Raw genomic sequence first — 125,459 nt, 5'->3', positions numbered from 1 at the left:
TTGGGGGCAATGCGCCATTCTGTTGAGAAGATTGCTGAGTGACAGTGGCGAAGGGAATCCATTGGGACATGGTAGTCGGAATGTAAGTGAATGAGAGTGATTCCAAAACATTCCAAGTTCGGTTATTGTTTGGTACTGTTTAATTATTATTATAAATCATTACGTATTGAATTAATGGCGTCAACATAGACATAGCAATGACAATGATTGATTCAGATGGCTGAATTCTTGTCCGAGTCGACGTCGCTCTGTTGATTCGGATTCAAAATCTCTACTTAGTTGTATTGTAGTTGCATGTCTAGCTAATGTCACAATCAATGGATTTAAGATGATGCATTGCGTGAAAATTTAACCAGCAGACAATTCTATTTGAAAGTAAGGGATTGTCCAGGTATTGAATTACAGGTAATAACAATCGTTGAGCGCAGGATGAAGACAGTCTACTTAGTGATCCTTGATCGGCCCCTTCACACACCACTGCCACTGACTACTGACAACAAAACCTCAGGTTCCTTTCCAGGAGCTTGATCCTCCGGGTCAGCACTGGTAGTAGTATTAGTATCATTGGCGGCCTTGCCCTTCCGCTTTGGCTTTGGCCTTGGCTTCGGCTTCTGGACAGCAGGTGGTTCCAGCTCGTCCTCATCAAGTACTGGCTGCGCTGCAGGTGGTGGGTCTCGACGACCGTCCTCAGCTAAAGCTAAACCTTGCATGGCGGCAGAGATTGATTGGGGACCGGGTATAGCAGGAGGTGCAGCAGGAGGTGTGGCAGGAGGTGCAGCGGGAGGTGCAGCGGGGGGTGCAGCAGGAGGTGCAGCAGGAGGTGTGGTGGGCGCCTCTGAATCGATGACAGGGCCAACTGCATCTAGTTCTGGTAGTTCGCCTCCGGTTTCCATTGCGTGCTCAAACATTTCTTCCCAGCTGTCCTGTGGACCGCTCGAGTCGTGTGAGGGGTCTGAACCGAGGATAGTTGAGGCAGAATGAGATGTCGCAAACAGCGCGTTGTTGAAAAACGTGAAGACCCCGTTTGCCCAGGCACCTCCGGTTAGCAGCGATTGTCGGTAGTAGTTATGGTAGTCTTTGTATGGAATCCGGGATTTGTCGCCGACTTCAACCAACTCTTTGTCGCCGGATAGGACAAATATAGCCTGAAATGCGTAAATATCAATGTTCCGCAGTGTAAGAAGAAGAAGCGTACAATAACGGCTGCTGCTGCGATGAGGCCAGGTGTTACAGCGCGTAACTCCCATATTTTGGCCTTCGTTTTTGGAGTGGGGACTGCGTTGGCAGCGAGTGAAGATCGGCCAAAAAGGGATGCTTTCAAGACCTATGAATGTGATTCAGTTTAGTGGAATTAAAGGAAGGGAAGAACCTACATAAACAAGCTTCGATGTTTTCAGAAAATCATCTCTGGCGAGACGGTCTGGACGCGGGAAAAGAACTGGAGCAAACTTGGTATATATGCCTTGGGGGTTGAGGAGCAGAGTTCGGCAAGCTGGCTCTGTGTCCCGTGCGTAACCTCTTATGAAGAACTTGGCATCCAGACTGAAAATCGCTGCTGCACATGACTTGATGTCTGAGAGCATTTCAGCGCGAACATTATTGACACCTTTCACAAACTGGAAAGACGGTCAGTTGATTGAGGAGGGTCTCAGATTATGGCACATACATGGGAGCCAAAGTTTTTGTGAGCCATCATATTGTGGTCGACTGGGGGAATGAATTGGAAAATTTCGGCTTTAACGCCATCCTGAATCGATAACGGTGAGAGCCACCGCTCCTTGCTCGAGAGGTCGATTCTGGGAGGTGGCCCACGCAAAGGGAAGATAGACGTTTCGACCCATAAGCAGTGCGTGACAGAGAACTTGCGTCCAAGATTTCTGATGCTGTCTTCCTTGGCGGCGAGGGCAAGGTCATTCTTGGTTAGTTTCGTCTTCCGACCTTTTGAAACTGTTGCCTCAAGCAAAGCGTTCTTCTTCAAAGCCTCTCGGTACTTCCCGCGCATGTCCAGAAGAAGTCTTTGCGCAAGTTCAAGTGCCTATAGTAGATATGTCAATGATCACTATCACAAACATTTGTCCGTATGTAACGAAAAGACGGAATTAACTTACTTTGCGAAGATCTTGAGTTGATGCGTTAGCAGCAGGGGCGACAATTGCATCGCGAATCCGCAATAAGTCTGCATCATCATTTGAATCTGAATCATCACCATCAGATCCGTCTGTGTCACTGGAGTTGCTGTTGATGTCTTCAATTTCTCGCGTAAAGTCTTCGCCTTGCTGAATTGGACGCATAATATCAGTCTCAGTATTAGCAGAGAGCGCAGTGAGGCAGAGTCGAAGAATGGCAGACTGGAGTCTCAGTCAGTCGCACAAGCTTTAAATCAACTCTCGCATTGACATGCGTTATGGGGGCCGTCGCAACGTTGACTGTAATGCGTGACATTGTTCTATTAGATAAAAACACACACCTTAGACTTGTTTAATTCAGACTGCAGCGTCGTCTAGATCGTGTCAGAATAAGACCCGTCGGTTGATGTAATAAGGCAACAGCATCAGCATCAACATCACACGCACAAATTAAATGGAGACTCATCACATCAGGCATGCACGTCATAGTGCGGTGCGTCATTGACATGTTGCAGGACTGATTCAGATACATAATATCAGTTATGCCAATGATACCCTGTGTGATGATATTTTGCGGCTTACCTGAATACATAATACAAGCATTGCGTGTTACAGTCCCCATGCAGAAAGCGGAAATGAATCATTGACAGTGCTGAAGGTACCCGAGCATCAACATGAGGCAGCAAGAACAGACCTGCAAAACGAGTCAGTGTCAAGTTCTGAGGGTGTTTGTGAAGAAATGTGGGAGCTTCACCTGGGAGTTAGACGAGGAGGGTGATGGAGGGCATATGCAATGAAATGCGGGAGTTTCGCTTGGGAATTTGAGGGTGAGCGCAGGTCGGTGCGGGGAAGGGCATATGCGATGAGATGCGGGAGTTTCACTTGGGAATTTGAGGGCGAGTGCAGGTTGGTGTGGGGAAGGGTATATGCGATGAAATGCGGGAGCTTGACTTGGGAATTGAGGCGAGTGCAGGTCAGTGCGGGGAAGGGCATATGCGATGAAATGCGGGAGCTTGACTTGGGAATTGGAGGGTGAGTGCAGGTTGTTGTGGGGAAGGGTATATGCGATGAAATGCGGGAGCTTGACTTGGGAATTGGAGGGTGAGTGCAGGTTGGTGCAGGAAAGGGTATATACCATGAAATGCGGGAGCTTGACTTGATAATTGGAGGGTGAGTGCAGGGTGGTGTGGGGAAGGGCATATGCGATGAAATGCGGGAGCTTGACTTGAGGATTTGAGGGTGAGTGCAGGGTGGTGTGGGGAAGGGCATATGCGATGAAATGCGGGAACTTGACTTGGTGGTTAGATGAGGAGGGTGATGGAGGGTGTACACGATGAAATGCGGGAGTTTTACTTGAGATCTTGATGGGGAGGGGGGCATTGGATGGCGCAAGGAAACAGGTGGGTGATGAACCGGTACTACTGTAGCAAACGTCTGGTACGAAGAAACATGTCGGTATCAACATAATCAACAAGAAAATAATCTCCCTTGTTAGCGAAATCGGGGACGACCAAGGCACCACGAATGATGGAATGAAGGGTGATAAACTCAGACGAAGAGGTGGGCCGTGCACGGAGTCGAGTTAGTCGTAGTTCCCTATCCATACGCCGACGTGCCAATGGGCCAATTAAGGCATCCATGGGTAGGACCAGCGCAAGATCTAAAGTGTTGCTACCGACAGTGTGCTTGAACATGTATAATATCTGCACAAAGATATTTTTGTCGTGGCCATCCTTGTCCTGTGTGCGTATTAGGGCGTAGTCGCGCCGTTCTTTGCCATGGAAGCTTGGATTGCATCGCAGGTAGTCGGTAGCCAACTTCCAGTCAGCGGCAGACTCATAGTGCACTTTTAAGTAACGATGTTCATGGATCTGTTGATACACGCAAAGTCAGATTTGAATAACAGCGAGGAAAGATAATCACCTGGTCATGTGCTCTAAGTTTCAACCATGTTGTTCCATCTGGCAATGGAATGTTGTGGGAGGGAAGGAAGTGATTGAGAAATGTTGCGAGCTTCTTCCGGAACTGGTGAAAGGCGCGCGATGACTTGTTTTCTTCCTCCACTTGCGCAAAGCTTGTATGATTCTTGAGGGGTGAACCAATATGAAGATGTTCTTCAAACAGCTCGTCATCATCCTCATCCATATCCTCGAGTTCATCCCGCGAGAGCAGGGCTTTGCGTCGTTCCTCATCAAGGTACTCGATACGGCTACGAATGAATTCGGAGACAACACTCCTATGGTCGAGCTCAAGGATCTATTAGTTAATATTACAGAGTCAGTGGTGTGGAGCGACTCGTTTGGAAGTTAGAAATGCCAATTAACATACCTGATCAGCGATATTCTTATGATTGGTCTGCCGTAGATACCACTTTTTGATTGGCCCGTGTTGCTTTTCATTGGGTCGAGTACTGAAGTTGCGGGCGGCGCCTTTCGCCATGATGTCATCGAATATGTGCTTTCCGGAATGAATCTTAGGAAAGTTCCAGTTTTTGATCGTGTCAGGATCGGTCTCTTTGACAATTTTGATGTACTCCTGAGATAGTGAATAAATAGTTAGTATATGTGAACTAGTCTCAGAATCGCAGTGGCACATACCTCTAAGCGGTTCTGAAACTCAAATACCTCAGCCCTCCCTGCAGCAATTGTGCTTTCGGTTTGGACCTCGAGTGAAATATACATGTCGATATGTAAGTAGCTTGCTATGCACTGCAGTAGCACATAGCCGGCTTCATCCTCTGTGTGCGTAAGTATGTTCTGGGCGGCGTACAATACTTGCTATCAGAGGAGCGACTTCATCAATACGAAGAACTGATAGCTGTAAAGTCACGGCGTACCTTGGAAATATCGCGAAGCTTGTTGCCATCGCTATATGTGATGTTAGTAACCCGATCGAAGTGGTTTAAATTGCGCCATCGCGGGAAGGCATCGAATCTGTGAGCAATTGATAAATAGGATTAGTCTGATAGTGCGGAGTGAGATAATAAATGATTAAAAACCCACTGGTCATCCATTTGTTTCTCAGCGCTGCGTCCAAGGGCCGCGATGCGCCGTTTGAGTTCACCAAACAAATGTTTCCATTGGCCCATGTGATAGACGTGCAAATGGTCCTGTGAAATCGTGTCTTGAGGATCGGAATTTGGGACACTCCAAAAGACGTTCTATAATGTAATGAGTTAGATGTGACTGTTAGTAGTACATTTAATTGGAAGCACTGACCGTAACAGGCCGCAGGCCCTGTTCTTTGAGTGCCTTTTCTCCAGCCGCACGGTCCCTGGTCCATAACTCCACGAAAGCCTTTGCATCGTCGGATGATCGAATCGGGTAAGTGGAAGCGTTGTCGTATAGCTTGTCCGAAGGGACAAGACAGATAGGGCACGGGCAGTGACAGTTGGTCCCTCGTATAAGCGCCATAACACATCTGTTGAGAGATTAAATCAGAAAACAACATCAGAAATTAGTACGAAATGAAGTACTGCTCTTCATAGTCAGCTGATAACAGCAGAATGAACGCATATAGCCACCTCATGATGCCATCATAGCACACATACGCATACCCCATCTGGGCATACATTATAATAGTTTCGAGTAGCTTGAAGAATGACTTGTGCCATACAACCCGTTTGAGATTGACATACGTGAGCTTGCCGTCCTCCTCAGAGTCATCAGGAACCTGCGCGAAAGAATTGTTTCGCCAGTGAAACTCGACGGAACTAAGATTCACTATAACTCACTATTGGTAGCCACCCAACCATTCGCCCACCACCGAGCCCATCAGTATTTCTGATACCAACGGGCAAGTTTCCGCATCGAGCGAACACCGGGTATGCCTTAACTGTGCCAGCAGAGGAGAGATGTGTTTTATCTGCGTATAATATAAACGCAAACGGCACGCCGTTTTCGGGCAAAGATGACTGTGATTCAAACATACGGAAAACGGCGTTACTTAGATACAAGTGAACAATAGTAGTAAGACATGGCATACTTGTACATTCCACCACCTATCTGCAGTCCAAGGTTCGTGTACAAAGCGCTCATAGCGTGTACCGTCATGCTTGTATAATCGCTGCGCATCCCAAACGAAATGGGGCATCAGTAAAGGGTCCTGTAGTAAGTCCAGCGCCCAATCCCACAATGGCCGCGTATACATGTTGTACTCGAGCTCCTCTCGCTTGTGCTGAACGGTGATGGTATGTTTCTCGAACTAAGGCAACCAATATGACTGCAAAGTAAGAACATCTTGTGATTCTCTCACTGGTGTCATTTGAGCGGCTGCCCTATCCCAGGCTTTGGAAACATCTCCATGCGACTTGAAGGTGAAGTTCGTTTGGCCGTCCGCAATCCTCCAGATGAGCCGCAAGAGCTCATCTGTCTGATTCTTGTTCAAAGCAGCGCCATGTGCGAGCTCGGCGAACTCGAAATCCGCGCGACAAGCGAAGGGTTGCCAGGGTTGTTCGTCAATGACGGGCAGCTGTGAAGGCTCTTTGTGTCCAAAAGTGGAGAACGTCTCCACAGAAGTCGCGCGGCCACTGTGCGGGTGGTACTCTGTCTTGAAGGTGTCGAGATTGGAGCGAGCCGAAGGCATAGTTGGGAGTGATGACAGGGTATTTGGAATAGGCGCGGTGCCCATGCTTGTATCTGATGCCGAACCTGGATGGTCTTAGAGGGGGGCGCATCAAGAGTCAGAGTAGCACATACGTTGGCGTGCATCTCCACTGACGCTCATATCGACGAGATCTGAACCACCTTCAGACCATGGATGCGCAGTAAAATCAGGTTGCTGATCTTGAGCGGGCAAGGACTCTGCGTCATCCAGGGCCGATCCCGAAGGGACCAACGCAGCAGCAGCAGCAGCAGAAGCTGTTGTCTGCTGCAGCTTCCTACGATTCCGCCGTTTCTCTCGACGCGCCTCTAACAATCATGCGATAAGGTATCAATATTATTAATGAGTACTTAAATTGATCAATGACCACGTACCTTTCCTTTGAAGCTCCTCCTCTACTGCATGCACTGCAAGTGCTGCGAAATCTTTATTAGCATTCTTCTTATCCCGTCTTCTCAAACAACTCTGTTCATGAGATTTGATCCCACGTGCTGCGAATGACCTGGTACAGTATTGACAATCAACTTGGTTATTGGTCGATGTTGAAGCAAGATATTTACGCCCCGGGTCTGCGTTTCTGTTTGGGGCCATCTAGCAGTACACAGATATACAGAAAGGCAGCTGAAGACACGATGATGGGAGGAGGTGAAGCCGAGGATTGATTGATTACCTTATTATTACTTAGACTTGTCAACGTCGAATCACACCACTGCTTGGAATCCAAAATTAGCATGTGCCTTGCTTGCAAGTGCCTCAAATTAAGTCACGCCCCCTGGGAATTCGGTCGCAATGCAGTTGGCAGGCACACCAATTGTGTCCCAATATAGAATGCTTCCAAGGCACCCCTGGGGATTTCCGACAACAAACCTTCGTAGTCCAAATTAGTGATGTTCCGGCCCGGCTTGGCCCAAAAGCCACGGCTTTGGCCTGGCTTTAGACGGCTCTGGCCTGCAAAAAATCAAAGCCGGGCCAAAGCCGCAAATGACGGCTGGCTTTGGCCTGGCTCTGGCCTGAGCCGCGGCTCGAGTAGGGAATTTACAATTCTGACAAGACTCACCTGCCAGTGTGCGCCTCAGAATGCAAATCGTGACGATTCACTCTCGCTTCGGGCACAAAATGCTGACGGACAAGGTTTTCAGTCATCTGGATCAGATGGGCTCGTGTTTCATTATGGGTTTCTTTCGCTGCGTGAGAGAGGAGGGTAGTCGTCTCGTAAATATGATTCTTCAAGTGATTTTTTGACGTCGAGGCCTGCGAGTGTCAAAAGCGCACCATTTCGAAGGCAAGGAAGCCGACGATATCGACGGTGTCGTCGTTAGCTTTGAGGTCCAGGTGTGGGGGAAGGTTGAGAAAGTCGCGGAAGCGCTTGGCTAGTCGTTTGTCACGTCAATAAGATTTGAGTTACCTAGTTCATGAAACGGCTTTACCTTTTCGATATGTAAATGATGCTTGTCTACAATCTAAATAATGTGATAGTAATCTTTTGCGCCTTAGTCATTAGTTTGTCTGCGCAGATGTCAGCAGACCAACAGCACATGTGGAATGTTAGTGCAAGCTTGAGACGGTGCAAAATGTAACAGCTTGTAAGACTCACAAAAGCTCTTGGTCTCCGGATAATTTTGGATAAAATGGGCGCATTCACGGGTCTGCTGAGAGATCTGTCCAAGGATAATGCGCATCGACAAGATTTGGCGAAGCATCTCATCTTGTGTCACGAAGCTGTAGAGTTTCTGTCCAGAGATACAATTGAGCGCGTGAATTAAAATGAACGAAGAGGCGAGAGAATTGAAGCTATGTACCTTGGTAGCATCTGGACTATATTAGGTAGCATGCCTGAATCTGCCACAGCAAAACTCACTTTTGTATTGGCGAAAGTCAAGTTTGAGAACAAAATTTTATGTCGGAAGTTCGTTGTTGTTGTTGTTGTTGATAGTACATAGGGTAGCCCTAGAGCCGTGGCCCAGGCCGTCGGCTTTGGCTTTCCAGAATTCCAGGCCGGGCCAAAGCCATGATCAAGCCGTCACTTTGGCCCGGCTTGGCCTGGCCTAATTGGGCCCGGCTTGGCTCGGCCCACGGCTTGAAGCCGGGCCATGCACATCACTAGTCCAAATGAGGTCGGCGGACCTTGGGCGGGCTGGTATGATCGTGCTGACAGAGAAATTTTACCCCATATCTTCTTGCTTTAGAAGAGGGTACAGGAACTATTAGTTACCACCAGTTCGTGTACATGATGCATCAGCACATGTCCTAAGTTATGCGTCCGAGCGCTGTTTTGATTTATCTACCTGTAACCAGAGGCGCCCAGGCACCCTACATCCGCCTCTAATTACAAGGGATACGTGGGAGTCACAGGTGGTATCTACCGTGTGCTATGTATTATACTATCACCAGTTCGTGCATCCCCAGATCTCGTGCATCGCTCAAAACAACACTTTTCTACGAACTAATACATGCATATGGAATGATAAATTCTTAGAACGCCCTACGAGCTTTAACGGATGTGATCTAATAAGAAACAAAAGAGATAAATTTTTGGTGGTGACAACGGTTTGTGTCACTCACAAACGCTGGACTTTGAAACTGGCCTGTGTGACGATACTGTGACTTTCCGTTACATTGGTGTGACTTGAGTGACCGTGACAATTAACATAGTGGCATTAAGACACATGATCGCGACACACCCGCGCCTCAGCCCTGCACTTTGAATCCCTGACTAGCCACGATGGCAAGCTCTTCGAAGGCGATCAGCAACTCGACACATTAGCAAGGACAAATATGTATCACGTTCTCGCGTGACGGGAAGTAAGTAGCGAGTTTTAGACCAGAGACTCGAGAGCCGCCGATTCAACCTTCTTTCCTTGGGATTGCGTATACGGGAGGCTTGGATACCCTAGTACGAATATGGCACACTGACGAAGGGGAGGACCAGGAACCAGGAACCGCGTATGAAGCTGATGAGGGAATTACGACGGTCGCCGCTGCCGTGCATTGTTCTTCATGTGTCCTGGATTCGTCTGAGCTGACTCCGGAAAACAGAAAGACTTCTGGCTCTCTGGAGGCCACGACTCTGAGGTGCGAATGTGCCTTCCTGGAAAGGCACAGTTCGATGGACTTGTGACGAGCGCTGCCGGAGCATCGATCAGGTCTTTAGCAGTGGATCCGTCAGTTAAGTAACTCATATCTTCACTTCTGCGCATTCGGAAAATATCATTGTCTGCGTGGAGGTGTTGTCTACCCTCTGATATTACAGATTCTGTTCTCGTTTTCTGGTTGAACAGTTGTCAGCTTTTTTGAGTTTTCTCACTCAATGTCACACCTTTCACTGTCTTCAATAATCAATGCTACATTTTCCTATCTCCCCACATCGGACCAATCTGCTGACAGCTGACATGACCAGTGAAGACAGCCAACGCATTGTGCATTTCTGGCTCATCAGTAATATTGACCTTACAGTTGTCCTGCAAAACAAGTATCACCAATTTGCCGTGTGTAAGCCTGCTACGCCGTATATTTTCCTTTCATTTTACTTACGATCCTTATCGAACGCGCTCAGCTATTCATTCATTCCCATCGTACCGCAACGAGACACCTCATCTCTTCTTGATCCTTTACCACTATCTGTACGAACATCGGAATAGAAAGCCTCGTTCAATTTACATTCGTCTTAACTCAGTGCAGCCTGCTATCCTGAGCGAGCCTTGAATCACTTTTTCAAAAATTCCACGAGCTTCTCATTTCAAATTCTACTCCAACACATCACCAGGACATGTCGCACTCCCGCTGACCGGCCACCAACCCACAATAACTTGCTACCCCCCCACCCATCTTTATTATATGATACTGTCTACGCCTACAGGCGTAGTGTCAGTGACCACCTCATCTTACTGTCTGCACGCTTACGCGTAGTGACTACTCTTCCAACCCTGGGTCACGAACCTGATCACCCGGACGATCTTTCCGACCTGCCACTGAACTATTAAGGCCCTGATCAGTGACCATGTTGAAATGGGATTGCCAAGGTATGGTAGTATATGTGTTCTCAGGTGACCCTGAATTACTGATTCGTGTGTTTCACCTTGAAACATCGGGCGCCGTTTGTTCTCATTCTAACCTATATAACTTACAGGACAGGGTCCTCCTCATCCCCGAGTTGGTTTGCTCTGGGGCATCGGGTTACTACCGGCAGTGGAACCCAGGGTCCAAGTCCGATAATGACATGAAGGGAAAAAATTAGTAAACACTTGTATGACAATTGCTGCCTTTTGCTAAGTCTCCATCAGAAAGGCAACGGATGTGTTCGCCTTTATTATCGTGGGGTACGGCGGCTGTGTGATGATCCCACACAGTGGGTGCTCGTTATGGTCGGCGGTGCATGGAGGCTGCTGGGCAGCGAAGAACCCATCCGGAAGGTGTGACATATCCATGATGGCAAAAAAACATCGCCCCAGTGCAGAATGAATCTTACATACTCTTAAATACTACAATGCATGGCTAGCCACATTTTTTCCCGTCACAAACGACACGAGAACGGGTGTGTTCGTCCTCCCTAATTTTTGTGACTGGTGGCAGGTTTGGGAGACAGCGAAACCACTGTTGCCATTGATAGTACATTCAAGCTCGAGTAATTCGTATCGGGGTCGGCCATGCGTGAATCTATGCCTTTGTTGCAATTTATGGGGCTCTGCGAGATTAAAGACCCTCCCGGAGGGGGAGGGGGTTGCTCTAAGTGAGTTGGGCTTGTTGTTAATAACGTACATCTTCGTTAATCATTATGGAAAGTGTGTTCAAGTGCAAGAGGGCCAAAAAAAGGTTCCTTTGTCGATCCAGCTTGCTTCAGCCTACCATCCGGGCCTCTGGGGCCCCACAGATCGACATTCTGAGATCCAAAGTTTGATGAGACCCAAGCGCACTTGTCAGGGATGGAGGGCTATCCCCGGAGACAAGAACATGTCATGTCGTAAATCTGGTGTGAATGATGGGCATGCTGATGGGTTTAAGCAGTGTTATTTCCTTTTCGTCTCTGTAATATACGCATTACGCGCACCTTTTTCTAGAACGCGTGAACCCTAGATCTCAGAAAATCTTTCACGGGAAACATTTCGTCACGAGTTAAAGTTAGACTCGAGCTCGTGACCAGCCGCCCATGACAGGAAGTGGGTGTGTAATACAGTGTAAGGCAACCAACGAGCAGTGCCTTGAGTGAGACAGGTTTCTGAGTTCTAAGAAGAACTTGAAGAACTTGAAGAACCAATTAAAAATGATGATGATAAATTAAACGCTGCCAGTGGGGTATTCTTTCGAATGGTGAAGCGCGCCAGTCTGTGAGCTTGTATCAATGTTATGATGGTGGCAAGTAGGTCAAGGAACACTTTCATTCGAAAAGGCGAGAATGGATTTGGTATGCCAAACACTTGACCTGCACCCCGGATATTGGTGAATCATTGCGCAGATAAGGGAGCCGCCGTACTGAAGTTGGACACTATTTGAGAGCTTTGCTTTGACAAAGCCACGAACGTGACGCGTATGATGTGATGACTGCTAGTAGGCTAAAGTGTCGCAGCGGTGGTGAGGATGGTATTGGTTGACATAAAGGTTCTGGAAGGCTACACGGAGTATCCTTCGACGACTCGCACGATGTCAACTTGAAATTAATGCACCAAGCTGCATGTTTGCGCCCAGAGTGTCAGAACGTCATCAACTGGAAATAGGAAGAGTTCGCTTGGCGTGGCTTTGAACACCTGACCCCGGCTGAGCGCTCCAGACGTTGATATGCTAGTGTTGACTAGCCCCTCCATCTGCCCGATGACGTCGCTGAAAAGCTCGAATCAACCAAGCCAACTGGATGTAGTAGCACTCACTGCCAAGAAATCGAATGAACTTTGCATGACAGGGCAAAAGAAGCCAAGCTACAGATGCAGCGTGCTGAAGTGATGCGGCAGCGCAGGGAAGAAACTTGACGTCCCCTCCGAACGGCTACATCCACGGTTCAACTTGAAATCGTGAAGCCCGCCTTGGGAATGAACAAAAAGGGCCGCGCAGTTTTGATGGGCACCGAAATGGAATAGCTATAGCCAAGCACATGGGCCAAGAGCAAACATGAATCAAGAGACGACTAGCTCGCGTTTGATGGCATCGCCTCATCATGTACAAAATTGAGGCTATCTTTGACTCAGGCTGTATACTATTCCGTCCAAGTAATATCGGCCAGCGCGGAGTCATATTTTAGGTCAGAGAAAAATGGAAGAGAAGAAACGGACATTACAATATACGATGTGATAGATCAGGAGTTTGGCAGATGCTTCACGCCACTTTAGCAAGGGCTCGAACCGTGAGGGCGTGACAAAGTTCTAGGGAGGTCTCAGGCCTCAGGGTTCACTGGACATCTACATACCTTAGGAAGTTCGTGTACCATTGAGAGGAAAATTGTGCTTTTGGGAAGCGCAGTGATTCTTGTGGGAGGCGTCGTTTGCACATAGGTGAAATTCTAGACAGTTCGAGAAAGTACTAGGCGTGGAACAATTATAGTGATGACGATCTCACGCAGCGGAGATGCTTCTGTGGTGATTGAGGTGGATGTGGAAGGAAGGAACTTGAAGTATTGTAGACGGGTGCCTTAGGTGTTAGCACCGGTGCTGAGCCGTATACCTGGGAGGAAGTGTTAATACAAATTTGCTCCGGGTACCGGTCGAGAAGAGATATGATATCGTTGTCCACGTTGCAAAGGTGGGTGAACTTTTATCACTAGGTCGAATGTATTCTGCACGTCGAAGGAGAGCTCGACGGGGAGAGAGAAGTGGTTCTCACTAATGAGGTATAGTACATGTCTGATAACGGGGCCTTGATGAGTTGCAGGACATTAATCAGGACATGGAGGAATTGTGCTATAGGCTTACAACGATAGCCTACCGATAGCGGAAGCAAATACTGGCAAGAGATCATCTGATCATGGTCCAGATCTCAATTCGGATCTCATGTAGCAATACGATGTACCCCAGGGACCAAGTACTGATGGTCCGTCCGTTCATTGAGGAGCCAATTCGTTATTCGTTCTTATTTAAATTATTCAACTCCCAGTATTAATTTCCTTTCACCACACCTTACCCCCACCCAGCATGGTCGCTGTTTTACGCACCTTGAACTCACCTACGCAGTCACCTGCCACCACCGCCCCACTCTCGTCAACCTCGAGAGCAAGTAGCTCGTGCTCGCACAGGGCCCACACCGCCAGTGTCCCAATGCGTCGTATTAGATTCGCACCCCTCCCTGAACCCACCACTCAGCTTGTCAAGTCAGATGCAATCATGGACACCCACTCGTACATGCTCTCTCCACTGCCCTCCAATACCGTCTATGTCCAACGCACACCCTCCAAACCAAAACCAAAACCTTCCTTTTCCCGCCAATTCAACTTATTTAAACGCCCTTCGACTGACTCGCTTTCCCAACATCCTCAACCATATGACCTCGGTGCCCTACTCTCCCGATCCACTTCCGTTCCCATCCTGTCTAAGAGCCAACCAAGACGTTTCTCCTCCATATCTAGCTCCAAACCCCGTTCTTCCACTAACACTCTCGGCTCAGGTGGTGGCCGCCATCCAATACCCCACCCCACCTCCCCCCCAACGCGCCCGACTGTCCCCACACATGGCACGCACATGCTCAACGGACGCGTCTACGGCTCAAAGCGCAAAGCGCTCGCAAACCCCTTTGCTAACGTGCGCGATGAACCTGAGTTCGTGGAATGGGGGTACGGTGGCATGGGCAGCATCAGCTGCAGCAACGATTCAAAATATTCCGTCCTCGCCAAAGGTACCCCTGCCCTGCTTGCCCACGGTCACGCCCAAAAGGTCGTCGTCGGTGGCGGCCGTGATGGTGCTGCGAGGGAAAGGAAAGGTGGTGTGGGTATACCTGATTTAGTTGGAGGTGATGACGATGACGGGAGTGGTATGGGATGGGTTCGAAAACGGAGACAAGAGAGGGAACGGCTCGCGAAGGGCACGCCAAGCTAGTGCAGAGACGGAGCGGCAAGCGCAAGCGCGGGGGGATGAAGCACGATCCAGCTATCGCCTCAGAGAATCGACTGGAATTACTGTATCATATATGATGAGATATACTCTTTGAGGTTATATTTTGATAAAAAGCCCAACTTACCTCGCATGACAAAGGTCTAACCTGCGATGTGTTGGTTGTTTGATAGGTCACAATGAATACGCGTCGAAGTCCAGCATGAAGACATGTCAATGTAATGTACATAGCCAACCTGCACGAGATATTGCAGGGCTTGCATCTAACTATGATGCAGGTCAGCCAACAGGCACCGAAGCCGAGCATGGTGCCGACTCTTACCGTCTCCTCAATCGGCGTCTCTGTGTCAAAGAAAAAGCCTGAAAATCAATCGGTTTTGAAGTTGAAGTTCGGCCAAAGACCGATCAAGACGGATACTGCGGTTGACATAATCAAGTTGCACAACAATTGCACAATGCAAACGCTCCAGACTTGCTCCAGACTCTTGATGGTGGATGCGGCCAAAATGGACTGCTCGGCATCCAATTGATAATGTTAACTCATACGTCCAGAATGACATCATCAACCAGTGAGAGTCGTCATCCAACAGATTCTGAAGAGACGTTGCCTCGGGAAGTTACGGAAAAGAAAGGCGGAAAATCCAAGTAGCCATGGACATCCGTTGATCGTCGGAACCATGATCAAGACCTTTAAGAACCTGTAGGATATTCTCGGTATGCGTATTGCAATCAAAGAGTGTACGTACCGATCAGACTCTCTTTATGTGCCATTGATGCTCTGACCGCAGAAGAATTTGGGTGCTTGTGCGGGCATTACCAGTCCAGGTGAGTCAGACAGAGGTGAGTTGCTGGACATGACTCATAACCAACGAAACTGGCTGAGATGTCTACATTACCCGAACCAGGAATTGACTCCGAGTCATGGGGCTGGCGTTGGAATTGAAGGACCTGCAGTGGCTGCGCCACCTCCGGGTCACCGCTGTTATGTCCCAGTAACTTGGTGGCATGCAGCCCATATGCATGATATTTCTGCTGATTCGTTCTGGCAAAGTTTCAAAAGAACACCATTTCCTAATTGCGTCTTGAATTTGATTAGTAAGCAACTGTTAGTACTAACTTCACGCACTTATGTAACTCAGGCTAGCTTCGAAGGCTTCGACTCGGAGACCAGACTCCAAACCACTGAGCTCGAATCTGCCCGAAGGACTATCTAGCTTATAGATTTTATCACCAATTGCGCCACACTCAGGAACCTTCGGATCGGTGAGGCTGAAGAAGACATGCACATCATCACTACGTACATATCTCATTGCAGCCGGATAATCAACCGACTTACGGTATGAATAAATGGTTGGCTAAAACTGTACGTACGGACATTGCGATTCAATATAAATTGCTCGGATGCTGAGCACTTGTCGCATTTCCCCGTGGCTCTGATGTTGTTCAGATTATCGACCTTCCTCGCTGTGATCGCTACCTTGCTCGAGACTGGAGCAGCCTCAGTTTTCAGGCGGCAGTGCACTACGACCTTGAGCGATGCGACAGTACGTGTTTTTGCTGACCATGTTGTTGATCACGCTGTTGAAAGCGCCGCATCCGTTATTCTGTCTAGCTTGTCGCAAACCAATTGCAACTGCATTACTACAATGTTTTCACAGGCACATACAACCAGGGCGAGTTATGGACTGATGCGGTATGGTGCCAGCTGCAACATCTTGACCTTGCACCAACGTTCGATTTATTTTTAAGAATTCATTGGAGGACCTGCACAACTTGATGCTGGCAACTGGTTTTAACGACTATGAAAATGTCGCAGATACCTCGTACATAGGCAAGGCCGCCTTGGATCCAGACACAGACTGGGCGAAATTCCTGTATGGTAGTAACGATGATGCTCAGGTAAGATCTTTGTCCGACGCGCAAGAAACGCCAGCTGAGCACTTTCAAAGTGGGTCATTTTAGCGCTATGGAAAATCGCGGACTACAAGTCTGCGAGAGGTCAAGATAGCAGTGCATATATTGTAAAATTTCCCTTTCCTTTTTATGATGCATTCCTGACGTCGGATCGCAGTCTAGTGCAGCCAAAATCTATGACATAGTTGCAAGGGAATGGGATGACACCTGTGGAGGTGGAGGTAATGTCAATCGCGTTATATCCTCGCTGTAGCTGATCTTGTGGGACTGTCTAGTGTGGTGGTCGACTGATCACACGTATAAGAATGCTATCACTAATGAACTGTTTTTGTTGACTTCGGCTGCTGGGCACCTGCGGACGAAGAACGAAACGTACCTTGAAAATGCGAATAAGGTGATTATTTCATGGTCGTTCTTATTAACAAACACTGATAGGGTGTTACAGGAATGGACTTGGTGTATGTATTCATATTCCCTCCTCAAAGCGGGATTATGAACCGGTGTTTGCAGTAAGCGCAAGCGGATTGCGTGGCCCCAGTGGACTGTTCAATGATGGCCTTGACTCGAAGACTTGCCAGAATAATGGGCAAGTCAGTGCGTCCAATTACTAATACAGCAACCATTGCTAAACACAGCACGAACTAGACCACCTGGACTTACAACCAAGTATGTCAAATGTTTGACGACCGCGTTCAACAAGCAACTGATGCGAATTGCTTGAACGAAAGGCTGTTGTCGCTTCAGGTCTTGCAGCTCTTTATGCTGCAACGGGCGACGAAAGCTTGTTAGATCAGGCTGAAGTCAGCTTGGATGCCACTATGAGATCACTTATTGACAATGGCATACTGAGAGAATCTTGCGACTTTGCGGTTTCTAATGATGAAAATTGCAACCGCGATCAGGTACTGTTTTTCCGCAAAGTTTTTACACCCGTGCCTGACTGTTTTCCTGAAACAGCAAGTTTTCAAGGTGGGGTCCTCAAGGGTTCTCTATACAGTTTTTCTGACAGGTTCCATAGGGTATCTGGACTAAACATGTCCAGTATTACTTGGACAATGCCGATGACATTTCTCGCATCGCCAAGTACAGCCATTTCCTTGGCTTTCAGCATTTGGGCGTTGTACGCCATGCGACAAATCCTGCACATGATGTTGGATCGGTGTGGTATGCCGCAGATCGAGGAGGATCGCAGTGGAGTCCAGAAGCTTCAGCGAGTGGCCTTCAGGCCCTCATATCTGCTGCAAAGGTGCGCAAATCTAGTTACCTGGTAAAACACCAAATTCACAGGAATGCCAGTACGGTCCATGCTGAAGCATCCGTACTATGACATACTCTACTTTTACATCACTTCACACACATGGACAGTATATAGTCCTCGCACCTGCGTCGTTCCACCTCAGTCTTTTCCCACTAGACTGAGGTGAGATCATTACTCTCATTATCGTGCTCGATCCTTATTAACGCCTATCGTAGTCTCTCGATTGTCTCTCGCAGCCTCCAGCGTTCGTTGCTCGCATCACTTCTTTTCACTTGGGTATGTTTTCGAAAACTATATTCAAATCATCCTAGCGTAATGTCATAAGGAAGAAAATATCATACATAAATATTCCTAGAAGCACAGCTACATCAAATCAAGGCTCGATCGCATATTAGCAGGAATTAACATATTTACTACCCTTCCTCCGCCATCTCCCTGCGATGGAATGGAGAGATTTTGGGAATTCTACTCGGTGGTGGCTCATCGTCCTCGGGGATCGTCTCCTCTGGGTAACCTCTCCAGTTGCCGGACGCTGTCGCGGGGTCATTGTCGTCGGGTACAGCAACAACCAGAGCGCGTTCCAACGCCTTTTCGCCTCTCTTCTTCAGACGCAGATTCATGGCGGATTGCAGTGACTCGACATAAGAGTCGTACTTCACAATTTCCGTGAGCAGGAATTGCGACTTCTTCTCCCAATTACTCAGAGCTTTCGCTCCGTTCGTTGAACGCGGTGCGTACTAAAAATAGAAATCAGCTTGATGCGAGCCGGGAGATCAACTGGACAAACCAGAGCACCCATCGGTTCTCTCAGTTCGTTATGATGCTTGAGATCCTTCTTCAACATATGCACATATTTTTGGAGTGCCTCCAGTTGGGTTTCCTCATCATGAATGCTGGATATTGAGGGTGGAATAGGAGGCTTCCAATCATTGATGAACAATCTCTCCGACCACGGCGAATGTGCGCGGACGGTAGCAGCGCTCTCTTTCCACCCGAGCTTGCTTCGGCCACTGCGACCGCTCCGCACGCTCATCGAATCGGCACGATCGTGTTCGGGCTTCTGTTCGTCCGATACAGAGCGTCCCTGCAGCGCATCGGTGACACGATTCCAGCCGTACTCCATGTTTGAAACGCCACCTGCTAATGGCTCTTTGCTGGTACGTGCTGCCCAGTAGTTGCACGTCGAGACCCACTCGTTGACGAGCTCCTCTGTACCGGCTTGGAAGAAGAATACACCGCCGTTGGACAGGGTTAGAACCATGCAGTGGGGACGTTGCCTGTTGTAGCCTGGTGGAGGCAAGGAGTGTGCCAGCGAATGAGACAGTTGTACTGCGCCAACGGACTGGGCGTTTTCCTACGAGACAGTCAACCAAACCATCAGAAACCGAAAAAAAAACAATTGCACACCAGCCAATTCCCGCCACCAACGACGGCAGAGAAACCTCCACCATGATCTCCAAATGTGAACATATTCAGCTCCCCTCTTTGAATGACCACAAACACGTCCATCCAGTTCTTAGACTTTGCTCTCTTCCCCGCAGACTCCCAGTACTGCTTCCGACAAAGCATCCCCTCCTTTGCCCATGGTGCCCCGAGAAGCGCAAGTTCTTCATCGGTGATGCTAATAGTCGTCGAGCTAGATTCATGGCTGCGGTAGCTTCGGTCCTCATCCTCCTGTGCTTCCCTAATGATCGTATGGGACAAGTTGGACGCGAAACCGAGAGAAGGGGTGAGGAAATTACCCATGGAGCTGTGCATGCCCTACGCGAATGTCAGTATTCCCTACAATCAAATATCACAGAAGCCTACATCCCGAGCCGACGTCGCAAAACTCGGCGACGGGCTGACACGTCCATCGATGCTGCTGTTGCTGCTATAAGGACTGTAGCTCGGCGTGAGTATCGACTGAATACCCCGGATACTACCCCGTTTGAGTGTCGTGAGCCGGTCCGACGGTCCACGGTAGCTGCGATTGCGACCGATGAGATGGGCTGCCCCTGGAGTGAGAGATGACGTCGAAACACGAGCCATGAACGTGGTTCCTAGGGGTTGCAAGATCTGCTGACTCTTGACTGCAGCATACATTTCCTAAGAGAATCCGTGAGTACCAGCAGGGCTTGTCCAAAATCACTCAACAACTACCTTGAGCAAGCTTTCCATGTCCATCTCCCAGTTCCTATCAAACACAACCGTCGAGGGAGCAGTACTCGGAGGTTTCGACTCTGGACCAGAAGAGTGGTGGAAAGATGTGGTGCTGCTATTCAGCGACGGCTGCGCTGTCGAAACAGCAGAAGAAGCCGCAGCGGAATTAAAGAATGCATCTTTGGAGATACTATTCCAGCTTGCTATACTACCACTTCTCTTTGACCGAGCGAGGGACTGCGTCTCAGTACCATCAGATGCCGTCAGCGGCCCACTGCTATTGTCGTCGTTCAGGTCCGGACTCGAGCCGTAGCGACTCGGGTGAGTCTGCATCTGAATGGCTGTCATCGTGTTGCGGACGAATTGGCTCCTCGACATCCTGTTTGCAATGTCTGCAATGTGGAGGTCGGTGTTCAAGAGGAGAATAGAATAGACGACAGCATGGACGACGCCTGAAAAGTACGTTAGCACAAATGATGAGCAACATGACTGTTGATGACGCACTAGCACTGCCGTATAGACGCGTAGGGTTGCAGTCCCAGAAGCGCCGACTCAACTCCTCAAGAATACGGTCCACTTGTTGAGTCTCAGCCTTGAGGTACAGTTTTGCGCAAAGACGTCTAGAAGGGGCAATCAGTATGGCACACTGGCTTTTCAATCACTACCCACCTAAACGCAACATCGAGCCTCAGCCCCGTAAAGTCAAAGTAACCCATGTAATAATGGAGTGCTATCTTGTTGACTTGCCCACTGTCGCAGCACGGTCTCGACATAAGTTCGCATGAAATGAAAAACGAAATGCTCACTGTCCACCCAACCACTCCGCAATCTTCTCCTTTGCCAAGAAATCCTCATCCTCGGTATAGCACTTCGCCGCCAAATCCCTCCCCCTCTCTTCATCCGTCTCCTCCGTCCGTGCAAACGAAGGATTAGACGCATATCGGTTGAGAATAAGATCATTAGTCGTCAACTCCTGATGAGCTTGAGAAGAAGCTAACAGTAACACCAAAAAAAAACAAGCACGTCATCAACAATCGCCCAAGCCCAAAAATAACCAAAACTCACATGGCCGAACATCATCAATCACAGGGATCAAAGATGGCTCAGAGCTCGAAGCTACAGAGTGATGTTGGACACGAAGACGAGACATGTCGCGGTACGAAGACTGCATTTGGTTGCCGTATCCTTTACTCCTCAAAGGTCCTGACAAAGGGCTCGACCCGTGCCTGAGTGCGTTTACCCTCGGCGAACCAAGCGCTCCGGATCCGGAACGTGACCGCGAAGGTGTTTGAAGCGATGACGTTCGCGGCGGGACGATAGGCTCAACTGAAAGCCCGCCTCTCGAGGGTGATACTATTTCCGTATCAAAGTCTAATGACGACTGAGTAGGCACCGTCACGATCGGGGTAGACGGCGGAACGGGGGGTAACACCGGAGATTTTGAAGTATCCCTTTGATACCTATATTCAGGAGTCTGAGTCTTCAACCGGGTATACGCAGCACGCCTCGCAGGCGTAGAAGGGTCACGCAAGTCCAGCGATGAACCAGACTCTGGATCAAGCTGAGACAAAACACCCTGCAATTCACTAAGGATCCCGTGGAGCGATGACGAAGACTCCCAAGCCTGGAACTCGGTTGATGGAGCAGAGTCCTTGGGAGGAAGCGTGGGTGCAGGCGAAGAAGGAACGTTTAGTTTTTGTAAATCAATGTCGCTCACGCTCATGCTCCTTCGCTTGTTATGACTAATGAACCTGCCCTCTGGCCTTAGTTTGTCGTTAAGACGTGTTTCAGGAGCCAGCGTTCGATCTCGTGTTCGCGACATGGGATCAATTACGACAAGAGACCGATCGTCTGATTCATCAGTGACCGAACCGTGATGGATGGGAGGTAGGGGTTTGTGATCTGTAGAACTTGAATAGGAACTCGTGAAGGATTCAGAGGTGGGGGATACAGCAGAGGGGCGAGGAGTGTCGTCCGGTAGCGGGGGCACAGGAGGTGCAAAACTATCCACAAAAGTCGGTCGTGAGCGCGGAGACCCAGTCGAAGAAGCGTCCGTCCGCTGAAAAACACATGTCATGAGCCCACGTCGATTCTAAGACAACCACACTCACCGACCGGTCCCGAGTAGTCGACTGACCCAGCATCTTGCCCAGAAATGCGCTTGTCTTGGCTCTTACAGATTTCATGGGTGCCTGAAGGGCATATTCAACTCCCAGTCACCGCACAAAAGAAAGAAAACACACCTTGTCACTTTCCCTATCCCTATCCCTATCCCTATCCTTCGTACTCCCACTCCTCGCCCTCGGGCTCGCCATAACCCACTCCGAACTCGGACTCGACAACTCCCTCACACCCATCTTCGAAGACCTCAACACAGCAGGCGTAACATTCACCGTCGGAGCACCGGGCGAAGCAGAAGAAGAAGAAGAAGCAACAGGAGGCGAAGCAGAAGTCGACGATCTAGGACGCGAAGCCCCATGTCCATGTCCATGGCCATGTTTCGACGCACCAGCAGGCAACGGCGGCTCCGCGCGTTTCTCAACCTGCGGAATCACCCCTCCCCTTTCTTTCGCTTTGCGCACGAGAGTTGCAAGGTCGGGACTGCTGGAGGTGCCTGGGGCGCGATACAAGGACCGACGTCTGGTTTGCATGTCGGGGTCTTCGGCATCGTAGAAGACGTCGTTGGAGGAGGTCGCGGAGGAGCATCGAGCAGGGGAGGGGTCGGGGGCTGGGGCTGGGGATGGTGTTGGTGGGACGACGACGGGCGTGGGCGGGGCGTAGGCGTAAGGGTGAGTGTGGGCGTGAGCGCGTCCCAGTGGTGTGCGCAATTCTCTCGACGGGGGTGAAGGCGAAGTGAATTCATGTGCAGGAGAAGCAGGGCTGTCAGACACGCCTAATGTACTGATATCAAGACTTTCTTTGAGCTTGACCGTACCACCGTGACGAAGTGCCTGTTCGAAATCGAGGTCAGTGCGAGAGACGCGGCGGGATTCTTTAAAGTCTTTTGAAGCTACAGGTTGGAGCTGGCCATTTGAGAAAGAGGGCGGCGGCATCGGGGAGCGCTGTGGAGGGGGAGGCGCATATTTGAAGAATGAAGCCAGGTTGAATGAAATTTAATCGTACAGAGCGTCAATTGCAGCGAAAAAAAGAAAGAACACTTGAAAGACACAAAACAATTGGAACTTTCGCCAAGCGGAATGGAAGCGCAATTTCTGATACAATTTCGCGTGTCCAACCTAGGGTAGCTGCTAGGGTCGTCGTATTCTACACCTCTTTGGGAATAACCATGGAAGACATAATCATGCAAGACAGAACATGTGTACACGTATGCAAGCAAGCAAAGAGATGGGGAAGCAGATGGAAAATAATCTATGGTCAATTGAATATCTACGTACCATCCTGCGATCCGGGCAAGAACAAAAAAAATATCATGCGGACCACGACTCATCATACAGATCAAACTACCTGACACACACTCACAGACCAAGCTCCCTTCGAGACGTAGAAACACTAGGCATCTGCCCACTTGCAGACGTACGACGTTGTCTCTTCATCGCCACGGGGGGAGATGGGCCCAGCCCCACTCTATTTGCATTCGTCGTTCCTCGACCATTTGCAAATCCAGTCGGCACCGTACTAGTCGTCGACGCGCGCGGTCGAGTATTTGACGATGCAAGTTTGGGCAATCCAGCACCCCCTTTGCGTGCATTTCCATTGGGCGCACCAGAAGCCCGGTTTCTACCATGACAACGTCAGAAAGCGTCCCAAAGGATAATATTCATTACAAACCGTTTCTTAATCACATCCGTCTTCAACGACAGCGGACGAACGACACCATGCAGTTTCTTTTCTCGGAATCAGCATCAAAACGCAGTAGAATGTACGTCAAACAACTCACAAAAAATAGCCCGCATGCATTGCCTGCATGTAAACGCCGTCAGTTAGTTCAACCCCATAATTGCCGGCAAAATTCACGCACACAAAGGCTGTCCCTCGGGATCGCGTCTCCAAAGCGGCGTATTCGTCGTCTGGCAATTCGTACATGAAGTGGGTGGCTGGTCCCCATCATCACTACTGCCTTTCGTATTCCCAGCGCTCCCGTCCCTCGTACTCAGATCAGGTGTACTCGTCGCTGATCGAGATACAGTGCCGATTGTGGGGCTCAGTGCTGAAACTGATTTCTTGCGCCGAATGTCCTGGGCTATGCGTTTCGTCGAAGCGATCTTCCGCATCTGATTCCGTGGGTTGGACCCCGTGGTAGTACCTTCGACAGATGGAGGTGAAGAAGCGCTCGAGGTTATATATGGTTCAGGGGATGCGGTCGAGCTGGACGTAAGGCCATTGCCCCATCCGTCGCTTGATGGACTAGCATGGTAGCTCTGTAAGACCCCGTCGCCATGCTCCACTGGAAGGATCTGTGTGGGATCAACCGTATATGGGCCCTGTGCTAGATTGACGCTAGCGTCCAGGTTTCCGAATGGAAGTCCGAGTAGATGGCTGTAGTCGTCTGACTGGAAGTTGGCAGCGGCACTTAGATTACGATATCCTTCGGCCATCGCTGCACTTGCAGCCGCAGCCGCAGCGGATAGACCCTCATGGAGGCCCGAAGAAGGCCCGTATGCAGAACCACCCAAAGGATGTGAAACAGAATCATGGAATGACGAATGAGAATCGTCCGTGGAGTGGAGCATATGCGAGAATTCGTTATGTGAGCCACCATGCATATCAAACATCCCGTAGTCCCGCGGGAAGCAGAAGTTGAAAGGGGTGGAAGGGAAGGGACTGGTGCTCACGTACTGATCTGGCTCCTGAGTGGTGCGGGGATTGCCGTCTACATTGGAGGGATCTGCACGCAGCATGCTCTCTGCGTGAGGTGCTTCTGCTCTCCGTTTCTGCCCAATAAGACTATCGGGCGACAAGGGCTTGCCATTGACCTGGTGTCTGCCGCTGACACCGGTGAATAAACCCTCCCGCTTCACGGTATGATCGAAGCTCGTTTTTCGCACGTGCCTGGGGAATGCACGTGCTTTGGGTGACTGATCTGGCAGCAGTTTCGAACCTCCGTGGAAACCGAAAGAGGGGAGCGAGGACGGGTGGAAAGCGGGGGTATTAAGCGCAGACAGGGAGTGGTTGAGCTGACCGAGTTGTTGGTCGTGGTGGAGTCCGTGAGTGAATGAGAGTGGATCGTTGTCGACTTGGTTTTCATAAACGGCTGGGAGGGTACCAGAAAGACCTGAGCGGGGTGCCGAAGAAGACCCCGGATAAGGACGATGAGCGGACGCACCAGGTATCGGGATGCTGGGCGACGATGCGAGGCCTTCAAGATGTGATTCCCTGGTTGAATAACTATTCCGTCTGTCCTTGTCGCCGTTTGTGGTTGGGTGGCTCATGGAAGGGAAATGATACCGGGAATCAGATTGAACAGAGATCATACCGTGATGATCAAAGACGGCTGCGGACTGGGGTGGCCTTGAACGGGAACGACTTTGAGGTCTCCAGTCCATTGATATGCGAGAGCGTGATCTGCTCATGGCACGCCAGTCCATGGCTACGACACTAGATGAGCGTTAAAAGGATGTCAGGCATCACGTAATAGATGAGAACTGACTCGTCATCTTCTACGCCATCTTGATTCGTGCCGTCAAAACCGACGACCTGGACCTTTGCTTTACCCTTGTCAATTCTACGGCCTCTTCCCTCGTCGAGGTCAGGGATAGGAGTGGGGGCGGCTTCTGATTTGATATCTATCTTTGACGTGGCATTTGCCGCATCCTCTTCCTCTTTCTTCTTCTTCAACGCGAGGGCCATCATTCTCCAAGTGATGTTCTCCATTCTCTGCGCATGAGGTAAATTTGCCTTTTGCCTTGCGTACATCCTCCAGACTTGTGTTGCAAGAGGATCTTGCTTTGCGAGTTTTTCTGGGTCGTTCTCGTCATAGGGTGGCGTTGACTCAAGGTCAGGGGAGCCGGACAGTCTAGGAGATGTGAATGTGCTCTGAGCGTGGTCTGGATTTGGGGAACCAAAGAGGTCATCAGAGAAAATGTCGCTAAAGATTGCAGATTTTGACTCGATAGTCAATGAATCTGAGGGGGAGGAAGGTTTATTGGAAGATAGCGGGGATGGCTCGGGATGTGAGGGTATTGTGAGCTGAGTCAGGGGTGGATACAATGGAGTTGAAGGGGATGTAGATGCGGGAGACATCCATAGCGACGGTGGTAAACCAATGTTAGAGCGCTCGACAGGATGGTCGAAAATAGAATAATTTGTGGCCGAGGGAGATAGGAGGTCTGTATGGACAGCTGATGGAAATGAAGATGTGCCTCCATCGGGACGTCTGGATAGATTGACGTTCAAGTGGGCGGCATCGTTGTTCTGTGAATAGGATTAGGGATATGCTGCGGAAAAGAAGGAAATGCTCACGATTATACGACGAGGATTTGAATGGCGAGAGTGCACGCTGTCATGGGCATGGGGTGGACGTGGCAAATGAGTAGGATGGTCGTTTATGGGAGACATGCCCTGTTCCGCGGAGTGGGATGCGGTGGAAGAGTGGGCCCTGGTTAGGGATGGTCTGTGAGGGTGATGTCCGGAAGTGGATGAGATGGAAGTTGGAGCATGTGACCATGATGAAGGATGTTCAGTATACTGAGGATGATTTCTCGTTGAATGATCTTGTCTGGGTACTTGAAATACGCCATTAGCAGCCAAAGTTGCAAAGACTGTCGGATTAAGTGGAGCTGAAAATAAAGAGTTCCACTCGTTTGGTGAAATATGGTGAACTGGATCATCTTGATGAGAATTGAGCATGTAAGGAGAGGTAGAGGAATTTGGATGATGAGACCAGGGTGAAGAATGATGTGATGAAGAATGTGAGCTAGCAGGTTCGGAGGATTGGATTGAGAAAGAGGTATTGAGGGTCGGACGTTCGGATATCGGCCAAGGAGTGAGGATATTTTTATTATCTTCAAAGGTTACTCCAGCTGATGATGAGGAAGTTGATGAAGGAGGCATGGTTTGGTTAATCGAACATAAATTGTGACCGGTTAAGAGAAAGAGTCAAGGAGGGCTTTAGCATAGGGACAAGGTACGACTTCTAACTTGTAACTTGGTTAATACCCCTGACACCCATTTAATTATAACATACTATCCCCTCTGCCCATATAAAATTCACATGTCTGATGAGTGTCTGGGGTACTTGTCAGTTCGGTGGCGCAACGCATGGACACGGCCTCACGGATTCCCAGTTACGAGTTTCATTATTACTATACCACCCTTGATTCACGTCTTTCGACGATCCCAGTACTCGGAATGTAACATCAGATCTAGCCATCTTATTTTGGTCTACAAGCCGTCACTATTTCTCTCACACAGTCTTCTACTGCCAAGCCGGTCGGATCTTCCATCGACTAATTTTATCCATCCACATAATCCCCACAATAGTAGGAAGGATGTCTGCAGGACCACATTGTTCAATTTCGACAATATTGTCACACCTGACGCAGATCGTTTAACTCTCTCCGAGCCTCCTCATGACCCGCCCAGGTCTAGCCCCGTCATCACACCGCCCTGTCCGGCTTTGATCCAATCACCTAAACTTCGGCCCGGTCCTTCCTTCATTGATCTACACGTCATTACCCCGTGCGAAATTTCAACTCTACAACTCAGTCTCAGGAAAGTCATACAAGCTCGCTTCAACCTGGACGCCGCGCCACCATCAAGCCAAGTCTATACATTCAACACACTCCAAATTTAAATTAACCACATGGCAGGGAAGTAAAACCAAACTCAAACAGGCGTCCGTGTGACGACCTCGCACCGTCAACGACTCTTTCTACTCTACTTGATTCGCCATCCTACTCCCCCAAAGGCACATTTACCCACATGATATCACATTCAAACATCACTGTGATTCCCCGAGGAACCACCATCTCAGGGTATTAGTATCTTCCATCCTTAATCTGATAATCATTGCACCCGCTTCTTCCTCTTCCTCTTCGCCCCTCCATCATCATGCTCCACACTTTCTCCCGTCTCACCACTCCCGTGACCGCCACCGCTCCCATCCTCCGATACAGTTTCTCCGGGGGTCTCGACAGTCTTCTCGCTCTCAGGATCATCGATCCATTTCCAGGCATCACCTAATTCGCCTCTAATACACGCTATCCCGAGGAAGGACGCCATACAAGCGGGGCTAACGCGCGACGAGAACAATTACCACTAGCCTTTAGAGCGCACAAAACCGAATCTCACCTCAAATAAAGTAAAGCGGGCTGGCCTTTGCCGAACACGTGCATCACTGTCATTGTAGTGACGAGGCCAGCGAAATACGCAGCTAGGGTCGCATAAAAGTATGGCTTCCCAAATGTGCCTTTCCCTCCCCCACGTGCGTGGTCATAACGTAGTGCCAAGGCAACAAATGTACCAGGGATGACAATGTCCCCTAGCCCGAGCAGTGTGTACCCTCGCTCGCTGGCAAACGACAGCGATTTGGGCCAGAGCAGTTTGATGGGCACGTCCAAAGACGTGGCTACTGTGAGCATCTAGGACGCGTCACCGGCGTATTGGAAGAACCCGAACTAAGCCACTCACAACATCAGTACCAAACATCCAGTATACGTCGTAAAAGAACAGTCCAGATAGAAGGATGCATCCCGTCTTGAACGAATCTAATTTAAGGAGAGAAATGGCATTATGCGAAAACGAGAGTGCCAGTATATCCACGATGAGAGCGGATTTGCGGCTCGCTTCCGATCTGTTGAATAGCACAGAGGGTATCAAAGCGAGCGGCAACAGCGCGATCGTCGGCGTGCGCAACGAAACCGAAAGCAATTCTGCCGCCCAAATTAAAGCACGTCCAAAAGCACGGTGACAAAAAGCACAAACCCCGTGGACCCTTTAGAATCAACACTCTATTCCGATCAAACTTCTTCCATCGCTCATCGCCCACCACAAATCTCATAAGCGACGCAGCAGACTATCCCAAAAAAATGAAAACACGCGAACGCATGACAAAAAAGCACGAACTTACCTTCCACACACTGCCTACGCCTGCGATCGAAAAGTACCATGCGAGCAACCAATTTATCCATTCTTTTCCAAAATACTTCATTAAGGCGTACATCCCAAATAGCGCTACTGAGCCAGCCTGGTACTGCTAAGCGACTCAATTATGTACATCACAAGGAGGGAACTCACAACCGGGAAAAGCCACGCATCTGCAGATGAAAGCCGGTCTGGTATCTCATCATCCTCATCTTCATCATCATCTTGCACTACAGAGCCTTTCGACGTCCCTTTTACAGACTTCTTCAGGGTCTGGAAACGCGTGAGTTTCCTTTAGGCATTAGTGGTCCAGTCCGAGGGCATGGCTACTACGCACTGGAAGTGAACCGTGTGCTCCGGCGAAGATGGAGATGGAAGCTAAGCACAGAAGGCCTGCATATGAAGAAATGAGGTCCCAGTCTGGGTCGTTCATTTCAAACTTTGGAATCTAATGTGCTTCTGTCAACTATGCAATGCACCTTGACAGACGTGTCAGGATCAGTGTGGGCTTGTTTTGGTTTGTTTAATTCTAAGGGTGATGCCAAATAAACTTGTACTTGATCTCACGTTTCGAGAGACATGGCATACATTCGGCTACGTACGATTTACTTACTACTTAGATACTGACTAGACTACTTCGGACGTAGGACCGCGGAGGGGTGCGGCTAATATCCCGCGGCGATACCGTTCTTCCTCGAGTCGCTAGCCGCTGTATCACATCGTCAATCACCTCCCCATCACATCATTTGACGTCAAACGTACCAAATATCTTGCCATCTTTTTGAACCACCGCTTGAACGACAGCAGCAATGCGGTTAATATCTGACACTAAGACATTGCGTGGGTCAGAAAAATAGTTTCTCGGAAAGGTGACGACATGCCTGTGATATTATGTCCCCGTTCTAAAAGAGCGTTTATCAAAGGACCAGGCACGACATCATCGGCGTCTACTTCGAGTGGGTAAAGCTGATCGTGGACTCGGCCGCATTCAATAGCCTCGCTGACGTCCATTCCCCAATCGAGGTTTAACATTACTTGTAGGACTGCGCCAAAAATTCGTCCACCTCCTGAACCTCCCACGGCTAGATAAAACGAGCCGTCTGAGTGTTCCATGATCGTGGGTGTCGTTGAGGATAGGGGACGTTTTCCGGGCTCGGGGTAATTATCTGAGAAAAGGTTAATTTTGCGACGATGTGATAAAGTTGAGCTGCATACATGGTGAGGGCCATAGACCGAAGCCGTTGGGGCTTCCGGGAACCGCAAAATCGTCCATCTTACTCCCAGTCAGAAAAAGTTATCGGGTACGCGTGAGAACTCACCTCGTCATTCAGGATAACACCAGTTTCGGGGTCAAGCACCATGGATCCAAACACGACATTCACCGTGGTAGTCAATGCCACGGCCATGCCGTCCTTGTCGAGCACAGATGTATGACTCTGGGAACACAATGACCTTGATTAGCGTTCTACATGGACAATAAATACATCGCGTACAGTTCCATGATCGATCTTGACGTCAAACTCTGGATTATAGTATTCGGGGGGATGCGTGCGATCCTAGAACGTCATCCAGAAAAAGCAAAGCAACAATGAACAGAAAATCGTACATCAGTGATGTTTACTGCTATAGCATCTGCAAACGATTTTGTGGATATTTCGGCGACACGAGCCGTTCCGTTTTTAACATATGGCAAGTCACCAATCCTTGTGCTAGTGTGATGTGAGACTGGTTGTAAGAAACTTGCAAAGAAGCACTCGCCGAGCTGCAAAACCGACTGACGTGATATCGTCAGCCCATCAAGAAACAATTCAACGAAATGGGTAAACGCTCACACTTCAAGGCCTCTATGAAGCGGTGAATGTTTAAGCCAGTTCGACCTTCACCGATGAGATCATAGCGTTCCAGTAGATTCAGGATATGAAGAAGCACGGGTCCGGAAGTAGGCGCGCGGCTAGTGTACACTTTCTTATCACGATACGTCCCTTGAAGAGCGTGATCCACCTTCACAGTGTAATTCTCTAGATCTTCGTTGGTCATTATTCCTCCCTCGGCCTGAATCTTGCGTATGATGGAGTCTGCTATGGGGCCCTGCTCAACAATAGCTTAACTGTAGCTCCAACACGAGGCACATCGAGCGTCAAACCTTGTAGAAGACATCGGGTCCCTCCGACGCGATAGAAGAAAGCGTGCGAGAGTAATTCGTTCGTCTAATAATCTCGCCTTCAAGCAGCATCCGTCCTTCTGGAGCGAAAATAGCTGTCCAGTCTTCTTCGGGAAGCATACGGCTTTCAAACATCTACAAAGCGTGGAATCAATCAACGCCATAGATTCACATGGCCATCGTTTTACCTGCAGACGTCGTGCTAGCTCTTTGTCAACTGTCCATTCAGCAGCAAGGTCTACGCTTGGCTGCACAAGTCTAGCCCACGGCAATGTCCCCCATCGTCCATATGCTTCCTGGAGTCCGCGAATTTCACCGGGAACGCCAATTGCTAATCCACCCCATCGCGCAGCGATTGGATCATCCTTGTACATGGTACTGTTTGCCAAGGCCGGTGCCGTTTCTCTGAAATCAATGGTATATACTTCCGAACTACCACCCTCAGATGAGGGTGGAATGCGAACCGTCATGAATCCCCCTCCGCCTATCCCCGAGCTGATTCATGTCAAAAACATGAACTCTGGCCGAAAACGCAGAAAACGCACGAAAACATGTTGACCACACCAACACAAAAAACGACGCTGATAGCGGCATCAACAGCATTTCCTCCTTCCTTCAAGACGTTGACACCTATGTCTGAACACCGTTTATTCTCAGAGGCAACGGCACCGTGTTCGGCTGCTATGAGATAGGCAGGGTTTCGGGTCTGAGTTTGGGGTTGGGTATGTAGATGCTGGTGAGGTTGGTACCCCTGTAACAGAAGTGTCGCTAGACATATGGCAAGCAAGGCACTCAAGGCACCCTTTTGCCATCTACGTCGACCAATCGGCTCCCTCGTATGCAGGTAAACCGGGAGCTCGGTTTCGGTGGAATGAAATGCTTGCTTGAAGGTATCCACCGGAGGATCGTTTTCTCCAGCGAATGGTTTCCTATAATCCATGTGCTTGAAAATCAGGTCAGTTGGAGTGTTGACGTAGGTATCTTTGAGATAAAGAAGGTGGCCGGAAGTAAATGTCTGCCAGACTGCCTCCCACTAAGGATCTTTGTCCTTGACCTTCCCCGGGTTGCCTGTTGCTCGGATTCTGCGCGTCAGAGACACGTAACACAAGAGAAATCTTCGCACCTTACTATACCAACTGAGACGGCCAATCTGAGTGTGACACTACACACTTCCAAGATGAGCCGGCAATGTGCAGAGGTGCCGATTCGGGTCCAGGATTATGTAAGCTAATATATTAGTAGTCCCGTGGGGGTGCCTGGACCACCGCCACGATCACAAATCCTATTTGCTCACAGGCGTCCGATCCCAAGTCTCAGCGCAACGCGGAAGGGCAACGATGCCAGGTCATCGATCACTAATGTTCCAATATGATGGCTCTGAGGCCGACAGTGCTTCGAACGTCGGCTCTTTGAGCCATGCTAGGTGATTAATGCCCCATTACCGCACTCTCCGGAATACTTCACGAGAGTCTCAGTGTTTCACCAATGATATACAACGCAGTGGGAGGAGCAGGTATGTTTCCAGAAACTATTGCAAATTTAAGTGATGGCTTTGATACAACGTTTTGCCAGGACCTCTGAAACGCAGAAAAACCCTGGGACTTAATACTCGTTTTGATCGTATGCTTGCCCAAGTGCACGTTACACATTCGTACAGTTCTGATCCGAAGAAACATCGAAAGCGTGCGCGCTCTTCCGGATCTTCCTCCGTCAGCAGTCATGACCTTCCTAAGACTCCTGTGGACGCATATAGTCACGAGGGTAGACTTGGAAGGGATTTCTCCGTGGTGAAGATGAACAAAAGGGCTTCAAACCCGGCCAAGTCTCCCCTGGTGCAACACGAACCCAAAACATATCGAAAGGTACGCTATATGCGCGCGCCTTTCTGCTCACGAGAACCCAAACTTGGCTATTGCCGCATCAGGGTTCTCAAATGCGGGTACCGACAAAGGCCCTACCTATGTGGCTTGCCAGTACGTTCAATGCCTTGGCACCCGAACATCCACTTCGAGAATTGCTTCCTCCTTCTCCGGTTCACGAAGGCGTGATGGAGGCCAGCACTCGAAATGATGCATCTCTACCATGTTCTCAAGAGGCCAGTATAGATCGCATGTTTGCCTTCTCTCCGTTCGATGCTGATGTACGGGAAAACAATAATACGTCTCGTGGAGCTCCACGCCCACCGTCTGCTAACCCGGTATTCTGTGATGCTGGGCCGATGCCTTGTGACCCGACTATTGTCAACGCGGAGTTAAAAACATTCCACCTCGGAGAAGATACCCTCGGGTTTCGTCCATTTTCCACTCCTGGCTCACTCGCCGTTCTAGAACACGCTGGTATTTCAAATCATCCACGTAACTTAACCCGCCCGTCAGAACCGCAGAAGATCTCCACGCACGTGAACACACCCCTTTTGTCTAATGACGCAAGTGTCAATCATGCCAATTTTACATCGTCACCTGTTATTCGTCAAAGTTTGCCAGAGCCGGAAACTTACTTGTCCTCTGTATACCGCGGATCATCTATTGCTGCTTCCAACGATCTTGGACCTCACTCACCGACGCCTGACTTCCTAGAGAACGACCTGATGAATATATTTTCTACCCCCGGACCGGCATTTACCGTCTCTCGACCAGTGTACTTCGATTCTCCCACTGAAGATCCTTCACTGTCCGACCCTCTGGAGCCAGACTCGTACGAGCTTGACTTGGACGCTCTGGATTTCCGCTGGCAGCCATTCTTGAGAAAGTCCTTGCCTGACACTAGCTTGGCCAACCAGCAGACTTATACCTTGCATGCTTCGGCCACGGTTCCTCCCGTCTTTGAAGACCGCGACGTCCTTTCGTCGCTTTCGCCTCCTTCCTTCTGTGGTGTCGCTGACGATCAAGCAGCAATGCCAGAGGCACCTGACGCACGCGTAGAATACGACCGCCATGATGGGCCCTTGGGTGGTTCACCCGTATCTGATCATGTCGTCCAACAATCTTCATCACCTCAGTTGAATGGTCAAAGTGGCACAGTGGTCTTCGCTCCCACTTTGGGTATTTTTATTTCACCGCTCCAGGGAGCACCATCATCCCCTGCGGTCCCTGGCATGGTCGATGCACAAGACGAGCAGGTGGAAACGCAGGGGTCAACAACGGTAAGCCCACATGAAACAAAATCATCCCGCCATATTCAAACTCGTATTGCCAAAGCTTTCCGCAGGACATAAAACGCGCACTACGGAGAACCACGAACCTTTCACGCCCCCACGCCCAACTCAGGCGTCACAACCAACAACACCGAGGAAAGATCGACCCAGTCAAACACGTACACCGCACCCGCCTCGGCAAGAACAACAATCGACTGTCTCATGGATGCTATCGCGTCGATCGCTTTCACGGAGGGGCAGCGTTGGCCATGAGGACATTGAGGGATTGTTTTCGCAGCGCTCGGATGCCAGTCATGACACGATTGAGTCGTGGGCGGATTGCCATTGACGAATTCGAGCATTCTACACCTGCATTTCCATTAGTAAACATTACAATTTCTAAATTACAAGTCTATTGGTATCGAGTGCTTAACTTTTTACGACGAAAGCATCGCGAGGGTATATATATAAGTGAAAGCAAGCCGGTATTGGAGAGTTATGAAACAACTTCAGCACCGTCAAAAGGTTCGATGGTCACCCCACGTTCTCCCCGCGACTTTCGAAGGATATGTCGCTCGAGAGTATATATTTCGTATGACTTCGCTGCGAGCATCATCGCACGGATGTGGTGCGGGTGTGAGCAAGCAGCCACCGCATGTTTCCGGGACTGCCAGATGCACGTTGCGAGGTTCATGCCCGTATGTGGATTTGGCACCCCATACCAATACATGATGAGCTAGGGGGACAGTAAGGTCAGGGAAAGCCACTGTGACAAAGCGTTTATTGCGCATACACCACCGTTAAGCACAGCCTCTTCGTGAGCTAACTTGTCGGCATCATAGAGGGCTGTGCGTGCGAGGATCGTCAATCAAAGGTCCGGATACAAGCGAGTGATCGCTACGTACGTCCGCTGTCGCTCCCGGGCATTCGCTTGCTGCGAAAGGCAACACAATACCATTCACGCTCCTCATCTTCAGGAAGTTCCAGCTCGGGCCAATTGAACGCTTCCTCATATGGTACTTCAGCGTAATGTGGTGTCGCAGGATGGAAATGGTGCAAAGCTTTGTGTAACGACAGCGATACGGGGTCTATATCGGGTAGATGGGTCTCGGAGAGCATCGGCTGCTGTTCTAGTAATGTAACAGGTAGTACCCCGAGCTCGTGAGGTAGAGAAGAAAGCAGCGGAGGTAGATAGAGGACATTAGATGTGGGTTGTGTGAGACTTTTAGAATTGAACGTAGGGAGCTCGAGAGGGTCACGCTCAGGCTCAGGCTCAGTGCTATGAGCGACGAGACCAACATGTGGGGGGTGTTGTGAGCTAAGGGGTTCGTCATGACTATGGACAAGTGTGAAACCCATGATATGGCGTGCTGAGTTGAGGGAAGAAATTAGCTGAAAGATCCACGCAGCACGCACACCTTATATCAGGTCCAAGACCAGCATACGCGATTCACCAGCCAAGTGATGAGGATGACGTTATTGTATTGCGTGATTTTGGGTTGACAACCACGATTGTCAAGGAATGATTGTCTTCCGTCCATTTAGGTTTCAGAACCAGGAGTTGTGCACCACCGCGCGTAAGCTTTTGTTTCAGGTGGAACATCTAGAACAGGCATAGTCAAAGTTTGAAAGAGCGACTGTGATGAGGTGCAATTACCATCGCCAGCCACTGGCAGCCGACACCTGAATCTTGGCATGACTCAGATTCAGAACCTTCAGAAATTCGACCGGCTGAATAGTGGCATTATGGGCATCTGACATACCACAGCTTCGTCCAGAGTGCACCAGACCGACGTGAAGGGTCAGATATGATAACAGTCGCATACATTTGGCAGGTTCTTAAGCGCCAAGTCCAATTTGGGCCAGAGACCACCACAATATTATTATGTAATCATTTCCCTCACCCCGCGGTTCCCCGAGCGTTCAACTCGAACTTCAAAGCTTCACAGATGGCGGCTGCGAAAAAAGCGGCAGAGTCGACTCTCTACCATGTTCATCCGAAAGGTTTTTGGAAGAAATTTCGTGAGCTGTTTCATTTTTTCGGCATTTCAAATATCTGTGAACGCGTCTACCAGGCGACGCTGTGGTCATTAATCCCGAAATTTCGAGTGGTATCCCAATAGCAGGAATCTACAGATGGCCGCAGCCAGGTTCTAGACCAGAGAAATATTCAGCTCCAGCAACCAAAGGTAGGGCTTTTAGGCTTACTATAGGCGCTGCTCATCCTTTTTCTTGTCAGCTTCCGACCCCGCTCAGAATCCATACTGGAAGAGAGATGTTCGGAGGGCATATCCCCAACTTTCTGTGGTCACACAACCCGACCTATCGTCACTTCTCATCCAACACTCTGAAGCCCAGGCGTACGCTCCAGTGCCCTCTGCGTGATAGCTCACACTGACATGTAATCACAGAATTCCTGCACCCTCTGAAGTCAAGGAAGGAGAGAAATCGGACGTTCCTACGAAAACTCAGGAGATCATGGATTTGACAGGCGCCATTGCTGCAATCACATCTGTGCGCAAGGTGTATGACCAGTCAAAGCTCCCCCCGAAGGTGCCCACACCCTTCAAGAAGTGGAGAGCCGAGCTCGCACCGGACGCCCCTCATGATCCCAATGCCTATTTCCCAATGTTGCTATACAAGTAGTCGACTTTTGCATTCTACTCGAGGATTTTTTCCACTTCTTATTGGCGATAAATCAAGCGACGACACTCCTAGAGACAACCATCGTATGTTCCGCGCCGTGGATAGTCTTGATTATCGACCACAGCGGGTTGGAGATGCTTTCGATGTGAATTGGGTAAATTCCTTTGCACGGAGTGCACAGCAGGTTCTTCCCGCAATGTTGTGCTTTTTGATCGACTGAAGTTCCCCAGCAACACTTTCACGTAGCCATTCACTGAACCAGGTGCGTTACTAAATCGCTGTCCTGTGTGACGTTCGTCATAGCAATGTTCGGTGCTGTTTAATCACTGTTTGGTTTACTTCTCCTGTTGAGCATTTGCTATAGCTCACTGACTTAGTACCTAAGATGCGAGTAGATGAGGCTACACTACGACGAACCTCTGGCATATTACCTCTACCGCCCTTCCAAGGCTTTTGACATGAGTTGATATCAAACACCATAGAAGGGAGGCATGAGGAGGGTCACAAATACAATGAATTGCTCGCACAAATGGGAGAGATGCAGCTTGCTCGTGCGCTGAGTACAGGTGTGTGTCAACGGAAACACTAGAAAATGATCGCAATGTTGAGCTCCTCGCGGGGGCAAAAATTAATGTGCACGGCGTATTTACGCATCTATCATCCACTAGGAAACCAAAATATCGATGAGTAGCTCTCCTTAAGCGGTGCGTTCATTTATAGTATATCCCCTTTTTGGCCAACTCAACAAGCTATGTTCTACTCTTGCAGTTCCATTGTCGATAACCACTCTTCCCATTCTAACCGAATTGGCGTACTTCCTTACTGAAGGAACGAGGCATTGACACAACGGATTGGGGATGCAGAGGACGGATGCAAGAAAGGGGTATTTCCAAGTGATATATATAGCTGAACTTACTTTGACGCGACGGTTCGACCGGGACGGTGTCGTATAAGCTGATATGATATCCAGAGAACAATAGTGTTTTACCTGGTGTTACGGGGTTAGATGGAATGTGCAATATCTTCGCGTGAATATTTCACGCATCTCGTAGATGCAAATTGAATGAGCTGAGATACCAACCTTATCCCTGCTATCACATTTCCAACAGTCTTCAACGTGCCCGCAATGTGCCAGGAAGTCTTCTCTGTGCACATAAGTGCCGCTGTCCTGATCTGTTTTTCCGGAAAATGAAATCAACCTCAAGGAGAACATTTGAGGCAATTTCTCGTAGGCTAACATGAGAACTTATGCGCCAATTTCAGGGAATTATCGTGTGCGTTTACGCCTTTGTTGAGCGCAAATGGAAAATCAAATTTCTTTTCATATCAAACACGTTGGAGAGACTTTGTACTTTCCTGCCTTGGACTCCGGACTTCACGCAGTTTCCCAAGGGCGAACAACTAGTTTCTTGCCGTTGACAAGGTTATTCTTCAGTCTCTGCAGACCAGAGGAGACGCCATTGAGGCCGCCTGGGACTACTTCAACAGTGTTCGGCTGATGTACAAGACTACGTGAGTATCCAGTATACGTGCATGGACGTGTGACAAACCTTGATTGTTCCATCGGCGAGCCACTGCGTCAACACGGGCATGAAGCTCTTGCCCAGCTCACGGTTTGGAGGGGCATGTATGATGCCAACCACTTGCTGGACTACTTTGTCCTCGCTTTTGTTATCCACCTGAGGTGCTCTCACTGTGATGACCGTTCCTCCAGCAGTAATGATGTCATGGGCGGTTTGCTGTGTGTCAGGAAGAGAGATGGCGTCAAAAGCCAAAGCAATAGGTGTTGATGTGATCTTGGCAATCGCGTCTTTCAACGCAGCGGTCGAGAGCTTGCGATCAAGCACATGGGTAGCACCGAGCGAGGAAAGCAGTTCAGTATTGTGAAATGAGGCTGTAGTGATGAGAGGGGAAAATCCAGAGAGCCTAGCAAGCTGGGTGGCTATGAAATTTGTGAACATTTGACCAAGGAACCAAGTTGAATTTGCACGCACCATACTGCCCGAGGGTTGATGTACCACCCATGATGACGATAGGCTGTCCAGCATACTTTCCATGTCCACCCTCTAGCCATGGCGCAAGGTGAGCCAGTCCTTCAGGCTGTTGTGCATACAAGGCAACAGCGAATGGGATGATGCCGACCTGTACAGAAGCCGCTTGGTCGAAAGATATGTTCTCCGGAATCTAACGAGGAGTCAGCGCGCAGGAACTTGGTTTTGTTGGATACAGCACCTTTGCGGCGGAGTAAGCAAATACGATGCAGTACTGTTGGAATGTTGTAAATTTGCTCCCTATTTGTGCTTGGAAAAATCTGTTGAAGAAACATTAGTATTGTCCTATTATATTTGACACTACTTACATCCTGTCCCCTTTTTTGAAATCAGTTACACCCTCACCAACAGCTTCCACAGTGCCAGCAGCCTCTTCACCGATGACTGCCGGGTATGACGGAACAAATTGAATGTATCCACTGTCTTGGATTTTCCAATCCAAAGGGTTGAGACCGCTCGAAATGATTTTGACAAGAAGCTGACCGGGGTCAGGTGTGTCGATCTCTTTAGTACCAACAACGAAATCCTGTCCAATACCAGGAAGCCACAGAGCTTGTTGAGTTGACATGATGTTGAACGCGGGCTGGGAATGAAGAGCATGCACGGAAGTAGTTCCTGAAAGCAAGTGAATAGATATAAGATTGATTAATGGCGTCAATTAGGCGTGCTGAATCACTGCTGAGTGATACTTATAAGTTATATGAGTAAGTGTCTGGTGTGGAGGGGGGGTGACAAAAACAATCCACGTACCAGTAGCGCATATTCAAGATACCGGTCAGTATTTCCATTGTGAGGGATCCGGTATCGGGCCAGTATTAGTTAGATTCAAAAGGTCCCTTTAGTACTAGTAAGCCGCATCATGATACAGGGATGACCAAGTAGCTGTCCTAATTTGTTAAGGCCTTAGAATCAAACACAGATAAACAACCGCTTGTGAGATGTCCAACGACGCACCACCATCAGCCGCCGCGGGCGCATCCGCATCCGCACAAGCAGCCGCTTTCGCCAATGATGACCGCATCCACTTTTCCAGAGAGACAGAAACATGGAGGCTGGAGAATGATGACGGTAGTGAGCTCGAATATGATTCCGCCAAGGGAACGTGGGTTCCGGTGGTGAGTGTGAATTTCGTGGAGCGCCGGTGATTGTGAGGCAAGCAACTTTGGCAGCTGGATGAGGAACTGATCAAAAAGCAACAAGCCGCATATTCAGTCGCTGGCGTGGATGAAGAGGTCAGGTCATGCTGTTCAACACCTTGACTCCTTAAACTAATAGCGTCCACAGACACCAGCTGCGCCCGTACTCAAACGTGCAAATAAAAAGAGGAAGGAGCCTGAAAACTATACGTCTTATACGCCTCCAACAGAGCCTTCTGCGAAGCGTGGCAAGAATGACAAGCCAGCCAAGTCCAAAAACACGGCAGTCTACGTCACTGGTCTCCCTTCAGATACCGATGTGGATGAGATCGTTGAGCGCTTTGCTAAGTTTGGGGTTATCGAGGAAGATGACGAAGGCGAATCAAAAGTGAAACTGTACGCACGCGAGGACGGGTCATTTAGTGGAGAAGCGTTGGTGGTTTACTTCAAAGAAGAATCAGTGACTTTGGCAGTCAACCTCCTGGATGACGCGGAACTCCGGATAGGCGACGCATCAACGGTCATGAGTGTGCAGAAAGCGGAATTTCGTCACAAGCATTCAGGCGGGACAGGAGAGGAAGCGAAACCACGGAAAACAATGGACAAGAAGAAGATTACTAGAAGGATCGGCAAGATGCAGAAGTTTGTTCCTCCTCTTTCGGACCGCCTTGCCATCTCTAATTTTCCTACAGAAAAATTGAAGAATGGGATGACGAAGATGGCTTTGGGCCCGCCAGGAGTGAGGAGGACGAAAAGAACGTAGTTAACAGGAACTGCCGTGTAGTGGTTCTCAAGCACATGTTCTCTCTTCAAGAGCTCGATGAAGATGCGTCTCTACTACTTGATCTGAAGGATGATGTGCGTGACGAATGTTCATCACTCGGAGAAGTCACAAACGTTGTTCTGTATGATGTATGTCGCATGTTTCCTACTCCACAGCCATATCTGACCTGCCTTGTAGAAAGAGGCTGATGGGGTGATGACAGTCAAGTTCAGAGACTCACTGAGTGCTCAGGCCTGTGTCATTGTACGTGCTTCTCTCGACTACCACATAACAAGCATTGATCGACGTTATCATAGAAAATGAATAACAGGTTCTTTGGTGGAAGACGCATTGAGGCGTTTTTGTATTCAGGCAAACAGCGCTTCAAACGCAGTGGAGCAGGCGACGACCTGGACGGAGATAACGACGAAGCAGAAAAGCAGCGGCTGGATGACTTCGCATCGTGGCTTATGACTGAGGGGGACTGAGTGGATATAATATCGTTCTTGCATTGAGCTTGCCAGACGAGGATGCGAACGTTCGACTTAATAAATGTATATGGTGCATTTCAAGATCTTTGGATATTTATACCAGATAGCAAAATACGATAGCAGCCCAAACCCTAACACGACAAACCGGGCCCCTCTATGAAAGAAATATGTGTATATATCACCAGCAGCTGAGAAGAGGTTTCGCAGCAACCGTCTCAAATCGCTGGGGCAGTATTGCTGATTAGATCATCGTCACTAATAGGAACAATGCACACACCTCGACGATAACAGTTCGCTTCTGCTGTTCAAGTTCGTCAACGTTCATCCAGTCGAGGCTATGGTCAGGCTGGTGATACATCCGCCCAGCATGGCTATTCCACCTATTGTGCTGAGGTGCGAATGGTGACTCGACATGTGACATTGACTTCGACATGACTGCCAGATCCTCCTCCGTGACAGAATTGGCGAGTGAGTGGACCTCCGGAACAGAGGTAAGCCCGCCAGGACTACCAGGTGGGGTGAACTGCTGTGAAGCCGATATATCATTGGGTGGGGACTCTTCACCAGTGGAAATAAGGAGTGGTTGCGGTGCAGATGACATCCCAACATCGACTTCCTCTTCGTCCTCTTCGATGACCGGTTCTTCGACGCCAAGCCGCTGCAGCCCGGCTTCGACAACGTCCAGGCGTTCGAGATGTTCTAGAACTGTGACACCTGTCGTACCAGGGTGTACCTTCTGGAACTTGGCAGAGAACGGAACGGGGCGATCAGCCTCTGATGATCTCCGGCGGACAGGTGGAGGGAACTCAGCAGAGTAACTTTGGCTGCGTGTACGCCGTGGTAATGGCATGGTGCTGATAGACGGACGTGGTGATGAAGGTAGAGGACCAATACCAGGAGTACGGGGCGCTTCTTCCATGATCTCAATTTCGTCGTCCCAAACAAGTGCTTTCGTGCGGCGGGTCAGCTCCAGCGGACCTGCAATAATGAATACCGGGATTATGAGTTTAACTGCCTCTGTAGCTCACCTTCATCCTAACAGAAGTAAATTGATTAGTTGAACTAATTCAAACAATCCATTCAACAGTTCTTGCTCACCGCATGTTTCAAAGACTCGATGATGTTGTAAGCTTGACCTTTGATGACAGCCAGTTGCCTCTGAAATTAAGAATGATAATGACATTGTATTGTGTCCATCAAAATACTCTCACAACTTACCTGGAACATTTTGGGATGGAAGTCAGGGTCAATTGCGAAGAGTTTGCGAAGCTGGAAGGTTGTCTCCTCCCACCAAGTTTTGGAGGTCAAGAGGGGTAAGAAATGTGCTCGCGTCTTTTCACTGAAAGGACGTCCAATCAAGTTGACAGGAAGATACAGCCACCCGTATGTATACGACCGCCAGCCTCGGGGATGCTCATGAGGGAACGAGAGCGAATTGTCTATGGCTGCAATATGTATATGCGGCTGACGTATATAGTCAGACGAAGCAGCGTTAGCTTGAGATGGAGGGATTGCATTGGCGAAAGTCACAGTAGACTGTGAGGATGGAGAATGTGTCTCAGCACGACGCATCTGTGGCATCTGGGGGTGAGCTGAAGGCTGAGGGGCAACGTCAACTAGCTTCTCGTGATTGCCTTCACAGTACTTGATCATGTAGTTGTCAGCTCCACGGTCAGTATTTAGCATCAGGTAGTCTGTTCGCAGGGTCAGTCATCAGGAAGAATATAACAGCGAGTGTATCACCAAGTATCACAAGCCTAATTCATAGTGGGATACAGCATGAGAACCTGTGACGGAATGTAAGCCAAACCAACGTACTTTTCTAGCTCTTCTCTAAAACTTTGTTGAAGCGCTCGCGACCAATAGAACGGACGTCCAGATTCGTTGTCTTCAGTGACATCGAAAAGAGCACGTTCTTCCTCTGGGTCCTCGTCATCTATATCTTCGTCACCAGTCCTTCCGCATATTATTTTCAGTGCGCTAAGGAAACGTTTCGTAGGGAGACCCTTCCGATGAGATGAATCGTCAAATGTGTCTGCAATAGAGCGGCCGGGCCAAGGATGCTTCCGCAGGAAATCTGATGCATCTGATATTTGAAGATGAGTCCACATATAACAAGCAAGTAGAATAAACACAACCAGTGTATCCATGCAAGAAATACTGCATGCTTCCTATCTTCTCAGGTAGTGGTTTACCTTTCTTGGCTCCGCTTCTGTCAATCCAGTCATAGAAGAAGGCCTGAAGTATGATAATTTAGCCACGCATTCCAGAAAGCATACCACGGACTCACAGGGCTAGACAGGGAGACAAGCTGTGTACGAGGGACAATATTAAGCCCAAGGCGATCGTCAAGCAGGGACCCTGCAGCCTCTGAGATGTAACTGAGGGCGGTAAGTGTCAGGCGGAGTGGACTGATATTCCAAGTTGTATAGAATTACCTGAGATTAGGTATCAAACAAGCCCGTCCGAATGGAATTATCCATCTAAATTGCCGATGTAGCCACTTGGTAGTCTGGAAAACCTCTGAGTTGAATGTATTGTCAATTCAAAAGATACACACCTTTGGATTCAAGCGCCCGTAAGGTTCCTCATCTTTAGGCTTGAATACACTACATAAGATATGTGGTGAATTGTTGCAACTGTGAGTGAAGCATAATACTCACGCAACTGTCTGAACTCTCCCCTCGACCTTCGCACGAGCAAAGTAGGATCCAGAAGACCCTTTCACTATCATCTTTGGGTGGATTCCTGCTGATATAGCATTTCGTACTGATTGTGTTAAACTGTTGACTATGAGCTCGGCAATGGATTCCTGATAATCCTAGCTTACTTGTCGAAAGTTGCTTGGGACATGGGAGACTTATGATCAAGTGTTTTGACCTGCAAGCCAAGAACTACTATCAACACAGAGCACTAGGAACCATGCCAAGCATGCAGCTCGACAGTAAAAACCACAGGGCTTACCGTGAACTCACTTCCGCTTCCAACGGCAACAGGTGGCGAACAAGGCTCAAAGACACTCTGCCATATTTCCTTGCGAGAGTAATCTTCAACTTTCTTCTTCCGTTTAACTTTCTGCGCAATGGATTCTGTCCATCTGAACACACGTGTTAGTCCCAGACCATCATAACTCAGCAAGCCCCTCGCACACCTTTTGAATGCGTTATCTAACTTCCGCAAGTCTATATGTCCTGGTTTGTGTGCTCGGGCACTGCGCCCGCGGGCCGCCTTAGCGTGGTCCCCGGGGTTTTGCTCCTCGACGATGGTTTCATCTTCAACGTCTTGGGGCAATTGTTGATAACCGGTAGAGTGGGGCATGATGAAGCCCAGGAACAACGAGGAATCAAATGCCTATATGAAGGCCTTTTGAATGTTCGTTCGTTGCTTGAGGTTAATGTGAGCCTCTAGTGAGCCCTTGAGAGTTGGGGCCACGCGTGTTCGGCGCTCACCACGTATATAGTATAGCCGCGAGGCTGTAATTTATGTGGCTGTGTCGCAATTCTCCCGAGCATAACGTTAACAGAACCGTTAAGTCTCCTGTCATAATATTCATACGTAGCTATCAACATGGTACTACTTTTACGAAGTTCGTATGAAAAGGCATCAAGTCGCTGAGATGTGATAACTGTTGTCTAGCCAAAGTATGACTGATTCCAGCAGGTTTTATACTGTCGAGACTGTCATTACTATCAAGTGGCAAGGGTGGAACTGCGATATCTGGCGCAACAAATATGGACCTGTCGACGACTGCTAGGATGGTTCTTGCAAAGATACTCAACCACAGGATGAAGACAATAACTATCAGAACGGTTAGCAGGTCCAGAAAAGGATGATGACGGGCATTCTGACCTGTCCATGCCGCGCCAAACCCACAGAAAAAGCCGCTGTTCAGAACATTCCCAAGCTGCACTGAGAGAAGCGCAAATACAGCATTCGGGAAAATCAATCCTTGATACGCGATGGAAAAGGGTATGTTCCCCTCCTTTTTGAGCACGCTGAATATAGAAATCGAGGAAATGATGCTCCAACAGACGCCCATAGACCATAGGATGTAAGATCCGCAGAAACAGAACGAGAATATCATCTGCCCTCCAGCTGCTACCCCTGGGAAAGTGCCCGAGACGTGCAGCGGAAGGATTTCGGACAGGTTCTGGCCATTGATAAGGAGCGAGTATCCTCCCTGACCGAAGGGACCCAATGCCACGAAAGCAGACAAAACGAGCGGCTTTTCTGGCGGACCGTTTATGATAAGGCGTGCGAGGTACACCGTGATCATCATCAACGCGAGACTGAGACCAATGATCACCATAGTAAACGAGAATAGGGTTGTCAAGATGGCGAACTTCATCGACTGAGCTTTAAGCGCAGCAGAGAGTAAACCACCGGTTGAAGATGCAACGATAAGACTGATAGCTGGAAGTAGCCATAAAGGGGTCATGGTCTGAAGGGCATGTTTCTGCTCCACCATCCTGTAAGTCACACCATCAGTGATATGGCATAAAGATTTGAACTTCTTCGCTTACATCGCATGTAGCATTCCAAAGGCGATGAGGTACGATAAGATGGAGTCGAACCACCAGAAACCCCAGAGCGTATATAGAAACTCAATTCTTCCAAATTTCCATTCTTGATTGGCTACCTATAACAAGGGTATGACCATCGAAGGTAAAAGCAAAAGAAAACAGCAAGCTTACCAATGCTATATTAATTAATGTTGCAGCTCCCGCTGGAAATGCACCCATGAGTGGGCCCTGAGCTGGATGGCGGATCATCTTGAGCCAGATGTCAGGGAACATGATGTATCTCGCGATGGTAGCCCCAGTAAACAAGACAAAGAGGAGGAGATTTAGGGAAAAAATGACCAAGGTGACGGCCTTGATCGCCGGACTATCGTTCCCGTACGGAAATGCATGGACCAGTGCAGATGTACCCCCAGTACCCATGATCACTGTATACCAGGCCCAGGTAAAATTTCTGTTACATATTGATCAGGAGGCTACAATGGAATAGTGTCACACGTACCGTATGCACTCCCTGCATGATTTACGCGGAGGTGTCTCAAGCATAATGACAAGGCCAGTTGAATTCTGGAAACAAACTAAATATCTGCACTCAAGGAAAGGGAGGTACTCCGCAAGGTATGAGCAAAAGTTTCCCCGTTCCCCGTAATATTTATGTCTTCTTGGACTCGGATTATCAATGAATTACTAATTCGCGCCAGCTCAAAGCCAGCTGTACAGTCCAAATGATGGGCCCATCGACGTTGTGGAGTTAAGGTTTAAGTTTGACAACCAAACGAACAATTTGCAATTACTCACCAATGACATTGTAAACTACGTAGTGGAGATCCGAGAATGATGCTGCAGCACAGTGAATCTAGATCTGTTCCGCTTTAGATCACAGCTGACTAGGCTCCTAACAAATCAAACCGCACGTCAATTTGACATGTGACGTAGTCACCTCTCCGTGGTAGCGTACACCAGGCTGGTCACGAGCCTATCACACACGACTTGGGCGCAAAGTTAAACCGTAGCCATCCGAAGCCATTGAGTCCTCCGCCAAACCGTCGGCGTCCCATGACAGGTTGACAACCAGCTTATGCGGAAGCCCGCTACTCACATACTGTAAGTCTAGAAGTCTATATGACGTGTATACCTAGATAAAGAACTGTAGACAGGATGAGACATGCGGGTGTCGTTCGGAAAGTATTGGATCACCTTGTGACACACCTTCGATACCGCAGTCTTCATGCTCTGCTCTCCGTCGGTACAAAACTGTGGGAGAAATTTTGTATGAATTGGAATAAGTAGTTGGGTATGTAGTGTTTATACCTGCCTCCATGTGCGATCTCAAAAACCATTGAAAGAGGAATATGCTTACAAGACTGGAAACACACCAGAGATTGATAAACAATGCCAATGATACGGAAAGCGCATTCTGCAGCTTTCTGCCAGTGTTTGGGGTACAAGCCAAGTCTATATTTTGTTGCCAGAAGGCGGGTAGACCTGCGAAATGCCGCACCTCAAAACCCGGGTGAGGCTTGAACAGGTTTACATCTATCCGACATTAAGGTCAGTTCTTTAAATCATCTTCGCTTTTCTCCGTTTCCCTCCCCGTTTCTCCAATCAAGACCTCTTCCAGACATGGAGCGTCAAATATACGACCGCTTGGGACCATCCGTATTGTAGGCAAGGCAATACACACCCACAATATTAGCGTCCCCACCGCATATATTGAACCCCATACACGAAAGAATGTTGAGGAAAATGTTGTTGCCAAGGCCAAATTGAGATTTGCGTATACCCCCTGTGTAGAATCGGATTTAATGCAACCCCCAACGAAAAAAAATTGTAGACACGCACGTTAGGAAACACAGTTCCCCAGAATGACAGTCGGAAGTCAATGCGTTCCCGACGAAGAGTGTAGCCGAGACCGAGCATAGCAAAGAGTATCCACATACTCGCCAGTGACCATAGCACCATAGCACCAACCACACATATCACCTCCACTACTTCGCCGGTTCCAGGCTGTCGCAACAATCCGCCTGCATCACCATAATTCAGAGGTAATAGCAAACGGAAAGAGGACCCCAGCTTTAAGAGCGCGTATGCTGCCTGTCCACAAGGACCGATAGGAAGAAAAACAGACAGAATTGATGCACCCGTGGGGTAACCGTACACGACCAACCGAAGGATGTATATCGTGAGTAGCATGAGGGAAAGGCTAAGACCTATTGTGACCATGCACGCAGAGAACGTCGCCGTTAGCAACGCATACGAGGGGGAATAGACCTGAAGCGCTGGCACGAGAACACCTCCAGAAGAAGATCCGACGACAAGGGTCACGACAGGAAGAAGCCAAACAGTTGTCATAGACTTTAGCGAATGTTGTTGGAGAGTGATCCTGTAGGGCCTACGTGAACACTAACTCATTTATGTGATTCGCAGTGAACGGACTTACATAACGTGCATCATGCCAAAGCAGCATGTTATTGAAATCGCAACATTGATCCACCAACACGCCCACACCGTGTAAATAAACGGCTTCCCACCAAAACCGTATGTCTGGAATATGTCGCTACAGGCGATGTTTATTAACGTTGTTGCGCCCATTGGAAACGTGCCAATGTACAAGCTCTGTACAGGATGCCGTATCATGTGAAACCAAATGCCAGGAAAGAGGATGTATCGAGCTGCAGTGATAACGCTGAAGAGCAGAAATAGCACAAGATTGAAGAAGAAGAAGGCGAGTGTAAACCCTCGCATTACTGGCGAATTACCAGCATAAGGAAAGTTGTGGAAGAGTATGGCGATTGAGCCAGTCCCTACACAAGACACTGTCAACACAATGCATGGATAGGCGGATTAATGTTGACTTACCCATCGTGACAGCAAACCATGCTGGAGTAAAATGTCTGAGGATGGTAAGTGAGGCCCTCGCATGTCAACCAGTGGACATACCGAACAACATCTTTCAGAGATTTCCTACGAGGAGGAGCTGCACCAACGTCTCTACTCATTGTGCTAGTGTCAAGACCGTGTGAGTGGACAGGCGTGCGACGCTGGAACATTTTGTCCGGCTGGACACCTCGAGGTCTCCGCATGAAACTGGCCATGCCACATCCAACTCTTGAGTCTTCTGGCCAAGAAATTTGCCGCAAAGATTAGAGTTCTCGATATCGATTTGAATTTAATTTTAATTTCCGCGAAAGTCTAAACCCCCCTGGTCCCTGGCTGGCCATGGTGGACTGTCAATCTTTCACACGAAGTACAAAGTCAAATCCATAGACAAGATACGACAAAGAGGTATAGCGAGTACATGAGTGGGTATGAATTTCAAGCCAGTGCTCTCATGCTACAAAAACATCTCAAAGCTTAAGGTATATGCAGTAACACAGAAGAAAATTTGACAGAGGCTAAATACCATCCAAAGCGCCTTTCAGCCATTGATGCTCGCGCACCTCGTGGATATTGGCACGTAGCTGAGGGTTGGGTTCGAGACACCTGCTCATGAGATTCACGCACGAGTCACCGAGTCCCTTCCCTGGCAGCTCGGAGAGTACGATGTGCCCCGCAATGGCATCCGCTTCGGTAGGGAATGGGGACATCCCGGTCAGCAAGTACGACATCAGCACACCGAGGGTCCAAATTTCGGCGGGCGCGGCTTGGTAAGATCGCTTAAGGAGTACTTCGGAGGCGGCATACGCAGTAGTACCAAAGAAGAGTTTGTAGTACGGGGGCGGTTCATTAGGGTTCTCTATCGCGGCACTGCCAAAGTCTATGAGTTTGACCTAGATATGCGGTCAGTGACAGAAGATTTTGGGTAAATAGAACCATACCTTGAAATCTTTGTCGATGACTAGGTTTTCGTCTTTTATGTCCCTATGATAGATTCCTTGAGTGTCGAGGTAATGTACTGCCTCGACCACCTGAGCCATGATATACCGTGCTTGTTTCTCAGAGAGGCGCTTGTGTTTCGTTTGTTCTATGCATTCAAAAAGGTCGTGCGAGGGGCGGCGCGTATAACAAGGACGAGGTGGTTCGAGGGCAGACGTTTTGCGCGTGAGATGAAGGGAGTGGTACTGCAAGTCATCGTTCAAGGATGAATCGCATCCTTGCACGAGAACAGAGGCCGGGAGATGTCCTGAACCCTGCGGGGGTGTTTCTGGCTCAGAATCCGGAACCGAAAATTCAGATGCAGCGGGAGATAATACGGGGGGGTGACGAGCTGAAGTGGGGAATGATAATGTCATCGAGGGGAGAATGCGCACGAGCATCATGGGATTTTTTGCGTTTGTGCCACGGAGAACCATGGAGTTCTTGGACCTGCTGTTCACTGAGCGGTGTAACAAACCAGTATCGCACAAGCATGACTCACAAGGTAGAAAAACAGTTCATCCTCGAAAAATTCGAGGCTCTTGATAATATTTTCGTGTTCTACAAGATGAAGTACCAGGACTTCTATGGGGATTCGACCATAGACCTCGTCCTCCATCCACGCCTGCTCTGGGACCTTCCCTTTAATGATGAATTTGACAGCGACCTCAACGTTCTCCTGGCGGTCGACCGCGGTCATGACAAAACCGTATCCACCTGAGCCAAGTTCATCGCAGAGGCGGTAATTTTGAATAAAGGTCTCGAGAAGCCTGTAGTCTTCCGGAAACCGAGGGGAATAGTTACGGCCGAAAAGAGATGCTGGGTTAAGAGCAGGAACGGATACAACTGGTGGGGGAGATTCGATTATTGAGGATGGGGAAGGATATTCGTTTTCATACGAGAGCAGGAGGGATCGCATTTCGACGTCACCAGCGAATGGGGACGGTGAAGGGCAATAGTTTGACGCATTGATTACGGATGAAGGAGATATCGGACCAGGTGGGAGATATGGACAAGGTAGGTCAAGACTAAGATATTCCGGGATGTTGGTGCTACTGTCCGAAAGAGACTCGGCGCGATCTCCATCCTTTGGATTTCGGCGTCCAGCGAGTGGGCTGGAAATACTCGCATCTGTACAGCGGAACTTCTTATGGCCAGTATCACAGTCATTAGTGAAAAGTGCAGCTAAACGACGAGAGCTCGGCATTTTGAGAGTCAAAGGCGACGGCATGGAGTAAAGCAGAGCTGATGGAGTGCAAAGCCGCGATAGGATGTAGCTTGCTCGTTGTCGCGCCGATGTTGGCGAGATGGAAGTGTCAGTTTAAAAGATTTAATGTTGAACCACATCGATGGAAGTACTAGTAGTGGCTTTCTCGGGATATACCACTTGGAATGCAGAGAGCGCGCCAACCAATCCAAAGCAGGCAAGGTTCGCCACAGTGGCACAATTGTCACATATCCACTCTTCTCCATCCCTAGGTTCTTGTCCCCGGGGCATTTCGATGATAACAATCATTATAATCTGATATGCACATTCACAGTCAGACCAGAAGCTTACAAGGAAGAGACGTGTTGACGGCCTAAAGCTCGTAACTTGTAAGTTCGTAAGTAGAATCAAACTGAGTTACCAAATGGAGAGGGCGTTGTATATTCGCTGACTTTCAAAAATACTAATGCTTGAACAGGACCCATGATGGTGGCTCACGAAACACACGACAGTACTACGTGTGCTCTGACCATCCCAAGCGGCTGTATCACCTATATTGCATAGCCAGGATCTATATCTTGGTAAAATAATGTGTCTCTGAAGTCGGCAATCCAACCTGGAGAGCGGTTTGCTACAGGGGGATACACTGGTTTTCCGAGTCGATACAAAGTCGAAGTTGGAGCGCGCGTACTAATACGAATTCCAGCACTCCAGTCCGCCTGGACAATTAGAAGACAATTCATCCCACCGAGAAACCATCAAAACAAATATTGTGAGTAAAACCGTGAGGTGCAAATGTTGTGTCATGCTTTGGCCCCTGTTTTTTTTTCATAATGCTCACAGTTTTGCTTACCCCTCCATATAGAATGGCTACCGAGCCTGGAGTCTTTGACGATAGACATTCCGTTGCTACTGCACACCCCTTGTATGACGCAATCTGTACGTTTGCATCATCAGCATGCGATTCCATTCAATGCAGACGACCTTCTGCATTTTCCTTTTCTCGAATCAGGCAGAATCGTATCACTGTTCTATCTCTCCCTGACATTTTATTTGATCCCTATTCGCCCCATCCTCTGTCGCCCCGATTGTCGATGACTGCGCTGCTACGCGTCCAGCTGCGAAGTTCTCTGACCTCCTGCAAACATGCAATATGAAGGGCCACACGGCGCTGCATCGGGCAATTGTGAATAATCGGCCAGGAGCTTTTCAGAGTTTGCTAGATTCATTTCCAGATCCTCGTCTAAATGCTCGTCCGATCTGCGCCTTGCATGTATGGTAACCAGAGACTACACATTGTTTATGTGGCTGATTTCTGGAGATAGTAATAATGAAAGTAAGTACATGTTAATACCCGCCAGAGAGACCGTTGATTGATTTATGCTAATCAGTCAAGAACGAGCCTTTGAGACGCTCTTTAGGTTGTCCACCAGATGGGATTCAGGTGCATGCTGGTAATTAATTCGTAAACCACTTCGTTGCTTCATTCCGGATCAGGATGTTCCGGAAGCACCTGCGCACTACACAAAACATGCGCTATGAATTTGTTGCTGGGGGTTTGTGGTCTATGATTCTCGCATTGTTCCTCATGCTGATACGATGGCGTCACATCCTGTAGGACGTATATGGTGGTTGCAATTTTATATAGAGCCTACCCAAGGGTTTTGTTACACAGCGATCGGTCTTTCGCGCGATAGCCATAGTGCGGCCGGGCGTACTTCTAATCGAGGCCTACGGACAGGAAATCGGCTGTGCAAATCCACCTTAAACACTGGAAATATCATTCAAGTCGATGAAGATGAAGAAGGCTGAAGGCAACTTGAAGTATCTTTCGCTCGTACCCGAGCAGTGAATTTAAATTTGCCGACTTCAAGTTCAACCATGATGTTTTTTATCTCTACCACGAAACTGATCTAAGAGCAGCAAATCCTGATGAGTCGCCGTCATTTCCCCCAACCAGTACTTACTAGTACTTACTATATGGTACCGCGAAAATCAATTGATAAATTTATCTCAGGGGCTCGAGCAAGACTGGCAAGTCGTGCAGAGCTTCACTCTGCTTCGGTTATTAGTCTTCAGGTCATCAAACATGTGGGCAATGATCAATGATGTTATGTGTCACTCAATTCATGTGCCACGAGAAGGGACATTGCAAACTTCCACTTAAGATCATTGTCGTTGTCGTCCTCCCTGAGATGTCACTCTTCTCCCACTTTCAATCTGGCTTCCAATCACGGAATCATCATGGTTGAAAGCGCAGCTGCACAACGTACATCCCGAGACAAGTGATTCGACAGATCTCTCAAGCTGCCGATCTCGCGGTATCTTGCTACGCCCGATGCAAAATAATTGATATGTTCTCAGCATCCATGAGACGCCTGAGCTCGGCTTCCGGAATCCTCGTGTCAATGCACGTAGGCCATACCTCATGATGACATAGGCATGTCTATCCACCTTAAATCCCCCTTCAAACAGATTTCATTTACAATGCCAGCAGATTGCCTACCTCAAATTTGACTTGCTCAGTCACCAATATTCAATTGGCGGAAGAAGCCTAGAAGAAAGATGGAAATGTGGAATTCCAACTCGCTGTCATGTTCTGCCCAGAGCATAAAAGTAAGTCATCTTCCTATGAATCATATTGTCCCCTTTGAGATTGATTTTTGAGATCCCATATCACATCCCACAAATCGGGCGTTTCTCCTTCGTCCTCATCATTACTGCTGTTTTGACAGCGTCTATGCTTGTCAGCGCCGACGGATGTTTCTACATTTGCGACTTTGTAGATCGTGATTCGAGCCCTGGCTATGAATGTGTCATGATTAGTTTGCGTCCAGAATTCAACCCCATGACTCGCCAGCGTGGTAGGGTTCGACCATAAGCTTTTGTCGAACCTTGAGTGGCACATCGCAACAGTGAGTTGTGTGTCTGCTTTCGCATTGGTGCTGCGTGGTTGTCACTGGCAAGTTGATGGCACGACACGTAAGTAGTTCGTTGCTGAGTTGATGCTAGCCTTGTCATATGCTTGAACATAAAAACCTTACGGGACAAGTCGGGCATAACATATGCCAACCACAAGGATTACTGTTGAATCAGAGTTACCGTTTGCTTTGTTTACATGCGGAAGTTCCTCTGTCGATCCCATTTAATCCATGGCCTACCTCGGACTCCGATTGCGTTCGGTGGTTGATCCTCACTCGGTTGTGACTGAAAAACGGCATGGAAATTGCACTATTTAAAAAGGGTCATGCAAAAATGCAGCGAATGGGTTTTCCATGTCAGGAGGAAGAGCCTGAGGATGATGGGAGCGATATCGAAGCGAGGTGTCGACACTTGGCACGCATTTGAAAGCGAAAATTCTGACGCACAGATGGCTGACACTGTGTAAAGCTGTTCGACGTAATCACTGTCAGTAGTAAGGTTTGGAGTCGACGGGTGTGGACACTGGACAGACACCTTGAACTTGAGTGGATATCTGTATCCATAGCGTTGTTCATCTCATCGATCTGTCAGCTGCCTGTCCAAGGCTGTCCAAGGTGGTCACAAGAAGGTATCGGCAATGGGCATCGACGTCGACAACGACAAGCGAGCTGGTTGCCTTAACACCGCGCTGATTTCCAGTTCCTCGCTTCTCTATTTATTCGATGACGAGATGATGTGACCCCTACAAACCTCATCTCTCTCTACGTAATGGTTGATGGTCGACGTGCCCCTACGTGCCCATGGCATGCAGGGTGATACATATTATGATGATATCCCGTACGTACCGATGTCGAGTACGTGTCGTTGTTTTTAAGTTTGACCATTTGCACTTTCGGAAGCGCGTAGCTATAGGGCCCGGCGCCCAGCGCTAACATGCATGGGCAATTCTCGAGCTCAATTTCATGTTCATCGATGAAGCTTTCCTGGCCAATTCCTGGCACTATACTAAGTTAGTATGACCTCCCATGGGAAAGTTGAAGAAGTAGAGACCAAAAGCGCCCACAAATTTCTGCTTTGGCCCTAGGCCTCCGTAATTATCCAGATGGAACTCTTCGGCAACTCCAAAGTATTCTCTGCCAACACATACAGTAACATTGGCGTATTCGACAACTGGTTACTGCTTTGCTCCCCCTGACAAGACAACACGTACGTCTTGGATTACGACAAAATACGAGCTCGCACCCTGTGGCGAGTGATCCATCTACAGCTAAGCTAGGCTACTAGTACGGAGGTAGAATCTTCATTAATTTGACCTGCTTTAGGGATAGATGGATAGTATAGCTCCCGAGCACGCTAAAGACAGCGTTGTGAACTATCTGCAAGAGGTGGTGCATAAGTGAACGGGCGATATTCCGAGTCACTGCTGTTTGGCCCTCGAAGCTCTTTTGTAGCGGTCACCGGTGAGGGTTTGGCAAGTTGCTAATCCTCTTGCCCGGCACGGTGTCCACAGCCTTTCTTGATGGGTCCTTAAGTGGAACAAGTTCTATTAAGGGTCTAATTTTATACTGACGGATGACGGCAAGCGACATGTCCCCCCCACACCTCAAAAGCCTGCCCAAAAATGATGCTACCTCTTTTTTCCTGTCTTTAGTGTCCCGGGATTCTCACTTTCTGTCGCGTTGATCGCAATGCTACCATCTTCTATCGGAACAACGTATGGTGCCTATTTCCTCTCAACAATTTTCTGCGCTATGCTCTGGGGAGTGTCTTGTATGCAAACGTGAGGAATTACACATCTATTGAATCGCATCCTTATCTCTTTCTAGCTTTTCTTATTTTACTCGGTCGGTAAACTCTGCGAGTGGTGCAGGTACCTTGCTTGACCCAAATTCGCAGTTATGTCAGAGATGATCGATGGTTAAAAACTACGGTGAGTCTCTCTTCGTCGTCTCTGCTTCATTCAGAGTCCTGAGTTTACCGAAGGTCGCTGTTATATGGTTTGCCACCTGCGAGCCTTTCAACGTCTCCAGCTGATATCGCGTGGTTTTGTGGTAGTACGGTGAACGCTGCGCAGACAGCACTGATAGTGCATGGAGGTAAGCAAAATGTTCGTCTTTGATACGACAATCTCCTGACTTCTAGTGCAGCGTACGCTTACCTAGTTGTTAACGCCGGAGACTCTTCATTTTTTGAGGTGGTCCTTCCGTAAGTATCCTGCATGTCGTCCCACTTATTGGCCTGACGTAATTATTGTTGTAGGGTGTCCTCGGTGGGTCGTCCAGCATGCGATCATATGTAACACTCAATGCCATACAGTCCGGGTTTCTCCTCTCAGTGAGATCATAATCTGAACCTTCCGTCGCATGTACTAACCCAGTTAACTAGGCCATTGTTTCAGTTTGTGTGCAAGGAATATTTGTTGTCAAGGCACAAAGACGTAGGTCTACGCGATCTGCAGTCTGACGTGCCTAATTAACGTCTGGGTGATGTAGTCAGCGAGACGAGATCGAGGGTACTCCCCTCGCTCTGGGTCAGGATCAATTTAGCTTATACGAAAGTCTACACACTTATGATCTCTCCGGGCAGGTCCCATTCGGTCTTTTTGAACTCGGAACAGCAATTTGTGCGTTCGCGCCCCCCTCGATGTTTTCATGACTAAATGTTATTCATAGATTGCGTTGTTAAGAGGTGAGGGTTTTACTCGAACAACAGATCTACTGTCAGGAACGCGTCGCAGTTTTCAAAGTGGGAAGAGTGTTTTCTTCACCGCATCGCTGAAGGTGAGGATCAGTTCCAAGTCTGTCCCATTTGATGCAGCCTCACCTACCGAAAGGGTGCCGTGGTTTCTTATCTGGCCGTCATGGCCTTTGTTGATATCGGGACTGCATTTTTTTTGACAAAATACCTGCGTAAGTTACACAGCCAAGCCACGACTCTTGCGTAAGTACTCTTCTGGAAGAGAAGCCTGACTCCTGCTGAATACATCGCACTTGTTAACAGATTGAGTGAGATGATCCAGCGCTTAATTGTTTTCTCAATGTTGAGCGGAATTTGGACCGCTTTATTCGCTCTTCTCGATATGATCACAGTGAGTCACCATAATATTTCGGGCGTTTATCGCGCTCAGGTCGCTTCTCAGTATTTTGGTTTTCCAAATACTGCGGTATACGTCTTGTTCGATTTACCCCTTTGCTCGCTGTACTACAATACCCTCCTTGCGAGCCTGAACTCGCGGGATAGCGGATATGCCGCATCGATAAGCGAACTGTCCACCTTCAAAGCTGCATCACGACCGGTCATTATATCAATGGAGAGGAGATACAACAGCAAATTTAGTGAAGACGGAGAACGCTCTTTGATAAGTGATTCAGGCATGGTGTAACAATTACGAATGTACGAAACTTCAGAATATATCCTCATAATCATCGCCAATCTCCAGATACCTCCTGACGTCTTGGGCGTCCATCCCAGTTTGGCGAGTGAAATGTGAAAGAAGGATGGAATAGTTGTCTGAAAAGGTGGTTGTTAAATAACGAAGGACCTAACGGGCTTTACCGACCTGTCCACCGGACTGCTGCTTCATGTGCCAATGTGACCGCTCTCTTTTTCTCCTCCACTTTCACGGGATCGCAAGCGCCGTAAGCATCAATTTCTTCCTGCAGAGCAGCGAGCTGCTTTTTCGTAGAAGTCAGCTGCTCCAACGCTGCCGCGCGAGAATCCTAATTTCTCCGGGATTATTTCTTATTTGTCAGATGAAAATGAAACCAACGCTTAGGGGTCTGAGAGCTCTCTCGTGCTCGAGAGCGGTTTTTATCTCAGTCAGCTGTGCCTCATGGCTGGTCCTTGTCTCTCTTGCGTTGTCCAGGCGATTTTGGACCTAAGGGGCACGCTAGTCAGCATAGCTACCATCTTGAGAAGCGAACGGCTTAACAATGGTTCCTCTTTGCGAAGGGAAGCTCCAGAAAACTTAAAAATCATAGTTAGCATCCGAGTTTTTGTCCATATCAAGCGCATATATCCAGGTTTTAGGGCATACAGTTTGAAGCACCGATTTTATCGCCCTGGACAAAGCCATCGTCGACGAGGGATTGTAAGACTTCTTTAACTGTCTGAGAAACTGGGGTCCTTTGAGCGATATTCAATCAGTGTAACGAATAGTCATACCAATTCCTTTGAGCTTGGGACCGAGCTTCTCAAGCTCCTTCAACTATAGAACGATCAGAGATACATTCTAAGGGATAAGCTAGGTCATACTTGATAGAAGTCTTTCTAACATACATATTCCGTTAGATGAGGATGGATTACAGAGGTGATAACTCACAGACTCGTGAAATATCTCTAATAACTTGGTGCGTTTCTCTTCCAAAGACAGACCTCGTGGTGCCTGCAGATGTTGCGTTACCCATCAATAACAGCAAGGGGTTTCCATACCATTATTCAAACCCGAGATAGAATTCCGACTTGTTGCTTTTACAGGAGAAACGTAGAGGATATTGTTCAAGCAGTGAAACGCGTCGCGCGACGTCGATATCGGTCACGTGTTACGCGATCGGCAATTACAAGTGAACAAGTGAATGCATTCATTTACATGTGGAAGCAATGTGGAAGTAAGCAGAAATGACCGTGAGGATTACATACGAAAAACATGAAAGTCCTAGAGCGGGAACGCGAGCATTTGTCCCTGGTAACGATGGATGCAGAAAGCTAAGTAAAATGCAGAGGTGGAGGATGTGACGCAGGATGATATACAGACACTAAACAAGAAAAGGATGTCATGCGAGAAAACAGCGAAGGATCGTGAAAGGGGGCGTGAACGATGGTTTTGCGCTACCGCAGGATATCAAGGCGCTGGTCATGGGAGGGGTAGCGATATGCAACAAATTCTCGGTCTTGCTCAACTCGCTCCTCCAGCGCCTTGCGGGAGGTGACAGACATACGCGGACCAGCGCTCTGGCGAGACATGGAATGGGTATATGCTGTTGTGAGGTTATCTTCACCCTCGAAGAGTGACGTCGTCAACCGCGGGAATTCATGCGAATTGCTGCCGTTGGCGGGCTCTGGCTGTGTGGATTTCCTGCCAAGTAAAGATGCGAATCCAAACTTGCTCCTCCGCTTACTGGGTGTGGATGGCTGAGGATTTTCATCGATATGCTCCAAGCGGCCGAGCGAGCGTCTGGAGAGGCCAAACTCGTTGTACATACCACCAGGACCTTTTGAAGGATCATATGCACCTAAGGGCATCGTCTGAATGCCTAGGTTTGGGCGGGAGGCGGAACCACCAAAAGATTGTCGTCTGGGTTCCGAGCGGAATGGGGCATGCGGTAGAGTAAGGTCACTGGATTCCTGGCCGACCAGACGAGGATCATAGGTGTATAGTGTCTGCGGCCGTGATTCTGCAGCAGGAATGTTTGAGCGAAGCTTAACCTCACCGGGAAGGGGTGGCAAAGACTTCTCCCGAGAGAGCATGACTTGTGACTTGCTCGACCTAGGCAGTGTCATGCCATTGGTCGAAGCAAAAGCGTTCTGCTGGAGCTTCTGACGGATATCTGGCTCGGAGATGACCGGATGAAGTAACTTTAGTTTGCCACTCTCGTCAGCGATCACGGCATAATTCTCTTTCTCATCAATTTGCGTGGTGCTTTTGCGTTCAGCATCGCGATCTATGCCTGATGGGCGTGAAGAAGTAGGTGAGGGGAGGAGGCTAGACGGCGCTGTCGAAGGGGACATGCCTGAAGAAGAAAATTGGTTGCGCGGCGAGGATGATGAAGGAATCGAGGGAGTGGACACGTGGCGCCCACTGCTTCCGATGTGCTCTCCTGGCCCCCTATCCACCAGATATGACAAAGGGGGTGGAGGCGCCAAAGGCAGGTCATCCTCATTCCGCTCTGTATCTTGGGACCGGGCCGAGTCGCGGCCGCTCGCATGGTTCTGTGGGTCGTCTTTGTTTCCCCTGACGAGCTTCCATATCTTTGCCAGGCCCTTGCGCTTCTTCTTCGGTTTGTCCTTCTCGTCGATATGCACAGCAAGGGGTTCCTGGGGGTCCACTGGTGGCCACAGTTGACTATGTCTGGGAGTTGACAACATACTCCGTTCGCCAACAGGCGATCGTACACGAAGTCCGTTGCTTTCATGGTGCAGGGCCAAGCTATAAACAGATCATTAGAATGACCTTCTTTTTCACTTGATAAAAATACGTACTGCATATCAATCATACTGCCTGACATCCCCGAGGGGGCGAGACTATCCTGGCTACGCCATGCAGCGCTCAAATTCTTGAAGCCGAAGAACCGCGAGCGCCGTGGAGAAGCAGACCCCCGGCTGTGCGCATCTGAGAATGATGCTTGCGAATAAACCTGGCCCATACTCGGTTGCCTGTCAGTTGGTGCGGTCAGAGAGCTAATTGGCCTGACGGAGCTGATAGCAGAGTACCGCGAGCTTTGCATTGGTCCAAGACCACTGTCAGTATGCGGACCCAGACTGTGGACGGAATAAAGGGACGTGACGTCCACCGCGGAACCTTTGGAAGACTTCCGGGCACGTCGTTCCCGCTTCTCATTCCGACGGCGGCGCTCTTCTTCTTTTTCTTCTTTGCGAATGTCGACATGCTCGACGATAAGACCATTCTCCAGAACTGTGATGTCACGTGAAGGACTTCGGATATGGTGGCCGAGGGCCCCGTTCGTGCCAATGGATGGATGAGGTGGCTTGAGACGGAAGGCAGTGTCATCGACACCGCCGTTCAGATCGTAGGCTGAACGACGGAACTGTGAGTACGTGTCTCGCATCTTGTGTTCCAGTTGCATCGATTCTTGCATCGCACGTGCGTGTGCAAGTGCTTCAGCCTCGAGGAGACTCCGCTGGGCCTTCACATACTGATCCAGAGTCTGCTGTCGGGACGCCGGCTCTCGAGGAGTCTAATTCCAATGATAAGGATCACTAATAATGCGCCGACCAAATTCTCTTACCATCGTATGCCATATTTTGAGGTTTTGTTCAGATAAGCGCCCCCCTCGTGCTCTGGGCTTGGAAGAGCACTCGGATGATATGACTCCAGCTGCCTCGTCGTCCTGTTCTCTGCGAAGTAAGTCCTCATAGAGTACGTCACTTTCACGCTCCCAGATCCCAGGACCGACTACGACAACATCTGCCATGTCCTGATCGCGCATTGCACATTCCACACATATTTCCTCGGGAGGGACTGGGGGATTTGGGGAGAGGATGGGGTTGATCGGATCTGGGGGAGCAGCAGGGGTGATATAAGTGGGATGTTGCGCGTATGCACGTGGATTAGGAGAAATGGGAATTGTGATTCCCATAGCGGGGCTGTAGGATTGTGATGTGGATATCCCAGTTGGAGGTGGCAATCTAGATGAACCAGCAGGATCGAGTGGGGGATATGAGGACTGCCGGTTGCTGGCAGGCTTGAGGGAAGAGGGAACGTCGCGAAGTGGTTGTGGAAGTGGTGAAGGTGAAGTTGTATAGGTCTCCCCAGCTGACTTGAATGAGTCATCAAAAAGATGGGAACTCATTAAACCTCCGCTGCCGGATGCCTGAACGTTATCTTCAGGGCTATAACGTTCGACGATACGGTGGGTGGCTCCTTGTGGCAAGGAGCCAGAGATCCCATTAAGCTGTAGGTCATGTTGGCCATCAACACCGAAATCCTCCTTGCCCTGTAGTTGCTGTGCCACCTCTGAGCGAGATGAAGGATGTGTGCATTCAGCTGTTCCCCAAGTCTGTGTATCTCCGGACCCAATAATCATGGGACTGGTTTTATGGAAGCTCTTGTCCAAAGTGAGAGTAGGGTATCGGTTGTCCTTGAAATCGAGATCAGAAATGGCGAGGCTACGTTGAAAGATATTGAGGTGAAGATTCGGGGATAGAGTCGAAGGAACAACGGAGCTGCATTCAGGTCGTGAAGGTTGAATAGTCGAGACCGCAGCCAATGCCATGGCGCTTGAAATAACTCGACCAAAATTGACGGTGAGAGTCCAGGGGAATAATAAGAAGCAGAGCGCTCCTTAGCTGGACGATAAGTAGGCTAGCCGTCAACGATGGGAACAGCGAGCAAAACTTGACGCCGTCGTTGATGACAGGTTGACGACCCGATGCACTCACGACTCAAAGGCGGACGTATAACAAAATCAAAGAATAGGAACAGTAAAGTTTGGGGCAGGAAATGAGGCGATGAAATTCGAACGGCAATGTTGCGGCAATATACCACGCCTCCATTTCCCAGGCGGTCCCGGCCGGCCCTGTCCGTGCAGTACCTGCTTGTTGGACATAAACTATATTGAAACTATAGAATAATTTTACACGCAGTGCAAACCAATATATATGGTGATCCGTACCGTATAGGTAGGGTAGGCAAGTACTTTACTAGTACTAAAATTATACCTATGAAATGTCCTAGGAAATAACCACACAGCAGCTGAATTTCAGGCTGTAACGTTGGAATGGAGGTCTCCGAGCTGCGGACAAGCTGTACGAATTGAAACTGGCCATAATGAAGCAGATGTTTGCCACGTCTGCATCTCCAACAGTTACTATGGATTTCCAAAATACCCTGTGTGTAACGCCCGCTGTTTGCCCACCTGTAAGTGGTGAGTACCGGGGCGCAAAGATTTCATTAAACCAGCTGTCAGGTGGTGGTTGTCTGGATCCAAAGAGCTCCAACGAGACTAGAAGTTGATGGAGAGAAACGGGTAGAACACAGTCGGCTGATCGGCTGAGGCACAACTACCCGCGGATTCAAATGTTTGAATACCGGGCAGCCTTCGCCGTTTTTGGACAATCTTCTGACCTTCTTTGACGGACTCGTCGGAAAAGACACAAAATGACTTTTGGAATGCAGGTGTACATTGACCTGGAGCGTCGAACCATCACAAACGACGGCATCGTTGCGTTTGGACGCGATGACGTCTGGAAAAATTCCGCGAGCGGCGAAACGGCCAGTACTAGTCCAGGGCACTGTGGGCAGGCTGGCAAGTCTACTATCGTAGATCATCATGAGGCAAGACCCTGGGAGGAAAACTAGTCTCCCTTAGATAAACCATAGACGAATGAAGACAGCCAACACTAGGGGCTAGAAGCGTTGTCGCAGCATATGCTACCCACTATGCCCAACTGCGCAATTCACCGGAGATTGTCAGAAACAGCGGTGACGATCCAAGACTAAGGGTACTTGCGAATTGTTGTGCATGTAGTATTCATCCAATCGGTCAAGAAAAACGAGATGATTGTACATAACATGCGGACAACGCAGATTATCTGGAGAAAGGGCCGGCAAAAGAGGTGGGCACTGAGCGAGAAATCGGCGGGCCAAGGGAGCAAGTGGGCGTGCAGAAATGAAGTTGTACAAACAACCCGGTTCAAGTTAGCCCATGGCCAGCCTGAGAATATCCCTTGCATAAATTATTACCTGACTTTTATGCGCACCCGATCGCGATGAATCGTGGTGTCGCGAGTTGACAACTGTACTAGTAGACCACCCTGTGCCACCGTAAGGTGGGTCCGAATAAGCAAGCGCGGGTCGGGCCCAGCTTGGAGATATCGAGGTTCAAAAGTCAGGAGAACAAGTGGTCAGATATTCCTTAAATCACGCTATTCCACTTGGTACGTATCCTCCTGTTCTCTCGCAGTGCTAATTCCATACATGGAGGATGATTACAAGTTCTAATACGGGGGGACATACACTACTGTGATGATCAGGACAGTGAAACACGGTATCTCGAATGCTGCAGGAAATGGTATAGTGTACAAGTGGTGATAATGGCGGTGATGGGTTTGTGATGCACATGACTGGCCCTGAATCAGGGTTCTAAAACCCCACAATGTTCTGAAACAGATGAAAAAACGAACGTAAGTAAACTCAGCCCACGCATCAAAAAGCGTTCCCAAATTGGTCGTAAAACATGTCCCGCAACCTCACCCACACGCGATTCTCGGCACCGGCAGCGGACTGCTCCATATCCGACACCTTCTGCTCCGTCTCCACGAGTCGACGCTTCAAGACGCGGAATTCATCCCTTTCGGTCTCAAGTAATCGAAGTGCGTCGCGAGAACGAGTCTCAGCTTCTCTGGCAGACTGGTCGCTGCGTTGCTGGTGCTTCTTCGCCGCGGTAAGATCAGCCTCAAGGATGGACTTGGCTGTGCGCGTGAGACGGAGTTCATCCTCCAGAGCTAGAATACGAGTAGAAGCGGGAGCAGTGGGGACGCCTGATGTTTGCTTGGACATAGAATTTGGTAGTTTGTTGTTGGCGGTGGAAGGAATTCGGGCGCGATCTGTAAAAGCTAATCCTAGGGCGTTTGCATCTGTATTGGTGTTCCCTGACTCAGGAGGAAGGATGTTGTTTTTTGTTCCGTATACTGTGCGGAAAAGTTCTTGAGCAGCGTTGGCATGTGCTATCTTCTCTTCGGGAGATGAACTATCGCGGCTTATGTCCAGCTGACAGGCCGCGAGAAAGAGAATGGCAGGTCGCAAGACAGCGGCTTCGTGAGCTGGGGTATTGACGTCTATGGGTGTAAAAACGGAAGGCGCGAGAGATTTCGCTAGTGATGGGGAAACCTGATGGAAGGGACCTTTGAGAGCCGTCAGTACCTAACAGGATTAGTGACAGTGCCAGGATAATACATTTACCATTTTCTTTGTTTTCCCCAGTCAAGTCACCACCCGAACGAGTAGGCAGGGGCGTGCTTGCCAAGCAGGGCCCTAATCACTTTGCATGCTGCCCGAGAACGACCAGTCCGCCTATAGTGTGCTGCGGCAACGAGGTATGCGCCGGGTTCGCTCTGAGTCGTTCCAAGCAATGTGATGGGACCAACTGGGTCATCAGGAAGTAGATTTAAGTCGTAATTCAAAGAGTGTCCGTGGTGCGAGAGACTAAGCTGCTCCGGTCCGAAAGTGAAGGGGATTGGTCGAAGCTCGACTGGAGGAGATTCTGGCAAAGGCAAGGGCATGGGCGCGATGGATACAGGAGTTGGAGGAAGGACTTGTTGGATTGGTGTCGCGGGAACCTTGCTCTTGGCAAGCGCGGGATTTCCGTATGAAGGAGCGATGCTCAAGTCGATGCTGTCCAGGAATTTATCCACAGAGTCCACAGATGGCACGTCCTGTGATGCAGGGTGCTGTGTGTCATGAAGGGCGTTTACAGATCCAGAACCTCTATTATTCAGTGAGGGTAAAGAAGAGGTTTTTTCTTTACCCTTATCGTCAGAAGTGCGGCGATCAGAAGACTTGAGATGCTGGAGCGAGGTCCCATTGCTGTCCTTGTAGGGGTTGTGTGCAGGGGAGCCACTACGTAGTCGTTCCTTACGATAGGAAGGCGCGCGCCGAAGGCCAGACCGCGCATGGCGGTCAGTAATGAAGGCATCATCATCGCCATCATCATGACGCAGCCTCTGGGCAAGACACATCCTGTCTCCGTCATTGGAGACTTTGTATTCGCGTACTTCAGTGGACCGCTTGCGCTTCTTACAGACCACCCCTTCCGCTCGCGATGCCGACTTTTTGACGAGGCTTCTGGAGGGCCTTGGCGGAAGGTGACCCGCGGCGGATCGCGATGATGAGCGGTCTAGCGGGGAAGGTGACGCGGGGCTGGCTGCGTTATTTTTAGGCATTACAGTTTCGGTCACTAGTAAGATATCGACGCGTCGAATATGGTCTAACGACGCGTCGATGTCATCAGATTTATCGTAGCAATGATCGGATAGATACGCACAGACCTTACTGACCTTGGAACAAGTGAAATGAGGGTGTCCTACGCGGGACTTGCGCACTAGCAAGGCGTGATACTAGTACTATGATACAAAACTAAATCCCAGTTTTGTACAAATGTGTGGGCGAGAGAGAGAGAAAGAGGGGGGAAAGAGGAGAACGAGGGATTCGGACGATCTTTATGGGCTGACAGAAATGAATTGTGGAAGGATAAGGAATCGCAATTGCGTTGGATGTTTTTGAACAGAAGGCGCAACCTTCTCTTATGGGATCTTCCGCGGCTTTACGTCCCTATTAGGCACAAATTTTTGCTCAATATTAAAGCTGGACTTTGACTGGAGATCGTATGAGGTTTGATACCGGCTTGACGACGAGGGGTACTCAGTACATAGTACATTAGCCACCTTGTAGCTAAGTACTGACAGGACACACCAAGTGTAAGCTACTCTTCTGCATGCAATCTATTTATAATTTAAAGATGGAATTAATTATCATGCCGTGATAGGATCGACAAGGCTAACATGAGCGCCTGTTCTCTCCTCCACTCGTGGGCACTGTCTAGTACCATTTCACAAGTACTGCCTGACGGTAAGTGTATCGCCAAACATGAAATCAAAAACCGTCATGCCAACAGATGTGGCACTTGACACAACACCGCTGTAAGTGTCCTGTGTTCTGCCTATTTATATAGGACTGCACATGTTGCCGACGCAAAAAATAGTCACCCTGGGCAGACCTAATAGATTGGAGACAGCTGCACACAGTCGTCCCTTCTTTACAGGAGAAAGACAGTAGTAACTGCTGCAGCGCTGAATGTAAAAGAGTCCCGACATACTCACGGACGAGAGTCAACCACAATCGCAGAAGACAACAACGGTCGCCCAGCGCCGGCTCAGCTGCACAGGTTTTATTGCACCCGAAAAAACATTGTGAAAGTTCGTCGCTCCACAGTCTGTGGACAATATAAAGCACAGATGGGTCCTCAGGCATCTGCGCAGCAGGCTCTCACACCTTTTAACTTGTCCCTCTAATCTTAACACTATTCTTCTTTCATTCCCTAACTTAGTCCTTTAACTTGAAAACCATTAAATTTATCATGTTCTTCAACTTCGCTGTTCTTCTAGCTGGCGCTGGTTTCGCCGTTGCCTCATCGTGCGTCACACCGAAATTTGTAGGGGAAAGATTGGGGCTGATATATTTTATTTTCAGAGGAATCTCTTCCCAATGCCAGAGTGCTCTACTTAACGTTTCAGCCTCATCCAGTGCTGCATGTTCGAATCCATCAGGGCTTATCTCGCTCGCCATCACGAACTCAAGCTCAAGTTCGATTATTCCTGGTGTTAACACCTGGCTATCTGGCTTGTGCTCTCAAACCGCCTGCACTAACTCGACCCTCCAAACTGTCATAACAGAGGTCATCTCCGGATGTTCCACTGAACTCTCGAGTCTTGGAATAACTACAAGCAATCCTACTGCCATTGTCACATCCATTCAGGCTGCTTACCCTACTGTTCGACAGCTTGTGTGTCTGAAGGAGTTAGTTTGGCAACTATCATTTATTTTTGCCCCCATGTCTAATGAATTTTATAGCACTGCGATGAGCACTCTTTGTGTCCCTGAGCTGCTGACGAACATCCAGTCTGCCACGACGACTCTTTCACTCAACAACATAGTGGCACTTGTCACCAAATTAGTGTCTGGCCAGAGCACTGGAATTACCTCGAGTGCCGTCTGCAATAACTGCAGTAAGGCGGCCTATACTGTTCTTAGTCAGGGTCTCCCTGCAATTGCTAGCACTGCTCAAAGTGCAGTTTCATCTGAATGCGGTGCCAACTACACAGGTATTTTTTTGCGCTATTGTATTTCGTCAAGGTGCTCACATCCTTTGGCAGATGGTCAGATGCCTTCTGGTATCCAGGAGAGCGCAACCAATTCCTCATCAACGACCAGCAGCAGTGGTGCTATTGCGCTCTCTTTTGGTAGTCTCAACATGGGTGTTGCTGCTGTTGCGGCCGTTTCAGCCGCCTTTGCGATCCTAGCTTAAGCCATAACCGTTTCATAAAGGACATTAAAGTTAAAACTTTGGACTTCTTAGCGACTTGGTAGATTATCTGCCACCTCGCAACTATGGACATTATATGATCGTTTGTACTCGTAGAGTACACCGTCAATATGACACCGATCTCTCGCAATTGCAGTGAGAAACGACGAAAACGACCTTTGATTAACGATTCGGACGATTTTACATAATTGATAAACAGCGGAATGGGGAATTACGTCAGCGTCCTCAAGGCCTCAAGGGTTCGGAGGGTTGTTCCCATACGCTGCGATCCAAGGCCTTGCTCACCGAGCCAACGAGTATTTTATCTGACTGACATATAGTCTTTGTGAATATCCACGATGCAGGCAACCACACCTCGGTCGCCGCGCTTTGACCTTCCGCCTGCACCTGTCTATTCCACCTCTAATACAGCTGACAATGGCCTCGCAGAATGGACGAGCAGGATCAAGGCAATGCAACGCCAGGTAGATGCGGACGATGAGGCAGAACAGCGTCGTCTCGAGGAAGAAATTGTGCGGGCACGACTTGCGAGGATGAGACGGAGTACATCAGGCATGAGTGGTGATTTTGGCATCGGCATGCATGGCATTGATCTGGGTCGGTATCTCTTGGCGTGGACACTTCCATATTCTCTAACTTGTCGATGATTGCATAGGCAAGTTACAGGAGTCATCGTCTATTTCCACTCCGCCAAATGATCCGTCTGCGGGCAACGCTACTGCACCTGCCTCGGAGAAGCCACCTCGAGCTATACCTTCACATAAACCAGCAGTACCATCCAACACCGCGCCTCCTAGAGCCCCCATGTCATTGGCAGCATTTATGGGTGGGTCGACTGCCGCTGGCCCTAGATTGAAGCGCCACGAGGCACAACAGGATGCCACTGTTGTACATGACGGGCGTAAGGATCACGGTCCTGTACATCCAATATTCGGAAGAAATGGAATTGCTATGCCGGGAATGGTCAAAGGAGGTGCACAACCTCCTGCAGCTGACACATTCCCACCTTCAGCTGGCACACCCGCTCGTGCAGCTCCCGCTATCACACCAGATCTCGTGAGATCACGTACTACCAGCACTTCCTCGGTCGCCCGTCGATATGTAGAGAAGCTTGAAAGCCAGCCACAGTCTCTGAACCCGGGACTTGTAGGGCTAGGCATCCGGGAGCGCAGGATAAGCACTCCCGTAGGCAATGTTTCAGCACAGCTGAAAGTAGACACGCCACGTTCGCCTTCTTATCCTCTGTCTCAGAATTATGGAGCCAAAGCTGCTGTGGTCCCAACCAGTCCTCTCGTCGGATCTCGGCCGAAAACCCCCATCACTGCGGAGACACGCCCCAAGACACCTGTTGCCGAAACTCGTGTGAAGACCCCCAATCCTGAATCCGTCCGTGCTAAGGTGGTGCAAGAATCCGCTTACGCCAAGACGCCTAATCCTGAACATACTCGGGCAAAGACCCCCAACCCCCCTGAGCCCAATCGTGCAAAGACGCCTGTTGCAGATTCTATTGGAACCAAGAGCCCAATGCATACTCGTTCCAACTCCTCTCAGCCTTCGTGGACACCCAAACAACAGCCTGTTTCTATCCCATCTGTAACTCCAACGTCCCCTGCGCGGCAGACATACTCTCCACAGCCACAGCGTGGGGTCTCCCCTGCCTTTCTGCGTCCGCCTCTCACTTCATCTACCAAGGATCCAACGCCAAGTATCAGCCGGTTGCAGGGTCGTGGCTTCGTGCAGAGCGTTGTGCAAGCCAGCGGGCGCCTTGAAGCAGGAGCAGGAGCTGCGAGGAGCGCATCTGGATCCCCAGCTCAAGCCGCCAGTGAAGCGCGAGAAAAGAATGCCAGAAGAGCAAGCGTCCTAGACCGTTGGCAGCCTGCAATGAACAACGCTGGTACACCATCGCCACCCCCGCATTCCCCACTCCTGGCAAACCGCGGAAGGACGACAGACGCCAAACAACTAGAAGTGAAAATCCACAACGTAGAATTTCCCTTGAGGAGTACCGTGTCCAATCCTACCTTCCCGAAAACGCCCTCCGGGAGGAGCAGTGCTCTTCCTGAAAGCGGGGACCATAATTTGGGGTCCTCCTCCACCATGCTTTCATACATCAAACCGACTAAGACTGGTGATGATCCAGTCGTTCGCAATGTTGATGAGCTCGGGGTGAAAGCGGATGCAAGTGAGGCGAGGACACGTGTACCTTCGTCTCCTAACAAGCCATTGAGTCATGTGCGTGCTTTCCGGTAATGCTGAGAGCGTCGATGGTTGATGGAATTTGTTTTTTTGTTTGTTTTTTCTTCCACATTTCTTGATATCTTGGTCTCGTTTAATGGTGTATGTGATGCATTTTAATGAACAATGCACACTCTTTTTGCCGTGGTTTAATTTTTACCTGTTTACCGGCTTTTGAATTACCAGCCAACCAAGGATAGAGCGAAGAAACCTCGCAAAACTGGTGGTTCTGCACATGTTGCCTCTCCTGAAGAATATACTTCCGATGTGAAAGGCACCTCACCACAACCGATTGTGCCAGAATCAATCGCATCCGCAACAAGCACTCGATCGCTTTCCCCTCTTCGGCCAATGACCCGATCCCAATCGGAACCTCAGCCACGGCTTCCGCTAACGACTACACCACCCAACACCACTGGTCGCGTCACAGACCGCTGGACGGAACCGACATTGATTGGTGTAAAGCCTATTTCATCCCCAAATTCTGTTGCAAGCAAGCCTCCCCCGAGTCAGAACCCGCAGGGTATGGTGGGCAGGCGGGCACTGCCAGGCCTAGCGGCTGCGCCAGAAACTACTGAGAAAGTGAATGGGAAACCTCCTCTTGGAGAGGAACGTGCGGTCTCGCCTTCACCAACAAAACTTGGTCGCATTCCTAGCACGGGAAATCGTGCCACCGTCATGGACGTTGCGCAAGCCCTAAGCGTGGCGCAGCAGGGAAATGATTGCGCGCTGAGTACGCCTCCTCCTAGGATTCCACCTCTGAGTTCTCAGGCTGAAAAGAGGAAGTCGAGCATCGAGAAATACTCCTCTTTCATGATGCCGCCGCTGAAGGAGGAGAGGACCCCTGTATCGTCTCCAGCCGGAACATTGACAAAATCATCTGGGGAGGCGTTGCTGGACTCTAAACTCGTCAGCGAAAGCCCCCAAAGTAGTTTGGAAGTAAAGCCGACTATCCACCGTACTGCGTCAAGTTCATCTCTAGCTTTCGATGTTGCGCATATCGGTGAGTTGAGCTACGTTGTTTGGTGTCAATTTATTACTGATTTGAGTCCTCTGACAGACCCCGCGAACGAGCCCCTGCCGAAGGTCGACGTGGAAGTTCTATTGAAATCCGTTCCTCCGATGTTTAGCACTGACCTAAAGATTCACACCATTTCTGTTGAGATTTTATCCATCAATAACGGCACTGCAATTCCCATTCTCCGCGATACTCATATTTTATACGACACTGAGGTCGTGGCGGTTGTGCACCGTGTCAAGGTCCGTGACAGTGGGCTTGTTTCCACGAAGGTTTGGTGCTGGCATGGGAAACAATGCCGGTTCGGTGAAAGAGAGGAGAAGAAGGCAGATGAGCTTGCAAGACGGTATGGATCAACTCTGGTGAGTATCTGTTTTTAAGAGAGAAATTAGATGTTGAACACAGGAATGATTTACAGGAAACGGTGTTCCAACGACGAGAGCCTCCAGAATTTGTTCATGTTTTGGGAGGAAAGCTTGCGATCCGGCAGGTCGGTGCATATTCCACGATGTTGTTATTATGCATTCTATTGCCTTTACGTTGATACCCATTCTCTAGGGCACTCGCGCACATTGGTCCTCTGAAAATACAGCAATGCACGTGGTGCGCTCGAGTGGGGAACAAATCTTTATTGACGAGGTGGATTTGGTATGCTGCTTTTCTCCCGTGAACAGACCTAGGTCGACCTTGAACTCCTGATTACAGAACATACGAAACCTGTGCTCGGGTTATAGTTATTGTGTCACTGTCCTTGACCAGATCTATGTTTGGCATGGTTGCGGGTCAACTACGAAGGAACGTAACGCTGCTCGAGATTACGCGCGGGCGTCCGCTGTGAAAGGGACTTCTATCACAGAACTTCGAGAAGGTGATAATGATATAGATGACGAGATGTTCTGGATGGTCCTCGGCGACTCTGGGGATTACGCCAAAGCAGACTATTGGAGATTCAGAAACGCCTCTGCTCCCAGTGACCCCCAATGCTGGACCGTGGATGCCTCGGTTGAAGGCGAACCGGTATGCCGTTCGATGATATCCGGTTGGCGCTTGTACTTGACATGAATATAGATTCGTGCTGTTCCATTGATCTCGGCAGAGACTATACGTCAGCAATCAGTGTACATCATCGACTGCTCTTTGGAATTCTTCGTCCTTGTTGGAAAGCATGCACGTTCCAAACGTTCTGATATTTATCTAGCGATTCAAACCGTTATGGTGAGCACCGTGTCCCTTCTATGAACAAATATCCCACACTATCATCTATGTTAGGACATGGCAAAGAGAGTGGCAATTTCTAAACCTTTTTCTCCGACTGTTCATGTACTTGTGATACCCACACAACTTCCTTTGGACATGCGGCATGCCTTCCGTGATCTTGACGAGTCCCAAGTGGTGCTATTTTATCCCTTCGAGTATTTGGCCTGCGCTGATCAATTGCACTAGAACGGGGGCTTTGTCCCCGATCACATGAACATTCTTTCAACTACAGAGGCGATTGAGCATGTTGGTGTCCTTCTATGTGCTTTGTCAATGTTGCTCACTGACTGCCTTTCTGAAACAGCTGCGTACTTCGTCTTGGGAGAAAGCGGCGTTGCTAGATGATACTATGCTTCCTCTGGGTCTTGACGCGTCTAATGTACCATCATCTTGATATGGGATGTGACAGTTTCTCTAACGAACTGCATATGGACGATTGAATTGATCTACTTTAGAATGATTTTATACACGTGTCTTTTGCTCGTTGCAATCGATTACCAAGTGCCTGTACTCGCAGCGATCAGCTTACGTTGTACAATAACGAGCTGTGGACAATCAGCTTCAGACGCAGTGGAATCAGGTACTGCAGCACTGATCTGTGGCCCGGGGGATCTCATCGGTCGATTGACGATTGCGTTAGACGGCAGGCGAATCGATCGAGCGTGAATATCTGAATCAGAGCTCTGCCACGACCGAATCAATTCGCCTACTCGATGAATCAGTAGGTAATTATCGAGAAGCAAGGTGGGTGCTGGCTGGTGCTGGCCAGATTCCAAGTTCCCCAATAATATTGATTATTGTTATTACTAGTCCTTGGCGTTTGTTGTTGATAGCGCATGATCTGGTAATCTTATCATGCGCTTGTAATTAAGCGCTTTGCTAATTGCGTCCGCCACTCATGGGTTACTGTGCCACCGTGGTTGTGAGCTTCTTTTGTGTGGCTTATTATCCTGTTGCGCCTATAAGTAAAGCCAGCACAATGATGAACTTGCACGCTTCCAGCCAACTTCCTGCAGTTCTATATACCCTCGAGCTCGCAGCTCTCCAAGGTTCAGTGTCGAACGTTCAACCATACATTCAAACAACACTCTTTACAATATGACACACACTATATGTGCACTTGGTTTTCTGTTCTTTCTGTCTCTGGATCTAGTTTCTGCACGCCACATTCCTCGAGGCTGCCATTCACACACCAGTGGGTCTGGTAGCAACTCCACTGTCGACCCCTTGTCTGGCATCATTACTGCGGGCAGTGCACCTCTCGCCACCATCACCAACAGCAGCTCCTCATCGTGTTTCCCGTCTGCGGATTTCATCATGCCGTCTAGTGTTCCCAGCTCGACCGACGGTTGGTGGTGTTCCGCGGATACTGAGTATGCGTTCCTTGGATTTAGTTATGAAGTCACTGCTTGTGCGACCATCATTTCTCCTGAAATCCATGAGCTGATGTAACTTCAGGCCAATCCACGAGCCAGCTCAACAAGGAATTTGCTGACATCAAGCACACCTTTGGATCGAGATACGTCCGACTTTACGGCGCTTGCGATAGAGACGGTTTCTAGTACTGCATTCTTATTTTTAATTGTTCTCGAGCTGACTGGGGTTTCTCTCAGTGATGATATCGTTGAAGCTGCATGGGAGGTAGGTCTAGGCGTTCATGCCTTGATTTGGGTAAGATCTTTCAAATCGAAATGGTGGTTGTGATTGTTGACAGTTTTTGTGGCACATAGTTTGGATTCGATGGAACCGATCAGTGGATGACTCGCCGTGACTCGCTGGTTTCTTCGCTCACTAGCAACCCCAAGGCCAAGTTCGTCACTCGAGGCGTCCAATTTGGTTCTGAGCCTCTGTTTGATAACGTCTTGCCGCATTCGGAGCTTGCATCTCAGGTCGAGTCTTTGAAATCCGAGCTCATTGGGGTCGGCATCCCTGTTACTGTCAGCGAACTCGCATATGGATACCAGGAGCGTGGCGGCGCCCAAGATGTGCTCGATGCCATTGACTTTATCAACATCCACATGCTCCCTTTTTTCTCGACCAATGCAACTTGTGGTTCTGCTGCATGGCCACTCGTTGTGAATGACACGAACTGGTTTATCCAACACGGCGATGGGAAGAAGATGTACTTTGACGAGGTGTGTCTGTCATGGTCGGGTGGTTTTTTTTCTTGCTAAGGCGCCCTACTTCCCAGAATGGCTGGCCATCCGTCACTTCACCCAGCGTTCAGCCAAACAGCGATCTTGCTCAGGCCTCGGTGACTAATGAGGAGGTCAGTTGTATCATGAAATTTAACGTCTTGGCTTGTCTGACGAACTTCATGCAGGGCTACTTTTCTATGCTCGATAGTCATTGCGAAGATCTCAAAAAGGGTCCTCAGGGTGGTATCGGTTGGTTCGCTCATATCTACAGCGACAACCAGGAGCCTGGTTATGGCATCTACAACACCGCTGGGAAAAAGAAATTCCCCTTCAAGCCTCGTACGCGGTGCTAGACGTCGTTGTATCACCACTCGGGCTCTGGACAATTCGTTTATTCATTATTCACTCCATTTATTATTTACAGTTAATTGGAAATGTATAACGGCAGATCTGCATCCTACACTCAAGCGCTTAGCTAGACTCATTAGGATATCATGTAGCATTATCACAATGACAATATACCTACTTTTTGCAATGGATCTCATGATGGTTTACTTGCGACAACCACAATTTTACACGACGGTGCAAGATTATACGTGTAACAATATCTACTCTAGCGGAAGCTTGTTCAGATCTCATCCATACCACTTGCCTCCCAATCTCGTCTTAGCTGCCGGTCTCTGAGGTATCATAGACTCAGTGATGTTGAAAACTTCTATAGCACGCTGTTTGCCACATAAAATTAGGGTGAACAACACAAACTTGAGGTATTTTACCTTCCATGTAGCCATGTCAAACTCCATAACTATTTGGTGGCACGTTACCCCGTCCGCGCGGTCTTGTGCACTAGGCGCTTCGCACAAGACTGCAAATATTGAGTGTGCAGTCGATGAACTCAAAGGGATGCTCACATATGATTGGTTCTCCGTGATCGTCGATTTCTAGGGCACAAAGCCCATCTCGAATGAGGAACGAGAGGTAAAATATGTTTTCAACCGATTGTGCGAAATCGTTGGGATTGACCACAAAGCGGAAGAGGTTCACAGAACCAGACTCTTCAAGGATGTCTTTGATCTACGGGAAGATATTATGCGATGCGCTGAGGGAGGCTCCTTTAAACCTACCTTGATTACATTCTTCGTGGTTTCGTTCTCTGAACGCTGAATATCTTCTTCTTTAATCTCCTGAGGTCTGCGTTCTTCTTCTTTGCTCTTCTCAAGCTTGGCGCGTTTGGCCGGGGCTCGTTTCTTTTGTTCTACTGAAAGAGGTCCGAGCCTGCAGAGGGCTGAGTGCGAAATCTGAATTTTGGGAAATAACCAACATGAATCCCATCACTGGGACCCTCCTGCTCTTTGCCAGTGCCCTCCGACCAACTTTCTCCCAGTCCATTACGGAGTCACCGATGTCATCTAATTCAGAAGCATCGTCTGCAAGCTCGTGCCTGCCGCCCATAAATATAGCAAGTTTGGAGACGAAGTCATCAATGTCGAAGGCGGCAGAGCCGAGTTTCATTGCTCGGGCCTTCTGCGCACTTATACTTGATACATTTCGAAGCACAGTGGAGTCAAGGGTAGCCTCGGTTGGATTTTTCACTGAAAGTGTCTTGTATTACATGGACCGGGGGGAAACTGAAAGAAGACACACCCTTTTGAAACAGTTCATCAGCTTCTTCGACTTGTTCCACGAGTTCATCAGCCCTTATGTCTTGTGGGCGAAGTTGTTCTGGTGCAGAAAGACCATGACAATAAGCTTCTAGCTCACTCGGAGTAGCGCCCGTCACGGACCTCCTGTCCTCTTTTCAAGAGCACGATATTTCTTCCGGATGTCGCGTTTTTCAGCAGCATCCTGGTCTGGATCGTATGGAAGACTGCTTGGACTGCCCATGCGCACGTTTGGATCGAATTGAACCATTTCCTTGGGGTTTCCGTTAGTATGTACTCGGGTGAGACAAGAGGCGCGTATCACGTAATCCGTGGCGCGTCGCGTCGCCGCGATGACACCAAAGCCACGCAAACAGACCGCGTTTCTTTGTGCGACGTGACCGAGAAATTAGAAGCCATTACAACGAGTCTAGAAGGCACCTACGTGGTCACTAGCAATGGTGCCGCCGAAGCATTCTATCGATGTAAGCATCGGTATTGTCCATCGTACTGATAATGCGACTTATAGGAGCTTAGTATAGTAGAAGCCCCCGGTCAGTCTGCAAGGGCCCCGCTCCTTGCAATGGCGCACCAATTTCGGTCGGAAGTTTGAGATATGGGCAACTTGTTCCAGGAGAATATGGTGAAACAGTTGCCTGGCGTCACTGGTAAGTGTTGCTTCTATTATAGCCACCGGGCCCAGGTGTGTTGCCGATTGCTATGCTGACTATAACAATTCACAGGGGATGTGTCACTCCAGATATCTTGAGAAGCCTTGCAGTAGTGGACCAAAGCACAATAATCGGCTTTGGTAACATTCGGTAAGAGGTCCTCCACGGCGTGCACGTTGAGCGCGTATTAACGTTTTCAGTCCGGAGGATCAAGCGAAGGTCCGGCGAGCGATGGCAAACCAAAGAGTAGATCTATCGGATGTCCCCTTGACTGCCAAGGCAACTATCCGCACTGCGGCTCATGTTGCACCTTGCACCTCCCAAGCGCCTGCTCCAGGTCAGAAAAAGCGCAAAGCTACGTTTGAGCAGCCAGCGCCAGCAAACTCTCAGCTGAGCTCTGTAAAGCCGGCTATACGGTCCACTGTTAGATACGATGAGGATGAGGACGATGAAGTCACCATCATCGAGTCCGACCATGTAGATGTCTTGTATTGCACGTTGAGTTCCAGTATTGTCGGTGTACAATACTACAAGGGTGAGTCTTTCCGCAGATTTTCTTCACATGTGTATGCATTACCGTGACGTTCCAAGGCCTCGTTGGTCCTGGGGAGGAAGTCAGGCTGGTCAGAGAGCCGCAAAACAAATACGACAGGTATTTGTAGTCACGTATTGATATCGAGCTGAAGGCTAACGCTACTCCAGGAATGCTATTGAGGTCCAGAATATTGGGGGTACTAAGGTCGGGCATGTACCGAAGCAGACGGCTGCGAAGCTCGCCCCTTTGTTGGATCGCGGCATGATTACCATCGAAGGTGTGATGCACGAAGGAAACTGTAAGTCTGCTACATATACAATACAGGCAAGATTCCCTGAAACAATCAAATGCCCAGTGTCTGGATTTAGCTACTCACTCTCGATGTAAGAAATTGTTACATAAAAGTACCGAAACAGTATTCACTTTTCACAGGACACTGAAGATTTATGGTCCGTCTGACAAGAGGGACCAGCTAGAACCTCAGTTAATTTGGGCTACTCCTCGTCAGCGCGGGTTTCCACCTCGCGGAGCTGGAGGCGCGGCTGGACAAGTACCATTTACTGCAGCTGCAGCTGCAGTGGCAAGCTCATCCTACACATCTCAGCCGACGTCAAGCCAAAGGCACGGAAACACAGCAACGCAATCGAAGGCCCAGCAAGAGGCTATTAGAAAGCAGCAAGAGGCCGTGAGAAAGCAGCAAAAAGCAGCTGAGCTCAAGCAGAAGTTGAGCGGTCTAGAGAAAGTAGACGATGAGGGAAGACGTGCCTCTCTTCTAGATGATTTATGTTCTGTCGACGATATTCTCAATCTTCCGATACATCCCAACCCCCCTGGCGTTGCCAGCGGTGACTTGGTTGTTGATTTACTCAAGCACCAGGTGGGTGATGTCGCTAATGTAGTTTTCATTTACTTGATTCTCGCGTGTAGAGCCAAGCCCTGCAGTGGTGCATCGACCATGAATACCCGTCTTTGCCCACTAAGGAGTCCGACAAGCCAGTTCAGTTTTGGCAGTACAAAAAAGCTGGCTCGAAGGTGAGTTATTTTTGCTTTTCCTAAACTTTCAGTCTTTCATTCAAGCATATCAGCCCTATTACTTCAATAGTTGAGTATATGACATTACTTGCTGTACTTTGCTCACCTGTGAGTAGTCGCAACGAAAACTCCTCAAGAGATAACATCACCTCCTCTGCTTGGCCGCGGTGCGATCCTTGCAGATAGCATGGGGCTGGTTAGTGTATTCTCAAGCACCTGGAGGTGACACTGAGCTTGCATGCAGGGGAAAACGCTTACCATGCTGGCTCTTATTCTTGCAACAAAGAAGGACGTTCCCACTGGTCATTCGAAGAGCACACTCATTGGTAACTTTCTCATCCGAAGGTGTTTCTGTTGCTGAAGGTTACCAGTTGTTCCACTTTCGGTCATATCTAACTGGGAGAAACAAATTGAAGAACATTGTGTCAGGGGTGCAATGTCGACATATACCTACTATGGCGCAACACGCGACATGACACCCAAACAACTCTCGCAGTATGATGTCGTCATCACAACGTACCAGACGGTCACTGGAGAAGCTGACGTTTCTGCGTCCACGGCTGGCGATGGACCATCTAAGAAGAAAAAGAAGGTTGAGAGGGCGCTGTTCGAGGTGAAGTGGAAGGTGAGTGAAGGATGACATGAACGCAAGGTGTAACCTACCTGTTGTCTCATTAGCGAGTCATTCTTGACGAAGGACACACAATTCGTAACCCGAAGACCAAGATGGCCAAAGCTGTTTGCAAACTCACGGCGCAACGCAGGTGGGCGTTATCTGGCACCCCCATCGTGAGTGCATGATTGTTTGATCACAGATGCTTCATTTACAATCCTGTGTTTTCAGATTAATTCTCCAAGGGTGTGTTTTCCGGAGACATGGTGAAAAGAATGACTAAACCACAAATACTTGCAGGATCTTGGGTCCATCTTGACTTTCCTTCAGATTTGTCGTCCGCTCGACAACGAGGACTTTTATAAGCGTCTGCTCCTACGTCCTTTGAAGGATGGAGATCCCTCCGGTGCAGAACTGCTGCGAGTGAATCATCTACGCATCACTACTATGTCGAATCCTACTGATTACTGGTTGCAGGCTCTGATGAGTCACGCCTGTATTCGTCGCACGAAAGAGGTAAGGTATTGCAAATTGCAGACGGACTGTTCTGATCGGACCTGGGTTTCGTAGATGCAAGACAGTTTGGGGAAGCCACTTGTGCCTTTACCTCCGGTAGTGACGACCCGTCGTTTGCTCCAAAACGTACAGCAGTTTTAATTTCTCCCTTAGGTCGACATTACCGTCATTCCGGTTCCATTGGGAGATGAAGCACGAGTGAGCTTTCTCCACTAATGTGGCATCGGTCACACTGAATGTAATATAGGCTCTCTATGATGCCATCTGGTCAGTCTCTCAGCAGCGGGCGCAGAAGTTCATGAACCAACAAGGTGGGATGACTGCTATGGTGCGTATCCTCCGATCACAAGGACAACTGCGTTAACTTGGGTTCTCCTTATAGTTCACGACAAACATCCTTAGCATGTTAACACGCCTACGACAAGTGGCTCTACACCCAGGCCTTCTTCCTCCGAACTACTTGGAACAACTTCGTGCTACAGAGGATAACGAAGAATCTGTACGTGCCGCTCTCCCGGTTACTCAAGATCAGAGGCGCCATCTGCAGAGTCTCCTTGCCCAAGCTATTGAAGACAATGTAGAGTGTCCTATCTGCTTCGACGTCCTAAATGATCCGAGGATCACAGCTTGTTCCCACCCGTTCTGTCTTGCATGGTCAGGATTTGTGATAGTGCTTGACAGCAACAGTATTCTGACTTAATTTCCCAAGCATTTCTGAAGTGATAGCCAGAGACCCGAAATGCCCTATGGTACAGCAATGTCAATGTCTATAGCAATATTCGGTTTGCTGACATACCTCTAGGATCGCCGTACCATTGGAATGGGTGATTTAATCGAACCACCACCTCCCACTGAACTTACTCAAGCGCCTGTTCGTCGTGATGAGAACGAAACTCATGACACACTCCGAACCGGATCGTCTGCAAAGATTGATCAGTTGATCCACCTTCTCCAACTGATCCCTAGCGACCAGAAGAGCCTTGTTTTTTCCCAGTTTACTTCATTCCTGGATAAGGTGCGCCTGAAGCCTCAAGGCGTTGCAACCATGCTCATGTCACTGCATTCAGATCGGCGAGGCCCTCGAGGAGCATGGGTATGATCTCATTACTAATCGCTTCCCAAGTCAATGTTAATTGCGTTGTAGCATTCCGTATGTGCGGTTCGATGGTCAGCTTTCAGCAAGGCGACGGAAAGAAACCCTTGAGAGATTCTCTATTCCACTTGAAGCTGAAGAAGATCTGGCGGTTGACGTCGAGACCCCCATTCCGTCAAGCAGAAGACGTACGTCGACACACACAACCCTAGTGGAAGATGATGTCCTTTTGGAGAACGATGATTCCAGTTTGATCGTAGATGACGACGACGACGACGACGACTTTGAGGAGGATCTTTCTACCAGGGCAAAGAAAGGGAAGGGAAAGTCGAAGCCTAAGAATAAGGGTAAAGCGAAAGCAAGATACGGCACACCAACTAGCCAGAAAGCTAGACTCGATGGCTCCTCTTTTGGAGGCGAGATCCCCAGAGTGATGTTGATTTCCTTGAAAGCTGGGTCATTAGGTCTGAACCTCACTGTCGCCAACAATGTCATTTTGTAAGTGATGTGCTCTGGTCGCTGCAACTATAAACTTAATTGGTATCGTAGGATGGACCCGTGCGTTTCTCTGTGATAGCTAGCTCCGATGAACTGACATGCCACCCCGTGTTTAGCTGGTGGCAGGCAAGTTCTGCAGTTTCTCCTTCATAGCAACGACTTGACGCACATAACAGGAGGGTATTGAAAGTCAAGCAATTGACAGATGCAATCGGTGAGCTGCAACACCTGTCTTCTCACATAGACCGAACTGACTTGAAGCAGTATCGGACAAAAGCGACCAGTTCACGTTTACCAACTTATCGCCGAAAACACCGTCGAGTCCAAAGTATGTTCCCTGAATCGGGTGGTCTGTCTTTCTGACAGTTTCATTAGGTCATTGAGATACAAGAGAGAAAGAAGCTTCTGATTCAACAGGCAAGTGTTGATGACTGCTTTCGGGCAATTGCATGTTTCATTGATCGGTTTAGGCATTTGCTGGGACTAAACGTACAGAAACTCAAAGACAAAAGAAAGAAGCTAGATTACAAGGTACGTGCCTGGTCATTGACAATACGTCAGACTTCTGAGTGAGTCTTTTTAGACATCATGGAATTTTTTGGTGGCATTCGCCAGCAACCTGGACTTTGAATTATTTTGTCAGCAAATCATCGCCATTGATCATGATACCAATAATTCAACACTAGTCGAAGCAGTACTTTATCAGTCGCCACCTATTATAGGACAATGGACGGTCAACGCACAATGCTTGAATATATTTTGATTTCGGAGAATATGCCCTGTGATGAAGTGTGCAGATGCCGCGGAAGATGCGAAAGGGATGATTTACTATCCTCATGATCAACATAGAGGCACTGATCGATTTGCCATGCGTTTTCGCATCTTTCATATCACAATTGCCTCCTCATTGTCAATTCGCTCCCATTTGTCCCTTGAATTTGCAAGGGAACGCTTTGGACACCCGTCTGACTAAGACCTTGATTGCATACAAAAACACCGAACAATGAATGTGGTATAGTCGGGGAGAATGATAAACTTTGGTAAAAATAGTGCATACTAGACGATGGTAGGAAGCGGACTGTTACACGTCTGGTTTTGTCCCTCGATGAGAGCACGAGAGCTTTCCCCAGACGTACAACTAGTCGGAGAAGCTACCTCAATTTCTTGGGTGAGCCGATGTTGACCTTTCAAAACCTCGAGATCATACGTGCTAACTGCAGAATACAGTGTTGACGGACCCTCTCTAGCACCAAAAGAGTCTCTGAGTGGGAATGAGTCCAATAGATGCAAGCCCTCAGAATCAGACACCGCTGATTTAAGGTCGAGGACCATCCGACACCCAAGGACGATTTCAATGACAGCCGCAAACCCCTCTGGAGCTTCGAACCAGTTAAACTGTTGGAGTCATAAGTTAAAGGAGCACCGTTTCAGAACGGGTTTAGGCCTACCCCTAACCCTTGCCAGATTCCCGCATTTACAGCGTTCGCAGCGAGTATGCTATCGGGTGCGGTCATAACAATAGATAACAGATGTAACAGGCCCTACTCACCAGAAAAAGTATTTGACGTTGCCATATACGAGAGCATCAACAAGGTCTTTTCTCTCCATGCGGAAGATATCAAAGCCAAATCTGCCGCGCTTGAAACCAATCCTGGCGGCAAGCACGAACAGAAATGCTCCGAAAACAATATCGGGAAGCCACACGTACGCAAGCGCAGGTGGTGCTTGCGTGACGGCACAGATTCTGGTGCCTGGCATTGGCTCATTTGAATCTAGCAAGAAACGTCAGTTTAAATATAATTGATTGCGGATCAGTGGATACTCGCTGGTAGTCTCTGCCATGCCTATTCCTAAAATTATGGACATGGCTATAACCTCCGCCGTAAACCCGACCGCCATCGCAATTAGGACCGCTTGAGATCGACGATATAGAGCGTACACTCGGAGCTGCAGTATGACTGAGTAGATGTCAGTGGTTTCATCTGCTAGAGAAACAGAACATGTCTTACGCTGAACTGCCCAAAGGACGCAGAAACTGGGCCACCCTTGAATTCTCAGGAAGACTGAACCTGATGATCCCTGTCAGATTTGACATCAGGCTGAAAAATTCCTGCTTACAGCTAATGATATTGTTTCGGTGTTAAGGTGGGATGAACGGCTGATGCAATAATGACGTTCGGAATATACAACTTACAACTGGAGGCGTTTAGTTCCCAGATATGGGGCGGATGTGAGGAATAAGAAACATACCTCTAGAGAAGTCCGTTCGCTCGTAAACGCTGATGAAAGCGTCAGTCAGCAATGATTCAAGCCCAAGATAAATTATGACAACCTGCAGCAGTGAGACTACGAAGGAAGTCAGTGACTGTATTGTTCGTTTTCAACGAGCAAGAACTCACAACACGAGTGCGCCGCCACCAAATCTCACCTAACTGTCGTTCAAAGGTGTTCTACAAGTATGAGAGCAATCTTACAATGATATATAATACGCTGGACGATCTCATCGGCCGTCTCTACGACATTGGTCATTGGTAAGCCAGACCTTGCATAAACTTGACGAAGACGAACCCATATGAACTCAACCTAATGAAGAATGAGACATTTGAATCCACACGATGACAAAGATCACTGCACCTCTCGATCGAGCGTGAGGACTGATCACAAGGGTTAGTGCGGACTGGTCTTGATACGCACCCGAGACGTACAGTAATCATATAAGAAAATGATGCAAGGGCACACTGTATCAAAAGGTAAGTCTGAATGTCGACCAAAGCATGTGTAACACTCACGCTGGCAGATACGAGTAACCCATACATTGTAAGCGGCATGCGCAAAAGCTCGCGAGTCATATGCAAGAACTTCTAAGTTAGACATGATCTATATTCCGTACAGAATGAGTGAAAGCAGGATATCTTGCTGAAGTCAAAGTCTGTTGAAGAGACCTGACTTCACAGGAATGAAAGGACGAGGGACGTTGATAGTCCTGAGGAAAGATTCGAAAGGAGACCTGAACGCCAACTTTAATCGGGTCATCAAGCTTCTCAAACATCTCGAAGCCAACAATTAATAGAAAGTATCTGCTTGCAAGTCAGAAGGTTCAGCATGAAAAAGGAAGTTTCGATAGAAATAGGACGTAATCTAGCACACTGCCGTTTACCCTATTACAAAGGAAAGGGTTACGAACGTTACGCGTTACGGCCCACCGCGCCCATTTATCACTTTCGCGGCCGTAGATTCAATGCACTTACTCTTCATCCATCAAGCTCATGTTGAATAATGAAGTAAACATACCAAGCTGGCTGGGCAGCCATGGGTGAAATTACAAAGGTTGGGTGCTTTCTCATTTAATTCATAGATAAGAGCAAAGCTCTCAGCTAGGGGGCAATGCAATTGATTGATGTCAAGGACAAGATCGTCAAAAAAGATGTTTTCGACCAGCCCACGTAAGATATCTCAGTCTTCCAATGAGAGACTATCCCCGAGGCCGAGACACGAGGGTAGTGGATGTGGTATTGATGATGGTCGGATGCAACTTACTTCGACTCAATATGAAACCGGTCAGAAGAAAAACAAGCCGGATGCCAGATATAGCATATCCTGCAGCAAGTGCCACACTGTGCAAAATCAGATTTACTTGAAGGAAATCAATCACGCTGCGCCATGATCATGATGTGGTACATGTACGTACCAGAAACCAGCGAGAGCACACGATGTTTAGTGGAGCAACGAAGCTCCGACATAAGATGAGCATTCTTCGCTGAGCTAGACGAAGACGAAGAACCCCCGTCATATCTTGCGGCGCCAGATAAAGACGAAGAAGAACACCATCATATGCCGGGGCTTTGTTCAGAAAGTAGACTTGAAACAATCAAAATAACAGGAATAGCCTTCGGGAACCGCAGCGATCTGATTTCATAATACGAACTTCTCGGATATGAGACCATCGGCAAAACGGTTCAGATTGGAAGATTTGAAGTTACACACCATGGACATGATCCCCACACGAGGCTGACACGCGGGCGCGTATCCTGGAACTGTACAGTTCTCGGCCTTTACCGGATGGCTGGTAAACCTTATTCTCCTGTAGTGGCACAACAGGAGCAAACAGCCGCTCATCGTCGCGCAAAAGGTCTAAGGCCACCTTGCATCAAGATCCCTCAAGCACCTCAAAATGGCCACCACCCTTCCCAAGGACGTCTCAAAGCTCGGTCAGGAAATTAAATTGTTCGGAAAGTGGGATACCCAAGAGTACGTTTGGACTTGTCGGCGCATTGTCTTTATATTGACTGATTTTGGTCCAGTGTCGAAGTGAAGGACATTTCCCTCACGGACTACATCCAAGTCCGCCATGCCGTTTACTTGCCCCACACTGCTGGCCGTTATGCCAAGAAGCAGTTCAAGAAGGCACAAATGCCCATCGTCGAGCGATTGGTTGACAGGTGCGCCAAATATCCATTCCACAAAGGCGAAGACACTGAGCGTTTGTAGTTTGATGATGAAGGGCCGCAACAACGGCAAGAAGCTTATGGCTGTCCGCATTGTTGCACATGCATTCGAGATCATCCACCTCCTTACCGACCAGAACCCCATCCAGGTCTGTCGAGCGGAAGTAGCTATACGACTCAAGATGCTAATCAGCACATAGGTTCTCGTTGATGCTATCGTCAACACTGGCCCTCGGGAAGACTCCACCCGTATTGGTTCTCAGGGTACCGTCCGTCGTCAAGCCGTCGATGTCTCACCCCTGCGGAGAGTCAACCAGGCCATCTCCCTCCTAACTATCGGTGTAAGCATATCCCGACCTTCAAGATTATTGTCACTTACTTGATACGATATCAGACGCGGGAGTCTGCCTTCCGCAACGTAAAATCCATCGCCGAGTGTCTTGCTGATGAGCTCATCAACGCCGCCAAGGGTTCCTCGAACTCATACGCTATCAAGGTAAGTCAAGATCTTATGTCAACAATCATGGCCTCATTTCCACCGTTTGACAGAAAAAAGATGAGCTCGAGCGTGTTGCCAAGTCTAACCGGTGAAAACTGCTGCTCGCATACTTGGGAGGACCTGCGCGGTCTGAGTGTGACTGCTATGGTCTTTCTGGATATTCTTTTTTTCTGCTTCACCATCAACGCCGCGCTCATGCTGCACCCATGCTTCTCTATGTGTATGTTAAACTCGATGACATTATGCATGCACATGACCCGCATCAATCACATCGCATGGAATGGGTGCCTATGATCTCAATGTTCCCACAACAACAGGGAAAGTTAACGCCTTAACGTTTGAACACTGTACCTTGCATATGAAACCATCACCGCTTGTGGAGGTTATCTCACATGGATCGGACCTGATCACGGAAGAATTCTGCGCGCGCTCCAAGCCTCAGGGCAAATTGCAGGAAATTGTATTAGGTGTACAAACAAGCAGAGTAATTCTCAACCCCAGGGATAAAAATGAGATATACACCCCATGCAATCTGATGGGGCGCGGGGACCAAGCCGTCTCAGCCTCAAGTGTCCTGTCTTCGACGGCACTCGAAATAATAGTAGAAGTACATATGTACGTTTTGGTTCCTTCACAAACAGCAGAGAAGAGGACCGCGTTGAGAGGACGAGAGAGTTGTGTAGATCGGGATAAATACAAGGGATGAGAGGCCAGTGCTAAATGCAGTTGGATGAGAATGCAGGTGGCGGTGACGATGCAATTAGCACATCCTCTCGATCCAAGGTACGAGTCGGCAGACCAGCAGGTGACGGTAGGGAAAGGTACGGTCTCGGCATGGCCAGGGCAGAGGTGATATCGATGACAAGTGATATGAGTAATAATACAAGTTTGATCTAATGTTGGGAGCGCTAAATGCACTGGTCTGCAGCAGGCTTGGTGCTACGAAAGGTTGGACGAGTTCGCTAGAGCGTAGGCAACGTCCATTGAGGAAAGCTGGCGCGATAGGGCGAGATCCGGAAGGCTTGAAAACCTTCTTTGTAACGAAATCCGAGAAAATCCATCCAAGATCTTCCGTGGATAGCAAGTAAAATCATGACTCCAGATGATAATGCCGACAAGAAATGAGAACCGCGTGGAATGGTAAGGCCTGCTACCGGAGCACAGACGCGTGTCGGGATGAGTCGCCTGTAATCGGTCCAGGAGCGGGCTTTGGGACGACGCCGGCAAGTCCGAGATAACCAATGTCTCGGCCGAATTCTTTGATCATGGCTTTACCCATCAGGCAAACCCAACCGAGACCCTCTCCAGTTACACACTGGCCAGGCCAAAACAGTTCCCCTTCCTCATCTTCGATGTCAGGCTCGTGCTCTTCATGCGCAGTCAGACTCGAGCTCATCATCCGTGCGAATGTCGTGGGATAATGCCGCGCCAGTATGGGCAGGGTCAGAGTGCGTTGCGCAAACTCCATACAGTACCCCGCGGCCATAACGCCACCTGACAACTCTTTGACGGAATACGTGAACACGGGACCAATGGTTGCTGTTGCCTTGGCGGATGCCTCGACCATGTTATAGCTCGCAGTTTGTCCCTTGGCGGTCTGAGGCAGAAGTCCATGCATATACTGTGGGAGTGCGGTGGAAATCGGAGGCGCTGGGCGTGAGGGAGCGGACAAGTTAACCAGATTGATACTGTTAGAAGTATTCGCGTTTGGAGTGCCACTCGCACTGTTGTTTATAGGAGTAGAGTTTGCGCTGTTGGCAGGAGCTATGCTTGCGGGAGAAGGAAGCATTGGTGGTGTGGGCTGTGAGACGAGGGATTGTTGGCCTGCGCTGCCCACCATGCCGTTCATATCCGCTTTCTCCGCCTCCTTGCTGAGCACTGCCATATCATTCTTCATTTTGGCCCATGTGCGTTCCATTTCAGGTTCTATGACCATCTTTGCTGAAAAGAAGAACTTTCGCCCGTGGATGAATCCTTCAATCATCCAGCTGTGTGCGTTAAATGCGTGAGCGGAACAAAAAACCACAATAAGTGAGTGCTTACATCAAGCCCAATAGGGCTTTTTCACGATCGCCAATCGTGTCAAGCTCAGCGATCCATTTATTTTTACACCACCCGAGGAATGCCTCGATGGTAGCCCAAGTCTCACGGAAGCACGATTTCCTGCTAAAATCCTTGCTCCACAACGAGTAGGTGAAGCACACGAGTGCGTCTACGAGCTCAAGCCGCGCTATGAGCCCTCCATGCTTATGATATGGAGAGTTTGGAGGCGGAGGGTTAGCCAGAGGACGATATTCCTTGTGTGTGGCAGGATATGTCGACCAGAAGCGAGCATCGCCTGAATACTTGAGCATTCTACCGTACTTGTGGTATATGTCATGCATTTCATCGAAGGAAGCGGGTGCTGGCCGTCCGCGCCGCGGACGCCGCACAGGCACAGTGGTTGACAAGACTGCAGGCGCCGGACCCCGGGGTGTCAAGGCAGTGGTATCTTCTCGTACTTCACCATCCTCTGATGGCTCAGAACGCAAGTTAAAGTTAGGAACTGCGTTGGAGGACCTGAGCGGTTGAGAAGGAGGAGGTGGCGGAGGTGGTGGGTGGTAATGATGATGGTGATGCGACGAGGGCTTTTCTGGAAGCCCGTTGATTCTAGAGCGCTTGACGACATCATGTTCCAGGGTGGAATCGTGCTTCCTCTTGACGGCTGGAAGTGTAGGGGAGTTTGACCGGGATGCGGGGGGTGACGGAGGGAGGTCTGGTGGCAACGGTGCTGCGAGAGGACCCAAGATCTAGAATGGGACGAAGAAAGAGTTTAATTACGTTGAATAGTTTTGTAAATGGAGAAGTTGAATGACCTCAAGACTCTTTAACAGTTGTTCTCGCGTCCATCTACTGAAGAGATAGGATGAGGAAGGGTGAGAATTGGGGAGCATGAGGTAGAGAAGTTGACTTACCGTTTCTTCATCTTTTGGAGCGACGAGGAGGATGAAGACGACGAGGAGGACGACTGGGAGAACATTGAGGAGTGATGGTGTTAGTGGGAAGAGAGAAAGCGGTGGCCAGCGCAACAATGGCTGGTGAGTTTGGGTGACCCGCTAAGACGGAAGCAGAATTTGGTAATGCCTTGCCAGGTCACAGCGCTTACATTGTAACTAAACCATTCTTCTTGAATTCTGGACCACCGGTCTTTTTTTCCATTCCTTGTAACTGTTTCACAGCTGCTCTATCTAATTATTCATTGGAGTATTTACTTGTTTCATCCTCCATGAATGCACAGCAGTCGACGTGCTAAACGGTTGTCGTCCGTGTTGCTCATTGGCATGGGGCCTGGCCAGTTACGCCATGCATAGCCTCCTTGAATTTATCGGGTGAAGCTTCCAAACTCCCTGTCCAACGTCCACCCAAATACTAATCGGTATGTACCTTCCTTCGGCTCACGGGACTGACATTCACCGACTCTCCCCTCTCCGAGGACAGCGTATGGGTTAAACTACCTACTAAACTGACTGCACCGCTGTCGACGGCGATAGGGTCATGTGGGTGCACATGGACAGTGAGAGACAGTAAATGGCACGTTTATATCTTCACAGCTAACACGTTGGTTCAAATTCAGCCGGCTTCCATACGGGTCTTGCCAAAATTCGAATTGGGACTGCTAGCCACTCCATTCATATCCACTTTCGGTGAATGACCCCGCTTCGTTCCCAAGTTTCGGCTTAGGAAAGGCTGAGAACTGTCAAGTCTTTCAATTGCAAGGTTCCGACCTTGGCTAGAATCCTGATTTAAATGCCACGCCTTTCGCGGCCCTCCATCTATGGAGCTCGACGTAATCAGTACCATGTAGACGCACATGCGTCACTTCCCCGCCCTTTAATCAATACCAAACCCTGCTCGCTATTCAAGTCATTGGAGTATAATTCCGTTCACACATGTCTCGCCTAACATAACCTACTATAGTAGCATGTTCTGGCTCAGGAACATCATGACCCACTCTGAGAAATATAGCACCACTTCTCCTCGATATATATATCGATCATGCGCGCCGAAATACAGTTCAATTATTCAAGTGCCACATACTACATGGGAGAATGGGATCTTCCTTGGGCAGACCATACAAGGTCTCAGTCGTTCCATCTATGGGGAAAACGTTACATAAAAATTCCCCAATTCTGAAACAAGGATAGCATGTATGTCCTTCAAGTGACAAATCTTTGAGTTAGCATTCAGGGGGGTTGGCAGCGTGGTTTCATACAAGCGAGGAGCTCGGCACGAACTTATCGTGCCAATCTCATCTAAGCGAAATCGAAAGACCATGACACACCGGTGATGCCCTGAAATTCCGCCCGCATTTCTGGTGGCGGCTCACAAGATACAAGTCAGTGTCTGTGGTGCGCATGATCCATACCCCGCACACAGTTAACGCCGCCATGCAGAACGTTTGTTCGAATTGAAGGGGGGACCATTTATTCACAATCAAGCAATTGGCTTGCTATTGATATCCAAACCTCGCTATTCTCCCGCGGCGGTAGGTCGATCGAAGACTTCCGATCTCAGTGTGACTTCATATCATGATGATAAATGGTGCCGACCATATCCGAGTCTAACCCTTCTTGCAAACCCATTCCTTAATGGTACATGGAATGATACCGGGAAAACACTTGAGACCATCGCCGGGTAATCTTTAAACGACCTGCAAGCTACACCAAGTGTGGGGCTCTATAAATCCCCGGACTATCAGCGCTGGCCCGCGAACCCTGCGAGGGAATACTCAGCATTGGTACGCTTCTCACCAAGCGTCGTTCCCCGGACCGTCCCTATAAGTAGTTCGTTCAGTCGCTGGTAAAAGGCGTCCTCAAATACAAATACCTCACACAAGGCTTTGATTGCCAAGCACAGCTAACCACGGTGGACTGGGCGAGCGCGATCATAACATTTATGCAGTGTCGTGGGAAGTTTTGTCCGCGGTACCGGCAAGCGCGCGACAGTTTGCCGCTGATGCAGTCGTCACAGTGCAGCCACCACCGATGGGCCATGAATATTTGAAGGCTTGCGTGCAGCGTCTCTGAGATGGACCATACAATTTGGCGTGCGGCGTGCGGACTAAATGGTTTATTGACGTCGGTGATTTCGACACTCTCAGGGGGTCCGCGGAGAGACTTGCACAAAAATGGACATTGCGTTAATGTGCGTCAGGTTAATTTGGACCCCGGCGCTTGGCCCCGGTTGCCGTTCATAACGCCTGGTCGGGCCTATTCGCTCGCAATAAGCCGAGTAATGTATCCCTCCCTGAGCTTCGCGGGATATGGAGTTCTCGAGCGTCTTCCATCGGTTGTTACATGTAATTGGACATGCAACGTTACGATCCTGGGGACTGTCATAGATGTATACGTTTGCGTGATCTGTGTCCAATGGAGCTGTGGCGTGAACACGACAGTTATCGCTGTTATCACCCCGCCATTGAAGCCTCGTTTTGGACGCAAAGCTGATGGCGCGTTCATATCCTTATCTTCTAGCTTTATCTGCATCGCGATAAACAGGCATTTGATTCCTTCGCCAGTGGGACCAATGAGGATAAGCAGCATTCAGGCTTCCATTCTACGATGCGTGCTCCACCGAGACGAAGAGATGAATGTTAATGGTATATCCAATAATATGCAGATATCGAGAAAGACCGAGGGTGAATTTGAAATCAACCGAATCGAGAATGAGAAAAGACTGTCTCGTGACCCAGGACCAGGAATTCGAAGTGAACGTGAAGCGCACTTCTTCGGGGCGCAACCGCAGAGAACTAAGATTCTAAGTTGTGTCAACGCCGGCTAGGTGAGGGGCACATCAACGTGCGGGCGTCAAGGGGTGGACAGACGACTGATTCGGATGTCAACGTGAATCCTTCAGTTTGGAAGGGGAACAAACCCGCCGACGATCTCCGCACCAGACGTAATCCTGATTGTTGGGAATCTTGACGTAAATCAGTAGGTCCAATTAGGCGCGATAACGCTCGCATGATAACCAACGAGAGATGTTTGAGCCAGAGGTCCGGTTAAAACGTTTTAGCGTGACTTCGTTGAACCATAGACAATGGCGGGAGAAACGTTTCCTATAAAGTTTGGTGTTGCGATATTATTCCAGAGTGAGAGCCAATGTTTGGGTGCAGGAACGGATGAACGTTCATGAAGGTATCTAGGTTTGCAGATTCGGGAAAGTTGTGTCAGCGGGAGCTGATAATGACGAGAAGGCCAGCATTACAGGAGTTCCTGGGATGTCATGGAACGGCTTCAACAAAGGCTGGAATAAACCGCTGATATTAAGCAAGTCTAGAAAAAACGGGATTTTGAAAGGAGGTATTTCATGTACGGCACGATATCGTGACGGGCGGTGGCTTGGATGGGCGATAACGTGTGACACCCAGCCACGATCGCGGCCTGTCTGATCCTGAAAGCACAGATACGTGGGCAAATGAGTCTATTGGGATCGCATTGCTCGTTTAGTGGGAGGCGCGGTTGTAGAACCAGAGAGCAGTGGACCGAAGTTATCTGTAAGAACGTCCGGCGAGCGGTCCTATAGCCTTCGTTGCCTCGCTAGAATACGCAGCCGCGTCATCCGAGGGTAAAAACAGGCGCCATGACATCACCGTGGTTGCAAAGAGCGGGATGGCGAGAAACCTGAGTACATGCGTGCTGCACACCGTGTCGAGAGCGTGATTTCCTTTTTGAGGCATCTTAGCTCATTCAAAGCAATTTATTTATCCTCCCAAGGCAACGCTAGCATGGAACGAAACCAACCATGGATGCCGTTCGGCAACCCAAAAAGTCTTGTGTAGGGGATCTAAAGAGGCACCTTGTCACGGTATTCTTGAAAAAGGGTTATCCTTCGCGGCACGCAGCCAGGGAAGGGCGTCACAAGCCTACGTAGGAGCCTTGAATATGTGGTCCCGCGCGCCAACGCCTTCAAAGCGCATATAGCCGAAGCAATGCGTTCCGTGCAGGGATCCAAAACATATAGCCTCTTTAAATCCACCAGACGCTAATTTGAGGCTCAGCGCCTCAGTGTGGTATTCGGGGATATGTCGGGAACGGCGTTCATGGCCGCAGTGACAATCCACCATCCAGGCAGGTTTCACGATAATTTGAGCGCGGGGTGGATGACTGCATTGCCAACTGACAATTTACCATCCTGGCAGGTATCCCGGTTTCCGGGTGCAGCGTAAATGGCCGCATTGACGACCCAACTCCCCGGCGGACATTTCAAATCAGCCGCTAATACATCCCAGTCATCAAGGATAGCCGCCCGAAGAGTACTGAGGAATAGCAACCAGAATCATTGACAAAGGCTACAATTACATTCCCAACCCACTGTGAAACTTTTGTCAGACCGCGATCGAAACAACAAAAACAAAAACATACTTACATTTGAAGTGTGAGTCAGGAGTATCGCTGATGGAACGTAGAGGAGGCAACGTCCCAACGTAGGAAGCCAATTTAAACGTAGCCTGAAACAAGGCAAGAGAATCCGATACAGCCACAAGTTACAACAATTGCCAATCGGGCTTGAGGATGCCATCAGGGGTGTTTCAGCAGCATCGATTTAGCAGATCCGCGTGGATGTATCATATGCCTGTGTATGTCTGTCCTTTGCTGTGATCGTGATCGTGACGGCGGCTATTAGAGACTAGACTTGACTTTCCGTACGGCAGGTAGGGTCCCAGCCAAGCTCAGCTAGTGTGATCACATCGTGATTAGAGTGTTAATGTGCCATTAGCACATTCATATGTAAATCATCGAGAGGAGAAATGCGAGAAATAAGTGCTTGTCCATGACAACGAAGGCACAGGAGGATCTGGCAAAGTTTTGCTAAACGTGACACCAACACTCACACGCACGTGACTTGTCACACCGTGTTCTCATGGTCGCGCCGCGCGCGAGCAGAAGCCAGATCGCAAGTTCAGAAATCTATATGATATAATGGCCTTGCAATGCACAACGTAAAGACCAAGAAAATATGATATACACCGCTCTCAACTCTGTGAGTGTGCAGCCTAAGCTCCAGCTAATCTATAGTAGCAGTCGTAGTAGTACATATACACCAGGATTCTCTGCCGCTACAAAGGCGAGTTCGCCATGCACACACCTGCTAGTAACGTGATGATACACACAAAACAAGGCGAGAAAAAAAAGAAAAAGGTGATGATAGTGATGGAAGTGACAATGATAAAAAAAATGAAGACGATAGCAGTGCGACAACAAGCGATGGGTTCTTGCCCTTGACAAATCCAGTGACTGTGCACCTGAGCTAGAGGAGTGGAGGAAGATCGGAAATAAAGAGGGAGAAGGGGAAGAAGAAAAGAAAAGAAAAAGAAAAGAGAACTGGGAGATGATGGTGAGAGGACAAGGAAAATGAAAATGACGAGAATAGGAAAAGAACTGATGATGCAACAACCTTCTCAGTCCTGAAAATCGATGATAGTACATTCTACGCATTCATTCCTTCAGATGCTTCCTTCCTTCCTTTCTGTTAATCCTGATCCAATAGGCCAGATTATCCTGACCCAGTGACGAAGCGCGATGCTTGTGCGATACGATGTGATGTGATGTGCGATGTGCTCCGGTACTCGATGCAATTCTTGATATAATGATTCGGTCATTCCAATGCGTCAGAAATTCGTTGATGTGTTGAAACAAGAAGAATCCGTGCCAGTCTACCGCCTGCGCGTCTTTGGGCGCGAGCGCGATTTTGGCTTAGGCGCAGGAGGTGCGGGAGTAGCATCTGCGTGCTCGCCGCCTTCCTCGGAATTGGTATTGGTCGAGTTGGTTCTCTTTGGTGGGGCCCTGGACCTCGGTTTTGCACGAGAAGCTGAAGGGCGGGATCTCTTGGCGGGAGCAGATTTCTCCTCCTCTGCTTCCTCCTCATCTTCCTCCTCCTCGCCGTTATCGTCAAGATGCTTGACAACTGTATCAAGGCACTTAACGACCTTGTCCGCACGGCCCTTCTTTGCTTTTGACTTGTCCGGTTCCTCTTCACAAACAGTGCTGCTACCAGCACTTTCAACATCCTCTACGGACTCCGCCGACAACTCCCGCGAGTGGGTGCGCGTGAGAGTGGTCGCCGAAGATGCCGGCGACTCGCCTTTCTTCCGCTGGCTCCTACGCGGCTCCGGAGAGACAGATTTCTCCACATCCTGTGCTAGCACAGGCGTTTCGACGAGCTCGCGCTTTGCTGCGCGCGTTAACATAAGCTCCATTTCCGGTTCCGGTAGTTCGGTGCCTGCTTCGACATCATCGGGCACCTCTTCTGGTTCCGCGTTGTCAGGAAGGGAAGATTCGTCCGGTTTCCTCGGGCTCCTGGCAGCTGTAGCAGTCCTGCGCGTCCTTGCACGCTTCCTTGGAGGAGGAGGCACGAGGAGATCGTCATCGTCATCTTCGATGACTTGTTCTTGGATCATGGTGGGCTTGCGCTTGCGCAGACTCATGCGGGTTTCGCTTTCAGATGGGACGTATGCGGCGTACCAGGGTTGGGAAGAGAGTGCACTGGAATAAGCGTGTTGGAGGGAACCAAGAATCCAGAGGTTGTCTTGGGTGGCTATCCAGCCGATGGGTGAGATGATGGGGGTGGGAGTGGTATCTGAAGCGGATGTTAGTACACAATTGACGGAGTCATGCTGAGTGTAATGAAATGTAGAATCGATGGGCATCAAAGGCAAGGACGCAGGAATCCAGATATTACAGTGCACAAGAGTGAATACGTCGAGTAGACTTACCGAGTACACTCTGCACGACTGCTGCAGTGTTCTTCTTCTGTTCCTTATTCCAAAAGACCCAATGTGCAGGGTGCATTGGACGATAGAAGACAGCAAGTGCAGCAAGCGCTAATACTCTGCTGTCGCTCGGGAGGTCGGGTGCGGCTGGTGGCGCAGTGACAGCAGCACTGAGAAACTCGCGGACAGCGGGCAGCATCACAGTAAGGACGCCATTAGCCAGGACACCGGGCGCCACCTGGAGGGGGTGGACGATTGATGGAAAGGACTGCTTTGTGGGTGGAGGTGGTGTGGATTCACGGGAGAGGACATGGAGAGGGTCATAACGGGGGAAAACAGGCTTTGGGGGAGTGCGTGGTGGGACTGATGGTGTATTCTGTGGACCATCTGGACGGATGGAGGAGATTGGGAAGCGAGAGGGATGTATTGGGTAGTCGTGGATATATGTGGGGTTTGGTAGTACATTGTTCATGGTTATGGCCAGCACCTCACGAGGACGGGGATAAGTTTGCGGGCGAGAGAAGGAAGGAATCTGTGGACAGAAAGAATCTTGATGTGAGACTGGGATTCCAAGGGTGCTCATGATGATTGGGAAGGATATAGAAACCCAGGAAGTGATATGAGGTGATGGTAGATGAGTTAGACTAGATTTAAATAAGAGAGGAGTTTTGGATGTACACGCGATGAAAGGATGTCTGATGGGGCGAAGCTATAAAGCAACGTCAAATGACGGTCAAAGGTAAATGTAAATGCAGGGCCTCTGCATGGCTCAGCGCGCCGGCTGCAAGCCACGCCTCGCACATCTTTCCCATTTGAGCTTCATCCACAGAACACGCGGCGGCTATTCTCCCACAAAGAAACATAATAAAAATCACAACAACGTCTAGCTAGCTCCAAGCTAGCTGCTCACTACACTTTCTTAGTCCCGTCCGTTGCTAGTCCTAGCACCGCCGTCGTGCACAGCGAGCTCAACGTTAACGGAACGAACCACTTCCCATTTTGGTTTACCGCACATTTTACATCTAATCTTATCACATCATGGATCATCATGATCAGCCTGATTTGCTACTTTAACCGACTTATGCCCGGCTACAACCAGCTGCTATCATACGTATATAACACAGCATATCGATCCAGACTGATACAGATCGCTTTAAGCGCGATTGTATATATCGGGTGCCGAAGTTCGAACTGCCAGCATGCTGCATAATTTTCGAGCAGATTATTAGTGGACGTGGTGTTAAGAGGCTTCATTCAGCGAGGACGGTTTGAGATCTGTGGTCAAAGGGCAAATTCCTCGGCCGCCGTAACAACCAAATCAGTTACCTACAAGCCCGCGCAGTGAGAGATTGGCGCACTTTATTAGTACTGTTCTTGAGCGCACCAGAAAAACACTGTCTTCTTGACCGTACTATAGAAGGAATAGTCGTCTGTGGTAGGCTTGGAGCCCTTTGCAGGAGCCTAGAACTTGCCGCCCTCGTATGATCACAAACGTTCGCAGCGCACAGAGAGAGCCTCGAGCCTCGAGGAAACTGTCAAGCAATCGATTACCAAATCAAGAAGTAATAACTGTTGGGCACAGCCACACATAACACACGCTGTATACGACGCGCAGTGGCTTGCTTCCATATCGCCTCCATGGAACAACAGCATGCATCGCCTCCGCAATCAGGCCCGCCCCCTGGTATCGTTCCTCGCTTTATCAGGACCTTCAGCAAGGGCAGCGCTACAATAGAACAATCAACGTCCACCGCACATGCAGACGAGCCTGAGGCAGCTTTATCACCCTCCACATCAAAACTTCCAAAAGCGAAGATAAACGCAGTAGACAAGTTCTTAAAGTATGCACGCAGGGCGAAGAGCGCAAGTTTTCCTCCGTCCTCCTGGTTCGTGGAGGAAGACAACCAAGTTCAACAACCGACCACTCCCACTGCTGCATCCCTTCCTGCTACCCCCATCATTGATGATGAGATCCAGGAGGCAAGCAGCAGTGCGACTGATGGTCTGGTTCAATTCCATGGAGCAGAAGGTGGCATTGACAGCGAACCACCAGAACCTGACACACTCGCTCGCAAAATCCAAGCTATGATCGCATCATTACCTTCCATGCCATCTGGGCTATCCACTTCTTTCCCACAGTTTCATACTACACCGTCGGGAGGGCAAGTCATAGATCACAATGACGACCCTTCAATCTCCCCCACAGGAGTTTCCGACTCAAAGTTGATGGCATTCCTCACTTCATTCACCGCCATGAATGGGTCAATTGATCGTGGAAGAGAGTCTGTGTGGTCTGTATTAGACCGATTGCGATCCCCTCTCACCAAGAAGGATGGCATCGTTGATCCAAATACAGACGAACTGCGCATAGGCGCGGAGTATGAAGATGACAATGGATCGGTGATGATGTACGGGCCTTTAGAACCCACGGAGGACTCGGAGATAGAGATAGCACGCTCTGAGATTGTCTCGCTCAATGGAGATGGAGAAGAGATCCGCACGCCCCAGCTGAAATTCGTTCCCCTTCCTTCAGAGTCTATTGAACAAGTATTCGCACAGAGCGAGAGTTTTGATAGACGCAAGGGGAAACAAAGGGCGGGCCCTGAGCAATTTGCATCCAGCAGCAGAGTCGAACCAGAGGACATGTCTGCTGTTGGTGTAATGGAATTGACACCAGAATATCGTGTCTGGCTCCCATCGCCCACAAAAATCTCCATTCAAGCAATGTGGTGGGGCTTCCGTATGTAGGTGTTTTTCCCGATATAATCGCATACCTTCAAAACTTATGTGACTGATCTTAGTTACCTTCCACCCCCCGTGCTTGATGCGCTCAATGACAAACAGCTTGAAGCTGCGAAACGTGCTGCCATGATCACAACCGCACTGAAATGGCTACTAGATCATCTGCCCATCACCCTCATGCCGCCGCAGCTGCGTATCCCGATGAGTTTTCTCCGCCGACTTGTACCATACCTCGGGTACATCGGAGGTTTCATTGCCTGGAGCTGGTCAGCAGTCAAAGTATTTGATAAAGGTACGTGTCATTCGTCAACGTGACTGACTGAATCTTAACTGATTGCTTTCATAACGTTATATCAAATGTAGGATATGGAGTCGTTCTCACCGCCACTTGGATCCTCCCAATCGCCCTCATACCGGGAACGTGGGAGGCAAGCGATTTTCCAGCATTGCAAGCGGAGCCCCAGACTCCCGCTTGGTCGAAGTATTAGTCTTGTTGTTTGATGTTTCTTGGGACTCGTGAATTGCTACACACAGGGACTGTATCAATGTTATTCATGGGGTCTGTAGCTGTATATACCCAACGATGTGTGTTTTGAGCTCATTCATTCAGTAACACAGTCAACGGGAGCTGCATCTGCTGTAATTGCTACAGTTCAGGGTAATCAAAAATTCAGTTCAGAGGTGATTTTTTGTTTATTCCTGCATATGCTAGTGAATATCAGAACTGTACTGTTGGCTTACGGGCTTTCCCGGACCCATACCGATATGGAAGGTGTTGCGGTTCAGCAGTCTGACGTCATGGTTTATGATCCAGCACGACGACGTCAGGGGACACCATCCAAAACGTCGCCTACATAAACCCCAACCCTTTCGCCCCTGAGCCATCTTCTCCTTCACCTAAACTATCACATCGATTTTATAAAGAATGTCTAATCTGAGTCCTGAACAAGCCCGCTTGGATCCTTACACCTGCGCTGCAGAAAATACGGATCTTACTCTTCAGGAGAAGATCACCGGTATGTATTTAGTTTCGCGAACAACTAGTTCGTCACACTGACAACTCGTAAGACTTGCACACCGTCATCAAGAATGCAAAAATCGGAATGCTCGTCACGCGCGATGCAAATGGGAACTTGCATTCCCGAGCAATGACTCCTGCTACGCGTACGAATCCAATTCTCACCAGACTGTGATTTTTTCTAACATGCACGTAACCTTTGAAGCATACAGCGACACGCAACTGAACCTCGTGTTCCTCGCGAACAACGTGTCTCACAAGTTCGAGGAAATCGAGAATGATGCGCACGTCAATGTCAGTTTCTGCGACCCATCCTCCACGAACTGGGCGTCGTATTCCGGTAGAGCCAGAGTGACTCAGGACAAGGATCTTATCAATAAGCACTGGTCCTCATTGTGCGTCAACCGTTTTCATGCATTGACTTGGTGTTGACTGAGCGTAGCATTACTGGCTATATTGGTGACTTGAAGGACGGTGTCCACAAGGGCGACAAGAATGACCCACGTGTCGCCGTGATTGAGATCATCCCGGACGAGATCAAGTACTGGATTACGAAGCACTCATCTGCGGTGCGTACGGCACAAGTCGCTTTGGGTGCAGCCACGGGCAAGGCTACGTCTCCTGGAGAGTTGCGCACCATCAGCAAGGAAGAGGTCGGTGTTTGCGTAAATGAATCATCGGCCGCAATTTAATATTTGTCTGTAGGTTCAACTTGCCCAAGGGCTTCATTCCAAGTAGTTCTTTGTCGGCCGTCTTACTTGTATCACATTGTGGGGGTCTGCCCTGTAGTGGAATCAGAAGTTTCTTTATAACACGTGTACCGCCCTAGGAACGCATATCTCTATGTGCTGAATTCCAATTTCTGTATCATAAGTGACGACTTCCCCTTCTGCTAGCCAGAGGAGATGACAAGCGGTGAGATGACTTGGAGTCCTGGTTCTCATGCATGGCCTCGGCGTAACTGTCGTGAATATCAGAACCATGGCCCAAAATAAGGAAATGGTACTGTACAGTAGTTTGTATCTAACCAACTCTTCCTCAAGTTCTTCGTTTCGTAGCCGAGCCATTACAAGCTGATTCTGAACGACCGCTCAGTCATATATGAACTAATAACGTTTGCGTTACGACTTACAAGGATCTCAACATGCTCTGCATTTAATTGCGCCATATTTGTATCAAGTTCTTTCCTGTCGTCACGGTCCGAGCATTCAAAGACGGTCACCTGTAATTGCTGATGAGTACTCACACTTGCGCAGACAGACTGCGATTGCTGTTTCGCAACGTATCGATCTCGATGGCATGAGCATCTCGGGCACGGACAAAGTCCTCATACTCGTGTGCGTAAGCGTCTAACATGAACGGTGTGATCTTCATAGAGATGGCGTCCAGCACGAACGCGTCTACATCATACGTAACGCTCTTGGCTGGACCGTGGTCTTCAGGCGAATCCGAGGCCTCAATCTATCAATTTTCGCTGTGAAGCAAAGTGCGATGGTAAAATAACGCGACGTACCTTGTACCGATCAAAAATCTTGTTCTTCAGAAACGCGAGGATATCATCAAACTTGAGGGTAAGTAGAACTTCTTCATTCTTCTGGAGCAGCACGATGCTGAATGCAAAGATGGCTTCTATACCACTGGCCAAACAATTGTCGTATATCCGGACTACGATTTCTAGTGGAAATCTGAAGTTCCACTACTGAGTCACGCTATGCGCCTTGGAAATTGCAGACTTACCGGTAGCTGAAAAGCGTTAGAAACCACTGCGAACAGAACATGCTAGATTTGATGCCTTGTCGGAGGAAATGAACGTGAAGCACGGGTGATAGTTCTTCTATCAACCGGTCGAACTGATGTCACTTGAGACGGGGATCGCAGATCCAACTAAGGGGCATACCTGGTACTAACATCAGAAAGTAAGTGTGAATGAAACTAGTTGTTGCATTGGACCTCTACATACAAGTCGGAGCTGCAGTTTAGGCATCTCTGGGAGGAAATGACCCCGGAGATCGTAGGAGTGCATCAACCTCACGAGGAGCGAGAATGCCTCTTCGTCCGGCATCTAGTTTGTACGAAGTAAACACAAATTGAATTGGAGCAACGAGGAGCTCACATTGAGAAGGAGTACGGCCACAACGAAAGGAAGACCTTGACAATAACCAACCTGAGGGTCGTACAATGAATATGCTTTGAGAACGTTGAAAAGATGTTCTTGGCCGATGCCCTGTCCATCGGTAAAGAAATCATGGTGAGGAAAGGTTCTGTGAAGTGAAAGTCAACAGATGTGGACATCCAAAGTAAATTCGAACCTTCCGAGATCTCGCGTGATTGCCTTTTCATGAGGACTGGACTCTTTAAGGAGCGAAAGGTATGTGTTCTCTAGTTCAATGTCCTTTGACGCTGCCCTACCTCAAGCAGCATATCAGTGGTGGATTTGAATGTCAGGAAGCACCGTACATTAATTGCCACATCATTCCACGAAGCGCGTCCGGAATCCCTTTCTCGATTGCTTTGGCTAGCTTTTGGGGATTCGAGGCTGCGAAACCCTGATAATCTACGATGCGGGATGAATACCAGGTATACAAGATGGCTTGGGAGATTACCTGAAATGACGGCTCCCCAGAAACCTTGCGCTAGAGTCAGAACTGAAAATTGGTGCATGGTCATTCTTACCCCAATCTATGCCTCCCTGTTCAGATTCTGTTGCCTCAGCACGTCGCTCGTTGTGAAGGCGCAAAAATTCTTCGTGAAGCTTCTGCTGCCCTTCTCCAGCACTCCGCAATGCTTCACTACTGCCTTCATCACGGGTGCCCTGTGACCCGATACGCGCAAGGATATTACTTCCAGGCGCAGATGGTATCGTAATCGTCGAAGCAGACTTCCTATGTGAAAAATGACGTAAAGAAGACAAAACTTTCGAGGGTGCCGATGAAATAGTTGTCCTGCGGTTCAGCTTGGGAAGCGTAGTATCGTCCGCTTCTGCCTCAGTGACAAGGCTGGTATTTCCTGAGAGCGAGACAGTTGAGAAGCTTGGATCATCATCAAGGATTACATCGTTATAGTCGGACTCGGCGACAGATCCTCTTGGGGAAAGCTCATCGTATGTGAGGCCCTTCGGGGAAAGCAAGGTATCGAGAGGTGAAGGTGGATCCGGTTGTGATGCTACCGCGACAGAACCATTATTTCCGGTACTTCCTTCTGACATTTGAACAGATTATGCTGGAAGATGGTACATGGGTATCAAACTGGTTGCACACGGCTAGTAAATCAAGGTAGTCCAGGTTCCAAGTCTTCTTGTTCAGGCACCTTCATTTATGGTCGATCATGCATTGTCACGTGGCTCTCCCGAGTAGTGACTGATCTCTTTGAAAAGTTGGTTTAACTTTGAATGTGCTACATATACCATCTTTCAAAATTCAACGTGGCGAGGCCTAGGTGCAATATTGGCTCATGGACTCAAAGCACTCACAGCGTTTTGGTCACAAGTACGTTTTTTTGCCTTGGACATAAGTTCGTAATTCATCATGATCATGCAGTCACTTGCCAAGCTGAACGAGTCTATTAATGTAATCGTTCAAGAACACGACTGGCATCTGTGGCCCATCAACTAGGCATAATTATCATGCTTCTCACTGTGACCGGTCGAAACGTACTACTTCCTGATTTTGATCTGCCACGACCTGCGACGATCAATATCGACCTCAGGACTGGCAAAATCATCGAAATCCTGTTGGGGTACATCGGTGATAAAGTGTGTAATAAAAGCGGGGATCTACATTTCGTTGATGCCGGGGACAAATTTGTTCTCCCGGGGCTGGTCGAGTGGGGGTCGTTTCTCGTTGCAAAGCACGAGGACTGATTGTCGTACTAACAGTGCCCATGTTCATCTGGAGGAACCCGGAAACCAGGACTGGGAAGGCTTTTGGACCGGCACACAAGCCGCAGCTGCTGGAGGCGTTACAGCTCTAATTGATATGCCTGTCGATTCAAGTCCGCCCACCACCACACCAGGGAACCTTGATATCAAACGTCATTCTGCTCGTGGTCAGTGTTGGGTAGATGTTGGATTCTGGGGAGGAGCAATTCCTCATAATCAAGTACGGGCACCAGTAGATTCTAGCGCGCTAGGTGTTCATCATCTTTAGGCCCAATTAGGACCCCTCTTATCCGCTGGCGCCAGGGGTTTCAAGTGCTTTTTGGTTGATACAGGCATTGAGGTAATTGAAAACCAAAATTCCGTGCATATCTATGTTTATACTTGCCTCACATAGGAATTCCCTCGCGTTTCTGAGAGTGACCTTCGTGCGCACATGTCCCATCTCCAAGTAGGGCTTTGTAGAGCATGAAAACGATAGCTATCATCTGACTGGCGTCATTTTTCAAAGAACTCTGTCTTGATTTTCCATGCTGAAATGCAGAACGCTTCTTCATCGACCCACCACCAACTGGATCCAAGGTCGTACCAGGAATTCCTCTCCTCGCGTCCTGAGGAGCTCGAGGTGGATGCTATCACTCTCATTACTCGCCTTCAAGCAGCGTATCCCTCAGTTTTCTGTCACATCGCCCATTTATCAGCCGCGTCTGCCTTGCCCATCATCCGTGCTGCCAAAGAGCGCGGACTAAAACTTTCTGTTGAAACTTGTTTTCACTATCTATGTTTATCAGCGGAGGATATTCCGGATGGCGCGACCGAGTACAAATGTACCCCTCCGATTCGCGAGGACTCTAACAGAAACCTCCTCTGGGACGCTCTCGTGGATGGAACCATTGATTGTGTAGTTTCCGATCACAGTCCTTGTCTCATTGAGATGAAGGGGCTTGAACGCGGTGATTTTATGGAAGCCTGGGGCGGAGTCAGTTCTCTAGGCCTTGGATTAAGCCTCTTATGGACGGAAGGAAGGAAGAGAGGCATCCCACTTGGACAGATCATTCGTTGGATGAGCATTAAAACTGCCGAGTTAGCGGGATTGTCTGGAACAAAGGGTCAGCTGAAAATGGGACATGATGGCGATTTGGTGATCTGGGATCCGGAACCTGAATTCAAGGTGAATTCTAGTTTTGCTGTTGCTTCCGTGACGATAACCGATCGAGCGATAGGTCTCGAAAGAGCATTTATATTTCAAGAACAAGTTGACCCCCTATGAAGGCATGACTTTGAGAGGCCTCGTACACAAGACATTTGTTCGTGGTAGATTGGCTTATGATTCGGCACTTCAAGATGGTTTTAAAGGTCTCCGACCTGCCGGAGAGCTGCTATAGGCACTTGCGCAACAATGCTTACTTGTGTGCAGTGTGTTGTGAACTGGGCAGATCTTTGCAGTCTCGAATTTGCGACGACCTGTGTTAGTTCGGTGACTGTCGAAAGTCCTTAACCACACTGTTTGAGTACCAGCGGTGACGGGTTAACTTTCGGTCAGGTAGACCAATATAAGGAAGTTTATATTGTAGAGATGCAATTTACTGATTGGGCCAGCAAGAAGTCTGCTGTCGGACACTGGTCAGCTGGGTTGGGTACCTAGTAGTACGAACCAACGTTGACCTAGATTACTGCTGCGCACATCGCAGTACATACGATGTGAGTGCTCATGCAACATCTCTTTGTCGTATTTCAGAGCTTAATCGTATCTATAGTCAATCACATTGCGCTGTCAGTCCACAAAGCGAAAAGACAATGAGTAACCAGTCCTTAGTCGTGACTAGCCGGAATGTCCTGCTGCCTGGTTCAGATCAGCTACAACCAGCAACGATCACGGTGAACATCGGCACAGGTAAGATCACAGACATCCAGACGGTGTATGCAGAACGAAGTCCGGATGGAGAGACAACATTTATTGATGCAGGAGAAAAGTTTGTTCTTCCTGGACTAGTCGAGTGAGTGATTGGTCCCATAGCGTCGAGAAAACAGATGATTTGAATGCCTTTGTAGTGCCCACGTTCATCTAAATGAGCCTGGTCGAACGGACTGGGAGGGTTTTTGGACCGGTACGCGAGCGGCTGTGGCAGGAGGAATCACCACGGTCGTGGATATGCCGTTAAACTCTATACCACCCACAACCACTATACAGAACCTTGAGATCAAGCGACAAACTGCACAAGGCCAGTGCTGGGCCGACGTCGGTTTCTGGGGTGGAGTCATTCCAGGGAACCAGGCAAGCCATGCGTTCGATACTATTTGAGGAGATCGGCTGAACTGGAGTAAAGGCTGACCTGAAACCATTGGTGGCAGCTGGAGTCAAAGGATTTAAGTGCTTTTTGATTGAAAGTGGTGTCGAGGTGAGGGAGAGATTTCGTTCTATCATCCATCCAATGACCAATACCATTTTTTCAGGAATTCCCTTGCGTCTCAGAGCATGATCTTCATGCACACATGCAAGAGCTCCAGGTCAAACAGCATATGAGGACTCAGCGAGCTAGCTAACTTTGTTCTCTCGCAGGGTCAATCGACTGTCCTTTTGTTCCACGCAGAACTTGAGGGCGACTCCTGCTCAGTGCAAAATCACGAGGAACACGATCCAACCGCATATCAGACCTTCCTTTCCTCCCGCCCTCAAGAGCTTGAGGTGAACGCTATCTCTCTGATTACACTCTTGCAGGAAAAGTACAACTCCCTTCGTTGCCACGTCGTCCACCTATCTGCGTCATCCGCTCTTCCTATTATTCGTGCTGCGCGTTCTCGCAAGTTGAATCTTACGGTGGAAACATGTTTCCATTATTTGTGCCTCTCGGCGGACAACATACCCCACGGCCGACCTGAATTTAAGTGCTGCCCACCTATCCGTTCCGAATCAAACAGAGATGCATTGTGGGAGGCATTGATAGACGGGACCATTGACTGTGTGGTATCCGATCACAGTCCATGTGTAGCAGAGTTGAAGAAGTTCGAGGAGGGTAATATCATGACCGCCTGGGGAGGCATAAACAGTCTCGGTTTTGGCCTGAGCCTTCTATGGACAGAAGGTCAGAGGAGGGGCGTCAGCCTTGGTCAGATCATTCGCTGGACAAGCGAGGAAACTGCGAAGCATGCTGGGCTTTCGTCATCCAAAGGCCAGTTATCAGTAGGGTATGACGGCGACCTCGTCATCTGGGACCCTGCAGCCGAGTTCAAGGTATATTATAAGCACACTCCATTTTTTCCAATTCATTCTTTAATGATGATAGGTGTCGAAGGAACACTTCCACTTCAAGAACAAATTCTCCGCATACGAAGGGATGGTGCTAAATGGAGTTGTGCAGCAAACAATTTTGCGGGGCCGCGTGGCCTACGATAGGACGAAGAACGGCTTTGATGGCCTTACTCCCATCGGCAAGCTCTTGTGATTGCTAGTGCGCTGCAGTCTTGTTCCTTTTCCCAGCTCTTCCACATTCAGCACAAGTATCGATGAGAGTTGGGAGTAGTCATGCGAATTTTTATACCAGTAATCTTTCGGAACGCCGTCTTTTGTTCCGTTGGAACTAGCTAGTTAAAGACAAGCGCTTCATAACTGGAAGTCGAAGGTGAACCCCTGACCGAACCCCACATGCTATAATTAGAACTACTGAACGTGTTATTATACATAAAACTCAGACAACGTATACGTATCAGTAATCTGGTCCAAGACTCCAAGCCAAGTTGTACTTCGCTTCGTCGACATACTTCAACTTGGCCTTTAAAATTTTGATTGGCCGTCAAAGCTACACTGCGCATAGCACAAATGCCTCTTCTTAACAGAGTATCCACCTGTGCAAGAGCTATCCGTTCAACGGGCAGTTCTGGCGTCGCCAAATGTTCTGTATCTCCAGTGATTAGGTAGACATCTCACGCATCTATAGTCACTCTGGGTTCCTGATCTGCTCCATTTCAGGAACGATCATGCCCGACCTTGTGAACGTGTGGCTTCTGCAGGCAGCATGCCCAAATCACAGTCGAGGGCGATGGCTACCTCTTCCGATTCCCTCGTTGCGTTTGGACAACAACACGTCACTAGAGGCCTCGGCCGCCTCACGGAAGCTATTATGACGAAGGGTGAAGGTTCATACGTGAGCTTTGAGGATGGGCGTAGGATGCTAGATTTCAGCTGCGGTATCGGTGTGACAAATCTTGGTAAGTGGCTATGCGCCCCATGAATGATAAGATCGACAATGACATGCAACACCAGGCCATTGCCACCCGAAGGTTTCCAAAGCTGCAGCAGACCAATGTGTGAATATTGTTCATGCTCAAGTATGTTCTAACTTTGAATGCTGGTCAAGATAAACTCACCTTGATACTCTTCTAGTGCAGCATCTCATTCCATGGCCCTTACTTGCGCCTGATTGAGAAACTCCTTCCAATCATGCCTGATCCCTCTCTTGACTCGTTCTTCTTTTGGAACTCAGGCTCTGAAGCCATTGAAGCATCCCTCAAGATGGCACGACAAATTACTGGTCGGCAGAACATTATCACCATGCAGGGTAAGTTGGTCGTGAGTATTCGCGTAGCGAAGAGCTCATGAAGAATTGCGCCATCCAGGTGGTTATCATGGTCGAACGTTTGGTGCCATGGCTGTTACGAAGAGCAAAACAGTCTATAGTGAAGGATTCTTTCCGTTGATGGTAATATTGGTGTTCAGGACATCGGTGACTAGACTAACATCATCGTAGCCTGGGGTATTCGCTATACCATTCCCGTACTGGCACCAACTTGGATTACCACTCGATACGAGCGAAGAAGAGCTCGTCCGACTCTCATTGTATCAACTAGATCTTGTTCTCAAACAACAAACAGCTCCCAGGGACACAGCTGCCATCATCATTGAGCCTGTACTTGGAGAGGGTGGATATGTACCAGCCCCTGCATCCTTCCTGAAAGGATTGCGTGCCGTCTGCGACAAACACGGCATCCTCCTTATTGTGGATGAAGTACAGAGCGGATTCGGCAGGACTGGCAAGTACTTCAACATTGAATATAGCGGTGTCCGACCCGATATCCTGACCATCGCAAAGGTACAGTGGATTTCTGTAATTATTAGTCATGGCTGATTGATTGACCGTAGGGTCTTGCAAACGGATTCCCATTGAGTGGCGTGGTCAGCAGGAAGGAGCTTACAGATAAGTTGGTGCCAGGTTCCATGGTCAGTTTATTATCACTAGCCCATGTCTGACTGTCCCGTTGATCGGCATTTTAAGGGAGGTACATATGCAGGCAACGCTGTATCATGCGCCGCCGCGGTGGCCGTCGCTAACGCCTTCCGTGAGGAGAAGGTGCTCGACAATGTTTCTGTTCGGTAAGATTGCTACATGCGTGATCCAGAATTCGGCAGTCTCACAGTTTCCAGCTCAACCGAACTTTTAACTTCGTTAAGGTCCATCCGTGATGACCCAGAAGTAGGAAGCATGATCGTCGATATCCGGGGTCAAGGCCTGATGATTGCTGTCGAGTTTGCATCCCCGTCGTATTCTCCAACAGATCCCGCACTGGTTTCATCCGCACCGAAGAACCTTGCAAGCCGTGTGGCAAAACGCTGTATGGAGAAGGGGCTTCTAATTCTCACGACTTCAATGTATGAAGTCATCAGGTTCATACCCCCTCTGAACATCTCACAGGGCGATCTGCAAAAAGGCTGTCAGATATTTGCCGAGTCAGTCAAAGAGGTCGTCCGAGAAGGTTGAACTTCTAGTTGTTCATTTGTATCAAGTATCTTGCGATGTGGAATTACATACCCTATGACATAAACGTCATATTCCTAATTAGTGCTAGTGAGCACTGACCTAAGCACCGCAAAGCCTCGCGCTCTGAGTCACTGAGGCAAACAATACTTGCTGGTACTCTTTTGCTTGTTTCAACCTAAACACTACAAAGTTCAGTGCTACCAAACACCGAGCCTGAGAGAATGCGCGAGTCGGACTGAGGTACCATAATATCTCGTGGCGACCTTTATATCACTTGATCAAGAGAACCTATCATACCGAGGTCAATATTAATGTACACAACTACTGTTATCAAGGTCTCGACGTTGAAATGGAAATAGAGACCAGCCTTGTGCTCCGGCCCAAGAACATGCATCGTATTAGTCTCCTTGATTCCCCGGACAAGTATCATGTACACCCCATAGTAGTCGTTTGGAAAGGTCATATCAGCCGGAAAACCGTTCGAGGTTCATTTGATCCAATATCGTCGAGATATTCAAACAAGTACTCACTCAATCCGAATGATTGAATCGCACACTTGTACCGGTGGTCTATAGGGGGTTATTCGGAACTCTCTTGCGCCATAGCACATGTCCCGATGACCTGGACCACTAGTACTGTCCAGACTCTCCCTTCAGAGACTTTTTGAACATCGTTGACGACTGGGAGTGTTCGACCACTAACGGCGGGAAGCTCATGGATGATTCATGTAAGTTTGGGATGGTCCGCAATCGGTGCATTCACTCTAATTGTCTAGATTTATATACGTTTCAGCCTTATGGACGTCTGTCAGGTCTCAGGTATTAATACTGCAACAAGGTGTGTGATATCGAGTCAAGTGTACGATTCGAGCTCACACTGGCATGTAGATATTCCGACGGTAAATATTGGTGCTGCGTATGTCGTAGCTCAAATTCCAAGCAGAGATCTTTCTCGACAGAACTATGATTGCGAACGCCTACAGATGACCTCAAGTGGAAAAGAACATACTGCATGTGGGGACTGAATTTGCGCACGTTGGTTCCCAGGAGGCAAGGAAGAGCGCTCCTGCACAGAATACGGCTAAGCCAGAAATGGAGAGGCAGGTTTGATGACCTGGTTACGGAAGGGAGGGGGTTGAAAGCACATGCTGTGCGTGGTACGGAGCATGCTTTCAACGCAAACTCCTTCCCTCATCCTCCCGCACGGACACAGTCCATGAGCTTCATGATCCCCTAGACGTATGTTTGCTTTGCCTATTTGCGTCGCAGTTGACTTGATAATCCCCTTGCAAGAACGTAAGTGTACCTATCTTACACAGGATGATAATAATATATGCAACTACTGTGATCAAAGACTCGACGGCGATTTAAAATACAGGCCAGTATGTGCTCCAATCTCTTTGCCTACTATCAGAACGTGGATCAGAGTGAAGCTAATTTTCGCATGGTCTTGAACACACCATGCTAGGTGCCATCATAATCAGGATGGTCCAGACGCCATAGAGCCCTAGACCAAGCAAAACATGTTAGGAGTGCCACCAGCAAACACAATAATGGTTATTACGTTGTAGCTTCTGTCATGTTTCTAACATCCCGTGCAACCATATTTAACTCTTGTTGTCCAGCTCTCGTCGTGATGTCCGTCTTCCACCAATCGATCGGAACGTCTCCTGATTTGGGGAACACGCAGCCATTGGATTTGTCCATGTAATAGAAGGCAAGCCTCTGTCCCATGACACTGATACCGTGGAGTCTGGATGTCGTGGTTATGGGTCTAAGGCTATGAAATCTTTCCCTCATCTGCTTGTCTGCAGCGAACCTAGCCGAGAGGTCATTGAGATGACCAGGAGGTTTTATTTCGAGGAAGAGGAGAGGGTTGTTTTTGAGTGTAATGGCGTAGGTGACGAAGAAGTCTTTGGCAGTCTTTCCCTCTGGAAGGAGGCTGGGATCCTTGTAACACTCTGGGAGTTCATACATTGGATGGACTGTATATGGTTCACCAAATGCTTTCCAAAGAACCGCGAGGTAAGCTCCATAGTACTTATTTGGGATGGTTGTATCAGCTGGAATCTCAGCAAACATATCGAGTATTTGTTGTGCCGCCATACGAGAGTGAAGACTACGTAGGGCACGAAAGTTGAGTCGAGGCATGAGTGATGAGTGTATGGAATTGGAGAGTATCGACCGCGATATTGATTAGGGGCACAATTAATGTAGCCACTGTAATTAGGTATTGCTTTCGTACCAATAATTTCTAGAACGCGCAATTGGTCACGTCATCCACAAAAATCAGTCAGATTCAAACTTATCATACATCCTAGATACCCTGAGTTTGCTTTCAGGGGGTGCGCAAGCACAAAAAACTGAGCTTCAGAAACCGCATCACGAGCACAGGAGCGAGAATCAACTCTACTAAAAATCAATGCCCGATCTCCTAGGTGAGATATAGAGCATAGATCTGAGAGTCTTGCGAACTTCAGACGAGTTGATGTTAGTTAATCAAGAGCGCATATCAGCCGGTGGTATGTACCGCACTAGTCTGCTAAGCTTTGACTATGCATGCTTCCTGCAACATTCTTCAACACCCCCGATTTCGATGCGCTCGCGGACGAGCGTCAGTGGGAAGTCGTTGGGGTGGATGTTCCTGAATATACAACGTGCCGTGTAAAAAGAAAAGGTTGTGATTTGGGCGTCAGGCTACAACTACTGTGACTGCGCGGATGATGACTGGATAGAACCCGTGAAAAGTGAACCTTTGACAGGTTTCTGGTCCGGGTTCTCCCCTTCAAGTCGACCTCGCGCTCAGGAATCTATAATCTGAGTGGTGGCGCCGTGGTGCACCAACCACATTCGGCATCAGTGGAAAGCGCTGCGCCTTTCAGTTCTCGACGTTGAAATTGAAATACAGACCAGTGTGCTCCGGCCCAAGAACATGCATAGTAGTCTCCTTAACTTCCTGGACAAGTATCATGTACACCCCATACTAGTCATTTGGAAAGGTTGCATCAGCCGGAAAACCGTTCGAGGTCCATTTGATCCAATATCGTCGAGATGATGTACACGGTAAGAAGTTAGTTGAACCTGTGGTTAAGCCGGTCCTTTTAGTACTCATTATATATATATAATTTGTATGCTGTACTTTTTTGAATAGAGACGGAGTACTGAGATAGGACAAGATCCGTCAGTTAAGCATAAACGAGAACGAAGTGCTAATGTTGAGTTGTCCGTCAGCTACCGAGCGGATTACCTCAGGTTCATCGCGAGTTTAAACTGAGGCTCAAACTGTTTGGTCTGTCAGCCATAGACAATTTATCCTGGGAACAACGCCAAACAAGGGCTGCACCCCATAGGCACTATCTGCGCAGGGCGTCCTTGAATTATCCTTCGTCAGTCTCTACACATTGTCGGCACAATAATCGTTGGATCAACAGGCTCGTTTAGTCATCTCACTGCGGTCAAAAGCAGAATATACTGGGGACAATATTGTTCTATAGTTCCGCATTGTAAGTACTATATACATGGGGCATCTTACAGATATCCTGACGCCGTTGTTCTGCTTATCCTCGGTATAATAGTCACTTTATCAACAGGCCCATTGCTCAATTTACTATGCCTGATCTTGATGGTACGAAGCGATTCAGATAAGCTAGCAACTCCAGGATCTAATTTTTGCCAGTTTGGACGCCTGCTGATAAGGGGAACAAATGGGTCTGCAACCTTTGTCAGGACAATAAACCCCATGATCGGCGGGCAGTTCAGAAGCACGAGAAGACCCAGTCTCATCAAAATGCAGTCAAACACCATGCGAGAAAACAGCAGCACCGCAGGAACAGCTCATCCAACTCCATTGTCGAGCTACGTGGTCTTCTCGATGACATGGCTGGCACTCCCGATTTTGAGCTGGGCGACGACTCAGCAGACAACATTAGCAACTACTCGATCACGACGGCAATGATTGCGCAAGGTTTAAGTGATTTTTTAGATGAAGTTGACCTCTCGGATGATCAGGGAGCTGAAATATCGGAAGATGAAGAGGTTTTTATGGGGCGGGCATTTCGTGACGGTATGTTACTCTAACTACACAGTATGCAGCTCACTCTCACATTTCGAGCAGATGGCAGCCAGGCTAGTGAGACTGCTATTGGAACCGGCGGTCATAATAGAACACGTTCTCGACATCAAATCGTGAATGAGGAGTGGTTTCCGTGGCCCGATAAAATTGTAAGGTCTTCTAGTATCAACCTGCCAACTGTTGTTGATCCAATGGTTTTGTATTAGACGTGCACGCTTGATATTCTCATGCACCTTCCGCGCTCTGTTTTTTCAGAACGACAGATTGACATTTTGCTCTGGCTACTTCGGGTCAACAATGTAGACGATGTACCTTCGGTGAAGTCTGTCAAACTCATCAAAGACACTATTCAACGGTTATGTGGTATCCGCTCAATCCCTTATGATGGTGCTCTTGGACATAAGTACTATGTTAACTCGCTGCCTGACATTATTCGGCAGGTGTGTTATGTTTTGTAATTAATATTTTACACTTAGTCGTGTTTGAAGGAAATGATGAATCCTCGAGTTCGCCCACTGTTACACTTCTACCCTGAAGATACTGGCATGGAACTGAATGAAGCTCGACAAGCTAAACGTTGGCTTGAGGAACTCGACCCGGAGCTGCTTACGCCTGTCGCCAGACTGCACAACCAAGATTTCTTTGTTTTCGAGCCTGCACTGTTATTGAGCGGCCGAGCTTGCATTCCATTTCGCTGGTTCACACGTGGTGGGAAGATGTACACTAAAGCTTGGTCATTGCGGCCCGTCACCCATGAACTGGACTGTGGTTGGGTTGTAGAAGATTTTCGTTCATTCGAAGTATCAGAAGATGACCTTCTTGTATCATTCAAAAACTGGGATTCGAGCGAAGCAACATCTGGTCTACCTCGCGCACACTCAATCTATGGTAGAATCATTTATCACTTTGACAATTACACTTACAAACATCTGTTTAGGTGTTGAACGTGAACCAAACGGCGAATTGCAGCCATGGACATTAACCAATCCTTCCGAAGGCAACAAATGGCGTGTTCGGGCATCGGGCGCTCGTGTCTATGCGATGCCTCTCTGGTTATACTGTGACGACACATCTGGAAACTTGTCGAAGAAGTGGAACAAACACAACTCTTTTCTTTTTACCGCTGCAGGATTGCCGCGTGCAGAAGTCCACCACGAGTACAACGTCCATTTTCTTTGTACATCAAATCTTGCCCCTCCGCTTGAAATGTTGGATGGTATTGTAGACCAACTCGAGTGAGTGAGATTTGTCACAAGCAGGCGAGTAGAAATAATGATGCTGGTACAATTTAGAGAATCATGGAAGCAAGGCATCTGGGCCTGGGACTGTGTCCACGAGGAGTACATTCTTGTCATTCCGTCTGTCTTAGCTTTGCTTGGGGACAACCCCATGCAAAGTGAGATGGCCTGTCATATTGGGTCGATGGGAAAATACTTTTGCCGTATGTGTAAAGTGAAGGGGCACGATGCAAGTGCGGAGAGCAATCCTGCACGAGCAGCTGCTGCACAGCCTGATGATACCGACCACAGTGTTGGTGAGGTTAGTGGAAGTGAGCCCGAAGCCCATACTGATGCTCCTCTGAAATCTACACGGAAACGAGCAAAGGAGACCATGGAGGAGATGGTAACACGGGTTAAGCGGTTTGTAAAGGTAACAAATCTGCGCAGTCTTGAATATAATTTTGTTTACGAAGCATGGTACCAGATAGGAGAACCACGTCACAAGAATGAAACCGTTTCTGAACTCAAGTCAATGTTCAGTCATGCATCGACAGTTGGGAATCAGACCCAGATCAAGCAGTGGAAGACTTCCACGGGCATCAAGGACACCTTTCTGGACTCATTCTTGAATCGCCTAGCTGAATCACACTGCAAAATTCGGGGTGGTAAGGCGAAACAGGAAGCGCTCGATAGAGTCAAAGAGACGCTGCCCGAAAACGTCACAAGTCCCGTTTGGCGAATAAAAGGTATCTCAACTATTTTCACAGCGTGGGATTGACTTCGACATATCCCAGGTATCGATCCTCACGCTGACACACCCGTGGAAATCCTCCACACGGTCCTTCTTGGATTCGTCAAATACCTTTGGCGTGATGTGGTCTCTGTAAGGATCGGAAAAGACAAGTTGAAGCGTGAGCTTTTAGAAACTCGCCTATCATCTGTCGACGTCTCGGGTCTTGGACTCAGCCATCTTGCCGGTCACACCCTCGTTCAATATGCAGGGTCTCTTGTTGGTCGTGATTTTCGTGCCATTGCGCAGGTTGCACCCTTTGTGCTTCACGACTTGGTACCCACGGAATGCTATGATACTTGGGTTGCATTATCGAACCTGATACCACTCATCTGGCAGCCTGAAATCGAAAACTCCACGGAACACTTGGTATGTAGCACAGTACTTTTCAGTTTGATTTGCTGATATTGATATTATTCGATCATTATTCGTCTCAGCGCAATCTCACGACATCAATCAATAACTTCCTTGCGTGCACTGCCAGGTGGACTCCTCGATGGTTCAATAAACCTAAATTCCATATTCTATTGCATGTTGTTGACCACATTCAACGATTCGGGCCAGCCACTTTATTTGCAACAGAGGCATTTGAGTCCTTCAATGCTGTCATCCGCGCAAAAAGCATCCATTCGAACCACCGTGCTCCTTCTCGAGATATCGCGCGTTCTTTTGCCCATGGGAGTCGGATTCGTCATATTCTCTCGGGCGCACGAATACTGATACACGATAATACTAACGATATCCACTCTGATTCTCCCGATCTTACTCTGCAGGTCTCTAATCCCTTGTCAGACAAGCCGCCGGATGCTATAAATGTTCAAGTTGTCGGAAAGGGTCCATTGTCACTCGTTCAACGGCCGAATATCATCACGGACTACCTCGGACTTGATACACAGGCTGACACCACGAAATACGGTAAAGTTTGATTTTACACGAGTTCCGGCTTTGAGAAATATAATACTAAGTACCTTTAGGTCAATGCCTTCGTAGCAACCTACCACTCCAACCATACTCCACTACCGAGACAGGGAAATTATTCCCAAACGCACTCCGGTCCCTTCCAAATGACATTCTCAGAGGACATAATTTTCGTACCTGCAAGTCCGTGGTACTTTTCAACGGGGACATTTGCAAGATAGGAGACTGGGTCATTGCAGCTAAGGGCACAGCAGAGGAGTCTCCGATTGTGGCGTGCATTCGCGAAATCATCCAGCGCCAAGGCTCGGACGCAGATAAACTTCTGCGTCCAGATGCGATTCTTCTGGAACGCGGAAGTGTTGGTGAACCAGCGGTGTCCTACTCTATGCCCGCAGTCAGGGCACACGGCGGTTTCTTGCTCTATCCTGTTGAGGTTCGTGGTTTATCTGTACATGTTGTCAATCACTAAATTTCTGTTTCCGTGAAAGCAAATTTTATGCGCAGCAAATCTGCAGCATCAGTGCCAAGCGCACAACTGCACAAGCTCGCCTTCTGATATTGAGTTTGTTTATGAAGAACGAGCGAAGACGTCGAAAGCTAAGGCCGTGATACGTCATATCGGGGATCCTGATGACCTCGTTCTCAACACCGCACGGATGCGAGACGCAAAACACATGCAGGGCCTTCGGGTACCTGTTCAGCCACCCGATATGAACCTTGCAATCCTCGAGGGTGCTGCCAGGGAGATTCGGACACGTAACAATACCACAAGTGGAGCTTCCGTGACATCTACAGGCAGCAGCACATGGACCACGTGGACGGGGTCGAGGCCTACAAGTTAATAGATCGCTGCAGCAACACCGGTCTGTATTACAAGTCCAGTAACGCAATATTATCCCATTCTACATATCATCTGCTACTACTATATTTAATATTATCCCATTCTACATATCATCTGCTACTAGTATATTTAATATTGATATCCCCATTCTACATATCATCTGCTACTAGCTATAGTATCCCACCTCGATAATAATATTATCATCTGCTGTGCCGCCTCGAGACGTTTTGATCTTAGTTGATTACCAATACTTGCTGCTATGCGGTGTTGCCGTTTGGCTGCAGCCCACCAGATTAATACCATCCAACAGTGACTCAAAACTGGAACTCTTATGCCTCAAGGCCATCATTATAACAGTCGCCCACCACCATCAAACATGGTCCTTATTACAACCACGAAACCGAAATTATACCTTGAGGTCATCCTTCCTGTGCCGGCTACCACCAAACATGATCCTTATTACAAGTAATAGGAAACTGAAGATATGCCTTGAGGCCGTCATTGATCCTGCACAGAACCCACTAATGTAAGTCAGGTTTTCGTATAAATATGTTAACAAGCATTACATCTCATTAGTAGAGCAGTTTCCAGCGACTCGCAAAGTCCAAGTCATTCATTCTTTTCACCGTCCCAGTCTGCAAATATGTCCTTCGACTTCTCTATCCCACCTGCTGGTTCCCAGCCACGGGCATTATCATCATTCCAATTATCTGGTTCACCCGACCGTTCCGAGCCAGGAACTCCTTTGAATTCAAGTTTGCTGATGAGCCCTACTGGCTACCAACGCACTTCTGAATCCCCGCCTTCAAGTTCACGTCAACCACAAATTGACCCAAATCTCTTTGTAGACGAATTGTCTGCCCTCTTTGTGGACACACTTGCCAACCAATTTGGCCTTGGCGACGCAGAACAGGACTTACGGAAAAACCTACATGGTTTTGCTAAGGTACGTCAATGGTTTGATTTTTCATCCACGCACTGAGATTTTTTGCGCAGCTCGGTCATGGATTGAGCAAATCTGACCTTGCAACTAGAACTTATCTCCTCGGCAGTATATTCTGCATTCTCAAGGAGCAACGCATGATTGCTGCCTCTCACCAGTCAACGCAAACACTTCTCGCAGACTTACAAATCCGGCTGGAAGCCACATTTTCGCTTAGTCCGGAGCAACGAGTAAGTCTTTTGTGTGCGCCGTCATCTATCAGCTGTCTGAAGCATATAGACAAACATACGCATTGTGGGATGTGATCTCATTTTTGATCCTAATAGAATAACTTTCATGACACTGCACTTTGATGTGGCGGTAAGTCCGGAGTCATTAGATAGTGCTATATGCTTATTTTCTAATCCCACAGGATCATCTACGTGAAGATCGCGAGGCCTTTAAACTCACAAATATCTATGGAAACCCAGCTAGGGAACGTTTCCTGACCATCTATATCAAACGTCAGTGTTCTAGTATCCGTAATTCGTTTCGCGAGTTGGTGCGCACCAGTGATTGATGTTTGTTTTCGTTCTCGAACTGATTACCTTATTGCAGCTACGTGACAGTGTCATCGGCGATAACACAAGCACACTATCAGACTTTATTTATGATAGTTCGAATCGTTTCCGTCGGGCAGGTGGAAATTCAGACCTTGGACATGCAACCCGTGCCCGTTTGGCCATTTTAGTACAGTCTTTCTCTATTTTATGACTGCCAAATTTTCTCGCTGATTCAAATTTCAGCGCCGTTTTGCATACGAAAACCCTTATTTGCTTGACCGGGCAGAGGAAGAAGATGAAAGTCCCACAACACCGAGTGCAGAGGACAATGGCGAAGACTCACCCATCGGAGAACCAGCCAAGAAGAAGCGCAAGCGTGGTCAAGGCGGGCGCATTGTCAAAGGCGAGGACTTCTGGTCCAAAGTCGAAATGTGGTTTGAGGCACGACAGAAGCAGTGGGGAGACTCGTGGGGGACAACAGGCTGGTCTTCGTATGTTTGTCCCACTGTCTGGCTGCGCATCGAGCTGACCTAGCCTCTAATAGATACATCAACCAAACCATCGAGCTCGATACCCACCGCTACCAGAGGCCAGTCGTCCAAAATCCGTTCATGATTGATGTCATTGTTCCAGAGGCTTACAGGGCACACGGATCTTCTGCTGCTTCCCTGAAGCAGAAGGCCCTAGGAAGTATGGAGGACATTTTGAGGCTCGTTTGAGGGAGCCAACACCTGTACATAGGCCCAGCACGTTCATTAGAATTCTGACTCGAAATTTCAACACCCTATAGCTAGTTTCTTTAATATAAATCCCCCATAATTCCAAAGCTAGCTTAGTCGACGAGGAACGATATTCACCTGAGGCTCTTAAGACAACTCAACTAGTACTGTGCAAATCTCAGATTGAAGATCAACGCTGAATGGTGACCAGTACTGTGCAAATCTCGGATTGAAGATCAACGCTAATTGACGACCGATACTGCGCCAATCTCGGATTGAAGATCAATGCTAATTGGTGATCAGTACTACACCAACCTCGGATTGAAGATCAACGCTAATTGGTGGCTAGTACTGCGCAAACCTCGGATTGAAGATCAACGCTAACTGGTGACCAGTACTGCGCCAATCTCAGTTTGAAGATCAATACCGTTTAGTAATTAGCATTAATCCTCCTGAGCAAAGGTTTGGTGAGATGGATGGGACAGGCTCCTCCAGGGCTTACATCAGTTCTATAACCGTTTAATTTCCTAGTACATAGCGAGTTGACCCTCATGTTCTGGAACTACTGGTAATCAGGTTCAATCACCCTCGTCCCCCGGATAAAAATAACATTGCAACCAGCGGTTAAAGTTGAAAATGTCCTCAGGTCCAAACTACATTGCCCGTGGGACAAACACCGTGGTAAACGAGCTTGAGTGTCACAGCAAACGTCGCACTTCAGATTCAATAATACGGAGGCGCACTGGTCCTTTTTAAAATCTGTTTCAGTCTGACATTGTACTGTTTACAACTATTGTAGGCTAACCCCGGGTGCATCCAACCGTCTTGCTGTGTAGTTCGGCACGGCAGAAGTTCATTATCGCTGTCTGTGTGAGCAGTTCCAACTATCAGAAGCAAGTAGTAGGAGGAAGTAAATACGAAAAACGTACCAGTACACAAGGGAGGTGTTCGAAGGGCCAAAATGAGATAGAAGCCAGATAGTAAAGATCCGCGGTCATAAAGTCGTTTGAGTTTGGGCGCGCGGCAGCTTGTTCGGTTACATGACAATAAGCCGGCGGCTTCGGTTTTTTACCTTGAAAGGCCTTTGGTCTTTTATCAAGTGCCAGTGCCTCCGCGCCCTCATTAAGGGTAACACAAAGAAACTCGTCGAAAGGAGTTACTAGGATGTATATTATCCGAGGTGCGCAAACTAACCATAGTAGTGTACATAATTGTCAGCGCTGACTTCATGAGAAGATGCAGGATGTTATTGGGCAGATCCGGCTTGAAGACACAAGTAAACTGAAGCCTTACATAGGGCGTTATGCGGCTCTAGATGCTGAAAATGAGCCACTGAAACATGCAATTTATTCTGACAATCAGAAGTCGCGTACTAAGATGGGCAAAATCGTCATGTTGGTACCTTCTGGGCCTGTTGTATGTGCTAGTAAGTCGTGATATAACCTTATCTTCTCGTATGATGTTGTGATGCTCACTAAATACTGGGTCGCATGACCGCTCTTCCATCCGAGCAAATGGTTATAAACCCTATCTGCACGTCCGTAGGACCGTAACACGTCGACCTTCCTGCATCTGCCTCCCATGTCAGCCTCTTCCAAACCAACAGAAGAAAATTGGCATCCATCCAGTCTTCTTGCATACAACGCACTGTCGAATCACCAGGACTTTGACTCAATAATATCTGATGTGAAGTTCACTGCTCAGACTAGAACCGATTTCTACGACCGCAGTCTGACGAGTCGCAGATATGCCCTTGTTGGGGTGACATGCTCAAGTATCTTCAGCTGCTCATGCATCATTGCAAGCATTGTCACTTTAGCCAATCACGGAGTCTCGGGAGTAATCGTGGCCAATATGGTCGTCATTGACAGTGTTAACAAGGCGGCTCGTTTGAAAATACAGGGGGAGATAGTGTCCCTAATACTAAACTTAATCGTCACGTTATGCACAGAGTCCATAGGCTTCGTGCACAGCATCTCATTGCGCTCTACACTAGCCTCAGAGTCTCGACTTCATTTCAACACCAATCTACGCCTTCTGACTGCAGCTCGTGGATGGTATAAACCTAACGGCGCCCTGCTTAATGGTGTCTCGGCTATCCTCCTCATCATATCCTATTGCTCAACCTCACTCGTCGTATGTTTAAACTATCAAACCGAACAAACGCCGCCAATGACATCAATGCCACCTCAAAGTGCAGCGGGTCTTGCCATCGCAGGGTTACCTCTCCTCTTTTTTGGCGTTGCACTCCTCCTCCAGGTGATTATCGCATTGTCAGGGATGCGGGCTGTCAAAATCTTGACGTGGAGCTCCTCGCCTTTTGACTTGACTGCCGCACTGGTACACCACACACAGTTGACTCCGGTTACTTTCCGGTGCATGCGTTGTGTATCTGACCTGGACGCTGATGGAGGTCCATCACAGCCATCAGAGACACAGCCTTCTGCGTGGCATGCTCACCCCAGCATCCGAAAGGTTGTCATTTTTCTTTGGGGGATCGTTGTAGCATGTGCTGGATGGGCCGCACTCGTCATGTATATCTGGAACAAGTACACCAGCACGGGCTCAATGTCCCCCTCTGCGCTGACCACACAAACGTGGTCGTTCTTTCCCAATTCGGTCCTGCCCGGCAACCCGTCCAATTACATCCTGTATGCTATGCCAGGTGCCAATACTCAAGTGTGGATTCTGCTCTTTGTAAACATGGCAGTTGTTCAGGGACCGTTGACACTCGGGCTGCATTGCTCGGAGCTCATCGCGAATGTCATTCGAGATGAAAGGCAGTGGAGATGCGCTACCGGAAGAAAAGGACTTAGAACGACAACAAACCCACTGAAGTCGATTTTCAGTCATCCAATCAGTCTCATACTTTTCGTCGCGAAGCCTTTCTTCCGTGAGTCACTCGCATCTAGTGTTTTATGAACACCATCATCGACGATCACAGACTGGATGTTTGGGCTTTCGTTCATTGTATCTCGCGTCGCCTTTGACATGGAACTAGTGATAATGTCGATAGGCATGTACACTGCTCAGGTTTGCACTTACTGCCCATGTCAAACCGCCACAATATCCTCACACACTCGTGCAGATATGGAACTTATCTATAGCGCTGGCTATATTTGCATGTTTCTTCACTGTTGTCGTACTGCACCGACCGCGGGGCCCCCAGCCAGCCGCGTATGGCCACATCCAGACGCTTGCGAACCTCGTGGATGAGTGGTCGCCTGTGATGTGGTGGGGACACAAGGAGGACGGGATCCCGTACTGTCATGCTGGTAGGATACTTATATGGTCACGATGATACTACATTGACATTTTCAAACAGGGACGAGCGATCACCCGCTGCCGGATGTGAAGATGGACTGTGTCTATACTGGTTCCGGTATCGAGTCTCTGCACCCATGTCATGAGAGGTACTTGCTTTGCTCTTCAAAAAACTTTTTTTCAATTTCTTTTTTGTAAACAGAGGAGCACGTTAGTTGAGCTGGCGATGCATTGACGATGCACACAACCAGCCACGCCATTTAACGATATGTACAGATTTTATGCTGTCTGCCGCGTTGTAGTTAGCTCGTGGTGTTGTCGTGTTATTCATCTCAGGCACGATTTTTAGCGGACACATTCAAGTCGAGACGTACGTTCAAACAATAACTGATCATTGTGATTTTAGTAGATGATAAGGCGTCTGAGACAGTCCCTTGAATGTCTGATCTCACCACCTCATTTCCAAGGTCTTCGAAACTTGTGGGCCGATGACACTGGCACGAGGAACCACATGTGGTTGAATGTCTGTTGGGAATCCTACAAGTCTGGAGTCTGGACTCTGGACTAGGGCTCCGTGAAAAACTCCCCACGGAGTTATCGACGAGTTTTTAACCTACCCCCACCTTCGAGGGGTTTTTGACACGAGTTAAAAACTAGTTTTTGACCAGTTTTTGACACACTCAAAAAAACACGTTAAAAACCGGTCAAAAACTCCAACATCAAAAACTCCGAAGTTTTTAACGGAGCCCTAAGTACTCTGAACGTCGACGTTCGCGTATGTTTGGCGCTGTTGAATTTACATCATGTGACCTGCACGTGGACGCGTCGAACAATTGCAATTTCATCCAGTCCATGCGAGTTTATCGATATCACACATCCGTAGTTATGAGGTACTAGGTATAATATGTGAATGATGAACACTCTAAATTATACCTGATTGTTTCCTTGCAGCGCCGCACCAAGACTCAGAACCGTCGGTGGATTCTTGAAATTCACCCCTTTGGAACTTGAATTGTTGTGTCGACAACCAAATAATGTCAACAGCCGCGCTATCCTATATAAACCCCTTCTATCGTGCTTCAATCCTCCATCCGCTCATACTTCTACATTCTCATCACAGCTTTTATTTTATTGTGTGCCAACGTCATGCTGGACGTCAAGCAAGCCTGAGGTATGTGGCGTGCGACTCGGGGGTACATGGCATCCTACTGATACTCTTGTCCTTTGCGCCACCAGCACTACTTTCATATGGCTCGCCCGACACCACAAGGTGCGTTTCTTCCATATAGTATTCTCTATTTTCCAGGCAACTAACGTTGTCTTGATTTCCATGTCTGCCAAGAGCGAGGCCACCAGACACCACACGTATGTCATGCTCTCGTCGCCTTCTCACCACAGCCCACTAACCGGCGTCGACCACGCCCAGTTTTTGACGGCAAACTCCAGCGCGCACCAAGGTTCACAATTTAAGGATGCCAAGAACAGACAACAAGATGATGCAACACAGCTGCTGCCCTTCAAGGGCGTCGCTCGCGGCGTGGACGGCGCAGTGGATGGGACCTGGGTCCTCCTGATCCTCGTCAAGCTGCGTCTGATGGCCACATTCGCAGGGGCTCTCAGGAGTCTGACACCTCTCCGCCCTGTTTGCCTCCTCAGCATCTCCTTGGTCGGTTGCACTGGCCCGCACCATGGCTTAGGCACCCCGGCCCACGTCAACTCAACACTCTCGCTGCTTCGTAAGCCCGGGCGCGAGATGAGAGGGTACGTTCCACTTTTATCTTCTGGCCCGCACCTGACATCACGCCATCTCCAGGGCATCGGTGGTCGCTGTCATCCACGGTCGGGACCTAGTGGATGGCTTGGGACGTGGAATGTGGGCCCTGCTCTTGAAGCCGAGGACACCCGCCGGGTAGCTCAGTCTCCCGGTTGGGTCGAGGTTGCAGGTGTTGCTAACATTCCATCCCTTTCGCCCCTCAGTGCCCGCCAGGTCCGGAGTGGCGTCGTCACAAATAAGTCTGCTTCCTCGGCGTCAAGAGCTGATGTCGTCAGCGCGAGTAAGCCCACCCCGGTTGAATACAAAAAGATGGCCACTTGCCGACTCAAGACACAATCTGGACAAGAGGAGAGAGAATTATCGCTACCCAGGTCATGGGGAAAGGTGAGTACTTCCCTTTACTGATGTTTTTGGTTGTCGTCGAGACTGTTAGCATCAGCTCGAGACGCCATTCGATGCCATTGAATAAGCTCGTCATTCACTGTCATCGCATGGAGTCTCGATGAGCTGATTTGACGTTCGACGGTTTTTTTCCTCTGAAGGGTTTACGCAGCTCCTGAAACTAGGGATCATTGTGACAACCAATCGAAAGTGACTTATCGCTAGTTTAACTTGTCCCCGTTTTCACTAAACCCGACTTGGAAGTTCAAACACCACGGGCGCAGGTTTATTGCGGGACGGGCGGGAGAGGCGACTGCGGATCTGGATGAAGAACACATGTCGGGCTTAGTATGATTAGCGGGAGCACTCACGCAAGATGTTCCCTCAACTCTGCCTCCTCGAAGAGCATCGTATTCGTTGTTCCGAGACGCTGAGTTGGGCGGGATGGTACTGGCAGTGTAAGTGCATGGTTTTGGCCCGGACGAGTGGGATGAGGCATTCCTGTGCACGCGGCGAGCTGGTATTCTTCTCCCGGGCCAGTTGCTCGAGCCCTCGATAAAGGGAGTATGACCACACTCGATTGAAATTTGATTTGCGTATTTTAGATAGATCAACAGCACAGGGGTTGGCGCTACTCATATCAAGTAGCGCGCCGTCGTCGTGTTCGCAAGTGTGGGCACAAGGGGCCTAAAGGACAGGTCTACAGAAAGTTAGTGGATGCGCATGAACAGTAAGCGGATCGGTTACCAAAGGTTCATCTCCATGATCGAGCAGCCCATTCCGACGAGTCCTTCCGTGGCCTAGCATTCGAACAAAAAAACTCTCCTACCTTCTCGACAGCTCAGAGCATCAAAAAACCTCGCTTCCTGGAGAACATCTCTAAATTTTTGGCCGGTC

General features: G+C 48.8%; 41 protein-coding genes across 41 annotated transcripts; 21 read left to right on the top strand and 20 right to left on the bottom strand.

The window, feature by feature from the left end:
* Positions 1-3,544: 3,544 nt before the first annotated feature.
* On the bottom strand, positions 3,545-6,710 carry DEU56DRAFT_743028 (uncharacterized protein; the record flags this gene model as incomplete). The annotated part of the gene is made up of 11 exons (XM_041348980.1): positions 3,545-3,997; positions 4,050-4,382; positions 4,455-4,661; positions 4,724-4,903; positions 4,963-5,059; positions 5,129-5,286; positions 5,345-5,546; positions 5,602-5,798; positions 5,860-6,039; positions 6,111-6,329; positions 6,381-6,710. 11 exons carry the CDS (start codon positions 6,708-6,710, stop codon positions 3,545-3,547), a joined length of 2,556 nt encoding a protein of 851 aa, XP_041204987.1.
* A 2,884-nt stretch (positions 6,711-9,594) lies between these two features.
* DEU56DRAFT_717500 (uncharacterized protein) lies at positions 9,595-9,806 on the top strand (the record flags this gene model as incomplete). Its single annotated transcript, XM_041347619.1, has 2 exons — positions 9,595-9,711; positions 9,765-9,806. Coding segments are annotated over 2 exons (159 nt in total), but the record flags the coding sequence as incomplete, so codon positions are not given.
* A 4,034-nt stretch (positions 9,807-13,840) lies between these two features.
* On the top strand, positions 13,841-14,737 carry DEU56DRAFT_758954 (uncharacterized protein; the record flags this gene model as incomplete). Its single annotated transcript, XM_041350276.1, has 1 exon — positions 13,841-14,737. One exon carries the CDS (start codon positions 13,841-13,843, stop codon positions 14,735-14,737), a length of 897 nt encoding a protein of 298 aa, XP_041204985.1.
* Positions 14,738-16,188: 1,451 nt separating this feature from the next.
* On the top strand, positions 16,189-17,993 carry DEU56DRAFT_743000 (glycoside hydrolase family 76 protein; the record flags this gene model as incomplete). The annotated part of the gene is made up of 11 exons (XM_041348979.1): positions 16,189-16,296; positions 16,365-16,445; positions 16,502-16,651; positions 16,702-16,773; positions 16,824-16,887; positions 16,942-17,060; positions 17,112-17,124; positions 17,177-17,256; positions 17,312-17,332; positions 17,395-17,586; positions 17,685-17,993. 11 exons carry the CDS (start codon positions 16,189-16,191, stop codon positions 17,991-17,993), a joined length of 1,209 nt encoding a protein of 402 aa, XP_041204984.1.
* Positions 17,994-18,337: 344 nt separating this feature from the next.
* Positions 18,338-26,873, bottom strand: DEU56DRAFT_743068 (uncharacterized protein; the record flags this gene model as incomplete). The annotated part of the gene is made up of 18 exons (XM_041348984.1): positions 18,338-18,661; positions 18,712-19,278; positions 19,332-19,674; positions 20,056-20,518; positions 20,571-20,686; positions 20,736-20,816; positions 20,873-20,970; positions 21,466-22,125; positions 22,178-22,231; positions 22,385-23,076; positions 23,551-23,804; positions 23,856-23,911; positions 23,965-23,987; positions 24,046-25,400; positions 25,473-25,622; positions 25,675-25,684; positions 25,739-26,300; positions 26,751-26,873. The coding sequence occupies 18 exons, from the start codon at positions 26,871-26,873 to the stop codon at positions 18,338-18,340; spliced, it is 5,931 nt and encodes a 1,976-aa protein (XP_041204983.1).
* A 1,158-nt stretch (positions 26,874-28,031) lies between these two features.
* Positions 28,032-29,541, bottom strand: DEU56DRAFT_916115 (signal peptide peptidase-domain-containing protein; the record flags this gene model as incomplete). The annotated part of the gene is made up of 7 exons (XM_041357829.1): positions 28,032-28,257; positions 28,317-28,606; positions 28,656-28,897; positions 28,950-29,040; positions 29,095-29,211; positions 29,262-29,381; positions 29,446-29,541. 7 exons carry the CDS (start codon positions 29,539-29,541, stop codon positions 28,032-28,034), a joined length of 1,182 nt encoding a protein of 393 aa, XP_041204982.1.
* Positions 29,542-29,644: 103 nt separating this feature from the next.
* On the bottom strand, positions 29,645-32,435 carry DEU56DRAFT_822775 (gamma-glutamyltranspeptidase). Its single transcript, XM_041354170.1, has 13 exons — positions 32,393-32,435; positions 31,815-32,337; positions 31,458-31,764; positions 31,252-31,404; positions 30,941-31,196; positions 30,867-30,882; positions 30,715-30,817; positions 30,602-30,664; positions 30,428-30,544; positions 30,324-30,381; positions 29,990-30,274; positions 29,871-29,936; positions 29,645-29,817 (listed from the first exon to the last, which is right to left on the bottom strand). The coding sequence occupies exons 2-13, from the start codon at positions 32,207-32,209 to the stop codon at positions 29,774-29,776; spliced, it is 1,863 nt and encodes a 620-aa protein (XP_041204981.1). The 5' UTR covers positions 32,210-32,337; positions 32,393-32,435; the 3' UTR covers positions 29,645-29,773.
* Positions 32,436-33,096: 661 nt separating this feature from the next.
* On the top strand, positions 33,097-34,701 carry DEU56DRAFT_543806 (uncharacterized protein). Its single transcript, XM_041346729.1, has one exon. The coding sequence runs from the start codon at positions 33,203-33,205 to the stop codon at positions 34,481-34,483; it is 1,281 nt and encodes a 426-aa protein (XP_041204980.1). The 5' UTR covers positions 33,097-33,202; the 3' UTR covers positions 34,484-34,701.
* A 197-nt stretch (positions 34,702-34,898) lies between these two features.
* On the bottom strand, positions 34,899-35,761 carry DEU56DRAFT_916112 (uncharacterized protein; the record flags this gene model as incomplete). The annotated part of the gene is made up of 3 exons (XM_041357828.1): positions 34,899-35,138; positions 35,196-35,248; positions 35,308-35,761. The coding sequence occupies 3 exons, from the start codon at positions 35,759-35,761 to the stop codon at positions 34,899-34,901; spliced, it is 747 nt and encodes a 248-aa protein (XP_041204979.1).
* Positions 35,762-36,265: 504 nt separating this feature from the next.
* DEU56DRAFT_822764 (NUZM, NADH-ubiquinone oxidoreductase 21.3 kDa subunit) lies at positions 36,266-37,417 on the top strand. The gene is made up of 4 exons (XM_041354169.1): positions 36,266-36,424; positions 36,478-36,591; positions 36,642-36,762; positions 36,814-37,417. Exons 1-4 carry the CDS (start codon positions 36,352-36,354, stop codon positions 37,046-37,048), a joined length of 543 nt encoding a protein of 180 aa, XP_041204978.1. The 5' UTR covers positions 36,266-36,351; the 3' UTR covers positions 37,049-37,417.
* A 796-nt stretch (positions 37,418-38,213) lies between these two features.
* On the bottom strand, positions 38,214-40,022 carry DEU56DRAFT_822758 (chaperonin 10-like protein). The gene is made up of 6 exons (XM_041354168.1): positions 39,850-40,022; positions 39,408-39,787; positions 39,281-39,359; positions 39,043-39,232; positions 38,599-38,990; positions 38,214-38,543 (listed from the first exon to the last, which is right to left on the bottom strand). Exons 2-6 carry the CDS (start codon positions 39,665-39,667, stop codon positions 38,424-38,426), a joined length of 1,041 nt encoding a protein of 346 aa, XP_041204977.1. The 5' UTR covers positions 39,668-39,787; positions 39,850-40,022; the 3' UTR covers positions 38,214-38,423.
* Positions 40,023-41,556, top strand: DEU56DRAFT_822754 (uncharacterized protein). Its single transcript, XM_041354167.1, has 6 exons — positions 40,023-40,214; positions 40,269-40,331; positions 40,384-40,877; positions 40,928-41,147; positions 41,197-41,262; positions 41,316-41,556. The coding sequence occupies exons 1-6, from the start codon at positions 40,038-40,040 to the stop codon at positions 41,484-41,486; spliced, it is 1,191 nt and encodes a 396-aa protein (XP_041204976.1). The 5' UTR covers positions 40,023-40,037; the 3' UTR covers positions 41,487-41,556.
* DEU56DRAFT_822751 (phosphatidylinositol 3 and 4-kinase-domain-containing protein) lies at positions 41,557-44,986 on the bottom strand. Its single transcript, XM_041354166.1, has 15 exons — positions 44,641-44,986; positions 44,454-44,586; positions 44,320-44,369; positions 44,153-44,272; positions 44,050-44,098; positions 43,928-44,001; positions 43,780-43,870; positions 43,628-43,727; positions 43,308-43,575; positions 43,233-43,246; positions 42,708-43,183; positions 42,588-42,647; positions 42,518-42,524; positions 41,767-42,467; positions 41,557-41,712 (listed from the first exon to the last, which is right to left on the bottom strand). The coding sequence occupies exons 1-15, from the start codon at positions 44,805-44,807 to the stop codon at positions 41,668-41,670; spliced, it is 2,355 nt and encodes a 784-aa protein (XP_041204975.1). The 5' UTR covers positions 44,808-44,986; the 3' UTR covers positions 41,557-41,667.
* A 25-nt stretch (positions 44,987-45,011) lies between these two features.
* DEU56DRAFT_543628 (voltage-dependent anion channel) lies at positions 45,012-46,783 on the bottom strand. Its single transcript, XM_041346728.1, has 5 exons — positions 46,512-46,783; positions 46,184-46,463; positions 46,013-46,128; positions 45,339-45,958; positions 45,012-45,287 (listed from the first exon to the last, which is right to left on the bottom strand). The coding sequence occupies exons 1-5, from the start codon at positions 46,553-46,555 to the stop codon at positions 45,052-45,054; spliced, it is 1,296 nt and encodes a 431-aa protein (XP_041204974.1). The 5' UTR covers positions 46,556-46,783; the 3' UTR covers positions 45,012-45,051.
* A 601-nt stretch (positions 46,784-47,384) lies between these two features.
* On the bottom strand, positions 47,385-49,164 carry DEU56DRAFT_822743 (voltage-dependent anion channel). The gene is made up of 5 exons (XM_041354165.1): positions 48,950-49,164; positions 48,869-48,903; positions 48,450-48,813; positions 47,852-48,392; positions 47,385-47,795 (listed from the first exon to the last, which is right to left on the bottom strand). Exons 1-5 carry the CDS (start codon positions 49,102-49,104, stop codon positions 47,562-47,564), a joined length of 1,329 nt encoding a protein of 442 aa, XP_041204973.1. The 5' UTR covers positions 49,105-49,164; the 3' UTR covers positions 47,385-47,561.
* Positions 49,165-49,404: 240 nt separating this feature from the next.
* DEU56DRAFT_742991 (kinase-like protein) lies at positions 49,405-50,783 on the bottom strand (the record flags this gene model as incomplete). The annotated part of the gene is made up of 3 exons (XM_041348977.1): positions 49,405-49,779; positions 49,828-50,070; positions 50,367-50,783. 3 exons carry the CDS (start codon positions 50,781-50,783, stop codon positions 49,405-49,407), a joined length of 1,035 nt encoding a protein of 344 aa, XP_041204972.1.
* A 4,854-nt stretch (positions 50,784-55,637) lies between these two features.
* On the top strand, positions 55,638-56,846 carry DEU56DRAFT_822727 (uncharacterized protein). The gene is made up of 12 exons (XM_041354164.1): positions 55,638-55,773; positions 55,820-55,837; positions 55,890-55,923; positions 55,977-55,990; positions 56,049-56,089; positions 56,141-56,198; positions 56,253-56,262; positions 56,310-56,327; positions 56,379-56,430; positions 56,486-56,523; positions 56,580-56,616; positions 56,666-56,846. Exons 1-12 carry the CDS (start codon positions 55,682-55,684, stop codon positions 56,683-56,685), a joined length of 432 nt encoding a protein of 143 aa, XP_041204971.1. The 5' UTR covers positions 55,638-55,681; the 3' UTR covers positions 56,686-56,846.
* A 550-nt stretch (positions 56,847-57,396) lies between these two features.
* DEU56DRAFT_743051 (meiotic nuclear division protein 1) lies at positions 57,397-58,377 on the bottom strand (the record flags this gene model as incomplete). Its single annotated transcript, XM_041348981.1, has 8 exons — positions 57,397-57,503; positions 57,553-57,712; positions 57,763-57,870; positions 57,925-57,959; positions 58,030-58,110; positions 58,158-58,200; positions 58,248-58,262; positions 58,315-58,377. Coding segments are annotated over 8 exons (612 nt in total), but the record flags the coding sequence as incomplete, so codon positions are not given.
* A 99-nt stretch (positions 58,378-58,476) lies between these two features.
* DEU56DRAFT_862294 (uncharacterized protein) lies at positions 58,477-62,179 on the bottom strand. Its single transcript, XM_041355348.1, has 3 exons — positions 60,959-62,179; positions 60,192-60,907; positions 58,477-60,138 (listed from the first exon to the last, which is right to left on the bottom strand). The coding sequence occupies exons 1-3, from the start codon at positions 61,943-61,945 to the stop codon at positions 58,821-58,823; spliced, it is 3,021 nt and encodes a 1,006-aa protein (XP_041204969.1). The 5' UTR covers positions 61,946-62,179; the 3' UTR covers positions 58,477-58,820.
* Positions 62,180-63,608: 1,429 nt separating this feature from the next.
* DEU56DRAFT_822697 (uncharacterized protein) lies at positions 63,609-65,939 on the bottom strand. The gene is made up of 2 exons (XM_041354163.1): positions 64,713-65,939; positions 63,609-64,560 (listed from the first exon to the last, which is right to left on the bottom strand). Exons 1-2 carry the CDS (start codon positions 65,610-65,612, stop codon positions 63,877-63,879), a joined length of 1,584 nt encoding a protein of 527 aa, XP_041204968.1. The 5' UTR covers positions 65,613-65,939; the 3' UTR covers positions 63,609-63,876.
* A 602-nt stretch (positions 65,940-66,541) lies between these two features.
* Positions 66,542-67,777, top strand: DEU56DRAFT_543433 (uncharacterized protein). The gene is made up of 4 exons (XM_041346727.1): positions 66,542-66,861; positions 66,919-67,245; positions 67,300-67,550; positions 67,602-67,777. The coding sequence occupies exons 1-4, from the start codon at positions 66,806-66,808 to the stop codon at positions 67,751-67,753; spliced, it is 786 nt and encodes a 261-aa protein (XP_041204967.1). The 5' UTR covers positions 66,542-66,805; the 3' UTR covers positions 67,754-67,777.
* A 553-nt stretch (positions 67,778-68,330) lies between these two features.
* On the top strand, positions 68,331-72,725 carry DEU56DRAFT_543361 (uncharacterized protein). The gene is made up of 10 exons (XM_041346726.1): positions 68,331-70,003; positions 70,193-71,009; positions 71,067-71,386; positions 71,443-71,514; positions 71,583-71,672; positions 71,730-72,041; positions 72,093-72,239; positions 72,294-72,416; positions 72,468-72,527; positions 72,586-72,725. Exons 1-10 carry the CDS (start codon positions 68,576-68,578, stop codon positions 72,673-72,675), a joined length of 3,459 nt encoding a protein of 1,152 aa, XP_041204966.1. The 5' UTR covers positions 68,331-68,575; the 3' UTR covers positions 72,676-72,725.
* A 447-nt stretch (positions 72,726-73,172) lies between these two features.
* Positions 73,173-74,946, top strand: DEU56DRAFT_822682 (glycoside hydrolase superfamily). Its single transcript, XM_041354162.1, has 6 exons — positions 73,173-73,692; positions 73,740-73,842; positions 73,895-73,952; positions 74,012-74,416; positions 74,473-74,550; positions 74,605-74,946. The coding sequence occupies exons 1-6, from the start codon at positions 73,380-73,382 to the stop codon at positions 74,770-74,772; spliced, it is 1,125 nt and encodes a 374-aa protein (XP_041204965.1). The 5' UTR covers positions 73,173-73,379; the 3' UTR covers positions 74,773-74,946.
* DEU56DRAFT_822680 (Nse4 C-terminal-domain-containing protein) lies at positions 74,947-76,375 on the bottom strand. Its single transcript, XM_041354161.1, has 7 exons — positions 76,204-76,375; positions 76,064-76,141; positions 75,741-76,011; positions 75,544-75,694; positions 75,331-75,493; positions 75,196-75,284; positions 74,947-75,144 (listed from the first exon to the last, which is right to left on the bottom strand). Exons 1-7 carry the CDS (start codon positions 76,328-76,330, stop codon positions 75,055-75,057), a joined length of 969 nt encoding a protein of 322 aa, XP_041204964.1. The 5' UTR covers positions 76,331-76,375; the 3' UTR covers positions 74,947-75,054.
* Positions 76,376-76,440: 65 nt separating this feature from the next.
* Positions 76,441-81,837, top strand: DEU56DRAFT_822672 (SNF2 family N-terminal domain-containing protein). Its single transcript, XM_041354160.1, has 32 exons — positions 76,441-76,544; positions 76,597-76,727; positions 76,803-76,880; positions 76,931-77,265; positions 77,322-77,382; positions 77,433-77,563; positions 77,621-77,648; positions 77,698-78,142; positions 78,193-78,297; positions 78,351-78,366; positions 78,414-78,493; positions 78,542-78,623; positions 78,669-78,922; positions 78,976-79,086; positions 79,142-79,156; positions 79,211-79,333; positions 79,388-79,426; positions 79,481-79,522; positions 79,580-79,624; positions 79,674-79,754; positions 79,809-80,080; positions 80,136-80,175; positions 80,229-80,441; positions 80,494-80,519; positions 80,571-81,017; positions 81,069-81,077; positions 81,134-81,143; positions 81,194-81,231; positions 81,282-81,345; positions 81,393-81,434; positions 81,488-81,548; positions 81,601-81,837. Exons 1-32 carry the CDS (start codon positions 76,518-76,520, stop codon positions 81,645-81,647), a joined length of 3,498 nt encoding a protein of 1,165 aa, XP_041204963.1. The 5' UTR covers positions 76,441-76,517; the 3' UTR covers positions 81,648-81,837.
* Positions 81,838-81,918: 81 nt separating this feature from the next.
* Positions 81,919-84,135, bottom strand: DEU56DRAFT_822666 (uncharacterized protein). The gene is made up of 13 exons (XM_041354159.1): positions 83,807-84,135; positions 83,723-83,755; positions 83,652-83,671; positions 83,586-83,600; positions 83,492-83,530; positions 83,417-83,445; positions 83,350-83,363; positions 83,258-83,296; positions 83,027-83,086; positions 82,844-82,975; positions 82,567-82,789; positions 82,466-82,514; positions 81,919-82,412 (listed from the first exon to the last, which is right to left on the bottom strand). Exons 1-13 carry the CDS (start codon positions 83,889-83,891, stop codon positions 82,074-82,076), a joined length of 1,077 nt encoding a protein of 358 aa, XP_041204962.1. The 5' UTR covers positions 83,892-84,135; the 3' UTR covers positions 81,919-82,073.
* Positions 84,136-85,037: 902 nt separating this feature from the next.
* On the top strand, positions 85,038-86,147 carry DEU56DRAFT_542978 (ribosomal protein S7 domain-containing protein). The gene is made up of 6 exons (XM_041346724.1): positions 85,038-85,265; positions 85,319-85,456; positions 85,506-85,611; positions 85,663-85,803; positions 85,857-85,958; positions 86,012-86,147. Exons 1-6 carry the CDS (start codon positions 85,189-85,191, stop codon positions 86,051-86,053), a joined length of 606 nt encoding a protein of 201 aa, XP_041204961.1. The 5' UTR covers positions 85,038-85,188; the 3' UTR covers positions 86,054-86,147.
* A 933-nt stretch (positions 86,148-87,080) lies between these two features.
* On the bottom strand, positions 87,081-89,104 carry DEU56DRAFT_542984 (uncharacterized protein). Its single transcript, XM_041346725.1, has 4 exons — positions 88,916-89,104; positions 88,817-88,853; positions 88,005-88,750; positions 87,081-87,949 (listed from the first exon to the last, which is right to left on the bottom strand). The coding sequence occupies exons 1-4, from the start codon at positions 88,978-88,980 to the stop codon at positions 87,112-87,114; spliced, it is 1,686 nt and encodes a 561-aa protein (XP_041204960.1). The 5' UTR covers positions 88,981-89,104; the 3' UTR covers positions 87,081-87,111.
* A 4,821-nt stretch (positions 89,105-93,925) lies between these two features.
* Positions 93,926-94,547, bottom strand: DEU56DRAFT_542953 (uncharacterized protein). The gene has a single exon (XM_041346723.1). It carries the CDS (start codon positions 94,436-94,438, stop codon positions 94,013-94,015), a length of 426 nt encoding a protein of 141 aa, XP_041204959.1. The 5' UTR covers positions 94,439-94,547; the 3' UTR covers positions 93,926-94,012.
* On the bottom strand, positions 94,548-96,493 carry DEU56DRAFT_542952 (uncharacterized protein). Its single transcript, XM_041346722.1, has 2 exons — positions 95,716-96,493; positions 94,548-95,579 (listed from the first exon to the last, which is right to left on the bottom strand). Exons 1-2 carry the CDS (start codon positions 96,293-96,295, stop codon positions 94,657-94,659), a joined length of 1,503 nt encoding a protein of 500 aa, XP_041204958.1. The 5' UTR covers positions 96,296-96,493; the 3' UTR covers positions 94,548-94,656.
* Positions 96,494-97,317: 824 nt separating this feature from the next.
* Positions 97,318-99,059, top strand: DEU56DRAFT_862277 (uncharacterized protein). The gene is made up of 3 exons (XM_041355347.1): positions 97,318-98,456; positions 98,514-98,746; positions 98,818-99,059. Exons 1-3 carry the CDS (start codon positions 97,351-97,353, stop codon positions 98,940-98,942), a joined length of 1,464 nt encoding a protein of 487 aa, XP_041204957.1. The 5' UTR covers positions 97,318-97,350; the 3' UTR covers positions 98,943-99,059.
* A 320-nt stretch (positions 99,060-99,379) lies between these two features.
* On the top strand, positions 99,380-100,210 carry DEU56DRAFT_742997 (uncharacterized protein; the record flags this gene model as incomplete). The annotated part of the gene is made up of 5 exons (XM_041348978.1): positions 99,380-99,470; positions 99,523-99,618; positions 99,678-99,867; positions 99,915-100,125; positions 100,178-100,210. The coding sequence occupies 5 exons, from the start codon at positions 99,380-99,382 to the stop codon at positions 100,208-100,210; spliced, it is 621 nt and encodes a 206-aa protein (XP_041204956.1).
* A 129-nt stretch (positions 100,211-100,339) lies between these two features.
* Positions 100,340-102,677, bottom strand: DEU56DRAFT_916091 (rab-GTPase-TBC domain-containing protein; the record flags this gene model as incomplete). Its single annotated transcript, XM_041357827.1, has 13 exons — positions 100,340-100,433; positions 100,484-100,551; positions 100,605-100,659; positions 100,719-100,933; positions 100,986-101,157; positions 101,210-101,322; positions 101,370-101,375; positions 101,433-101,534; positions 101,586-101,733; positions 101,782-101,877; positions 101,930-102,026; positions 102,076-102,099; positions 102,146-102,677. The coding sequence occupies 13 exons, from the start codon at positions 102,675-102,677 to the stop codon at positions 100,340-100,342; spliced, it is 1,722 nt and encodes a 573-aa protein (XP_041204955.1).
* Positions 102,678-102,855: 178 nt separating this feature from the next.
* On the top strand, positions 102,856-104,965 carry DEU56DRAFT_822638 (uncharacterized protein). The gene is made up of 7 exons (XM_041354158.1): positions 102,856-102,957; positions 103,009-103,294; positions 103,347-103,569; positions 103,618-103,689; positions 103,744-103,797; positions 103,858-104,517; positions 104,570-104,965. Exons 2-7 carry the CDS (start codon positions 103,095-103,097, stop codon positions 104,729-104,731), a joined length of 1,371 nt encoding a protein of 456 aa, XP_041204954.1. The 5' UTR covers positions 102,856-102,957; positions 103,009-103,094; the 3' UTR covers positions 104,732-104,965.
* Positions 104,966-105,143: 178 nt separating this feature from the next.
* Positions 105,144-106,908, top strand: DEU56DRAFT_982962 (uncharacterized protein; the record flags this gene model as incomplete). Its single annotated transcript, XM_041359923.1, has 6 exons — positions 105,144-105,343; positions 105,399-105,603; positions 105,674-105,745; positions 105,801-105,854; positions 105,907-106,578; positions 106,631-106,908. 6 exons carry the CDS (start codon positions 105,144-105,146, stop codon positions 106,787-106,789), a joined length of 1,362 nt encoding a protein of 453 aa, XP_041204953.1. The 3' UTR covers positions 106,790-106,908.
* Positions 106,909-106,971: 63 nt separating this feature from the next.
* On the top strand, positions 106,972-109,180 carry DEU56DRAFT_542844 (pyridoxal phosphate-dependent transferase). The gene is made up of 8 exons (XM_041346721.1): positions 106,972-107,552; positions 107,608-107,672; positions 107,728-107,902; positions 107,961-108,043; positions 108,092-108,433; positions 108,484-108,561; positions 108,617-108,714; positions 108,766-109,180. The coding sequence occupies exons 1-8, from the start codon at positions 107,360-107,362 to the stop codon at positions 109,097-109,099; spliced, it is 1,368 nt and encodes a 455-aa protein (XP_041204952.1). The 5' UTR covers positions 106,972-107,359; the 3' UTR covers positions 109,100-109,180.
* A 1,241-nt stretch (positions 109,181-110,421) lies between these two features.
* On the bottom strand, positions 110,422-111,387 carry DEU56DRAFT_542830 (uncharacterized protein). Its single transcript, XM_041346720.1, has 2 exons — positions 110,663-111,387; positions 110,422-110,605 (listed from the first exon to the last, which is right to left on the bottom strand). Exons 1-2 carry the CDS (start codon positions 111,247-111,249, stop codon positions 110,563-110,565), a joined length of 630 nt encoding a protein of 209 aa, XP_041204951.1. The 5' UTR covers positions 111,250-111,387; the 3' UTR covers positions 110,422-110,562.
* A 1,797-nt stretch (positions 111,388-113,184) lies between these two features.
* Positions 113,185-116,940, top strand: DEU56DRAFT_743067 (uncharacterized protein; the record flags this gene model as incomplete). The annotated part of the gene is made up of 10 exons (XM_041348983.1): positions 113,185-113,319; positions 113,377-113,610; positions 113,659-114,058; positions 114,108-114,405; positions 114,463-114,820; positions 114,875-115,136; positions 115,185-115,549; positions 115,618-116,095; positions 116,209-116,531; positions 116,587-116,940. 10 exons carry the CDS (start codon positions 113,185-113,187, stop codon positions 116,938-116,940), a joined length of 3,207 nt encoding a protein of 1,068 aa, XP_041204950.1.
* A 642-nt stretch (positions 116,941-117,582) lies between these two features.
* DEU56DRAFT_982959 (uncharacterized protein) lies at positions 117,583-119,286 on the top strand (the record flags this gene model as incomplete). The annotated part of the gene is made up of 7 exons (XM_041359922.1): positions 117,583-117,885; positions 117,936-118,112; positions 118,162-118,242; positions 118,295-118,423; positions 118,480-118,611; positions 118,668-118,915; positions 118,969-119,286. The coding sequence occupies 7 exons, from the start codon at positions 117,583-117,585 to the stop codon at positions 119,141-119,143; spliced, it is 1,245 nt and encodes a 414-aa protein (XP_041204949.1). The 3' UTR covers positions 119,144-119,286.
* Positions 119,287-120,997: 1,711 nt separating this feature from the next.
* Positions 120,998-122,913, top strand: DEU56DRAFT_891954 (uncharacterized protein; the record flags this gene model as incomplete). The annotated part of the gene is made up of 4 exons (XM_041356308.1): positions 120,998-122,036; positions 122,088-122,176; positions 122,232-122,418; positions 122,469-122,913. 4 exons carry the CDS (start codon positions 120,998-121,000, stop codon positions 122,603-122,605), a joined length of 1,452 nt encoding a protein of 483 aa, XP_041204948.1. The 3' UTR covers positions 122,606-122,913.
* Positions 122,914-123,522: 609 nt separating this feature from the next.
* Positions 123,523-124,737, top strand: DEU56DRAFT_542783 (uncharacterized protein). Its single transcript, XM_041346719.1, has one exon. The coding sequence runs from the start codon at positions 123,738-123,740 to the stop codon at positions 124,584-124,586; it is 849 nt and encodes a 282-aa protein (XP_041204947.1). The 5' UTR covers positions 123,523-123,737; the 3' UTR covers positions 124,587-124,737.
* The last annotated feature ends 722 nt before the right edge of the window (positions 124,738-125,459 follow it).

This window comes from Suillus clintonianus, assembly GCF_016758775.1.
Source record: "Suillus clintonianus strain FC179 chromosome Unknown DEU56scaffold_79, whole genome shotgun sequence".
Taxonomy (NCBI): Eukaryota; Fungi; Basidiomycota; class Agaricomycetes; order Boletales; family Suillaceae; genus Suillus; species Suillus clintonianus.
Note: the sequence above shows the minus strand (reverse complement) of the source record. Positions and strands in the feature narration are given on the sequence as shown.

What these genes read in the sequence shown, in the direction of transcription:
- DEU56DRAFT_543433 (XM_041346727.1), top strand. Translation starts at nt 66,806, where the DNA reads ATGTTCTTCAACTTCGCTGTTCTTCTAGCTGGCGCTGGTTTCGCCGTT. An exon ending in GGTTTCGCCGTTGCCTCATC is followed by an intron (nt 66,862 to 66,918) that starts GTGCGTCACACC and finishes TTTTATTTTCAG; the next exon opens with AGGAATCTCTTCCCAATGCC. An exon ending in ATGCGGTGCCAACTACACAG is followed by an intron (nt 67,551 to 67,601) that starts GTATTTTTTTGC and finishes ATCCTTTGGCAG; the next exon opens with ATGGTCAGATGCCTTCTGGT.
- DEU56DRAFT_542952 (XM_041346722.1), bottom strand. Translation starts at nt 96,295, where the DNA reads ATGAGCACCCTTGGAATCCCAGTCTCACATCAAGATTCTTTCTGTCCA. An exon ending in AGTCGTGCAGAGTGTACTCG is followed by an intron (nt 95,580 to 95,715) that starts GTAAGTCTACTC and finishes CATCCGCTTCAG; the next exon opens with ATACCACTCCCACCCCCATC.
- DEU56DRAFT_822666 (XM_041354159.1), bottom strand. Translation starts at nt 83,891, where the DNA reads ATGTCTAACTTAGAAGTTCTTGCATATGACTCGCGAGCTTTTGCGCAT. An exon ending in CCAGCGTATTATATATCATT is followed by an intron (nt 83,446 to 83,491) that starts GTAAGATTGCTC and finishes AACGACAGTTAG; the next exon opens with GTGAGATTTGGTGGCGGCGC. An exon ending in AGGCATGGCAGAGACTACCA is followed by an intron (nt 82,790 to 82,843) that starts GCGAGTATCCAC and finishes GTTTCTTGCTAG; the next exon opens with ATTCAAATGAGCCAATGCCA.
- DEU56DRAFT_542844 (XM_041346721.1), top strand. Translation starts at nt 107,360, where the DNA reads ATGCCCAAATCACAGTCGAGGGCGATGGCTACCTCTTCCGATTCCCTC. An exon ending in TATCGGTGTGACAAATCTTG is followed by an intron (nt 107,553 to 107,607) that starts GTAAGTGGCTAT and finishes ATGCAACACCAG; the next exon opens with GCCATTGCCACCCGAAGGTT. An exon ending in ATATCCTGACCATCGCAAAG is followed by an intron (nt 108,434 to 108,483) that starts GTACAGTGGATT and finishes GATTGACCGTAG; the next exon opens with GGTCTTGCAAACGGATTCCC.
- DEU56DRAFT_822743 (XM_041354165.1), bottom strand. Translation starts at nt 49,104, where the DNA reads ATGGCCAGTTTCATGCGGAGACCTCGAGGTGTCCAGCCGGACAAAATG. An exon ending in ATGGTTTGCTGTCACGATGG is followed by an intron (nt 48,814 to 48,868) that starts GTAAGTCAACAT and finishes TGTCTTGTGTAG; the next exon opens with GGACTGGCTCAATCGCCATA. An exon ending in TTTGGCATGATGCACGTTAT is followed by an intron (nt 48,393 to 48,449) that starts GTAAGTCCGTTC and finishes TAGGCCCTACAG; the next exon opens with GATCACTCTCCAACAACATT.
- DEU56DRAFT_543361 (XM_041346726.1), top strand. Translation starts at nt 68,576, where the DNA reads ATGTCATTGGCAGCATTTATGGGTGGGTCGACTGCCGCTGGCCCTAGA. An exon ending in GAAAGCTTGCGATCCGGCAG is followed by an intron (nt 71,515 to 71,582) that starts GTCGGTGCATAT and finishes CCCATTCTCTAG; the next exon opens with GGCACTCGCGCACATTGGTC. An exon ending in CCTCGGTTGAAGGCGAACCG is followed by an intron (nt 72,042 to 72,092) that starts GTATGCCGTTCG and finishes ACATGAATATAG; the next exon opens with ATTCGTGCTGTTCCATTGAT.
- DEU56DRAFT_862294 (XM_041355348.1), bottom strand. Translation starts at nt 61,945, where the DNA reads ATGGCATTGGCTGCGGTCTCGACTATTCAACCTTCACGACCTGAATGC. An exon ending in TCAAAATATGGCATACGATG is followed by an intron (nt 60,908 to 60,958) that starts GTAAGAGAATTT and finishes CATTGGAATTAG; the next exon opens with ACTCCTCGAGAGCCGGCGTC. An exon ending in GGCAGTATGATTGATATGCA is followed by an intron (nt 60,139 to 60,191) that starts GTACGTATTTTT and finishes ATCTGTTTATAG; the next exon opens with CTTGGCCCTGCACCATGAAA.
- DEU56DRAFT_542984 (XM_041346725.1), bottom strand. Translation starts at nt 88,980, where the DNA reads ATGTTCTCCCAGTCGTCCTCCTCGTCGTCTTCATCCTCCTCGTCGCTC. An exon ending in CTCCAAAAGATGAAGAAACG is followed by an intron (nt 88,854 to 88,915) that starts GTAAGTCAACTT and finishes CTATCTCTTCAG; the next exon opens with TAGATGGACGCGAGAACAAC. An exon ending in AACTGTTAAAGAGTCTTGAG is followed by an intron (nt 88,751 to 88,816) that starts GTCATTCAACTT and finishes GTCCCATTCTAG; the next exon opens with ATCTTGGGTCCTCTCGCAGC.
- DEU56DRAFT_822697 (XM_041354163.1), bottom strand. Translation starts at nt 65,612, where the DNA reads ATGCCTAAAAATAACGCAGCCAGCCCCGCGTCACCTTCCCCGCTAGAC. An exon ending in GTTCTCGGGCAGCATGCAAA is followed by an intron (nt 64,561 to 64,712) that starts GTGATTAGGGCC and finishes CCCTTCCATCAG; the next exon opens with GTTTCCCCATCACTAGCGAA.
- DEU56DRAFT_822727 (XM_041354164.1), top strand. Translation starts at nt 55,682, where the DNA reads ATGCTACCATCTTCTATCGGAACAACGTATGGTGCCTATTTCCTCTCA. An exon ending in TGTTGTCAAGGCACAAAGAC is followed by an intron (nt 56,431 to 56,485) that starts GTAGGTCTACGC and finishes TGGGTGATGTAG; the next exon opens with TCAGCGAGACGAGATCGAGG. An exon ending in GGGTACTCCCCTCGCTCTGG is followed by an intron (nt 56,524 to 56,579) that starts GTCAGGATCAAT and finishes CTCTCCGGGCAG; the next exon opens with GTCCCATTCGGTCTTTTTGA.
- DEU56DRAFT_542978 (XM_041346724.1), top strand. Translation starts at nt 85,189, where the DNA reads ATGGCCACCACCCTTCCCAAGGACGTCTCAAAGCTCGGTCAGGAAATT. An exon ending in GGAAAGTGGGATACCCAAGA is followed by an intron (nt 85,266 to 85,318) that starts GTACGTTTGGAC and finishes ATTTTGGTCCAG; the next exon opens with TGTCGAAGTGAAGGACATTT. An exon ending in CCGACCAGAACCCCATCCAG is followed by an intron (nt 85,612 to 85,662) that starts GTCTGTCGAGCG and finishes ATCAGCACATAG; the next exon opens with GTTCTCGTTGATGCTATCGT.
- DEU56DRAFT_542830 (XM_041346720.1), bottom strand. Translation starts at nt 111,249, where the DNA reads ATGCCTCGACTCAACTTTCGTGCCCTACGTAGTCTTCACTCTCGTATG. An exon ending in AACATGACAGAAGCTACAAC is followed by an intron (nt 110,606 to 110,662) that starts GTAATAACCATT and finishes TGCTTGGTCTAG; the next exon opens with GGCTCTATGGCGTCTGGACC.
- DEU56DRAFT_822754 (XM_041354167.1), top strand. Translation starts at nt 40,038, where the DNA reads ATGTCCAACGACGCACCACCATCAGCCGCCGCGGGCGCATCCGCATCC. An exon ending in AGGATCGGCAAGATGCAGAA is followed by an intron (nt 40,878 to 40,927) that starts GTTTGTTCCTCC and finishes ATTTTCCTACAG; the next exon opens with AAAAATTGAAGAATGGGATG. An exon ending in CAAACGTTGTTCTGTATGAT is followed by an intron (nt 41,148 to 41,196) that starts GTATGTCGCATG and finishes CCTGCCTTGTAG; the next exon opens with AAAGAGGCTGATGGGGTGAT.
- DEU56DRAFT_543628 (XM_041346728.1), bottom strand. Translation starts at nt 46,555, where the DNA reads ATGCTTGAGACACCTCCGCGTAAATCATGCAGGGAGTGCATACG. An exon ending in TCATGCAGGGAGTGCATACG is followed by an intron (nt 46,464 to 46,511) that starts GTACGTGTGACA and finishes AATATGTAACAG; the next exon opens with AAATTTTACCTGGGCCTGGT. An exon ending in TTTGGAATGCTACATGCGAT is followed by an intron (nt 45,959 to 46,012) that starts GTAAGCGAAGAA and finishes TGTGACTTACAG; the next exon opens with GATGGTGGAGCAGAAACATG.
- DEU56DRAFT_822638 (XM_041354158.1), top strand. Translation starts at nt 103,095, where the DNA reads ATGCTTCTCACTGTGACCGGTCGAAACGTACTACTTCCTGATTTTGAT. An exon ending in GTTCTCCCGGGGCTGGTCGA is followed by an intron (nt 103,295 to 103,346) that starts GTGGGGGTCGTT and finishes TCGTACTAACAG; the next exon opens with TGCCCATGTTCATCTGGAGG. An exon ending in GAGCAATTCCTCATAATCAA is followed by an intron (nt 103,570 to 103,617) that starts GTACGGGCACCA and finishes CATCATCTTTAG; the next exon opens with GCCCAATTAGGACCCCTCTT.
- DEU56DRAFT_862277 (XM_041355347.1), top strand. Translation starts at nt 97,351, where the DNA reads ATGGAACAACAGCATGCATCGCCTCCGCAATCAGGCCCGCCCCCTGGT. An exon ending in ATGTGGTGGGGCTTCCGTAT is followed by an intron (nt 98,457 to 98,513) that starts GTAGGTGTTTTT and finishes GACTGATCTTAG; the next exon opens with TTACCTTCCACCCCCCGTGC. An exon ending in AGTCAAAGTATTTGATAAAG is followed by an intron (nt 98,747 to 98,817) that starts GTACGTGTCATT and finishes TATCAAATGTAG; the next exon opens with GATATGGAGTCGTTCTCACC.
- DEU56DRAFT_543806 (XM_041346729.1), top strand. Translation starts at nt 33,203, where the DNA reads ATGCGGGTACCGACAAAGGCCCTACCTATGTGGCTTGCCAGTACGTTC.
- DEU56DRAFT_822764 (XM_041354169.1), top strand. Translation starts at nt 36,352, where the DNA reads ATGGCGGCTGCGAAAAAAGCGGCAGAGTCGACTCTCTACCATGTTCAT. An exon ending in AGGTTTTTGGAAGAAATTTC is followed by an intron (nt 36,425 to 36,477) that starts GTGAGCTGTTTC and finishes CGCGTCTACCAG; the next exon opens with GCGACGCTGTGGTCATTAAT. An exon ending in TTCAGCTCCAGCAACCAAAG is followed by an intron (nt 36,592 to 36,641) that starts GTAGGGCTTTTA and finishes TTTTCTTGTCAG; the next exon opens with CTTCCGACCCCGCTCAGAAT.
- DEU56DRAFT_822682 (XM_041354162.1), top strand. Translation starts at nt 73,380, where the DNA reads ATGACACACACTATATGTGCACTTGGTTTTCTGTTCTTTCTGTCTCTG. An exon ending in TAGTTATGAAGTCACTGCTT is followed by an intron (nt 73,693 to 73,739) that starts GTGCGACCATCA and finishes ATGTAACTTCAG; the next exon opens with GCCAATCCACGAGCCAGCTC. An exon ending in CCTCGGTGACTAATGAGGAG is followed by an intron (nt 74,551 to 74,604) that starts GTCAGTTGTATC and finishes AACTTCATGCAG; the next exon opens with GGCTACTTTTCTATGCTCGA.
- DEU56DRAFT_542783 (XM_041346719.1), top strand. Translation starts at nt 123,738, where the DNA reads ATGTCTGCCAAGAGCGAGGCCACCAGACACCACACGTATGTCATGCTC.
- DEU56DRAFT_822751 (XM_041354166.1), bottom strand. Translation starts at nt 44,807, where the DNA reads ATGCCCCACTCTACCGGTTATCAACAATTGCCCCAAGACGTTGAAGAT. An exon ending in TCCCAAGCAACTTTCGACAA is followed by an intron (nt 44,273 to 44,319) that starts GTAAGCTAGGAT and finishes CATAGTCAACAG; the next exon opens with TTTAACACAATCAGTACGAA. An exon ending in GGGAGAGTTCAGACAGTTGC is followed by an intron (nt 44,099 to 44,152) that starts GTGAGTATTATG and finishes TATCTTATGTAG; the next exon opens with TGTATTCAAGCCTAAAGATG.
- DEU56DRAFT_822672 (XM_041354160.1), top strand. Translation starts at nt 76,518, where the DNA reads ATGGTGCCGCCGAAGCATTCTATCGAT. An exon ending in CCGGTGCAGAACTGCTGCGA is followed by an intron (nt 79,334 to 79,387) that starts GTGAATCATCTA and finishes TACTGGTTGCAG; the next exon opens with GCTCTGATGAGTCACGCCTG. An exon ending in GTATTCGTCGCACGAAAGAG is followed by an intron (nt 79,427 to 79,480) that starts GTAAGGTATTGC and finishes TGGGTTTCGTAG; the next exon opens with ATGCAAGACAGTTTGGGGAA.
- DEU56DRAFT_822758 (XM_041354168.1), bottom strand. Translation starts at nt 39,667, where the DNA reads ATGTCAACTCAACAAGCTCTGTGGCTTCCTGGTATTGGACAGGATTTC. An exon ending in TTGCTTACTCCGCCGCAAAG is followed by an intron (nt 39,233 to 39,280) that starts GTGCTGTATCCA and finishes ACTCCTCGTTAG; the next exon opens with ATTCCGGAGAACATATCTTT. An exon ending in ATCAACCCTCGGGCAGTATG is followed by an intron (nt 38,991 to 39,042) that starts GTGCGTGCAAAT and finishes CAAATTTCATAG; the next exon opens with CCACCCAGCTTGCTAGGCTC.
- DEU56DRAFT_822775 (XM_041354170.1), bottom strand. Translation starts at nt 32,209, where the DNA reads ATGGATTATAGGAAACCATTCGCTGGAGAAAACGATCCTCCGGTGGAT. An exon ending in TCAAGATCGATCATGGAACT is followed by an intron (nt 30,545 to 30,601) that starts GTACGCGATGTA and finishes TTGTGTTCCCAG; the next exon opens with AGTCATACATCTGTGCTCGA. An exon ending in AAAAGATGGCAAGATATTTG is followed by an intron (nt 29,818 to 29,870) that starts GTACGTTTGACG and finishes GATGTGATACAG; the next exon opens with CGGCTAGCGACTCGAGGAAG.
- DEU56DRAFT_822680 (XM_041354161.1), bottom strand. Translation starts at nt 76,330, where the DNA reads ATGGTTCAATTCGATCCAAACGTGCGCATGGGCAGTCCAAGCAGTCTT. An exon ending in TGATGAACTGTTTCAAAAGG is followed by an intron (nt 76,012 to 76,063) that starts GTGTGTCTTCTT and finishes AGACACTTTCAG; the next exon opens with TGAAAAATCCAACCGAGGCT. An exon ending in CCACGAAGAATGTAATCAAG is followed by an intron (nt 75,494 to 75,543) that starts GTAGGTTTAAAG and finishes ATCTTCCCGTAG; the next exon opens with ATCAAAGACATCCTTGAAGA.
- DEU56DRAFT_542953 (XM_041346723.1), bottom strand. Translation starts at nt 94,438, where the DNA reads ATGCGTAGAATGTACTATCATCGATTTTCAGGACTGAGAAGGTTGTTG.